Genomic DNA, 144,179 nt, shown 5'->3' on the forward strand with positions numbered 1-144,179 from the left:
AATACTCCCCACTTGCCTGAATGAGTACAGCTCCAACAACATTCAAGAAGCTTGACACCATTCAGGACAAAGCAGCCTGCTTGACTGGCACCCCATCCACAAACATTCACTCCCTCCACCACTGACACACAGCAGCAGCAGTGTGTACCATCTACAAGATGCACTGCAGGAACTCACCAAGCCTCCTTAGACAGCACCTTCCAAACCCACAACCACTACCATCTAAAAGGACAAGGGCAGCAGACAGATGGGAACACCACCACCTGGAAGTCACTCACCATCCTGACTTGGAAATATATCACTGTTCCTTCACTGTCACTGGGTCAAAATCCTGGACTTGTTACTATTTTTGAATTACAGCATCCTAGGATTCTCTCCAATCCATGGGAAAAATCCCTGATCCTACGTGAGCTGTTAAATATATTAGCTAGGGGCTCACTGAGTATCTGAATAAATCTCACCAGCCGAATCAGAGACCCCATTCTTCCAGGATTATATCAACACCCATTTTCACATGGCTGAAATTAACTGTAGGTTGGATTATTCTTAATGGGACAATAGTGGCAGTAATTAGCCTCCATGGCACTACGTTAGAGAAGAGTGGGGGGGGGGGGGGGCGGAAATCAGTCAAGGCTCCCACACCCAATTGCCAGTGATCCCTGTTGAAAAGTGCATGAGTGGAATTTAGAACAAGGTTGGACATGGCTGAAGTACCCCAGATGAAAGCAGAATCTGCTGAGACTCCATATGTAGACAAACATTTCCGATCATTCAAACAAATGCAAAGGGGAAGCCAAAACTCATGGGGTCACACACAGTAAGGGCAAATACCTACAAAAGAAAAAAAAGACTTGCATTTATATGACACTTTTCACAACCACTGGGCATGTCAAAGTGTTTTACAGCCAAAGAAGTACTTTAGAATTGCCATCACTGTTGCAACGGAGGAAGCATAGCAGTCAATTAGTGCATAGCAAGCTGTGTGATAATGGTCAGATGTTTTTGGCAATGTTGACTGAGAGATAAATGTTGGTCAGGACACTGTGGATAACTCTGCTACTCTTCTTTGAAATAATGCCATGGGATTTTTTTTACATCTACCTGAGAGGATGGATGGTGTAGTATCTCATCTGAAAGATGGCACCTCCAACAGTGCAACACTTCCTCAGCAGGCAGTAAAGAATTAGCCTCGAATCTTGTGCTCAAATCCTGGAGTGGGACTTGAACCTGGAATTTCCCAGTTCTGACTTTGAATTATGGCATCCTAGGCTTTCTCCAGTCCATGGGAAAAATCCCTGATCCTATGAGAGTTGTTAAACATACAAGCTAGGGGTTCACTTGAGTATCTGGGCGAATCTCACCAGCCTCATTCTTCCAGGATTATATTTTCACATGGCTGAAATCAACTGTAGGTTGGACTATTCTTAGCTGGGACAACAGTCGAAGTAGTTAGCCTCCATGGCACTAGGTTAGAGAAAGTGGTGAGTGGATGAAATGGGATGAAAGTGCAACTGAAGCACATCTCCAAGGCCGGGGAGGGGGACCATAACCCTAGCTCCATATGTTTAAACATGTTTGTAATCTGCAAGGCTGCCACTCCTCATACTTTCTCAGTGGGCTGCCAGCTCTGTTTGTGGAGCAGCCAAGGGAGCTGCTGAACTGCTCACGTGAACGTAGTCACTCTGCCCCCTCCCCCTCCTCGCGAGATCTGGCTGCGAATTCCCGTGTTGGTTTGTGAGCGACGTTCCTCTCCTCAGGAACTTCGCCGACATCATGTTGTCCCGCTTACTGAAAGATCATCAGGCCAAGCAAAATGAACGCAAAGAACTCCAAGGTGGGTCCGGATGTTGCTATTCTTACCGCCGCAACCTAACTTCCTTTATACCGCCGGAGCTCGAGCGGCCATTGACCGCCGGAGCGTTCGGCTGCTCCGCACGACCCTGAGAGGAAGGCCCAGATCTCCATGGAGACAACCCTGTGCTCCCACCAATTGGTCCATGTGAGCGGAATGTCTGCCCATATATGGGGCGCCCCAATAAATGTGCTTCCCTGATTGGTGCAATCAGCTGTCAGTAATACTGCAAGATGAGGCTTTAGCTTCATTTTTTACAAAATAAAAACGCAATAAAAGTACCGTTGGATTGTAGAACACTTAGTATAAATGAGAAGAAATTATACTTACTGAGATTTAACTGCCATAATTTATGTATAAGGTTCAACCTCTCAAGTAATAATGTAAATTGTACCTTGACAAACTTACATCGATCACAATACAATTGTGTTTAAACTAAAGAATTGCCCCAAATTGCCACCATTGATCTGCATTGACATCTCCATTGAAAGCTGTCATGAGCTTGTACTTGATGTAGTTTATATGTTGACTAGTTATCTTCCTACAACAAGAATTAACATTTTGGACTTGGTACCCATTTGTCTGTTTAAGGGGGAAAGTCCTGCATTTATAGAATATTTTCATGACCTTAATTTCACAGCCGATTAATTGCTAATGCTTTTGCAGTGTTGGCATTGCGATTGCGATGCAGGCAAACAGGGCAGCCAATTTTCAGACATTAAGGGCCCATAAACTACAAATGAATGAATGACCAGTTAATGCATTTCTGGTGGTGAAGGAGGCATGTTGACTAGTACACTGGGAGAACTTCCTGCTCTTCAACCAGTGCTATGATTTTCTATGTCCACCTGAGTGGTGGGGGGAAAGAATTGTTTCTATAGTACTCCTTTCATGTCCTCAACATCCATTTGTGTTTTACAGGTAATTATGTATGTTTGAAGTGTGCTCACTGCTTTGTAGGTAGCTGTGGTAGCCAGTTTGCACACAGCAAAGGTCTCTCAATAATGCACAAAAATAGCTAGTTAATCTTTTTTACATGGTGGTTGAGGGATAAATGTTGGCTAGTTCACCAGGAGAAAGTCCCTGCTCTTCGAGCAGTGCAGTGTGGTGGGATCTTTTACATCCACCTGGTAGGGTAGATGGGGTCTTTGTTTACTGTCTCATCTGAAAGATAACACCTCTGACAAGATTGCAGTCCTTCAGTACTGCACTGGAACATATGCCTAGATTATGTGCTCCAGTCCTGAAATGGGATTTGAACTTGTTGCATCCGGACCCAGAGGTGAGCATACCTTGCTATAATCTACCATTCGAAAGGACTGGTATTTCCCAGTCTGTCCCTCGCCACCTCTCCTGACTCTTTCTATCACTGCTACCTGATGATCCAGGATTAGCTTGTAACAATTTTGTAAGATTGTGAATTCTCAGCCTCGGTGTGTAACCAAGTTCGATCAGTGGGAGCTGCAGTGTCTGGTGCGTAGTGGTGAAGGGGAAATCGAGCAGGAAGAATGCTAGCATAAACTAGAGGGAGGAGAGAGAAAGAAGAATGTTACTTGGAATGGCAAGAGTACCCATGTGAACTTGGGGTGGGGTGGAGGGGGGAGAGAAAGTTCCTTCATATCGTACCATGGAAAAAAAATTTAAACACTATTAGGTTTAGTTGCAGAATATCAATACAAATCCACAATAGCTCAGAATTAGGGAGAATTCCCTATAACTTTGCCCACAATCTTCAGCTATACAGGCGATGAAATGTTGCAAGAAATATATCTGCATCATAATGTAAGAGAAGTCCATGTCTGACTGCACTAATAATGTAACTAGTATCATGGACCTATATTTAGGGCTGGTTTTAAGTTGTTAGCTTTCTAGGTACCTGTCAATTCTTTTGAAGCTGTTGCTCCGTTTTTACTGGCTTTGTTGAGTGGATAGTTTTGAAAATCTGCACAAGTTTCATCTTGAGGTTTAGATGGTCATTACAAACCACTTGAGTGGCTGAGTAATGTGACTAAATTACCACTTACCATTCAAAAATTCTGGTTCATGAATTCCAATTCCTAAATTTTGATTTTGAGTTTTTCTGTCATCAGAAACTGACTATTTGATTCAATAATGAATTGAGGTCTATGCTTTGCTCTTATAGGCATGGCTCACTGTACTGGAACTTTCAGAAATCAAGTAATTGGCTTACATTGTATTAGTCATTTAAAATCTTTAATATGACTAATAAAAATGCTTAACGTTTGTGTTGTCAAAAAACATGATAAGACTGAAGGGAATTCTGGCTCTAGCCTGAAGCTAAGCACCGTAGACCCTGATTCCGTCCCTTTCCACAGCTGTTTTGCTTTGTCTTGTTTGACCCATAGCTGAGCTTTACATCCTATATATATATTAGGCCCAGTACTAAGAATGCCTGTTTCCACATTTAGATATTTACAGCACAGAAGGAGGCAGTTTAACCCATTGTGTCTATACCAGCTCCTTTTGCTCAAGCAATCCAAAATTAGTCTTGCTTCCCTGCTCTTCCCTAGCCCTGTGTCTTCCTCTGCTTCAGAAGGTGCAATGGTCTCTGCCTCAACTAGCTCCTGTGGCAAAGCATTCCATGCTCCAATGACTCTCTGCAAAGAAATTTCCTTCCATCTCTGTCTTGGTGAGGGTTTTAAATTGATGACCCCTCATTACTGATTCCCCAAACATAGAAAATGGTCTTTCCCTATTCACCTTGAAACCTCCTGAATTTAAAAAAAACCCCTGAAATTGCCTTTTGCCTTCTCTGCTTCAATACCTAAAGTCTTTCCTCATCTCTGGTAACATTCTGTTGGATCTATGGCTTTAATATCCTGTATAGAATGGGGTGCTCAAAACTGGACACATTACTGGATACTATAACTGTGGCCTAACTATTTTCCAGATTTTTTTTGTTGTACTCTTTTTCCCTATTTACAAAGCCCAAAATGTTCTTAGTCTTTTCTATGGCTTTATCTACTCGCACACACATTTGTAAGGAATTATTAATTTGTACTCCTAGATTACCTCTTCACCTACACCTTTCAGCATCTTTCCATTGAATGTGCACTGTGATTTCTTCTTTAGCTATCCAAGATTTTGTTTTTTCCTAACTGCTTATTTTGCTGACTTGTCCATATCTACGTGAAGTATTTCAGTCCTTCATGCTATTTGCCAAGCCCCTTACCTTTGTATTGGCAACACATTTTGATATTCTGCTCTTTAGGCCCAAATACAAAGAATATATAAAGTTGTCCCAGCAATAAACTTTGGCGCATATCACTTGCAACCTTTCTCCACTTAGAGCAATGCCCCTGAACGGGAACCCTTTGTTTCGTGTCAGTCAGCTAGCTTCCTATCCAATACGTACTGTCTGGTCTCACCCACAATGCAGACATACCATTTAGACATACGGCTCTTAACATACTTTGCCGAGATCTCTGTGCTGCCCCAATTCTGGCCTCAGCACATCCCCGATTTTAATTACTCCACTGTTGGTGGCTGTCCTTTCGGCTGCCTTGGTTCTAACCCCTGGAATTCCCACCATAAACCTCTCTGTCCTCCTTTAAGATATCCCTTAAAACCTAACTCTTTGAGCAAGCTTTTGGTCACCTCTCCGAACATTGCTTGGCTCAGTGTCAAATTTTGTTTGGTAACACCCTGTGAAGCATCTTAGGAGGTTTTACTAAGTTAAGGATGCTACATGAACACTTGTTATTGGCATAGCACCTCGACACACATCACTGACATATTACTCAATGGAATGCATTTTTGCGACAACTTGTGGCTCATTTTTGTAAAACAAAATACAATATGTAACAAGAATATTTCACTCTCTATGCACTTTCACTGTAAAAGATGTTCCAAGACTCACTGTTGTGTAGGGAACATAAAATAAGCTATTTTTCTGTCACGATAACTGGTGCCATAAGATTTTATGTACATTCTTTGTTTAGAAAGACAGTGTTGACAGGGTCACATGAAAGACAAAAAAAAATTTATTCCCTTCAATTTAATTAGCCCAGCGTAAGATGCTACCCTGTCTTTACATGCTGATTGATCTGCTGTGCACTTCCAACATTTTCTGTTTTATTTCAGATGTGCAGTGTTCATGGTTTGCTCTCTACCTATAAAGATTTGCAGGTTCAGAGATTGGTCCTACTTTCAATCAATGGATATTCTGGGGCTGATTTTTTCCTCTCCGCCTAGTACGCCAATTTCCTGAATGTTAAAGATGGAAAAATGGGTTGCAGCTCCCTAATCCTGGGCTTCAAACCTGTTTGTCCTTGATGCACATTTTCAGGGCTGTCTCCTGCCTGGGTGGAAAGCTTTGTCTGAAAAGGAGAATTTTTAAAAATTGTGTATTAATAACATTGGAGTGATATAATAGCACTTCATGTGCCATTTATCCAGGTCTAAAGCTGGGCACACAAGTGGGCAATCGAATGTCCATGACACTTGAATGTTAGATGCTGCTGAACTGTCCTTTCAATTTGGAGGACCTGTAAAGAGGCAGCCAGGACTTTCCAAGGAAAATTGGTCCCTTTATACTAATGTTTCAAGGGAAAAACAAAATGTTGACTACATTTGCAAAAGTGACATCACAGATGATGGAGTGGAGGAGCCCATGATCACCAAGTGATGTCACAGCAAATACAGAACGCATGTGGATAGAGATGGAAGGTAATAAAGGATCATTTACACAGGGGTAATCTACAGACCAGCTTATTGTGGAATGGAGATGGAGGAAGAAATATGCAAACAAATTATGGAAGTGAGTAAAAGGACATAGAGTAAGAATCATAGGGGACTTCAGCTACCCTGAAGTTAATTGCGCAGAAGTGGTAAAGAGGATAAGGTAATAAAGTTCCTACGTTGTGTACAGGAATCCTTTTGAACTCAGTATTTAAGAAGCCCAAAAAGGAAGGATTCATAAGAACATACACTACTGGATCTAGTGATGGGGAATGAAGCAGGGCAAATAAGAGAAATGAATTCTTTGAAGAGGTAAGAGAGTAGATGAGAATAATGCAATCTAGATTTCCAAAAGTCCGATTAAAATGCCACACAATTGTATATAATGGCCCAGCTTCTGTGGAATGGCAATCACCATTAAGGGAAGTGAAGCCACACTTCCTTTTTACGACACCAGCTGCTGTAAACCATGTACAGTAAGATTAAAGGTCCCAGAAGCCAGGGAGAAGGTAAATGGGTGAGGGGTTAGGGTGGTTGGGAGTCAGGATGGCAGCCAGAGGGTAGGTGGGGCCAGGGTGTTAGGAGGGGTAGCCTGGGGCTCGGGAGGGTAGTTGGGGAGGGGAGTAGCCGGGGGCTCGGGAGGGAGAGTGAGTGGGTGGGGGAGTAGTCGGGGGCTCAGGAGGGTAGTTTGGGGGGTGGGGAAGAAGTTGGGGGCTCGGGAGTGTGATTAAGGGGGGTGTTGGAGGCTTGACGGCTTGGGAGGGTAGTCTGGGGGTAAGGGAATAGTTGGGGGGGAAGGGGGTGAAGTTGCATGGTTGGGGGAGTGTAGTCAGGTGGGAGGGAGTAGTTGCGGGGGTGGGGAGGGCCCATGGGGTGTGGGGGTGGTGGGTGGGCCATGTGGTAGTCAGTACAGGAGTTAGAAGTGGTTTTCATTCTTCTAACTTTTCCTGGGTAATTAACATACTAAGAGAGTTGAAACCATCTGAAGTCTCCAATTTAAATAGGAGTATTGGATGGTTCGAGGCGCAGGGTAATTGCCAATTGGAAGTTTAAACTTCCTGTGCAATTCCTGCATGGTCCTTGCATAGGGACTTCAGGGATCACCTTGTGCATCTTCTGGACTAAGCTTTCTTTATGGAAAGTTGGTTGTATTGTGACAAATTTTAAAATGGCTGTTATTCTGAAGACCGTCAAATAATGGTACAAAAGGCTAATTGTTCACCCTGCAACTCTGTCCCAGATAACTCTGCAGGAGGACCAAATTGCAGTTCACAGGGAGTTTGGACTATCTTCTGAAGGTGTCCTTTGTGCTAGATATGAGAAAATGAATCTAGAGAGCGTCTGAGTTGTGATGCTCACTGCCTTGATTATGCAGTGTTGTGCAAATCTTTTCACTCTAGAATGCAGAGGAACCATTTCTGGCTAGCAACACTTACAAGTGTCTCAATTATATGTTTCAGTGCAATGTTTGCAAACGGATTTAATAAGGTTTGCCAAACCCTTCTTTGTAAAGGCAGTGCTCTTTAAAAGTAACTGAAATTATAGAGCAATTTTCAAGAACAGCAGGGTGGGTTTTTTTTTGAAAGTAGTGTTTCCATCATCTGCCTCCATTAACCAGTCATGGAGGCTTGACAAGTTGTTGGAAAAAGTTTCAGTCATTTGCCCTCTGGCTGTCATTACAAAATTGTACAGTCAAACTGTACACATGTAGGAATTATCTTCTAAGCTTCAAATTGCTACCATCGTGTAGATAATATATTTTAAATTCATTTACGGGATGTGGGCGTCGCTGGCTCAGTCAGCGTTTATTGCCCATCCCTAATTGCACTTGAGAAGGTGGTGGTGAGCTGCCTTCTGGAACCACTGCAGTCGATGTGGTGTTAGGGAGGGAGTTCCAGGATTTTGACCCAGTGACAGTGAAGGAACGGTGATATATTTCCAAGTCAGGATGGTGAGTGACTTGGAAGGGAACTTCCAGGTGGTGGTAGTGTTCCCATGCGTCTGCTGCCCTTGTCCTTCTAGGTGGTAGAGGTCCTGGATATGGAAGGTGCTGTCGAAGGAGCCTTGTTAAGTTTCTGCAGTGCACCTTCTAGATGATACACACTGCTGGCATTGTTCATCAGTGGTGGAGGGAGTGAATGTTTGTGGATGGGGTGCCAATCAAGTGGGCTGCTTTGTCCTGGATGGTGTCAAGCTTCTTGAGTGTTGTTGGAGCTGCACTCATCCAGGCAAGTGGAGAGTATTCCATCACACTCCTGACTTGTGCCTTGTAGATGGTGGACAGGCTTTGGGGAATCAGGAGGTGAGTTACTCATCGCACGATTCCTAGCCTTTGACCTGCTCTTGTAGCCACAGTATTTATGTGGCTAGTCCAGTTCAGTTTCTTGTCAATGGTAATCACCAGGATGTTGATAGTGGGGATTTCAGTGATGGCAATGCCATTGAATGTCATGGGACGATGGTTGGATTCTCTCCTGTTGGAGATGGTCATTGCCAGACACTTGTGTGGCACAAATGTTACTTGCCGCTTGTCAACCTAAGCCTGGATATTATCCAGATCTTGTTGCATTTGCACGTGGACTGCTTCAGTATCTAAGGAGTTGCGAATGCTGCTGAATATCGTGCAATCATCAGCGAACATCCCCACTCCTGACCTCATGATAGAAGGAAGGTCATTGATGAAGCAGCTGAAGATGGTTGGGCTTTGGACACTACCCTGAGGAACTCCTGCAGTGATGTCCTGGAACTGAGATGATTGGCCTTCAAGAAGAAAGACCTCGAGTCGCAGTAGAGCTTTATAAAGGCATCAATCTCATTGTATGCAGCAGCTAGAAGAGAGCTTGTATTTCAATTGCGCCTTTCATATCCTCAGGATATCCCAAAGTGCTTCACGGTCAACAAACAAGTTTAGAAGTGTAGTCAATTCTATTTGTAAGCAAAGGTAGCAGGTAGTTTGCATGCAGCAAGGTCCCACCAACAGCAAAGAGATAATTGAATGCATTTTGATGGTCTTGGCTGGGGGAAGAATTTGGCCAGGATAACCCAAGCTATTATGCTATCTTAGTGAAGGATAATTAAAGTCGGGATCTGCTGATTATTCTGATTATGCTTATGTTCAGGTTGGTAAAGATTGAAGGCTGCAGTAACAATTTCAAAAATCAAATTCTTGTTCCGATCCTTATCACTGTTCTTCACTTGAGATTGTAGGCGGGTAACTTGCTTGCTTAATAGGATAAATCCTTCAGGGAAAAAGAACAAAGGAGCGGGATTAGTTGGATAGCTCTACTAAAGTGTTGGCACAGGTATGATGGGTTGATTTGGACTCTTTCTGTGCTTATCATTCCATGATTGTATAAACCTGCTATTTAATTGATGACTAGAAGGTGTATGGGTCTGACTTGTTTCTATTTCATAATGTTGGAGCAGTTAGCCTCCAATCTGAACGCCCGCCCCACCCCCATCCGCCAAAGGTGAGGATGTATGTGAGTATTTTGAAAGCTGCTGGAGACATTTTGTTAAAGCATTAGTGCTGGCATTGTAATGTTCTCGGAAAGTGTTAGTATAAATAATGCTTCCAGAGTGATGGCAGAATCCTGCATACAGAAGGAAAATTTAGGCAGGTTATATCGCTTTACTTAAACTAAATAACATGGTTCTACTTACACAAACTGATGCAGCGTATGGTGAGTAAATGTTAACTAGTTGCACACACCTGGCACTCTGCGGCATGCTTATTGGTATCATTGGTTCTATGTATGCCCTAAATAGGATACATACAGAGGAACTTATACTAGAGACCAGAACACATGTCAGTGCTGGGAAAGCTGTTATTTATTTTTCTAGCACTGGGTTTAATTGTCATGTCTCTTGTACGAATGGTGATTTGGATCAAGTCAGCTGTGTGCTGTGTTTGTGGGCATTACATTCTGGTAGCACCTTGCGCCCGAAGGGCATCTTTTTAATTTTTAATCTGATTACAACAGTAGTAGTCCCAGAACTTATTTCAAATCCAGACAGTCATTAAGATAGAATAGCTGCTATGCAGGATGTAGCTGTTCGAAGCTTTGAAGTTTAAGATCTGAGTTTTTGGAATTCTGCCTGAATGGAGCATACTTGGCAAAAACATTTTGAATCTCATCACTAAGATCCTGAAACTAGGCCATTTGGACTCCATGTTTAATATTGGAATGAAAGCAGAAGTCTGGTGCTTTGGGGATATCTTGTCCTAGTTGTCATTAGTATACGCTTTGTAAATTTGCAGTACACTGTAAAGATGCCAGTGATAGCAAGGATATCATAGAATTATCTTTAATAAGAATTGGAATGCAGAAGGAGGCCATTCAGTCAATTGTCTGCCAGTACTAGCACTTCAATGGAAACTATCTTTTCCAATCCCATTTTCTGTACCTTTTTATATTCTCCCTTTTCAAATGCTGATCTAATCCTCCCTTTTAAATTATCTGATCCCTGCCTCAGTAGCAACTTGTAGTAAAGCATTCCATGTTTTAATAACTCTGTGAACAAATTTGTTCCAACTTCGAGCTTTGCTCTCCTCATAACTCTGGTGAAATTTCTGGGGCCAGCTTAATTTTTATGCTTTACAGTGGCTCTGGCAATATTTCAGCCTGCACTGGGGACCCTGCCATGTGGCTGGAAGTGAAAATGGCCACTAATGTAGAAGATGGAGTTAGTGACTTTTATTGTAACAAATAGCTTTTTCAGCAAACTGCTGGTGAAGGGAAAGCGATAAATGTCATGCAGGAGACATTTTGCTACACAGGGCACAAAATGAAGAGCCACCCAGCCAAATGTCCTAGTGCCAGGGCATTTTTTTTTTACTTAACTGTATTTTGTTTTATCCCAGCTTTCTCTAGGTCTGTCGAGAGCACCGACTCTTGCTGGGGTACGATTGCACAAATGCCAAAAGATGGACTTAGGTAGACACTCGTAAGTTTTATTGTTTCTAGCTCTGATGAAGTAGTGACATCTACCAGTACAGAACTGCCAATCTGTTGTGCCTAAATTGATTTGCAGTCCTGCCTTGGTCTTTTAAGTTCTTCGCAGTGAGCGTTGCAGTGAGCGTTGCACCTCGCCTAGTAACATTGGGCAGCTATTGAATATTGCCATTTAGTGTTGCTGAGGAAATCAATGTTGAAAATGTGATACACGACAGAACAGGTACCACAGCAGGTGGGTTGAGTTGACAAGGTGCAACTGTACAAAATGTGTTCATGCACTGGTTCACAGGCAGCAAAAATATCAAGTACACTCTGCCCCTAGTGTCTAAGTGTGTAAATGAACTGTGTTGCCTGGTACTCAGCCATCGAGTCAAAAGGCTTTGTCTTTGATTCTTGATCTGAGTGAGTTGGTTTCATTTGGAGGGTTCCAATTTCTCTCCATGATTCTGGTCTGGAAAGGGAGTTTCCAGTCCTGATCGCTATGTAATGACTCCCACGAGAGAGTGCATGTTGGCTCAGTTGTGATACCCTCAGAATTTGAATAACCAGTTGGCACTCACTGTTTAGGCTCGTGCATGAAGTGGTAACCAGTTGCGCAAGACACCTCTGGGAAGCTGGCATTTGTGTAATCATACCCTAGCAAGAGCCGGTGCTCTCGATAGACCTAGAGAAAACTGGCATAAGATAAAATACAGTAAGTAAAAAAAAAAATGCCCTGGCACGAGGACATTTGGCTGCGTGGCTCTTCATTTTGTGCCCTATGTAGCAAAATGTCTCTTGCATGACTTTTATTGCTTTCCCTTCACCAGCAGTTTGCTGAAAAAGCTATTTGTTACAACAAAAGTCACGATAAGTCAACCCAGAGTTACTCAGCTGTGATTTGCCCGTAACTTCCAAGATGATTCTGCTACAATAATAATGCCAACTTTATGACTGGATTGATCCAGCTCATATGTCAAGTGTTTCCTATCCCTTGTCCCATGGTGCGATGGATGGTTTCAAAGAATAAACACTGTTCTCTGTTCTCTAGTAAAGATAAAGCTATTCCGCAGTCTGTTAGCCCTTTTCTAATTACCCTGGAGACCCAAGTTATTCTCTAGGCAGAGAAGTTGAGACCTGGCCAGCCTCTTTTCCCACAGTCTGAGCAAGAAAAAATAATCTTCAAAAACAGTTGTACAGTGCAGATCCAGCATCCGAGGGCCAAAAAGGGTCTTTTTTTTCTCTCCTTTTAAAATAATTTAAGCAACCACATTGCATCACACTCCAATTGATCCAACAAAGCCTTTGCAACCCAGCTACCAAAATCAGTTCATCAGCAGCCTTATTTAGCATATTGTATCAGTGCATTATAGGAAATGTCTTAACGGTGCACAAATAAGATCAAGACTGTAAGGTAAAAAAATACAAATGCTGGAAATTCACAATCGGTCAGTATCTGAGAAGAGAAAATGACAGGATCACCTTTCAGGTCATTGTCAGATCCTATGTCAGAATTGATTTGCCTGATGCTGTCAATTTTTAACAGATCTGCAAAAATGTATGAAGTCAAGCTTTGATGATTAAATCAATATTTCTTTATTGATCCATTTAATACATTGGTGCTGGAAGCAACTAGAAATAATGACAGACCTGTGACTACTAGTACTTCACCATAGTGTTATTAAGCTTAAAATCTTCAATGACAGAATCCATAGTTGCTTTCATATTGTATACATGCTGTGCTAATGCTGCTGGCTCCTGACATGTGGGTCTTGCATGACTCTCTCGTTCTCCCTCCCATTCCCTTCCTTTTCGAAGACTTTGAAGTCTTCATATATTCTTCAGAATTGCAAACTGATGGTGAGTTAATAAGGTAACCTCAGGCCTTGCTGTATAAAATGATAATGTAGAGGGAGCAGCCATATGTAGATTTTTTCCTCTTCAGAAGTAAGAAAATGTAACTTGGGTAAGCAATGATAATTGTATGTTATTCCTTTAAAGCAACAGTAATTGTTTATTTCCCTTCTTCAGTTCCTGGGTTTTGCAAACTTCATTCATAAGCTGCTCTTGCGCTCCGCTAACCAGCAGTGACTCATTTGTTTTTTTGCTCCTGTGCTTTTTCCTCTTTTGTGGACAAACTCCTGCTTCCGCTTGGCACTCGAGCATTTTGTCTCCTTGGCTGTGGCCATACCAAGATCAGGAATGTGCCATATGAGAAATTACAGACATCAACCTCCTCTGTGGTGCAATATTTCCCCTATTGCTGTCCTGTTAACCTAACCAAAATAAAATGAAGAAACAAAGCATCTTTTGACGTTGAATTAAACACTATTGTTCTGGAATTTCTGAGATAGTTTAGTGGGCAGTGGGCGCTCTGTGGTGTGGTACCGACCTTCACAGACCAGAAAGGCCTCTGGTTCAATCTTTGAGTTGTGCTGAATGAGCCGATCTCAGCTTGGGGGGTTGGGAGATGGGGGCTGCTCCAGTTGGTTTGTATTTTAATTTCAGGGAAGGGCAAAATCATTCTGTTCCTGGACATTCTACAGTGAATCTTCAAACTCCCCACTACCACAGGTGGATGGTGTCCACAGGATAGGGCTCAGCTGTGATGCTTACCAATCGGACTTGTATGCAAAAAAGCTTGTAAGAGGCATTAGAGAGCTGCTTGTGCCTGTAGAGCGGAGTCCCAGCTTGGGAGAGAGGGATGGGCGGGGTGTGGGGAAGGTCCATTTTTTTAATATAAAGGAGGCAAAGCATATAGCTCTCTCTGCAGCAATTGCAGCATCTCAATGCAACATTAACACGAGAATTTCTAATATTGCGATTCTTTAATGAGGAAATTATTTTAGCATGTTTACTAGTTTTGTAATGAAATGGACAAGTGCTCCTACCGCCTTGTTGCTGCCACCAATCTTTTGATGCAAGTGAACAGCAAACATTTGATGCCAAGGACGGGGAGTGGGGAATGGTAATTATGTATTCTGGGAAGCTTGCAATCTGCTTCGAGCATGTTGTGGAGCGGTAGTTGTGATTGGCTCCAACCTGTTCTGTCTGTCATTATACAGTCACTTGATGACATTGTAGAAGTGAATTAGAGCAGCTGGATGCCATCTGAGTCTTCAAGCCCATTCCTACATAACGATGAATGAAGTGAGGGTAGTCACTTCAATAGGATATTCAAATTGTGCAGGTGTCAGCTGTGGCTCAGTTCATAGCACCCTCGCCTTTGAATCAGAAGGTTGTGGGTTCATGTCCCACTCCCGGAAAAAAAGAAGTCAAGAACTGTGAATGTACTCGAAAGAGTTAAAAGAAACTCCCTTTGAGGTGTCAGCTGTGGCTCAGTTCATAGCACCCTCGCCTTTGAATCAGAGGGTTGTGGGTTCATGTCCCACTCCCGGAAACCAAGAACTGTGATTGTACTCGAAAGAGTTGCAATCTGTGACTGTTGATAACTCGAAAGAATTGGTAGCAACACTAGAAATTTAAAATGCCAAACTTTATTTGGGTCATGCATATGTGGTTACTTTTCTCCTTCCTTCAAAGTGGAAGGATAGAAAAGGGTGGCTGTGCAGTTCTTCACCAACCTTGTGTCTTCGTTTCCTTTCAGAAAAGCGGAGGAGGGAAGCTGTTGCAGCTGCTACCCGTCTCACTGAAGCACTGGTGGATCACCTTAATGTTGGGTGGGTATTTTGGCTTTTATCAGTGATCTAAAAAAAAACCCAAAAAACATTTATATGTTTTGAAGAATTCTTCAGAAATTATGAAGAGACAGGCAGAAATGATTGTTGAAATGATTGATAATTTCTGTACTTATTTTGCCATCTTTAAGGTAGGTGTTTCTCCCTCCTTCAATATGGCACTGTTGCATGATTGACTACATTTCCTGACAGCCTTGTTATCCGTTATAAATGTTCAAATTGCCCACGATAATTACAAGAGGATAATAGTCTGATTGCCCCAAGGCAGGATTATGCCCTGCTGTAGGTACTGTTTGGATACATCCAGTAATTTGTCCTCCGAGTTTAAGCCTTTTTCACTTGTGCACTAACCTTTATCGTTTGTAAAGGCCAAGGGCAATCTGTGAAATATGTACACATAAAATCCTACCAGCTTTGGAGCTGCACTTGAAAATTAGACATTAGTGTGAATATTCCAGTTATCATCAGTATACCTGCTTAGCAGAGTGAAATTTGGTTACTGTCTACTGATCCCTGCTAGGTGTGTGTTTGGGCCATTTTCAGCTGCTGCCTGTTTGAGGCTGCTGGCATTTGAAAATGGCAGGGAAACATTGACCACTTCTTGGGCCCTCGAGGCCTGCCTGGTGCAGATTTTCAGACAGGCCTGTAAATGGATGCTTAGTGCCCCTGTCCGAAACAGATGCGACACTGCTTAGATAAATCGGAGTCCCTTGCTGGTTCTAGGACCCTGTTTGCAATGTTCAAGAATAAGACTGTTTGGATCATTCTTATGGGGCCAGGAAGAGCAGGAATGTTGGTGCTGACCTCATAAAAATACTGCTCGGTAACCACCCCTGTCTGCCCTGCCACCCCAGGTGTAGTGAGCTGCCCACTAGAACTCATTGAACACTGAACAGCTTGCTGATTTTATTCTAATGAGTCAAGTTAAAATAGTGTGGATGGGTGCAGCAGGCACAGTGGCAACCTTGCACTCACTTTGGCTGTATGTGTTTCTTCTTGAAATAGCACTTGGGGGCAGGGAATGGGGAGTTTGTAGGCCTGATGCTGGGCAAGCCTTTTGAAACAAGTATGTATTTCTTTCATAACCAAATAAAGCCACTTGTTTTTTGTTCTCAGCTATGATGAATGGCCCATGACAAAAGGCCCTAAATCTGTCAGTTTGACCCTTCATAAACAGCTTGCTAAGCTTTTGTACCATTTCATTAATGCACAGATGAAATATTGGAAAATCTAATGGGTCTGAAGATAAATACTGTATATTGCCTGACATGAGCCTTCCATTTCATTTTATAAATAAACTGGCATGCTTTTATATATGGAAAATGAAGCATAGTGTCAAGAGAGAACAAAAGGGTGTGGTAAGGAATATTAAATACCGATGAGGGTATAATTTTCGTAATAACAGGTATAGTTATAGAGACGATTGGATAGCATGTCATTCAAAAGTACCAGCTGTGCAAAAGGCATTAACAGAGGGTAGTCAAGCCAGTGAATGAGTTAAACTTGTAATTGCTTCTTGTGAAATTAGCTGAGTGAGTGGGAGGGGGTGCATTATTGCTGTTATGTTCTCAGTGTTTCATATTTCAACACTGAGAAATGCAATCGCTGTAGTAGAAATTGAGTAGCAGTGGCCTTCAAGATTGTGCTTTGCTGGGTAAGGTTGTTTTATTTCCACTGTAAAATCCACTGCAATGGTAGCTGCTTAACCTAAGCATGACCTATTGCTCACCAGCACTATAGCAGCTGTGTGAAGCAGGTGTAGGAGTGGGCGGAGGTGCTGAAATGCTTCAGGCACTTATTTGATAGAGTGCATGGACTGTGAGCCCCTTCTCTTTCCTGGTATCACAGCTGCACTTATGATAACAATTCCATGCTTCCCCTCTTCTGTGTCCTGCAGTCTCTTGCACACACCAACCCCCTCTCATGTTTGTGTAATGTTTGCAGCCACGTCTACCTAATTTGGTCAGTTATATAATGAAGATGATTGCCTGTCAATGGAAAGGCAAAAAATGGATTACAAGACAGAGCCTGGGGAGGCATGGTGCTAATGACTTAAGAAACCTCAAACCAAAGCTGAGCATTTATGGGGCGGGTATGACAGTGGCAGCATCACTGTGTCTGGTGCAAGGTTATGAAGTCATCATGTGGGGCAGTCTAGGTGCCATAATAGGGAATTCACAGAAGCTGTTGGTTCCTTTCTACATTCGGGGTTAAGATATTGATTTTCTATTCTGGGTCGTTATGTGGCTTTCAAAGCAATATGATAAGCATTTTGCCAGGTAGATACTCAAGGATGGAGAGGTCCCAATAGTTTATGAATTTCAGGGTTGTCATGTATGTCTGCAGTTAAACTACCTGCTAAACCAATTCAATTTTGACATTTACTCAGGCTCACTTTGCACATGTACAGATTGTCAAGTGCTGATTCTTCACATGAGCCCAGGGAGTTGATTGGCTGGGGAAGGAAAATGGTGGGGTATGATAGGTGAGCCTGAACCCTGTCTTACTTTCTAAGTGAAAAAAATCTCATCCCTGACTTGAGGATGAGGCCTCCCCCTGCTAATAAAATATGCTCAGCATGGCCTCATGATGACAAACGCCCTCTTCCACCAGAAGGACGAATATAAGGCCACATGGAACCATCCTAGATCAAAGCATTAGCACCTCCTGGATTATGTCATTGTTTGGGCCAAAGATCCAAGTGATGCCTGTATCACTTGATTCATGTGGGGGATTGATGCCTGCTGGACAGATCATAGACTTGATTGATTAGTGTCGAACATCCACCTAGCACCAAGGCAGCGCAAGGCCCCAAAAGTACAAGAGGAAGAAGATTAATGTTTCAGCCCTAAAGCAGCCTGACCAAAGAGTGGAATTCCAAGTGCAGCTCACGATCTATCTGGAAAATCTCCACACATCCGACTCAATTCCAGAACAGTGAGATCAAATAAAGTCAGCTGTACTGGACTCCTATGCCCAGACCATTGCGTTTAAGCATCATCATCACCAGGATGGTTTGAAGAAAACGTTGCTGAAAAATGTGACCTCTAGAACAAAAATGAGCAGCCTTCATTGCCTGGCAGAACAACCGAAGGTCGCAGGAAGATGTTGAGCCGCAAGTCAAGGATTAGGGAGAACAAATAGGTTTGTGAAAGTTGGTGTGCTGTTGTAAAAGTCAAAATGATTCTCCACCATCTTTCCGGGAAGGGTACCTGACATCCTGACCAGATATTCCCTACATATGGCTAGGTGATTGATTTTTAACACCCTCTTGAGGTAGCCTAGCATTCATATGAACGTACGAATTAGGAGCAGGAGTGGGTCAGTTGGCCCCTTGAGCCTGCTCCACCATTTAATAAGATCATGGCTGATCTGATTGTGGCCTCTACTGTCCTGTCCACCCCTATACCCTTTGACTCCCTTGTCAGTCAGAACTCAGCCTGAAAAATATTCAATGACCCTGTATCCACTGCTCACTGGGGAAGAGAATTCCATAGACTAATGACCCTCTGAGACAAAAATTCTCATCTCTGTATTAAATGGGAGACCCCTAATTTTTAAACTCTGTCCCCTGGTTTTAGACTCCCCCACAAAGGGAAATATAGTTTCAACTTCCACCCTATCAAGGCCCCTCAGGATCTTATGTTTCAATAAGATCACCCCTCAATCTTCTAAACTTCAATGGATACAGGCCCAACCTGTCCAACATTTTCCTCAAGGTAACCCCTTCATCCCAGGAATCAGCTGAGTGAACCTTCTCTGCACTGCTTCCAATTCAATTCTATCTTTTCTTAAATAAGGAGACCAAAAAGAAAAAATCACCATGAAGAAGGCACACCACTATCTTTGAGGGCAAGAGATGGGCAGTTAATTTAGGCCTCTTAAGTGTCCCTCACATCCCGAGAACAAATGAAAAATGTCTCTGTCTCTTTGGGGCATTGCCAGAATCCAGATGCATACACATGGGGCAGAATCGTCCCAGAATTGCACTAAGCGTGGTAGTGGGTGTGTAAAGCAATGTTTTTCCCGCTAACTGCAATGGCAGGTTTTTGCTCCATATTATCCCCTTTTCACCTCATTATTTGTGCAGTCACGGGAAACACGCCATTTCGTTGGCAGTCTTCCTCCGATTTGCCTGCCATGCCATCACCTCGTCGCTTCCTCACGCTGGGCGCCACATTTGAACTGCAGCCGCATGCACAGCTCTCAACACTTGCAGACCAGGACTGCTGCACAGAAGATATGACCCCGAAAGGCAAGAAGCCTGCAGCCCATTGTTTTTCTGACACAACCCTGGAACACCTTTTGGACACTATGCAGGGCCGCCGCAATGTCCTCTACCCCTGCTTTGGTCGCGGGAGGCCCATATGTATCACCACACTTGTGCAGCCTTGGCACTGAACACTTGCCACCCAAACTGAAGAGGTTCACCATCCAGTGCAGAAAATGGATGAATGATCTCATCTGTGCGCCAGGGCAAGGCAACCATCTTACCACTCTAAACTCACACACTCACAAGGCCATCACACATTCACTGGCATCTCACTCACTGCCAGCTCAAGGGACATCACCACTCACTCTCTCACACACCCTCACATCTCCACCTGGCCTCATCCCCTCTGGAGGCTGCCTCTTCAGCCCTCACCATCTTGAGGCCACTTGCACAGATCAACATGTGTCCCCCACACACCCTGGGATACCCTCCTTCCTCAGTACAGCCCTCACCCTGCAGCCTCTTCCCTTGCCTGAGGCCACTTCTCCCCCTTCTCCAAGCAAGCCCTAGCCCTGCAGCCGTTGGAAAGCCACCCCCGCCTTACGGCTGGTCTGGTAGGTAGAGACCTGCTGGTGAGCCCCCCTCAAAGTGATGTGGTGCTGCCTGTGAAGCCTGGCGCCGATGACCACAAGTGCTGCCCAAAGCAAGGTAGGCAAACAAAGCTCAAAGTCTGGAGCAAAGTGCGGCTTGCCAGATGCACGTCGCGTATGCACAGTTGTGAAACACATCGCACGTGCCTGGATGATTCCGGTGAGCAGGGCTTATAACGAGATGCTGAAATTTTGAAATTAGATTTCCAACGTACGGTGGCGGGTAACGCCATCCGCCTTTTGATGAGTGGAGCAGACGATCGCAAGCTGGTTTCACGACAGCATAAAACCGATTTTTGGCCTTCCTGCCGTTTCGTTCACCCTCCCCTGCCTGCCATGATGCCTGACCCCAACAGGGCCAGAAAATTCCAGCCATGGACACAATTTAGCTAATATATGTAGATTTGAGGCTAGGTCCTCTTCTTGTCTTTGACCCTTCTGTAGGCAGATATAAAGAAGGTTTTAGTACTGTTTTCAGCTGCTACACATGTGGTAAAATTGCATGCAGGAAATTCTACAGCCGTGGCACTTCCTCAGAGCCAAAAAAAAATTACAGCTGGGCAGTGTTACAATAGAGGGAAAATTCACTACAAATGTTGGTGTGCAATTTGCCAACTTTTTTTTTCAAAGAAGGTGTTTGTTTACTGGGGGGGGGGTGTCAAATTCCACGAACTATTAATGGAACCATAGCTGAGACCAAGGGAAGCAATTTTAATTAAGTTTGAAAAGTTGAAGTGGAACATATTTAGAGGCTTGCGAAAATCCTGTTGAGGTGAATATTTCTTTTTTTGTGCAACAGTAAAGGATTGTGGTAAACTAGTTAGAATCAGTTGTCTAAAGTTCACTTCAAACCTTAACGGTATACCTTTTCTTAACTTCTAACAAACGTGATGATAGATTTATATGCAGGAAGTCTCTGAGAGGTATGTGGCTTGAGCATAAAGCTAGAGTGTTGTGGGTTCTTCAGATTAAAGCTTTTGTTTAATAACGTTTTCTGGAATGACTCTTGTAAATCATAAAAGCATTCCAGAATTCAAATACTGTAGAATGCACGAAATACCTAAACCAGACCTTTAGTATCCATTGGGTGCCTTTTATTTTCTTGACAAACTAGTTCTCAATTGGCCCATCCCATATTGAGTGCTATCAATTAATTTCTCTTTTTGTGTAAAAGTGCATCCTCCTGTCCACCTAGAGCTCATAATATTTCTGTTTTGTTGACTGCGTTGCAACAGTAGTGCAGAGGCAGCCTCTGTGTACTTTTACAGAGGCAAGGGATTTGGAGCAGATTGCAACAACGACAGCAGTATCAACTTAAGTATAAGAATTTATTAATGATTTGGACTTAAATGTGGGAGGCATGATTGGGAAATTTGCAGGTGACACAAAAATTGGCCACGTAGTTGATAGTGAAGAGGATAGCTGTCGACTCCAGAAAGATATCAATGGTTTGGTTGAATGGGTGGAAATGTGGCAAATGGAATTTAATCCAGAGAAATCTGAGGTTATGCATTTTGAGAGGGCAAACAAAGCAAGGGAATACTCAAACAGGAGGATATTGAGAGGGGTAGAGGAAGTAAGAAACCTTGGAGTGCATGTCCACAGGTCCCTGAAGGTTCCAGGGTAGATCAGGTGGTAAATAAAGCATATGAAATGCTTTGATAAAAGCAAAATACTGCAGATGCTGGAAATATGAAATGCTTTCCTTTATTGGGCAAGGTATTGAATACAAAAGCAGGGATGTAATGATGGAACTGTTTAAAATGTAGGTTAGACCACAGCTGGAGTTTTGCGCATAGTTCTGGTTACCACATTATAGGAAGGACACAATTGCTGTGGAGAGAGTACAGAGGAGATCTACAAGAACGTTGCCAGGGCTGAAAAATTGCAGCTATGAGGAAAGATTATGTAGGCTAGGGTTGTTTTCCTTAGAACAGAGGAGGCTGAGGGGTGACTTGATTGAGGTGTACAAAATTATGAGGGGCCAGATAGAGCAGACAGGGAAGACTTGTTTCCCCTAGTGGAGAGGTCAAATACAGATTTAAGGTGACTGGTAGAAGGATTAGAGGGGATATTAGGAAAAACTTTTTCACCTAGAGTGTCTGGAATTAGCTGTCTGGTTTGGTGGTTGAGGCAGAAACCCTCAATTGATTTAAAAGGTACCTGGATCTACACCTGAAGTGCTGTAACCTGCAATGCTACAGACTGGGTGCTGGAAGGTGGGATTAGAATGGGGGGCTAGTTTTTTTCAGCTGGCGCAGACGCAATGGGCTGAATGGCCTCTTTCTGTGCCGTAACTTTCCTATGGTTCTAAGTATAAGCTGAAGTGTTTGCTTGGATGATACATGCTTGAATCAAAAACCCTTTGAGAGAATAGGTTCACCATTGAATAGATGGCAGGGGGAGCCAAATGCTGTGAATACAGTGAGCCAATATATGTTGCCTTCAAATTGAAAATAAAGCTTTTGGCTCACTGAAAAGAGAGTGCCTATGACTCTTGTTACAATTTCTAGGTATCCCTACCAAATTTTGTCATTAATCAGAGAGCTTTATGCCCACACAAGTAGCTGGGTCCACATTGGTAGAACGCTTTGAGCATTTCAAATTTGATAACTGAATACAGTGGGGTTGTGTTCTCGCCCCAACCTTATTTGTGCTGCCTGTTGATCACATTATGAAGTCAACAACAGAAAAAAAATGGATGTGGAACCAACCTGGGCAATGACTGTGTGTGAACAGAGCTGGGCTTTGCCAACAACATAGAGACCATATCTGCAACTGGGCACCTGTACCAAAGCTTCTTGACCAAGAAGCAGCTAGTTTCAGGTTGGCTAGAATAAGACAGCACAATACCATTCCAGCTACTTTCATAATGGATGATTATCCACCCAAGGTATAGAATCAGCGATAAATTTCACTACTTAGGTGACATGGTTTCCTCCAGTGGGAACTATCTTGTACCTGTGAGCTCTGCAATGCACTCTCTCTCTCCCATGAATGGAGGTTGAACATAAGTCGTGATCTCAAAGTACGGCTCTACGATGCGTTAGTAATATCCATATTTAAATATGGCTCAGCTACATGCCCATATGGCAAACAAATGGATAATTAGATTAGTAGGTTCAATTCTAGATCACTTCACCCACTACTAAAAGTTAAACCTGAAGACAAAACCTCATGTGACTATGGACGAGCTAAATAATCAATCACTGCTGTCCTGGTTGGTTCATCATTACCACGTCCACTGGACAGATGCTTCATGCTCCTTTCCAAGTCTAACCCTGCCAGATCATTCACCACCAAACCCAGAGCAAGATGGGATGAAAATATAATTAAAAGATGAAAATACAGTATGCGCCTTGAGCAATGTGGTACAAGTGAGAGCCCTGAACCATAACAGCCAGAAGAAGCTGGTAGCAGCAATGTCCTCTTATAGATGTGCCTCCAGATGACAGTAACTGCATTAATGGTACTACTGCATGTAGTTCTGAAATTTGGTCAAAAGTCTCTTGATCGTACCAATCCATTTTACAGATACTGGTGATTCCGACACAACGTCAACGATTCAGACTTCAAAATCTGTGCAGTTGAGAGTTTCGTGGAGCCAATTGTTTTTCAGTGGCTGCTGCCTTGAACCTTTGTCAATTCATTATGTTCTTGCTGTCTTGACTTTTGATTGCAGATGTTCCAATTATAACAAACAGCACCTGTTATGATAAGGCAGTAGTCATGTCAGCGTTGAGATGACATCTGAAACTCTTGAGTAAAGAGTTTCGTTAGGTTGTGTTTGTCATTTGAACGCCAAGATTAGGTAAACCTTTTGAGATTGATCATACATACTTGGTTGTGAATACTTCTGTTCAGTTAGCTTTCTAATTGTTGTGGTTTCTGGTATCTATGGGTCTGCAATATGACAGGGGGATGGAGTAGAGGCTGTGGAGAGGGGAAACTCTGTAAGATGCCCTCTGCCAAGTTGGAGCTGGACTCTTCATGCTCCTTGACAATGACAAGAGGCCATCAGGCAGGCCAGCCAGTGCATCCTAGCATCTTGGTCTGCAAGCTCATCAGCATTCTCCTGTATGCTGCCGCATTGAGGTCCTCATCTGAGTCTCCGGTATCAGAACTCATCTGTGACTCCTCCCCCTGGTGAGCTTGCACACAAACCAATCTTTGTCCCCTGGTCTGACTGCAGCCCACTTGCGCCACTAATGTACCACTTGCTGATCCCAGCTTTATATACTAGACTTTAAGGTACACGCAGTGCCAGTATTTGAGCTGGTGGTTGCAATTGTCAAATCAAGTGACGGGGTCTGTTCATCAGCTGTGCTCTCTTTCTTCCCCTGTGGCTGGCCAGGTGGTAGTTGTTGGGTGTCCAAAAGCAGAAAATCAGAAAGGGAGGGTTGGGGTAGGGAAAGTGGGTTGGGTGGAAAGCAAGAGGTCAGCTGTGACACCATTTCCAGCTTGCTCATGCCAGATGGGAGGATGAGGGTGAGCTGGGAGTTGACAAGGGCCACAAGGTAAGAACATCCTCAATATATTTGCGACGCCAGATGCCACGACCTTTGTCACAGTCTGCTGAATGATGCAGCGAACTATCCCTTCCGTAGGACTCAGAAGATGCAGGTATCCTTGTCCCCTGCTAGCCTTGCAATGGCTACTTCTATTGTGTGCCTTTGTGTCCTGCAAGAGAGAGGCAGAATGTCAGTGATTGTGTTGCATTTTATCTGCCATAGCTGGAGGTATGGAGAGGCAGTGAGAGGTGGGTGTGAGACTGGTAGCAAGGGTAGGGTGGATGAGATGGAATATCTGGATGTTAGGCATGAGTCCTGAGTGACAAGGGCTAGTGAGGCTGAGGTTGGTGGTGTGATGGTAGGGGATAACATGTGAAGATGCATTCACTGGCCCATTTGAGGTCATTAGACTTTTTGTGACACTGCTGCCAGGACCTCGGGTCTAGATGCCGAGAATTGGCTATCTGCTCTCATTCCCTTCTGAGGGTTATCTTTGAGAGCCCTGCACCCTCTCTTTCCTCCCCCACCATGGAACTATGGCACCTCTTCTCCTGTCTGCCTCCACCACCAAGGGTTCTAGTGCCCCATCCATACCCCTGCCCTTGTTCCATTTCTCCTTGTTAGAATTGCAGCAGTAGTATTCAACAGCTGCCTCCCGTCATGCAATGCAGCTTCCCTTTTAGTGGGACAGACTGCCTTTAAGAACAAAAGGCTGGCTGCTCTCCATGCTTTCCGCAAATGCTGCTTGGCCCTCTTCTGAACACAAGAGGCAACCAGCAGCTCAGCAGATACTTGGACCTACCAAATTTGGCAGCACCAAATTTGCATGCTGCCCACCTCCGCCAGAACTGGTGTGGGCAGGTCGCAAAACACAACCCTGTGCCCAAATAACGGTGCAAACCAGTTTTTAAACCGCTGTTCTCAAAAGTCAGTGATATAAGCAGCCAGTTATAATTCTGAATGATATGTATATAAGCTCGGAGACACAAAATAAAGTGAATTATAATGTATATAGGATATTTCCCATAATGTTAGGGGAGACTACATAGAAAGGTAATTGAAAACTGAGAGGGAACAGGAAAATTTAATCTCAAGGGTGCGAGCACTGAAGGATGGGACCAGAGGCCTGGGTTTAGGACTCATGAGGTGCATAAGTGTGTACTTGATAATGCACAAGTGGACCTGCTTTTAGCAAAAACAAGAACACCAGTCACAATCAAGCTTGTGAGAAGCCCCCCCCCCCCCAATAAAACAGAACCAAAAATTGCGCAGAAGAATAAACACTTAGAGCAGGGAGCATTGTGTACTTTGTCAGCTGGTTATACAGGTCTTTGCCTTTTGAGGGAGGCAGCTTGTTTCAATTTTTACCTCAAAGTGTACAGTAGCAGTACCCCTCCAAGTGAAACAGTCGTCATGCTATGACTGAAACATTCTGCTTACCAAACATTCGGAGGCAAGTTAATACCCAGTATTGGTGATTAGAAAAACAAAGGAACTGGCCACCATCCAAGTTCCTTCAGCTATGCACTCCATCATCTTCAATCCTTATATTGTTCCATTCTGCAGTTCCTTGCTGCGTTTGATCCACTGTAAATTTTTGCAGGTCCTTGCTATACCCCCACTGACTGGCTTCTCTTTTATATTAAGGATGGACTTTATTTCTTTCTTGGCTTAATTTTCATTGGTTGGAGTTGATTTTCTACCCTCCCACGTCCGCACATCGTTTTTTACCCCTCCTAACTTATGACACAGAGCTATAAACGAGAGGCACCTGCCAGTACTTAACTCAAATTGTTCATCTTCATGTGTTAGATCAGCTGTGGCTCAGTTCATAGCACCCTCGCCTTTGAATCAGAGGGTTGTGGGTTCATGTCCCACTCCCGGAAACCAAGAACTGTGATTGTACTCGAAAGAGTTGCAATCTGTGACTGTTGATGACTCGAAAGAGTTTCATGTGTTAGACCTGGAGTTGTCAGCTGTGGCTCAGTTCATAGCACCCTCGCCTTTGAATCAGAGGGTTGTGGGTTCATGTCCCACTCCCGGAAACCAAGAACTGTGATTGTACTCGAAAGAGTTGCAATCTGTGACTGTTGATAACTCGAAAGAGTTTCATGTGTTAGACCTGGAGGTGTCAGCTGTGGCTCAGTTCATAGCACCCTCGCCTTTGAATCAGAGGGTTGTGGGTTCATGTCCCACTCCCGGAAACCAAGAACTGTGATTGTACTCGAAAGAGTTGCAATCTGTGACTGTTGATAACTCGAAAGAGTTTCATGTGTTAGACCTGACAGAGTAGGGGGAAATTTTGACTACCCCACCCGGTTAAAATGGGACTAACCATTGGCTTCCTGTCCCCAATCTGGCCAACTGTAATTATACATTGCAGGTGGCAAGCGGACCCGTTTGAAACCAGACGGTTGCTTCTTTAAATGTGCCAGTCGGAGTCTGATGTCGTCAACGAGGACTGACTGCAATATTAACCCCAAGGCCTGAGCGAAGGACCAGTATTGGCTTCCCCTGAGCTGTCGGGAAATGGAGCTGGGACCAGAAGAGACCCAGAAAGATGAGTGTAAAACCTTCTTTTTAAATTGTTTATGGGGATCTTCCTCTGAGCCTCCCTGCCCCTTACCAACTGCTATCCATGTCAGACCCACCACCCCGATCACTTGCCTTTGTGCCAGGGACAGTTCCCTCTGGTCCTGGTGAAGCCCTCCTACCAGCCAATTTCAATGGCTAGGAACCCACTTCCCGCTGACTTCCAGGTCATTTTGATCAGGAAACTGGCCAGTGGTATGTTAATGAGGCTCACCTGTTAAAATCATCAAGACCTCTACTTTGCTTCCCTAGACACTTGTCTTTTGAGTTGCATCTCCATCAGGGATATAAAATTGAACTCTGTGTGTGGAAGCTGTTGAACTGTGGAGGGTGTCGCAGCTGAGCACAATCTGTGAATTGGCTATGCTGATAGAGTCAGATAGAGTAGAGTTCTAGGAAGCTTCTGTGGAGTATAAACACTGGCTTAGTACAGGCCATTTGACCTGTAAATTCTGTGTAATTCTATGTGATTTCACCCAACAGCCACCCTCATGCATTTCTCATTTAAGGTTATTTGGGTAGCCACTAGGAGTGGAACTCTAATTCGTCGCAGCATCCCCACCTTCTTGGTTCAGTGCCCCAGCTGCTTTCCCAACACAGAATCAGTTCATTCAGTGGGGGCTGGGAATCGCACCTTTGATCATTCCCTATGTGGCTTAGTGCCACACCAGGCAGTGCCCTTACCCATTGCACCATCTGGAAAGCTCTGTGTTTTTAATGGTGGGAAAAAAAAAAAGAGATGCAAGAGCAAAATATATTTTCCAGCACTGGCATATGTCACTGATTCTGCATGTGGATATGCAGGGTTGCTTCAAAAAGCAGTTGCTTTTGTGCTGATTGCACATCGAGCAGTCTGCCCATTCCCAGTTGTTTTTAGTAGCAGTTTTAACACGGAACCCAGGAGACGAAATAGCAATTTTAAATCGATTTTACAGCTTGCTACGCCAACTAGATTCCACCCGGAATACAATGCCTCCTGAGCTGTGGACATGAAGTAGGCGTTACCAGTTCTCAAAATCCTCATGTAGGTGGCTAAGTAAAAGCTGGCCTTGACAATGTTGTTTTCAGAATACAAAAGAGAGCCTGTTAAATTGCAAAATTAAGGTCAAAATCAAAGTTTATATGATATTTAGAACAAGCCACACTTTTAGTTTTTAAAATAGACTTAACAAAAGTTCTTTTAAGTAGCCAAGCTCTTGCCGAGTGAAGTACCCACTGTGATGGGTAAACTGCATAATATAATTTAATTGTAATGTAATTGAATCCAAGTAAATGCACACGTGGTCTGCCAAGAAATTTAAATGTTTGGATCAAACTTTTATGGGATGCATATGAAAAAAATTACCAATTTACAATATGCTGTACCCCTGCCCTTTCTCCTAAATTCACAAAAATGAAGACCAAGAGCTCAAGTCACTATTAAAATATAAAATACTTACCTGTAAAGTAATGCAGCTCATTACAGACACATTCGTAGGTGGTATTGCGTTTGAGGGGGTATTCAGTTATAATCATTCAGTTTGCTGTATAACTCAGTGAGTGATAGTATGAGTTAGCAGCCAGTATTCAGTCTAGGCTAGAAACCCTTCCATGCATTACATTTGCCTCATGAGCAAGTCTTGTAACTATTATGATTTTCCCCACAGGAGAAATGTGACATGTGGAGGAATTTGTAGCCACTTCAACTTAAGTAATGAGTGCCTGTAACCAGAAAAATCTTATTTCCAGCAGTAGAATGTGCCACTGGCTCTTGACAGCAGCTGGTCTGAGAAATGTCTGCATTAGTGCTGATCAGAAAAATGAGCCATCTGCCACTGCTCCCACTTGTTTTAAAACATCGAGGCCCAGGAGATGAAAGTGTGCTTTTTAGAATGATTGTGCCAACTAGATTTTACCTTTAATTGCACCCTTGATTGACTCACTAATTCAGCCATTCTTTGTGATGAGCCTTGCAATTCTTTGAGCATTCTTTACCCCTCATAGCAACAATCAGCAGGAGACGGGGGCAGGGGCGGGCCGAGCCGGGGGAAAAGAAGCATTTGGTATGGAGCCTTGCCCTACCACACAAGCTGTCGCCTGTCAATCAGCACTGAGCAACGTCGATGTAGGCCGTCTGCCTTGTCCATCTTGTGCGAAAGTAGAGCAATTATGAAGTGGAAGAGGAACTAAAGCTTTCAAACTTTTCAAAATCTGACTAAAATTTAAATTAAAGTGTCTAGCCCAATGTGTTCCTTTTTCACATCTTCACTTAAAAGCAAGGTTGATAGTAGTTGAAAATAGCTCATCTTGCAGAAAACCCTTAGCCTGTGTATGGTGGTGAGAGTTTCAGCAAGACACATGAAGTCATTTGAGCCAATATCAGGACACTTTTTAAAGCATTTGAACATCGTGTCCTCGGTACTGGGATCCTTGAATTTGAGGGGTTGGGTTCGGGTGTACCATGTTGTCCAAATGTACTCTCCACTTCTGGATACAGGTATTTAAAGGAATGGGAAAATAAGATCAACTGTAAATTTGCTTTCTTTTGCAAGGGGGCAATGAATTGCCCTTTTCTTCCTTTGTTGAGATGTAATTAGGATTTGTTGTTCCATTATTTCCCAATGTTTCTTCAATGCCTATGGCACAGACAGTTTTTTCAACTGCTTCAGTTCCACATATAGCCTTACATTGACAATGAAAGTTGAATCATAAGTTAGATTTCTCTGTATTATAAATGACCATCTGCCATAGACTGATTGGGACATATAAACATCTGTTTCTTTATAAAAACAAAAAACTGCGGATGCTGGAAATCCAAAACAAAAACAGAATTACCTGGAAAAACTCAGTAGGTCTGGCAGCATCGGCGGAGAAGAAAAGAGTTGACGTTTCGAGTCCTCGTGACCCTTCAACAGAATGTTCTGTTGAAGGGTCACGAGGACTTGAAACGCCAACTCTTTTCTTCTCCGCCGATGCTGCCAGACCTGCTGAGTTTTTCCAGGTAATTCTGTTTTTGTTCTATTTCTTTATGTTGGATGGTTACTGTTGTAGATTAGCTGCTCACTTCATAATTTTTTAATTTTGAGTTTAAGCTGATGGGAAGATAACCTCATGGGAAAGCTGTCATGAACCACTTTATTCAACACCAAGTACTGTCTTACTGTTTAATGCCGCTGAACAGCAGTATTTACAGCTGCACCAGGATTGGAGATGCCCACAGGCTGCTAACCCAATCTCCTCACTGAAGAAAATTCTGTAAAGCCAAAAACCCTTGATGTAAATAAATAAAGGATTGAAGCAAAGCTATAAAAGCACTGCTTTATCCTTGTAAAATGTTGGACACTTATGACCCAATTCTTCAAAAAGGATCCAAAGTACATCACAAGATCAGGAAGCTAAGGAATACTCCAAAAGTAAAAGATTTTTGTTTGGATACTGTATTTATTAGAAAATTCTGTCCTTTTATAAATACTGGTCATATAGGCACAGGTCTTACTACAATGCAAGGGCTCACTCAACTCCCTATTTATGGTAATTAGTGTAAAAATAGCAGTTTAACTTGGAGAAACGTTGCTAAGTCTCCTTGCTTAATACATGAACTTTGAATTTTTAGCCTTACACTCTATAAAGTTTAATCTCTCGTCACAACTGAAAAATGATAAAATTGAGTATTTTATAGCCGAAGCAGACTATGTAGCTCAAGCTAGTTATACAAATCTCTCGACATAGAATAAATGACTAGAGGAGGAAATGCTTGAAATTGAAACTTGCATCTGAAAAAAGAAAATGGGTTAGAGGTCTTTCACATGCAGCATTCGGTTTACAATTTCTATTTCCTTTCATGTATGTTTTTGAGGTACCTTTTTCTTTTAAAAGACTGAATCTTGCACCATGACTGTCTGTGTCTTTTTTTTGAGGGTGATGTGCAGTCAGTTCAGCCTTGGCTTTGGTTAAGACTATCCTTATGGATTTCTTTTACTCCGAAGCACCAGCAAACTTTCTGGCATTGCATAGCTTGGGTGTGAAAATTTGTAGTGCCCTTTTGTGCCTACTTGATAGGCATGCATTAGTACTGGATTCCATATATTGGCCAGAATTTAACGGGTGGCACGCGGGGTGACTCAATGGTGGGAGCCGAAATCTCAACTTCCCAATGATGGGTTGAATTTAAGGGATTAAGTCGGTGATGTTTGAGACTCTCAGGTTGTCCAGTGGTAGGAATCACTTTTCCCCACACTTGCAAGCCATGAATACTCACTAAATCACAATTTCTCCAAATTAAGTCAGACCTTCAAGATTAATTCAGCGGCAAATGGAAAAATTGTGCCACCTGATTTATGACAGTATGGTGATGTGCGGCAGAATCCAGGTGAGTGGTTGTCTTGTTGAATACGAAGGAGAGGGGAGGGGTGCAGGTGAATGATCGCAGGTCCGCTACCGGCAGCCAGGGCAAAGTGGGGTGGGAGGGGTCCCAGGAGATGATTGGACTGCAGGAGGGGAGTGGGAGTGATGGGGGTGGGGTGTCCCAGGAGATGATATAAAATTATGAGGGAGGGGATGATAGGGGTAGAAGAATTAGAGCTGCAAAGAGGGATGAAGGCTTGGCTTCCAGTCAATATCCTTCCAAATCTGCAAATTTTGTCCCCCAGCTGACCTGCTCCCTATCTGCAGAACCTGCTTGCTTGTCCTGAGGGCTCTTTTCTAGCCCGTCTGGAGCTGCACTGTTATCAGCTGACCGCGGGTTCAGCCACTCCCTGCTTGCCCCCACTATGTGACCACTTGTGCCCCACATGGCTGCCACCCAGCCTTTAAAATTAACATTAAATTCCATGCGTGCTGGCTGCCGACACACAAATGGAAGTGGTACACACTTCTGCTTTCGCCGTCTGGTGCTGCTCCTCACCAATTAAATTCCACCTTTTCTTGTCTTAGCTGTGTAATGCTAGGGAGATAGCTGATGCTTCTGCATGCTGTGTGGCAGTTAAGGTGAGGAAGTTGCTGTGTTGGCAGCTAATGCTGCATGAAAATTGGCAACTTTTTGCGTGCTTTTTAAGCTGCTAGTGACTCACGGGAAAGTGGTGTCAATCAAATTGCTATCTTGCATAAACTAAATTCTGTACGTCCAGGAGATAAACAGCAACTTGCATTTATATTGCACCTCTTTAAAGCTAGTAAAAGTGTCCCAAGGTGCTTCACAAGAGTGTTGCCAGACAAAATTTGACACCGAGTCACATGAGTTATTCGGGCTTGGTCAAAGAGGTAGGCTTTAAGGAGCATCTTAAAGGAATAGAGAGAAGTGGAGAGTTTAAGGAGGGAATACCAGAGTTTACATCTAAATGTGCTCTTGTGAGCCACTCATGTAACAAGTAAGATATCACACACTTTTGTATGGTTCAGAATAATCTGGAGAAGATTTGTTTTGATTGCAACATCGAATTAGATGTATCTCTTATGGATCCAGGGTAAATGCCCTTGGCACATTCTAATTGATTAAGGGTGACACCTTTATCCTCAGTGCCTTTTGGTTAGGGAGGGAAAAGTCAGCCAGATTTCCTCTTCCACATTTTAATTCAATGTTCCCTGCAAAGTGCGCGATCATCAATTTTGGATGAAGATGGCATTGAGCTTGGCTTTGCTTTTTCTTTTTACTTTCCTTTAATGCCCGTTCCCATGGTCAAACAGCTTGCCAACTTTTTTACTCTTTCATGGGATGTGAGTGTCGCTGGCAAGGCTACTTGGGCAAAGTACCAGGTGGCATCTGCTGTCCGTGAACTTGTCAACAAACATGAGCATCTTCCTTCCGCAGAGAAGGGCAGGCAAAAATAATTTATTTTGGGAATGGTGTGTAACTCCTTTTTTCTCTTTGTAAAAGCTCATGGACTTGCTGTGTGTTTCCATCTTCTCCCACAATCTCTTCTGTCCCTGGAGGACAACAGCAGCATTTAAGTTTAAAAATGGGATGAGATCCTGAGATTTAAAAATGAGTGTCACCATGGGAACCTTTTTCTTTCTATTTTTATATCCAAACTATTACAAGAAATGTGACTGTTTTATCTTTCAATATTTTTGCCAAGTTTTTTGAAAGTAGTATTTTTGAACAATAAATACTGCTAATCTTGGGGGAGAAGGTTTATTGGGCCCAATAGCATGTAAGAGCTAAATTATCATCAGATGATATTGTGTGTATGTTTGAGTCTAGTGAGTTTAGTCATCGCTTGACTCCCTCACTGTGTGGCCAGTATTCTCTCCAAAGCATTTTCACTTAAGAGTTTGTCAGCACCCTTTTGGGATAAGAATATGTTGCGTTTTCTTGGTGTCTCAGTTGATCAGTGCCCCAGAATAACAGGTAGCAGATGTGGTTGAAGCCCAAGCACCATTTTGATGGACGCAGGCCAGTGAGGCTCTCATTGACATTCAGAAGTAGAGGTCTGAAGATATAATTCGGATCCAGGTGACGATTTCACAGTGAGCAACTGGGTATGGTGCCCGGGCCCACTAGGAACACTGAGCCCAAAGGAGCAGCAGGTCCAGAATAGGATAGAAAAGGTCATTTCATTTTATTTTTAAAATGTTTTTCCTTCCTCAGCCCCTGGACTTCCCACCCGTCGTGAGTGCCTCACCACTTAACTGATTACTGGGACCATTTTCAAACATGCATGGCCACATCCTCTTGCAGCGTTCACCCAACCCCTACCTTCTGGCTTCATGTCATTGATAATGGGTTCAAGTGGGAGTCGGGCCTAGTGTATTTAAATGAAGCCCGGGAGTAGAAATGGCAAGGGCCTCACACCCACGAGCCAGGGCAAACTTAACACTGCCCCACAGGCAACATGGTGTCATCTTAGTTAAAATTAGGAATGTCCTAGGCACAATAAGTGAGCTGAGTTAGGTGATCTCAACAAGAGGGGAAGCAGGAGGCTTACAGTTGGCTTCACCAACCCTTGTGGAAAGCTTGCATATGTACGGATGCCAGTTGAGTGTGGGATTGGGCTCTCCGGTGATGATTCACACGGCTGAGCAGCCCGTTTGCATTAGCTGGCTGGGATTACACATGAAGAAAGATCACACAGGTGAATAACCAAAGGTCGCCCACCAGAAATTTAATACCTTCAGCTGAGATTGCAGGGAAAAATTGATTTGAATCCAGTGGGATTGAGTCAATTGCCTCGATCGCTTATGCACTTTGACTTCAGAGTTTAAAAATTTAGCTAAGTATCAGTTGCAATTATAGTGTAGCTGATGTACAGAGCAAGTTGTGTGGGGTCACCTCTTCATCTAGTTTCTAACACTGAACTGGTGATTTCTGAGAAATTGGGAGTAATTTAACCACATTTGGGGTACCACACCCTGCGACCAATAGTAAAGTCAAACTTCTACCAGCAAGGTGCATAGTCTTTATAATTTAAAAATATTTTCTCTTTCTATAAATTGTCCCTTTTACTCTCGTGTACATTGAAAGATTATTTTGGGAAGTATTTGGCTCCCAACTGCCTTTTACAAAAAATTATTTTTTCCATCTGTTCTCTTACAGAAATCATGTGCATGCTTTTGGAAAACTGCAAGGCCCATTCAGTGCTACAAACAGCCGCTTGCCTTTTTAAGTTCCCAAGCCTGGCTTAGTTTTCCCTCGTGCTCATGACTGCTGTTTGTTTTTGGTATTCCAGTTCAGAACCTTTTTTTTTTACTGGTCCCACCCTTGGACTGATTCAGATCAACTCTCGTCATTTTTTCCAGTTTCCCACTAATAAAATCTTGCAGTTGCGCTGTACTGGAGTGAGGTTTACAATGTCTTGAGCTCCCTACAGTGGCCGGCAGCTGTGAGAGGCTGAGACTCTGAGGTTTGGCAATAGAAAAATTCTCCAGCAACGTGCCAACAATTTTTAACCCTTTCCTTTTAAAAACTAGCACCTAGCATATTTTAAGAGAACTTTTTTAAAATCAGCCAAAATATTAAAATTGAAACTACGAACGATCCGCTTGTCACAGGTTTGATTAATTCAATGCTCTCCTGGCCAGCCTCCACCACTGTGATTCTTCCACATTGGCTTCCAGCCTCCTCATGCCTTCAATTTAAAATGTTCATCTTTGCACTTTAAATGCCTTCTTACCCTTGTCCCCTCCTATTTCTGCAACCTCCTCCATCCCTACATCTCTTCCTCCAAACTCTGTTCTGTTGACTCTTGGTGCTTCCCCCTCCTTTTGCCCCACTATTGGCAGCTGTGCCTTCAGCTGCTTAGTTTCCGCTTACTGGAATCCTCTTCCCAAACCCCTTTGCCATACCACCTTGGGGCATTTTATTTAATATGTATAAAAGGTGTTACACTCCATTTTCAAGGACTTGTATTTATCTATCATAAAACTTTTTTTAAAAAAACAGTAGCAATTCAGATATTTTGATTTGCTACTCTACTGGTCAAACTCCTTATGTAGTCCTAAATCATCCCGATCAAAAGATTCCGCATTGACCCCCACTCTAGCTGAATTAGCTCATCTCAAACATTGCAGCAATTGGGGCACCTCAGTTGGTCTCAATGCCCCTGGGCTAAGAAGTGGCGAATCAGGGAGCTCTGCCAGAAAGTACAAATATGTGGAAATTAAGTGAGAGTGTGATCAGTCTCTGCTCTGATGCCCCCACTGTGGAATAGCTGAGCACTTTTCACCACCTGGGCTTGCATATTTATAATGACCACTGAGCTGAGGCACCAGTGGATTGTCACTCCTTTTGAAACCATAGTGTGAACCTGTATTTCCAGAAAAGCAGGCAAGAAAATTGGATGGGAAGTTAGGCCTGTAACACACTCAGGTGGTTAGTAGAATGATGCTTGCGTTGTTGCCATGGTCAGCCCAGTGTTTTTACTCATTATTATAAAGCAGTGCATTACAATTATTAATTAAAATTAGAATCAATTACGATCGGGAATCACCACTACTTGCATGTGTACAGTATTAGGAATCCATCTATAAGTACTAGAATATGTACCTATCCCTGACCTTCTCTTTTGCTTCACCTGCTCCTCCCAACCCCCCTTTTCGACAGTATGAAACCCAACACATTCCTACCTCTCTTCAGCTCTGAAGAAGAGTCATATTGAACTTGAAACATTAAGTCTGTTTCTCTCTCCACAGATGCTGCCAGACCTGCTGAGTTTTTCCAGCACTTTGTTTTTATTTTAGCGCTAGAATATGTCCTGTTTGTCCACTGACCCTTGTCACCATGAACTGGGGCAGATGGCAGTGTATTAGCTAGTGGTTTAAGAATTTATTCAGTTTTGTTTCCAAGTCCCGCCAGCATTTGAATCTCATCTGTATGTCTTTATGCAGAGTGGAACATCCTTGTTTGCACCTGCAGATTCATAGTTAATAAAAACACTTCAGTGGTGTGCCTTTTGCACTGGATTTTGCAGGATTAGAATGCAGCAAAGGTGTGTACCATCTGCATCAATTCTGTTTCCTGCCTGACATTACTGATTTTTTAACGCAAGAATGATAATTGCCATTTACCAACATGGCATTTCAGAATATATCAATAATACTGTCATGGATCCTAGAAATATATATATTTTTTTAAACTCGCTCTCAATGTAAGATAACAGTGTTGAGACTTCAGTGCAAACTCGAGCTTTACTCCTGTGATTTATGATGTCATCTAAACTCTTAATTCAATTACTGTCATGTGTCTCACTACCAGTTATCTATTAACCTCTGTGTGCATCCATATATACACATACTTCCATTTCTTTTTCAGCAATATGCTCTCTTCCCATCATTTGGTGACTAGAAAGCTCAATTGGGAGAGAGTAATGTGGGAACTTCAGCTGCTAGACTGTGTCATGCTCTCGGGGATTTGGATGGCTGTATAAACAGCTTAATCTTTGCTCTTGTGCATGTTTCCAACATTTTCTGTTTGTACAAGACCTGCCACATCTGAAAGAAGAAAGATAAGCTACCATTTCCCATGAAGATGTTTAGGCCTGAGGAAGGGTCTTTACCTGAAACATGAGCCTGTCTTTTCTCTCAGCAGCTGCTGGATCAACCTACTATGTATTTCCAGCATTTCTTGATTTTACAACTTAACTCCAGCATTTGCAGTTTTCGCTACTTCGCTTCACTGTAATAGTTTGTGCTATACTACCAACCCTTCGGGTATATTACAAGCCTTGTAAAGGCCTGTCGGGTTTTGTTCTCTCTCATATGAATACATAGAATTACATTGAGTCTAGAGCACAGAAAAAGGCTCTTCGGTCCAACAGGGCTATGGTGATGTTTATGTTTGACACGAGCCACCGCCCACCCCTCGTCATCTCACCATATTGGCATAGTGTTCTATTCCTTTCTACTTCATACGTTTTTCTATCGATACAATGCATATAAACTGTGTATCATAATGCTGTAATACTGATTAACACAGACTACCAGATAATGGGGCAGCAAAATCAAACTCCTGACTTGGCCAGTGTGATTAAGACTGGACTGGGGTTTCAGATTTTGTGTAATGTGCTACATCCCTCTGTCCAACAAGAAATCCAACCTTATATTGGAGGGGGGAACATTCAACAGAGCCAATATTTCATTTGTACAGTACTAATTTGAATTAGCTACAGGGTAGATGGGCTTGGAGTCAATTTGGTTGACCTGGGCAGGGCTTGCTTTCATTTCAAATTAGTTTTGAGCCTACCCTGACAGAACTCTTGCACACTAAGTATTCCCACATCTGGTGCTGGTCTTTCCTTCCTCCAACTGAAGTTGGAGCTAGGAAAAGTGAAGCTGAGGGTGACATGGATTATTAAACCCTGGGAATGTTGTAATGTCTCAAAGATACTATGCCCAGCCACGAATGAACTTCAGGATAATGCAGTAGCTATCAGTCCCTTAAAATATTATCTTGAAGATGTACTTTATGCCACACACTGATTTTTAAACCACTGGCTGGAAACCTGAATTAAACTTTTAAAAACAAACCCCAATGACAATGACTTCAGGGAGTGTGAAAGACTTGCATCTCCCGTCTCTTAGCAAGGCATCTATGGCAATCACCTGAGATATTCAGGTGCTTTTAAGGCTATTCGCTTGGACAATGGGACCCTGGCTATGTTAGCTTCCAGACATGAACTAATAAAGTCACCGCTGAAATACACAGACAATATCTTTTATTAAACCTGCTGGCAGTTGGGGAAGGAAGGCCATGTGGCAAGCCAACCATTTGTATGTTTTAAGCACATATTTTCTCAGCAGAACTGAGGACAAGCAGTTTAGGGAGAAGACCTAAGTGCGGTCCCTCCTGCCATGGTGCCAAGGCATCCTGAATTTTACAGGATCGTCCCGTAATCGAGGTGATTGTTCTGGGTTGTATGTTGCCGGGATGCTGCTTTTTCACTATTTCAGACCTTCTGCATGTTTGCACTGCTCCCAGCTGCCCATTGTCACAGGTTCGCCAGCTCATCCCACACCTCCAAACTCCCGCCCCACCCCCTGTTCACCAGCACCTCCCCGCCTCCAACTAAAGCAAGCCTGTTTCTTTGTTAAACTCAAGAAAGCCTGTCTTATTGGTTCTTTTATGATCACAGCACATAAACGCTGAATTGGCAAGCATATCCTTTTCAAACAAAAAACCTGTTGCGGTCAAATGTGAACAGGGCAAAGAAGGGAGCCATTTGACCTGTCCTCATCTGATCATAGCATGGAAAACTAGCTGTCAGTTTACAGAATAGAGGTCCAGTTGGTGAAAAAAAAAGGTCAGTTAATATTCCAAGAAGCTAATATTTAATAATAAGCATTTAGTTCCCAACGCATTGGATGGAAGATTAGCTAGCACCACAGTGCAGTGAGGGAGCGCTGTGATAGCAGAGAAACCGTGCTTTAAACTGAATATTACACCATTCAGCTTCCTTATGGAAAACAAATAGTAAGTGTTAGCCTAACATTGGAGCTGATGTTACTTAGGAAAACCTTCCGAATCAATAGGAAACTCATGATATCCTCCTATTGACCTACCCTTTTTTAAAGATTTTAAAATAAGATGCAAAAAGCATCTCCTTTTCCGCCACACTCCCAACGCTCAACTAAGTCTTGAGCCATACAAGGTGTGATGCCCTAGCACGATGTTGAGTCAGCTAGGATAGAATTTTCCACTCGGCGTATGGGCGCACGCCCGACACGCTCAAGGGTGAAAGGCCGGGCGAGCGTCCCAACGTCATTGAACGCTTGCGCAATATTTCGGTTGGCAGCGCGCCTGCCGACAATTAAGAGGCCCATTAGGCCATTAAAAGTATCAGTTAACAGGATTTTTGGCTTCCCGCCCAACCTTATGGTTGGCGAGCAGGTGAATCGGCCATGTGACCTTTGCATTTTTCATGAAACCTCATCTAAGGGTGGGATGAGGTTTCCGTAATTAAATTTTAAAAATTTTAAAACTATGCACAGAATTTTTATAACGTCCACGCACAGGTGAATCATTCTGATGCGTGAACATTTTTTCCAGATTTTAAATTCTGCCTTTATTGACTTTAAATTCATCAGCTCCCTCAGGCTCCTTCTCTGCCTTCAGGGAGCTTTCCTTCCGCGCTTCCCCGCACGCACGCTGACTTCAGCACTTGCCCTCCTCCTGCCCCCGTCCCAGCAGCACTGAGCCTTTCAGCGCACGTTTCACGCTGGCTGGCCGTTAATTGGCCCGGCAGCGTGAAATCTCAGTCGGGGTCCGATCATGGGTGGCGGCCCATTCCCTGGCCACTCCTGGGCCCGCTGATTGCGGCCACCCGCCAACCCGAAAATTCTACCCCTAACCTCAGAGGGACACTACAAGTAAGGGTGTCCCTGGGCCAACAAAATACAGCTTTATTATCTCGTGACTATTGCTGGAAAGTGCAGCAGGGCGGGTGGATATTGAGTAAGGACAGGATTGGGCTTTGGCAATGGCCTTTTGACACTTTTTTGCTCTGACTCAGTATGTGAAGAATAGATGTTTGTGTACTGGAGAGCTGTCAGCATCGTAGAATTATAACGCAGCAACAGTAGTTGATGTGGTCTTTTAAGAAGTGGCACTTAATGCCTCTCTTCATTACCTCAACAATTTTTTGTGCCTTTAGCCCTGTCCGTGCAATCTTTGAATCTGCCCAACAGCACCTTGAATTCATATGGCACTCTATATGTACCCGAGTGTCGAGAACCGGTGAAGTGTCCCTGCCCGGCAAGAGCCGTTGCCTTCAGGAAAAGAGCATAGATCATTGAAGGTGGGGAATTTCAGTATGTCAATATTAATATATTGCAATATAGTACATAACTATGGCTGGTAGAGAAATCTATTTTTTTTTTTGCTGTGCTTTAGTTTGGAAGTATACAGCTGAACAAACTTTGTTAATCCCAAGTCCGTATCTTAAAATAAATGGGAAAAGGTCACTGTTAGTTCTGAGGTGAAGATGCTAAGCATGTTTCACAAGGGGCTTCTGTGACTCATGTGATTTATATTCCAGTTTTGGACTGTTCATCCGTAAAAACAAGTCAAGCAAGTCTTCTCTGGACTAAGTAGCATGCCAAGCAAAATAATAAATTAATAAAGCTTAAAATATCTTGCATGTTTTTCTTTTATGTCCCTGAATCTGAAACATTTGAAATGGGGTAAACTTTCAGATTTTACTCGTCACTTGATTTTTTTTTTTGCGCAAAGTGTGAGTAACGTACTGGAAATCGGAAGGGCATTCTCTGACAGCCTGAATCCACCCTCTTGGTTTACATTGGCATTTGTCTGAGATGGGTAATGGGAGTGGAATGTGGACTACAAATAACAAGACTGCAAGAAGCACAGTACGCAATGCTTTAAACGAAGCAATGTTTCTCCCAGGGACTGGGTGTGCCACTTAGGCCTTATTTATACGGCATGGTCATTCTACTAAATCATATATTTCAGGCCCTCCTTTCTTAAATAGATGCATCTCATTTGAACACCCATCAAGATTACCAGTTGATCAAATCAAATTTCAAGGTGCAATATTGAATGATTTCACACAGCGTGCTCAGTACTGGAGAGTGAAAGTTAACCACAGAAGGCAGTAAAATGATAATGTTAAGCATGTGTCATATCATTGTATTGGAAGAGTTGGAAGAAAATTATGTTTTCATGCATCTGACAAGTCAGATTTTTTTTACATAGGAGGAAATTCAAAAATTCCAAATTTATTTCAACATGGATATCACCCATGAGAACTTAATTTATTTTCAGTCTATCTTGCCAACCCTTATATGGCAGCATATAAATGAAAAGCAAAACCATTAGTGTAGGAATCTTTTCCCCTCTGTATTGCTGCTCTCCTGAAGCCAGAAACTTCCCAAGGTAGTTTACCAACTGAGTCATCAGAAGAACTCAGTAATGTAACCTCCTGCAGCCATACAACACTCCCACGATCTCTGTGCTCCTCCAGTTCTGGCCTCTTGAGCACCCCCAATATTCATTGCTCCACCATTGGTGGCTGTGCCTTCAGCTGCTTTGCCGAAGCTCTGTAGTTACCTCCCTAAACCTCTCCACCCGCCCCCTCTCCTCCTTTAAGATACTTCTTAAAACCTACTATTTGACCAAACTTGACCATCTTCCTCTAATATTTCCTCATGAGGCTTGGTGTCAAACTTTGTTTGTAAACACTCCTGTGATAAGCCTTGGGATGTTCTACTACATTAAAGGTGCTATATAAATGCAAGCTGGTGGTGGTGTTCAGTTACTGCTGTGATGCCATTGTGACCTGATTCAAAGATGGATTTTTGAATAGGAAGAGTGTAACTGTTTATAGCCAACTGGACCTGAAGGGTTACACTGCTCACTAATTAGGGTGTGAGGGATGGTGGCAAGACGCATTGACTTAATAATAATAATACAAGCAGGCACCTTCTTCCTCAGACAATCTTCAGCCAGAAGTGCTGAGTGGATGATCCAACTCGGCCTCCTCCGGAGGTCCCCAGCATCATAGATGCCAGTCTCCAGCCAATTCGATTCACTCCACTTGATATCAAGGAATGGCTGAAGGCACTGGATACTGCAAAGGCTATGGCCCCTGACAATATTCCGTCAATAGTACTGAAGACTTGTGCTCCAGAACTTGCTGCGCCCCTAGCCAAGCTGTCCCAGTACAGCTACAACACTGGCATCTACCCGGCTATGTGGAAAATTGCCCAGGTATGTTCTGTACACAAAAAGCAGGACATGTCCAACCTGGCTAATTACCGCCCCATCAGCCTACTCTCCATCATCAGTAAACTAATGGAAGGGGTCATCAACAATGCTATAAAGCGGCACTTGCTTAGCAATAACCTGCTCACTGACACCCAGTTTGGGTTCCGCCAGGGCCAGTCAGCTCCTGACCTCATTACAGCCTTGGTTCAAACATAGACAAAAGAGTTCATCCCGAGGTGACATGAGAGTGACTGCCCTTGACATCAAGGCTGTGTTTGACAGAGGGTGGCATCAAGGAGTCCTAGCAAAACTGGAGTCAGTGGGAATCGGGGGGGAAACTCTCCAATGGCTGGAGTCATACCTATCACAAAAGAAGATGGTTGTGGTTGTTGGAGGTCAGTCATCTCAGCTCCAGGACATCACTGCAGGTGTTCCTCAGGGTAGTGTCCTGGGCCCAACCATCTTCAGCTGCTTCATCAATGACCTTCCTTCCATCATAAGGTCAGAAGTGGGGATGTTCGCTGATGATTGCACAATGTTCAACACCATTCGCGACTCCTCAGATACTGAAGCAGTCCATGTCCAAATGCAGCAAGACCTGGACAATATCCAGGCTTGGGCTGACAAGTGGCAAGTAACATTCATGCCACACAAGTGTCAGGCAATGACCATCTTCAACAAGAGAGAATCCAACCATCGCCCCTTGATGTTCAATGGCATTACCATCACTGAATCCCTCACTAACAACATCCTGGGGGTTACCATTGACCAGAAACTGAACTGGCCTAGCCATATAAACTACTTTGGCTACAAGAGCAGGTCAGAGGCTCGGAATCGTGCGACGAGTAACCCACCTCCTGACTCCCTAAAGCCTGGCCACCATCTACAAGGCACAAGCCAGGAATGTGATGGAATACTCCCCACTTGCCTGGATGAGTGCAGCTCCCATAACATTCAAGAAGCTTGACACTGTCCAGGACAAAGCAGCCTGCTTGATTGGCACCATATTTACAAACATTCACTCCCTCCACCACTGACACCCAGTAGAGGCAGTGTGTACCATCTACAAGATGCACTGCAGGAATTCACCAAGGCACCTTCGACAGCACCTTCCAAACCCACGACCGCTACCATCTAGAAGGACAAGGGCAGCAGACACATAGGAACACCGCCACCTGGAAGTTCCCCTCCAAGTCACACACCATCCTGACTTGGAAATATATCACTGTTCCTTCACTGTCGCTGGGTCAAAATCCTGGAACTCTCTTCCTAACAGCACTGTGGGTGTACCTACACCATATGGACTGCAGCGGTTCAAGAAGGCAGCTCACCACCACCTTCTCGAGGGCAATAATTGCTGGCCCAGCCAGCAAGCCATTCAGTTGTATCTTGATAAATATGGAACTTGTTTGCTCAGATTTTATACTTTGATCAAAGTACACTGCATGCACAAATGCACAAAAATAAGCAATTTGCAATATCAGTATAGTCCCTTATTGAATTTACTGAATTGATTTGTAAAATGAGGCAGTGTGCTGGCAGTGACTTCAATGATGCATGATGAAAGCTTCAATAATTGCAAGGGGTGGGATGATTTTTTTGCAGCAAGTTCGCCAATGTTGTAAATATTAGTTGAACCCTGAGTCCCTTCAAATTTAATGCCCCCCCCCCCCCCCCCCCCCCAAACACTGCCCCCTGTTATTTTTTTTTTTATTTTCAGCTATTTATTCGGCTTCATTAAGTTTACAGAAACATTTCAAAACGGTGTTTACACCAACTCGCGATAAATAATCTGCTGTTGACAACACTGGGACCACTTTTTCTATCTGTTATCCGTTCTGCCTTTTTATGTTGGGCGTTCACGGGGTCTTGTGACAATGTTCCACCACAGTGGAGGTAGGTCACCCTCCTTATAAGCAGGGGGCAGAGCCTCACTCTCAGGATTATCAGCCACTTCCTTCTGCAGCTGCTTCTATCCCAACTCTGGAGACGCAGCTTCTTCCATTGCTCTCGAGGTGTCAGCTGTGGCTCAGTTCATAGCACCCTCGCCTTTGAATCAGAGGGTTGTGGGTTCGTGTCCCACTCCCGGAAACCAAGAACTGTGATTGTACGCGAAAGAGTTGCAATCTGTGACTGTTGATAACTCGAAAGAGTTTCCATTGCTCTTGCTTGGCAAAGTAATCTGGATACATTGCTTTCTCAGACGGATGCCAGTAATCCAGATATGACTCGGGTGTCTTGTAGCAATCGTATCTCTCATAGGATGTGCCTCCTGGTGAATCAGGGAAAATATAGGGCTGCGGATGCTGCATTGTCCAGAATTCCTCCTCACCAGCTTTCAGCAGCTTTGTAGCCTTTATCATATCCTTTTCATCTTTATGTTCATCAAATCTTGCTCGCAGCATACAGGCATAAAAACGGTATTTGTCCCTGCAAGTAGTTGATGATTCCCTTTAAATAACGCTGGTGGCGGGGAAGGTTCTTTCTGCTGCTGAACACCTGTTCAGCTCTGTGAGATTAAGAGAGAGTGTTATTTCGAGTTATCAACAGTCACAGATTGCAACTCTTTCGAGTACAATCACAGTTCTTGGTTTCCTGGAGTGGGACATGAACCCACAACCCTCTGATTCAAAGGCGAGGGTGCTATGAACTGAGCCACAGCTGACACCTCAGCTTGAATGTTGTGGTGCACAACCTCCTCAAGTAGAAGCAATTCAGTAACACGTACAAGCTCCCGGCGCTGTGCAATGCACTGCACGTGTTTTACAGGCTGATTTCACAGAACTAGTGTAGTAGACAAACCACATCCCATGAATGAATTTTAAGAAAAGATGGTGCAGCACCTAGGTCTCAATTTACCCTTCTCTGTACTGGACAACTACATATTATTCAAGCTGAGAGTGTTTGTTGCAGATGTTGGAAAGGCAAAGCAAACTTGGTGTGTCTCCTTTGCAGTCTGGGAGACCACAATAACCATGACTAGCATCCCAGTCCCAAAGAATGCAATCCCAGTGCTTGTTGGGCATAGTCCCTATACAAAGAGAGGAGCCCTGCAGTATGCAGATCAGCGTTTCTGTATTTCCCCCAGATCAGAGAAATGTATCATTGGTTGAAAGTCACAAATTTGCAAAGTAGCTCTCTGAAATTTCACTTGTGCCTGCTGGGCTTCACCTGGTAATTGTTCCTAATACAGTAATACTTTCTATAAGAGTTTTCAGGTGTGTCCAATTCTGTAAGTCTCATTCTGTGATTGAAGTGATAATGCTTTGGAGAATTTAAGAAGAAAAAATGGATCACACCTCTTTCATGATAGCCTGAATGGTGACTATTCTTTTTCGAATCTGCCTTGTGTATTTCACCCTGTAAATGGACCCTTTGAACTCCTACTGTAATTACTTGTACCATGTGTCTATAATGAACTAACATCTGGTCCTTATTGCAAGTCATTCAGTTGTATCTTGATAAATATGGACCTTGTTTGCTCAGATTTTATACTTTGATCAAAGTACACTGCATGCACAAATGCACAAAAATAAGCAATTTGCAATATCAGTACAGTCCCTTATTGAATTTACTGAATTGATTTGTAAAATGAGGCAGTGTGCTGGCAGTGACTTCCATGATGAAAGCTTCAATAATTGCAAGGGGTGGGATGATTTTTTTGCAGCAAGTTCTCCAATGTTGTAAACATTAGTTGAACCCTGAGTCTCTTCTAATCTAATGCCCCCCCCACCCCCAAACATTGCCCCCTGTTATGGTGCACAACCTTCTCAAGTAGAAGCAATTCAGTAACACGTACAAGCTCCCGGCGCTGTGCAATGTACTGCATGCGTTTTGTGGGCTGATTTCACAGAACTAGTGCAGCAGACAAACCAATTGCAAGTTTCTTCCCACCAGACGTCCCCAGCGGCTGGGGAAGGTCCATGCAACGATGGGAAAAGCTCATCACTGGCTCCTGAGAGTGAGCTGAGCATTCAGCCCAACAGCAGCCAAAAGAATGGCGGCTGCGAACAGCAGTCATGTTTGCCGCTGGTGTTGCTGCTCTCACCAGATGTGTCAGTAATACCTGTCCTGTTTTATCCTTGGCATCTATGGAGACAGCCAGGTTGCCTGTTTTACTTCACATCGCTGGTATTGAAGTCTGTGTTACTACCCATACCAAGGCTGTTAAGGCAAAGAAATCAGAGGAAGCTAATCAATCTCACATCAAATATTGGATTATTATTGATGAGTCAGAATGAAGAAATGCTCCTTGATATTTTCGTGTGCTTTGTTTACTAAATGTGATAATGATGCTATAAGAGATGGAACTGGAGCACAGATTGAATATATGAGATACTGGATAAACTCATTTCTATTAATGCAACAAATGTAGTGAATAGTATTTTAACCCTTAATAAACAAAAATCCGTATGGAGTGAGTGAGCAGGTGAGGTGCAGTGAGTAGACCATTGTCTTGTAGCACTGGTACCTATGTTGAGCTATACCTTAGAAGGACGGGAATGAATGTTCCTTGTTCTGCGACTAGGAGGTTTGAAGTGACTTAAATTTGGCCAGCTTAGCCCAGCTCCCACTGGGTACTGATCCGTAGCATAAAACTTAATGAATCTGACACAAAATTGGCTAATCTCATTTGGGGTGGAGGTAGGGGTTTGACCAGATTAGCGAGGGGAAAGTCAGCTAGGGCTTCCACTCCTGATTTCTGTTGAAGAGTCATACGGACTCGAAACGTTAACTGTATTCCTCTCCGCAGATGCTGTCAGACCTGCTGAGTTTTTCCATGAATTTTTATTTTTGTTTTTGTTACTATCCAAGGAATCCTGCTGGGAATGCATATGAAAATGCTGGGCTGAGTACAGGATTAGAATCCCCAATGACCAAGTAGCCCGCCTACTCTCACTGTCATGGTTCACACATGGATAATAGTCACTTGGATAAGACACTGGAGGAGGTTGGCATCTGCAGATCACTCCTTTAGCTAGGAGATTGCTCCTTCAGTAGAGAAGGTAAAATTGGTAAAGAACAAAATTAAGTGACATGGATAGGGCGGAAAATAGAAATGTCACACTGGTATAGATGGGCATTGTTCCCTGAGAAAGGAGCTGAGTAGAGCTTTATCTTGCATTTAAGCCATGGCACATCTAACCGTAGCAGCTGCTAGATGTGGAAGGAGCTTTCATTGCTCGGGGCTAATGTCCTTCACTATGAAAAGATCATTTTTAAAAAATAATAAAATGGCAAATTGTGTCTGGTTCTGTAAGGGTTAAAGGAACAAACATTCTTCTTTCAAAATTGAAAACTTTGCTGCGTAGAACTGAGGTTTGGAATATCTATTGGCGCCAACTGAAAGAATCCTGTTTCTTAAGGCAGCCGAAACTACACTTGGATGGAGACCCATTTATCTAAAGTCAACTGCTTTATCTGCCTGTCCAGATGTAGACTCAAACCTTTGTTCTGACTTTTAGTTCAGGAAGGAAGTTTAAAAATAGATGTATCTTGTAATTGCTTGGCAACTCAATGATGAGTAATATTGCTGGAGTAATGTTAGCGGGCAAAGATGGTCATAACTGTTGCTTGTTAGGAGAGAATCTAAAATTGTCACCATAACCAAGTGACTTTCGCTTTTTGTGCTCAACTTGAATATCTGTACTTGGGTAGGGGCAGAGGCAAGGAAAAAATGGGATTAAACTCGAGTTCTACTGTTTGTTTTGCTGCTGGTGAATTTCATCAAAAAGCTTACAAATCTGAAATAAATGCAGCCGTGTTCACAAGGCACGGGTATATGTGGATGATGAACAGACCTTTATTTAGAAAAAAAAGACTCTTGATATCTGACTTGTTATGACTATCCAGTTCATGGTTCATGTTAACGTCTAGATTTGGGAACATTATTGTTGTGCAGGTAAGATAACTAAAATGCTGGGCTTAAGAGATCGTCAGGAGATCAAAAAGAAAATGGCAGTACAGAAGGTTTTTTAAAATTCTTTCACGGAATGTGGGTGTCACTGGCTAGGCCAACATTTTTATTGCCCATCCCTAGTTGCCTTTGAGAAGGTGGTGGTGAGCTGCCTTCTTGAACTGCTGCAGTCCATGTGGTGTAGGTACACCCACAGTGTTAGGGAGGGAGTACCAGGATTTTGACCCAGTAACAGTAAAGGAACGGCGATATATTTCCAAGTCAGGATGGTGTGTAGCTCGGAGGGGAATGTCCAGGTGGTGGTTTTCCCATGTGCCTGCTGCCCTTCCTTTCTAGGTGGTGGAGGTTGCGGTTTAGAAGGTGCTGTCTAAGGAGCCTTGCAGTGCATCTTGTAGTTGGTGTACACTGCTGCCACTGTGCGTCGGTGGTGGAGGGAGTGTATGTTGAAGGTGGTGGATGGGTGCCAATCAAGTGGGCTGCTTTATCCTGGATGGTGTCAAGCTTCTTGAGTGTTGTGGGAGCTGCACTCATCCAGTCAAATGGAGAGTATTCCATCACGCTCCTGACTTGTGCCTTGTAGATGAAGGACAGGCTTTGGGGAGTCAGAAGGTGAGTTACTCTCCGCAGAATTCCCAGCTTCTGACTTGCTCTTATAGCCACAGCATTTATATGGCTGGCCCAATTCAGTTTCTAGTCGATGCTCACCACCAGGATGTTGATAGTGGGGGATACAGCGACGGTAATGCCATTGAGCATCAAGGGGAGCTGGTTGTGTTGGAGATGCTCGTTGCCTGGCACCTGTGTGGTGCGAATGTTCCTTGCCACTTATCAGCCCAAGCCTGAATATTGCCTAGGTCTTGCTGCATATGGTCATGGACTGCTTCAGTATCTGAGGAGTCATGAATGGTGCTGAACATTGTGCGATCAATTGTGAACAACCCCACTTCTGACCTAATGATGGAGGGAAGGTCATTGATGAAGCAACTGAAGATGGTTGGACTCTAGTACACTACCCTGAGGAATTCCTGCAGTGATGTCCTGGAACTGAGATGACTGACCTCCAACAACCACAACTGTCTTCATTTGTGCCAGGTATGACTCTAACCAGTGGCGAGTTTTTTTTCCCCCTGATTCCCATTGACTCCAGCTTTGCTAGGGCTCCTTGATGCCACACACGGTCAAATGCTGCCTTGAAGTCAAGGGTAGTCACTCTCACCTAGTGTCTTGAGTTCAGCTCTTATGTTCCATGTTTGGACCAAGGCTGTAATGAGGTCAGGAGCTGAGTGGCCCTGGTGGAACCCAAACTGAGCATCAGTGAGCAGGTTATTGCTGAGTAAGTGTTGCTTGACAGCACTGTTGACAACCCCTTCAATCATTTTGCTGATGATCGAGAGTCAACTGATGGGGCGGTAATTGGCTGGGTTGTACTTGTCCTGCTTTTTGTTTGCAGGACATACCCGGGCAGTGCTGGGTAGATGCCAGTGTTATAGCTGTACTGGAACAGCTTGGCTAAAGGCGAGGCTAGTTCTGGAGCACAAGTCTTCAGTACTATTGCCGGAATATTGTCAGGGCCCATACCCTTTGCAGTATCCAGTGCCTTCAGGCGTTTCTTGATATCACGTGAAGTGAATTGAATTGGCTGAAGACTGGCATCTGTGATGCTGGGGCCATCTGGAGGAGGCTGAGATGGATCATCCACTTGGCACGTCTGGCTGCAGGTTGTTGCCAAGGTTTCAGCCTTGTCTTTTGCACTGATGTGCTGGGCTCCTCCATCATTGAGGATGGGGATATTTGTGGAGCCTCTTCCTCCAGTGAGTTGTTTAATTGTCCACCACCATTCACGACTGGATGTGGCAAAACTGCAGAACTTTGACCTAATCCATTGGTTATGGGATGGCTTAGCTCTATCTATCACTTGCTGCTTATGCCGTTTGGGACCCACGTAGTCCTGTTCTGTAGCTTCACTAGGTTGACACCTCATTTTTAGGTATGCCTAGTGCTGCTCCTGGCATACCTTCCTGCATTCATTATTGAATCAAGGTCGATTCCCCCGGTTTCGTGGTAATGCTAGAGTGAGGTATATGACAGGCCATGAGGTTACATATAATTCTGCTGCTGCTGATGGCCCACAGTGCCTCATGGCTGCCCAATTTTGAGTTGCTAGATCTATTCTGAATCTATCCCATTTAGCACGTTGGTAGTGCCAAACAACACGATGGAGGGTATCCTCAATGTGAAGATGAGACACAAGGTCTATGCAGTGGTCACTCCTACCAATACTGTCATGGACAGATGCATCTGCGACAGGTAGATTGGTGAGGACAAGGTCCAGTAATTTTTTTTTCCCCTCTTGGCCACCTGCCGCAGACCCAGTCTAGCAGCTATGTCCTTTAGGACTTGGTCAGTGGTAGTGCTACTGAGCTAGTCTTGGTGATGGACATGGAAGTCCCCCACCCAGAGTATATTCTGTTGCCTAACCGCTTCCTCCAAGCGTTGTTCAACATGGAGGAGTACTGATTAATCAACTGAGAGGGTGCAGTAGGTGATAACAAGCAGGAGGTTTCCTTGTCCATGTTTGACCTGATGCCATGAGACGACTTGAAGCCCATGGTCGATGTTGAGAACTCCCAGGGCAACTCCCTGTGCCGCCACTTCTGATGGGTCTGTCCCATTGGTGGAACAGGGCATACCCAGGGCTGGTGATGGTGGTCTCTGGGACATTGTCTGTAAGGTAAGATTCCGTAAGTATGACTGTGTCAGGCTGTTGCTTGACTGGTCTTTGGGACAGCTCTCCCAACGTTGGCACAAGCCCCCAGATGTTAGTAATTAGGACTTTGCAGGGTCGACAGGGCTGGGTTTGCTATTGCCGTTTCCAGTGCCTAGGTCGATGCCGGGTGATCCATCTGCTTTCATTCCTTTTTGCAGTCTTTGTAGCAGTTTGATACAACTGAGTGGCTTGCTACCCAGATTCAACCGCATTGCTATGGGCCTGGAGTCGCATGTTGACCAGACCAGATAAGGATGGCAGATTTCCTTCCCTAAAGGGCATTAGTGAACCAGATGGGTCTTTACGACAATCAACATTCGCTATTACCGAGACTAGCTTTTTAATTCCAAATTTATTAACTAAATTTAAATTCCACTAGCCATGGTGGGATTTGAACTCATGTCCCCAAAGCAATTGGCAGGACTAATGGATTACTTGCCCGGTGACATTACCATTATGCCACCACCTCTCCTGGTTACCCATGTTTGTTTAAAAGGGTCAGAATAGAAGCGATGGAGCCACAAAACAGCAAGTGGCCTTAGTTAACTAGAGAACTGGAGAGGTGATGTCGACACTGCTGACAAAGAAGTGCAGTCCAGAGAGATGTTTTGTTTTAGGAGTTAGAGCTAAATTAGTTTGAAAGCATTCAGTGAACCCTGAAAGGCTATGTCGTCATGGAGATGGGAGGAGCTTTCTGGTTTCAATTTACCTGTGTGTTTGCTGGGAGAAGGGGTTGGTTGCAGTTTGGACCTTGTATGGTTTGCAGCTCACAGAGAAGCCCTAAGAGCTGTTAGCAGGCTTCAGGCAATTAGAGCTCAGGGACGTCTCAGGGAGTCATTTATAGCTTGGTGCAGCCAGGGAGACTGGAGTTCGAAGGAACCAGAGCAGTACTAGCTTGGTGAAACTCGTGGCCTGTGAAAGAGCTGGAGGTGTGCTGGTAATCAGAGGTGCAAGTGCTGCTTTGTGAATCTCGTGGAACATAGTCTCAGAAGTAGCGATCGAACCATTGGGAGGTGAGCAATTGTTGAGGCAATCCAAGTCGGAGCAGCTTTTGATGGAATTCAGAGGCTAAATCTTTGAAAGTGAAGAGTTGAAATCCCTCATGAGGGAAACAGAATTTTAATGAAATATTGTGACTCACAGTGGTCACTGTCATCTGGGTAGGTTGCTGAGAAATCTGTGGGATCTGTCATGGTCACCTCTACCATTTAACGTGCAGTGTGGTGTGCCTGACCACAGTTTGCTTGTTAATTCATAGTTACCTCATGTTACATCTAAATATTGAGAGTATAAGATATTGTAGATTTTATTTCATTTGTTTAATACCTTGTGGCTTTATTCTCCTAATGGGTAACTGGGGTTTCAAACTTTTTGTTTAAAGTAGACAAGGTTACTGGTCCCTAACCAGATCGTAACAGACTTCCCTTGTAAGAATTTCAGGATAACCTGCTCGAAACTGGGTTGTTGATTATCCAACTCCTTCTTTCGCTTTCTTACATGACTGTAATGCTTGGGGTTCGACAGTACTCGGCCCAGTGACAATGAAGAAAGGGCCATATATTTCCAATTTGGAATAGTGTGTGACTTAGATGAGAATTTGTAGGTGGTGATGTTTCCTTGCACTTGTTGCCCTTGTCCTTCTAGGCGATTGAGGTCGTGGTTTAGGAGATGCTGTCAAAGAAGCCTTGGTGAGATGCTCCACAGTATATCTTGTAAATGGTGTACACTGCTGCCATTGTGCGCTGGTGGTGGAGGGAGTGACTGGTTAAGATATTTGATTGGCACCCCATCCACTATCCGATGTGAATGACTCAACTACTGAAATATTCTAGATATTAGAAAGAGGAGTTTAAGATAACATTTCACTGGTTATAAACTGAGGAAAAATAACTTGAGGTACTGAATTTAAAACATTCCAAATTTATTCTCTCACTGTCTCTGCACTCCAGTCTATTGTTTGCCCCCTCTATCATCCCTGTCAAGACTGCTTGCCATATTGAGCAGCACAGACCTTGCAATGATAGCAAGAGATCCTCAAAACAACAGAAAACTCAGTGTATGAGAACAGAAATTTAAGACATTCACACACTCAACCCTGTGTTGTTAAAGATGGATCACCTTGAGAAACTGTTCCACCTGCTTTATTTCTCTCATCCCACTTTGTGTAATATGGAGTACTTTGTGAGCATCTCTTCATTCTTGTTTTTAAAAAATGAACTGTTCGCTGCCATCCCAATCTATTCCTTTTCCCTCCTCGTCTTGGAATTAAACCTTTGTCTAATGCAGGAAATCTAGTGAGTTTTGCGGGAAATCTGTACTCATCAAGATAGAAGGCAGCACTGAGTAATCTTTACTTTTCCATTTGGCACTGAACAATCCAAACCCTTGAATGGTCTGGATTAGTTGAAAATAATTGGACGTTGGATGCTTTTACCTTTTATACAGAATGATATTTTTATTGAGACATTTTTCATGAATATGATGCTACATTACATTTAAATTGCTGGAAGTATTCACTTCAGAGGCTTCCTTGATGACTCAGTTGGTAAAGAAAGTGAGTCATTGTGCCATACGTACCAGAAAGTCCCAGGTTTAACTCCACTTCATGCTGGTCTCACGTATACCTCAGTGCCACTTGAGCAAGATATGTCTAGGTGGCAGATGCCCAGCTCCATCAGTACCTTCAAGGAAGTAGCTAGAAGTCACTTGAAGGGAATGTTCAAAGTACAACTATCCTAAACCCAGACCACACTGAAGTAGATTAATTGAGCTGCAATGAAACCAGACCACAAAGAAATAATAAACTCATCATTCTTTTTTTTTAAACAAAACTATTGACTCCAATTAATTTTTACCACCAGTAGGTTGCTAAGTCTTGTGTCCAGCTTTCACTTCTGTCACACTTTTGTCAAGCCTAGTAATTACTTTAAACGAAAACAAAAATACCTGGAAAAACTCAGCAGGTCTGACAGCATCTGCAGAGAGGAACATTACTTTAAACTGTAAGCTTTGTCTACTTTCCATTAGGCTTGCCTTTCAATTATCCCACCATAAGGTGGTACTGCTGCTCCTCCAAACGCCATCTCCCAGGTGCGTTCCTCTACATAGCACAGCAAGTAATTACATTTTTTTTTCTCCTTCTCCCGCTAGCTGTCAGATGAGTTCTTTCCCTTTTCGTTTCCTCGACCATTGCTATATCAGTTACTTTTATTTGCCACCATTGCCAATCACTCACCATCTTTGACCCAGCTTACTGAAATGATATAGAACTACAGGTGTTCAGCCTCGCTCTGTGAAGGATTAAGATCTAACCCGTTGCCTCCTATTTACCCCAATCCCGGCACTTAGGAATCCTACATCTGCTTCCAGCTATCCCTGGGCCAGGATTTGCGAGATCCTTTCTGGATGTAAATGATCTATGGCACCAGAAGAACAGGGGAGCTCCCCCACCATCTCCGCTGGCGTTTGGCCACCATTTAACCCTCGAGTAACATCACTATAAAATATCTGGTCATTGATCATGGGATCTTGCTGTGCTCAATTTTGGTTACTCTGTTTGCCTTACATTCCACTATGACCACAGTTCAAGAGTACTTCACTGGCTGTGAATCATTATGGGCAGGATTTTGCCCTTGGCGGGGGTGCTCAGTGGTGGCTGTCGGAAAGCTAGCCGCTAACCGTAATCGGCTCCGCACCGCGATTTCACGCAGGCGGGCCAATTAATGGCCGCCTTGTGTGGATCGTGAGCGGCAGTGCTGTGCGCTGTCTGTGCGGGCGGGGGGAGGAGGGAGAGCCGGGCCTAGCGTGCAGTTCGTGCATGTGTACTAAAGAGCGCTTCAATCTCCCTGAGGCACGGAGCTGCCTCAAGGAGATGAAGTGCTGTTTAAAAAAATAATGAAGAGAATAAAAATGTAATAAAACATGTCCCCTCATGTGACTATGTCACATGAGCTGGGACATGTTTTTAATTCAAAAATACAGTTTTTATTTCATGTTTATTTGCTTTAAGAAACCTCATCCCGCCTGTGGATGAGGTTTCCTAAAAAATGTAAAGGCCGCTTGGCCTTTTCACCTGACTGCCAACCGTAAGGTTGGATGGACAGCGTAAATTTGAATTTAATTAGATTGTAAATAGGCCTATTAATTATCGGTGGGCACGCAGTCGACTCTGGCACCCGCCTGCCAAACGGAATATCACGAGACTGCGTGATGATGTCGAGACGCTCACCCGATGGCATCTCGTGTGTGTCGAGCGTAATATTCTGCCTCATGGGACATGAAAGTCGCTATATGAACTCAAATTCTTTTTCTCTTGCTGCCACCTCTTTACAGCCTGACCTGCTTAATCGTGGTGTTGAAGGCTCCTTTGTCACTCCCAGTTCTGTTCCCTGATTTGCCAGCACTGAGCTTAGAGGTTTCCAGATTAGTTTTCAAAGCGTTCATTGCGCTTATTTATGTATTGTTACCACACTGAATGCTTTCAAAGCAAAACTGTTGGTTTCCTGGCTCAGTGCTAGGGAGCTGGAAAAAATCAGGTGACGCACAAGGTCTGGTGGCAGTATCACACTCGTAAAAGCTTTGGGAGTCAGGGCAGTGTAGGGAGTAGAGTGGATGGAGGAAGGCTGGGGGTGATAGTTGGAGGAAGGACCTCGATTGAGAAGAGGGAGTGGATGGGGCAAGCTAATGAGATCTCAGTTGAGGGCAAAAACTGGGAGGAATGAAAGTGGTGCTCCCACCTATTATCCTCATTAAATTTGAGCTCAACCAAAGCTCCGCTGCCCGTATCCTAACATTCAACAAGTCCCGTTTACTCATCACCCCTGTGCTTCATGACCTACATTGGCTCCCGGTCCTTAATATCAATGCCTTGATTTCAAAATTTCAATCTTTGTGTTCAAATTCCTCCATGGCCTTGCCCCTCCCTATCTCTACCTTCTCCTGCCCTACAACCCTCCGATCTTTGCACCCCTCCAATTCTGCCGTTTTCCTTCACTTCACATTGGCAGCTGTGCCTAGGCCCTAAGGTCTGGAATTGCCTCTCTAAATCTCTGTCTATCTCTGTCCTCTTTGACCAAGCATTTGGGCACTTATCCTAATAGCTCATCTCTGTGGCTTGGTTTCTAATTTTGTCTGACTACGCTCCTGTGACATGCTAGGGATGTTTTACTCTTTTCAAAGATACTATATAGATTAAGGTTGTTAGTGGATGTTTCACTTGTCAACATTTGTAGAAAGGAACCATGTTTGAGGGAGTTCATTTTGAGTTACCTTAGCCAACAAGCCACCTGCAAGCACTGGGATTATAACTTTGTTTATTATAACAGCCATGTATACAAAGTGCTTTTAAAATTTCAATGTTCTTTCTTCATTCTGTCAGTTACTATGGGACAAACTGCTGAAAAACTGGGTTTACTCACTATTGTCGCTGACCTTATGGTTTAAATTGTGAGAGTAGTACAACAAAAGAAATCCCATGTGAAAAATAACAAAACATCTGCATGAAAAGAATTGAAATCTAGGCTTTTCTCTTTTTTCTAAAAAAAAAGGTGCTTTTTCTTACTATCACCCTGTCTCCATCAGACACAGTACCCTGTGAAGACTTTTTCTTTTCTTCAATTTTTGTTCTGCTTTCCCCTCCCCTTTCTTTCATGAAAACATTAACCCTTGCTTGGATATGATTCCATGGGCACTGCCAGCCTTTTATTTACATGGCCAATCTTCATCCACAAGACTCGACATTGAGGGCGAGATGTTTGAGGCCTGCCACTTGGTAATGGGGCAGAGGCAATCTAAAAATGGTGGGAAATGACAGAGCGTCCTGTTTACTCCCTTTGTTGTGGCCACTGCAATCCTCCCTTGGGTCCTACCCTTGGGCAGCCAGAGTTCCTGCCTAAGTTGGACACAATTCCTCTTAATATGCAAATCAGAGTAATGTAATGTTCATAGGTCCCTGTTTGCTATTTTAGAACCGTGCTGGGTTGTGTGAGGGCAATCCTGTGCCAACTGGAGTTGAGCCAAATTGGAGCCCACAGGTAAGTTTGTTTTTTAAGCTGCATTTTTTTCGGGGGTGAGGAGGAGTAGGAGTGCTCCTTTGGGTTTCAATAAAACCAGTCAGGGCTGCTGTCACACCTGGGTTCCATTTTCCCCCACAGGATCTACTTTCTTTTGACTTGGATGTTGACCGGGTCATCTGATATTGCAGTGACACGGAGTTGGCCGGCTGCCCCAGGACATTTGTTTTTCAGACAAATAGCAGTGTGGTGCAGCCCTCAAAATTGATTGGGTCTCCTGCCCAGACAATCAGACGGCTAGTGGATGCCCTCTGGCAAAATCTGTACTGAGGGAAAAAAAAACTACCCTCTGAGTATCTGTGTGTCCATTCTATTCATACACTGACCTCCAGTGACATTCACATGCATGCACTTTCCAGGGTTGGCCACTTGATAGTGGTCAGAAACAGGTTACCCTGATTGGTTCTTCCAAGTCTGGGATGCAGTACTCTTATATTTTTTCATGGGATGTGGGCCTCACCGGCTGGGCCAGCATTTATTACCCACCCCTAGTTCAGAGGGCACTTAAGAGTCAACCACATTGCTGTGGGTCTGGAGTCACATGTAGGCCAGGCCAGGTAAGGACGGCAGATTTCCTTTCCTGAAGGGCATTAGTGAACCAGGTTTTAACAACAATCGGCAATGATTTTTTAATTCCAGATTTTTATTGGACTCAAATTCCACCATCTGCCGTGGGTCTCTGGATTACTAGTCTAACAACAATACCACTATGCCACCACCTCTCCCCAAGCTACCCTGTGTGGGATCAGCTCACTGAGCCCAGACTGGTGATTGAATCTTCTGGTCTAGATGACTTAGTACTCATCCATTTACTCAAGCCACCACAGGAATCTGCACTCACTTTCTTTTCAGTTAACCCTGCTCCACTATGGACTAATAGCAGCTGGGTCAAAGTAAATTTCACTTTGCTTTCTTCCTTCTTTCTCACTTGTGTCTCCAACTATCAGCACACTGCTATGAAATATCTGACTCTAAGCATGTGTCAGTTACAAAGATCTAATGAACTCAAGTGCCTTGCAGAATAGTCCCTAATTATGATGAATTGTTCCATGGAATGGTGCCTAGAAAAAATATGCCAGCTATATTCGATACAATGACCCTTTTTTCTCCAACTCTTTGCAAGTAAACCTGATAATTTGCAGCAAGGCTTGAGATATTAATTCCATCAAGTAGTTCTGATGGCTTAAGAAACTGCAAGAGTGATGCTGAAGTCGTCTCCCAAACAGCAGGACAGACCAGAGACTGAATAATTGCCTGAAGCCTGCTGTAAGCTAATTATTTCTTTATAATCTGTGATGGCCAGTCAATGCTTTGTTTTGAGATTTCTCTTTCTGTGGGTTAGTGGGCATGCTGAGTACGCTGAAGGTGGTATGGCTGAAAGAGTAGCGCATGATAATGATGTTGGACCAAAAGGTATTAATGACTGTTAGAACAGCGCAAGCTTCGATTTCCCTTTCTCATCAGCAGAAAACTGGGAAATCATTGATACACAGTACTGTCCCATCTAATGCTTAAATCCCATCTTTGTTCAGGTTTTAAAGTTCTGGGTCAAGACAAGTCATCAAAGAACTTGAGTAGGCAGGTACAGCAAGGCCAGGTTTTTCCGGGAGCAGCCGGGAAACGATCCGCTGTCTGCGATCGGACCCCTACCGCGATATCATGCTGGCTGGCCAATGAACAGCCAGTCAGCGTGAAAAGCACACTGAGGAGTTCAGTGATACCGGGGTGGGGGAGCGGGAGGAGTGCGAGTTAACGTCTGCGCGTGCGCTGGGAAGCGCACACTGAAAGCTCCCTGAAGGCAGAAAGCTGCCTCGGAGCTGGGGAATTATGGAAACAAAAATAAAGAATTTAAAAATGAGAGAAACGTGTCCCCATATGTGACTCAGTCACATGAACAGGGACATATTAAAAATGATGTGTAAAAAAATTTTATTTAAAAAAAATTACTGCTGGAAACCTCACCCCGCTCGTGGATAAGGTTTCATAAAAAATCCAACGGCCACCTAGCCGATTCACCCGCCCACCAACTGTAAAGTTGGATGGGCAGCGAAAAGTTGCTTTTAATGAATTGATTAAGGGCCTTAATATAATAGCCCTCTTAAATGTCAGTGGGCACGCTGCCAACTCTCGCACATGTCCGCTGACTGAAATATTGCACGATGATGTCGGGACCCTTGCCCGACATCATCGCGCGCTATTCCACACTCGGGCATGTCGGGTGCACACTCGCTAAGCTGAAAATCCTGCCCAAGTAATTAAGAAGGCTAATGGAATGTTATCCTTTATTACAAAAGGAATTGAACATAAAAGTAAGGATGTTATGCTTCAGTTATACAGGGCATTGGTGAGGCGACATCTTGAATACTGTGTGCAGTTTTGGTCTCCTTATTTACATCCTTCCTTAAATGCATTGGAGGCGGTTCAGAGGAGGTTTACTAGATTGATACCTGGAATGAGCAGGTTGTCTTATGAGGAAAGGTTAGACAGACTGGCTTGTTCCACTGGAGTTTAGAAGAGTGAGGGGTGACTTGATTGAAGTATATAAGGTCCTGAATGGCCTTGACAAGGTGGGTGTGGAAAGGATGTTTCCTCTCGAGGGTGAGTCCAAAACTAGGGGGCACTGTTTTAAAATTAAGGGTCGCTCTTTTAGGACAGAGATGAGGAGAAATTTTTTCTGAGGGCTGTGCGACTGTAGATCTCTCTGTCTCAGAAGGTGGCGGAGTTGGGATCATTGAATATTTTTAAGGCAGAGTAGATAGATTCTTGTTAGGCAAAGGAATCAAAGGTTATCAGGGGTAGATGGGAATTCGAGACACAAACAGATCAGCCATGATCTTATTGAATGGTGGAGCAGGCTCGAGGGGCCAAATGGCCTGCGTCTGCTCCTATTTTGTATGTTTGCATGCATATTGAGGATGGATGTGAACCTTTTGGTCATTGGTAACAAAAGTTTAGACATGTTTTCTGTATTCAGTGATATAGTGATTGTAAGTACTGTATTAGAAAGTGTGGTTGGTACAATGGTTTTGAACATTTATCTCTGAGATTTGGGTTTACCTTGGAGAGTTGAAAATAATTGTCTGCTTTTACTGCTGGTTGCAAGAGCTCTACATGAATTGAAGCCGGAGAGTCTGCTGTACCTGAACTGAGTGTGCTCAATGCGAACATTGAGTGCAAAGAAATAGGGAAAAGAATTGGCCACCGGATGATTTCAAAATACAAAGCAATGAATAGGTAAATATTTTATGCCTTTTTGAAGCTTGTAAAGAAAAAAGAACTTGCATTTATACAGCGTCTTTCACGACCTGGAGACATCCCACAGATCCTTACATCCAATTAAGTACTTTTTGAAGTGTAGTCACTGTTGTAATGTAGGAAACGTGGCAACCAACTCGTGCACTGCAAGCTCCCAGAAACAGTCATTTTTTAAAAAATTCTTTTATGGGATTTGGGTGTCATTGGCTAAGCCAGCATTTGTTGCCCAACCCTAATTACCCCTGAGAACATGGTGGTGAGCTGCCTCCTTGAACCAATGCAGCCACCCACAGTGCTGTTAGGGAGGGAGTTCCAGGATTTTGACCCAGCGACAGTGAAGGAACGGCTGATTATATTTCCAAGTCAGGATGGTGTATGGCTTGAAAGGGAGCTTGCAGGTGGTGGTGTTCCCATGCATCTGCTGTCCTTGTCCCTCTAGGTGGTAGAGGTTGTGGGTTTGGAAGGTGCTGTTGAAGGAGAGTTGGTGAGTTGCTGCATTGCATCTTGTAGATGGTACACACTGCTGCCACTCTGTGTCGGTGGTGGAGGGAGTGAATGTTGAAGGTGGTAGATGGGGTGCCAGTCAAGCGGGCTGCTTTGTTCTGGATGGTGTCAAGCTTCTTGAGTGTTGTTGGAGCTGCGCTCATCCAGACAAGTGGGGAGTATTCCATCACCCTCCTGACTTGTGCCTTGTAGATGATGGACAGGCTTTGGGGAGTCAGGAGGTGAGTTACTTGTCGCAAGATTCCTAGCCTCTGACCTGCTCTTGTAGCCACAGTATTTATATGGCTAGCCCAGTTCAATTTCTGGTCAACAGTAACCCCCAGGGTGTTGATAGTGGGGGATTCAGAGATGGTAATGCTGTTGAATGTCCCAGGGAATGTACTGATATTGATCAAGACCAGATAATTTGTTTGTTGTTTTTGGAATAAATATTAGCCAGGACATCGAGGAGAACTCTCCTGCTCTTCTTTGGATAGTGTTGTGGGATATTTTTGTGCCCGCCTGAGAGGGCAGACGGTTTACCATCTCATCCAAAAGACGGATGTTTTTATTGTACTTGATAAATCCTATATCCTTTCAGCTTGGTTGGTGTCTTGCATCATGGATCTTGCGGTTTCAACTAGATTTCTCAATTTGAACAAAATTATTGTACAGACCAGAATCTCCAGAGATTCTCTGTTGTGTGACTGAAACCATTTTCAGAGGCACGAAGAATTAGAAGAGTCCAGTTTAATCACTGTAACAAGGAAGAATAACTGGCAGCCAAATGAATTATGTTCTGCACAGTTGCATTGCACCTAAAAAGTGATTTTTACCACAACACAAGGCCTTTGTTTTGTGTTGCAACTGAGCTAAATTATCTAATTTGAAGCGATGTTAGCAATCTTGGTTCTTGCGTGACAAACATCTGGGTTGATCATTACAGTAAATTTGGTTAAAACATTCATGGGAATAGAGTATGTCAGAGTGTCCCAGGCGCCATCGAGTAGTACAGACAATACTGTTTATTGTTTATAATTTCACAAATCTGGACTGAGCAGAAATAAGGAGATATGTTTTTCACTGTATTTTTGACTCTCACTTTGAAGACACTGAATGCTGGGGTGCAATGACCTGGGTGCAGGCAGCACTATGCTGTCTCCCTTAAGGGATCTTTCCATGTACAGGCTTAAGTAAGTGTCAGCAAGCTGTTCAACGCCAGTGCTGTGTCCAATACTGTTCTCCCCTGGCACTCATCCAAGTACACTTTCTAGCACGATGGCTATCAGAAATGGGAGCCCTGGCTAGTTCTTTTCTCTTGTGCCTACCCCCTGCCTCCTTCCAAGCACTCCAATTACCACCCTGTCTGAGATCAGCTAACTCAATGCAGACAAGAGGATCAAATCTGTGATCTTCTGTTTTATGTGGCTTAGTGCTCGTGGTGGTGACTTTTACCCTCATTGCGGAATGCTGTTCCATTTATTTAGGTGGCTGCTACCTCATGGCATAATGCATGTGGGTGTGTGTATTCAAATAATGCTTAGGATTAGTTTTACTGCCACTTGGTATCTTATGTAGCCTCCATGAGGTTCTCTCTTGCTCACACCCTTTCCTTGTAACTCAGTCCTCTGATCCTCAGACCTTGTTCTCTGTTCCCAAGGCTTGGATATTTCTTTTGTGCCTCAATGAGTGGAACTGAATGCAGTATTCAAGGTGCGACGTGACTAGCTTTAGCGTAGCTGCCTCAGCCTTTGACTCGACTGATTTGAAAGTGTAGCTCAGCATTCTGTTTACTGTATTAATTGCAGCTCTACAATGACATGACATGGGCTCCTGCATTTCTCTAAGCCTCTTCCCTTCCTTTGCTCCACACTATAGGAAGGATATTGAAAAGGGTGGGCAAATGTGGGTAGGTCTCTGCTCACATGGAGGGTAATTGTTAATATGGACTGATTGGGCTGAAAAGCTTGTTTCAGTATCGTAACTTCTATGTAGTTCAACACTATTCGTTAAGTATGTCTGCCATTTTTCTTCCAGTATGTAAAACCTTGAATTTATCTGGACTGAATTTCATTTGCTGTAATTTTACCCACTTATAAATATTGTCTGGTTGCTTCTGTAACCACTTAGCTATTTTATGAAACTCTACTGCTTCCCCTCCCTATTTGATATTATTAGTAGGTTTAGCTAACTCGCATTGTGTTTCCAAATTCGGAGCATTTTCTAGAAACAGTGGGGGTCTCCTCACAGAGGCGTTCCAAGAAGGATATCACAGTCTGACCTTGCTACCCCACTACTTGCTGCTTTTCTTGCTTCCTTGTCCACCTTCACGTTTTATGTCAGCTACCCATTGCCTCAGGCTTGTGTGGAGCGCAGAACCTTATTAAATGGTTTCTGGAAGTCTTGGATAGACAATCTCTGAAAGGATGTCACTTCCTCAAAAAGATCAAGAATGTTAGTCAAGTAGAATCCTATTAGGGTTAACACCTGTTTCTGGAGATTTAATTGTCGTTTTCTATTATCATAACAGCCTAGAATTCTGTCATATTGCTACAAATGCTCGCAGCCAATCTTTGGTGGGAAAGGACTCCTGTTCACCCCATGTTGGTGTACCTGACCCTGGCTGATTTCCTAGGCTCTGTAATTAGAAATTTGAGCAGGCACCGCGATCATTTATCCTGCCCTTGGGTCACTCACTTCACGTGGGCTGGGGAGGGAAATTGCTGAAGCACACACTATAGCAAAGCTAACAGTGACGGACTTTTCTTATTTCAATATTTTTTAATTCTCCTTTTAATAGTGCTATTGATTTATTGCATTAGTAAAAATGTATCCATAAAATTTAACCACTTCCCCAGGCCCATAACAACACTGGGTGCCAGGAACATGCATGCATTCTTCCTGCCCAGTTTTCTTCCTGTGCAAATGGCTGGCAATCCATTGCATGATGTATTCCCTTCATTTGTTTGGATTTATTGTCAGTGCTCAGAAGTGGCGTCCAGTGATGGGGAATTAGCAAAATGACTCAGCACTCGATTTTGCTCCTCTGTTTAGCCCAGTTATGCCAGTTTATCAGCATAACCTCTGGAAAATCAAGCCACTTATGTTTAAACTTGTCATTTGGAGATCTCTTTTCTTGCTGATCTTTTTGTTAATAAATTCCTTTAACTTCTTTTTGGGTGGCTCCCTTCAGCTGGGGCTAATAAGTTTAAATCCTCCCTTGCTGCTGTATTTACCCTCCTCTGCAAGGACATTGCTACCAATCCAATTTAGTTGTTGGGTATCCCATCTAAACTGCTCCCCCTTGCTGTATCCCCATATCTTAAGAATCTCAAACCCCCTCCTACACCACTTGTCTCACCACATGTTGACACATCTAATGTATGAAGACCTCCATCTTCCTGTTTCCTGTATCATCAATTGCTGCATGAACCACTGCTTCTGATGGGTTTTCCATCCTTTACAGAATCTCTCTCACTCACCTGTCTTTCCATCACCCTTTGCTGTTGTATTTACTCCACTTGTTCTCCTTGCAACCTCCTCCCCAACCAAAGCACGGAAGATGAAGAGTAGTCCGAAGAGCTGAACTTGCTGTCTTTTTGATGAGGGTTTTACCAAGTGCTAAGCACCTGGGACCCCTGGGCTTGGCCTCAAGTTCTTCCTCCAATCATTTGCCTTAAGCAACGTAAGTGACCTTTCTACTGTGGTGAAGCCTTGTGCTTCCCTGGATTATTGCGAGCCCAAGCATGACTGTGGTTTTACTTCTTTAAAAATTTTCTTGGTCTGTTTGAAAACAGCGCAACCATGTCAGGCACTGCAATAATCTGCTGACTGTAAAGATAAAAATACAGATGCTTTCATCCAAAGTATAGTGCTGTCTGTGATTGACCTCCTTTGCAGAACACAAACTGGCTACCCGGCAATTGAGGGCTCTCTCATAAAAGGAATGATATATTGTACCGTTCGCACAATGGCTGTGTTGTGACTGACTTCTAAAGTAGGCATCTCTGTAACACCAACAAAGAAATCATTTCACATTGTGATGGTGACACTTGTTTGAAGATGTAATGGAACAATTGATTCCGCTTCCTCCTACAATTTTCTTTGTACGACTGCACAGAAATGTTGCTTTCCTTTAATGGAACCTGAAAAGTTGGAGTGTTGCTATTGTCGTGTAATGTCCTCTACACATGTATACAGCAAGGTACCAGAGAGGGTTTCAGAAAATAGTTCAGAAAGATGTTCTGTTTCCTGAACTCTGTCTGGGGTGCCTTGTGTCTTTCTTTCTGTCTTCAGTCAGTACTGAAATTCATCTCTTTTTCGAGCATGCCCACATCTACTTGTAGTTTCATGGGATCAATTGCCCTCTGATACCTCATCAAGAGTACATTTCTTTGTGCAAGTTGAGGAGGTGAGAATCAATTGGATGCTGGACCATGGGCACAATGCCATCTCAATCTGCCCTATGAATATCTATGAAGGGTGTGTGCTTTCAAGCCAAATCTGTCACCTGCTTCTACTTTTCCATTTTATTTTAAAGTCATTTTCCAGCCTTTGCTCTTAACCAGGACCATTGATGCTGGAAATCAGCCTCGTGGCTCTTTGTAGTGCATCTAGAGCCTGAATGTCTTGTTGACCAGAACTGAACTTTTACAAGAGGGGTGGCCTGAGGTGAATACCATCTCTTTCTCTGACTTGTTTTCTACTGCTCTGGCAATATTGTTCTGCATTCTATTGACTTTGCCAAATTGCTATTCCATACCGATTGGACATGTTAGTGTCAAGTCTGCTAAAGCTTGTAGGTTGTTTCAGCTTCATAATTGACTATTTCAGCAGCACTCTGGAAACTCATCAGTGCAGCCTGTTTTTTCTTCCCAAGTAATAAAAACAAAATGCTGGTTTACTCAACAGGTCTGCAACCATTCTGATGAAAGGTTCCTTCAGTGTCACTGCGTCAAAATCCTGGAACCCCCTCCCTAACAACACTCTGGGTGTACCTATACCACACGGACTGCAGTGGTTCAAGTAGGCAGCTCACCACCACCTTCTCACTGGCATTTAGGGATGGGCAGTCAATGCTGGCCTAGCCAGCGAAGTCCACATCCCATGAATGAATTTTTTAAAATGTGAAACGTTAACTGTTTTTCTTGCCACAGGTGCTGCCAGACCTGCTGAGTATTTCCAGCATTTTCTGTTTTAGTTTCAGATTTCCAGCATTTGCAGTATTTTGCTTTTCCTTCCGAAGTGCTCTATTTCACACCTGTCTGCGTTAAATTTAACCTACAATTAGTCCACTTGCAAATTTTGTCTGACTCATTTTGTAGCTGCTTCATCCATTTCCGCTTTTTAATTTGGTATCATCACTCGAATTCTGAATCCAAGTCATTGGCCAGGATTTTCCATTCGTCGGGCGGGCTCAGCAGGAGCGGGCGGGGATGGTCGTGGAGCCGACTGCCGCCTGCGATCGGCTCTGCACCGCGATTTCACACGGGCGGGCCAATTAAGGTCAGCCCTGCGTGGATCGTGAGCAGTAGCACCGAGCGCTACCTGTGCAGGTAGGGAGAGGAGGGATAGTCGGGTCCAGGGCTCTTTCGCACATGCGTGTGAAAGAGCGCTTCATTCTCCCTGAAGCACGGAGCTGTGTCACATGAGATGGGCCATGCTTTTATTTTTCAAAAAAAGCTTTTATTTAATTTGTAAAAGCTTTAGGAAACCTCATCCGGCTCATGGATGAGGTTTCCTAAAAAACGTAAAGGCCGCTTGGCCTTTTCGCCTGCCCAGCAACTGTAAGGTTGGACGGGCAATGTAAAATTCCGGTTAATTACCTGGTTAATGGCCTTAATAGGCCTATCAATTATCGTCGGGTGCGCAGCTGACTCCACCAGATATCACGCGACTTCACGATGACGTCGGGATGCACACCCAATGTCATCGTGCGTCATTGAACGTTCCAGTGTGTTGGGCGCGTGCCCACACGCCGAATGAAAAATTCTGCCCTTTAATATGAATTAGAAACCGCACTGCCCCCAACACCAATTGCTGGGCACTCCACTAGGTACCTATCCAACCATGACAATAACTCCTTCAACAAATACCTGATGTTTTATATCTTCAGCCAGTTTCCCACAGCTTTGAACTTAGCTACAGGCCGAGTATCCTTTACCCAAAACCCTTGAGGTCGATTGCGTTTTGTATTTCAAAATTTTGGGTTTTCAGATGCTGCAGTTAGGCCTAAGCCTACTTACATTACAGTGGCCAAAGCCTAGGCTAGCTACAGTCAAAAGTAAATAAAATGGCTAAAAAAGTAAAATGTGCTACTGAATAATAAATACAAGATACCTGTAATAAGTTGCCACATGTGGGGCCATCTGCAATTCTGCTTGTAGGAGAAGGTTCGCAAGGTAAACAGTGCAAACAAACAACTAGACTTCCTGTGCTGAAGGTCGGGTGCATTTGGCCAGGTTCATGTCAGCTCTGGTCACAGATTTTTCGCACTAAAGGTTGATGAGGTTCAAAAACAGTGCAGTTTTTGGATGTGTCCGATTTTCAGATTAGATAAAGGATACTCGACCTGTATAAGCCGTTTGTGTGGAACTTTGTCTAATGCTTTTTGAAAATCGCAACACACAACAATACAGGGCTTTCCACTGTCCACTTGGGTTGTCCTTCCTCGAAGAAGCCAAAGGGATTGGTACGGCAAGATCCTCACCTTTTTTGAATACAAGAGTTCTCTTGACTCATTCTACTATTTTACTTGGAATTAAAATAAGATGAATTAGTCTGTAGTTGCCCGTGCCTTTTTTGTCATCATCTTTTGAATATGGACACCATATTGGCCTGTTTCAAATCTACTGGTGTCTCCCAGTGTCTAGTGACTCCCTCATAATGATTGTCAGTGCCTCACAAATCCCCTCCCTGGACCCTTGGAGCATGCCATCTATCCTGGGTTTTGGAGCCTTTTTTGATGTTGCAGATTGGTACTTCACTGGATTACGAGCTGTTTATCATTTAACAAACTTATTGGCATATTTTGTGAACTGGCCATGTGGTTGATTATTTGGAGATTTATGAAGCAAGTTAACCAAACCTTTTTGATTATGTATAAACTATCAAACCTGCTGGATGCCTGAGCGCCTCTGACAATCATAATTAAAATGTAGAACACCCTCACATTAGTTCACATGCCTTCCAGCTTCCCCATTGCTGCCTAAGCTCACTCAAGTCAAGTTCACAAGCTGACATTAAGAAGTGGCTGCCTCTGGCACTGAACTAATCACATCCCATGGTACACCCCCACCCCCCTGCTGATTTGAGTCAAGGTAGATGTCACTGCTTCAGGGTTTCTAAGAAAGTAACCCTGGAAAGTAAGTGATGTGGTTCTTAAATTTTCATTTGCCAGAAGAATTTTGTATTTGAATACCTTTGCCCTGGAAAGGAGAAAGCTAAAATAATTTTATCTGCCACCTTTTCCAAAATAAAATTGAGGGTGGGGAGCCTAAAGAAGAGGAGAAAAGTAACTTTAAAAATTGAAGTAGAACCATCTTTCTAATCTCTTGCCTTCCTCCTGAAAGGACCAACTCATGCCCAGACACAGTTCCCCATGCGTGAATCATTCTTCACACAAAAGTCTTGGTCGTGAGTTCTGGTAAGCTGTTCGACTATGGCAGGACATCACAGTTGAAAAGTATGACCGCCATAATTGTGCACGTACTGCACTTTAAGTCTGTTACTTGGAATGACATTTTGTCAGCTGTTTCTTCTTGCACATTGCCATTAGTGCTGGCTTGTTGGTTATATTTCATTCTGGAGTTTGATTTGTTGTTAACCAATTAATCCTCATGGATTTTTCAACCTTCTCCAAATCCATTGCAACGTCAGTCTCCTGCACAGGGGATTTAACTGAATGCTGCAGAATACATCTTATTATCTCTCTGCACTCCTCCAATTCTGGCCTCTTGAGCATCCCTGATTTTTGTTGCTCTAACTTCACTAGCCATACCTTTAGCTGCCTAGGCCCTAAGCTTTGGAATTCCCCTCTAAAACCTTTCTGCCTCTCTCCTCCCTTAAGACACTCCTTAAAACCTTCCTCTTTGACCAAGCTTTTAGCTACCTGATACCTCGTATCTGGTTTGGTGTCAAACTTATATTTGATAATGCTCCTGTTCTCAGGGTCTTGGGATGTTTGCTACATTAAAAGTGCTATATAAATGCAAGAAATCGCTGTTATTTACGCAGTGGGATGGATTCTACAGCACTGGCAGCAGCACATAAACAGCGGTATATAGCTTTTACTTTGGCAATTGGACCTTCCTCAATACCTGTGCAGCCCAACAATGTGAAAGCCACAATGCTCAGTCTGTACAGACAGGTTGTATGCTTAGCCTGTATGTAGCCAGGCAAGGCGATCTCTTCTGCCAGCAGCAGCAGCTGTTTTAGCTTCTGAAGGAGCAGGCACATATTATCACTTGGACAAGGTCTTTGCTTCTCACGTTGTGACGGTGGGCTAGATTTTTGTTCCAGCAGCGTGGTTCCACCTCCCCATTTGGACAACCAGCAGGAACCCTGTGTCACTTCTGAGGGGCAGGCCCGACACAATTAAGTGCCCACTGGGGATTTAACTGGCTAGCATCGGTTCTCCAATGCAAACCAGCCCCCAGTGGGGGCGGAAAGCCTGCCCCCAAAACCTGACAGCCAGTTGGAGGCCGGCAGTTCTCCATTTTCAGCAACACCACCAGGAGTGGTGGCTGCCGCTGATAATGCACTGAGACCCAGCCCCAGGATCGACGCTGGATCCCGGGACACAAATGAGTGAGGGTGGGATGGGGCTGCTGGGGAGTGAGTCACTGGAGGGGAGGAGCAGTGGGGTAGAAAGCAAGGGCAGGGGGTTTGGCTCTCGGCGCCCCTCTTTCTGATGCTGGGTTCCTTGATCGGGCAGAAAGTGCCTGTCAGTGAGGGACCCCCATCCCCCCTGTCTCCGTCCCCAACGAGGCTCCGGTTGAACCCAAAAGGGTTTGCTGGGCAGCCTTCGGGAGGCACGGGAGAGTTGTGTGAGCTCTGTTAAATCGCTAAATTACAGTGGGCTCAGGAATAATTGGCTTCCTGTCACCAGCGGGTGGAATTCCCACATCAGGCCCTTCCCTCCCCCAAGTTAATTGGGGACAGTTTTCCCAACGTTGGGAATTCCATGCAAGTACTCTTGTCCAATTCCCCCCCTCCCATCGTCATGCCTGCTCCGGTGGGGTCCACTAAATCCAGCCCAGTGACTCTGTAAAGGGGGTGTGAGTTTGCCCATCTCAGACATTAAAATCAAGGGACCTGATTTACAGTCAGGACTTTTATTATATATTGCCATCAATATTTGTTTAACCCCAGTGCCAGAACTCGAAAGAACTATTGAAGCCTTATGTAATATCCTTATTGGATACACTTGGTTATAACTAAAGGGGAATGGGAATTGTGAACTGTTTGGGTGAGAATTTAATTTGGTTTGGCGTGGGGTCCTATTTGGAGCAGATATTTTTTTTTAAACTATTTGTTCTGGAATGTTGGTGGTACTGGAAAGGTTGCCCTGAGAATGCAGCAGTGACTTCTCCTTGATTCACTGCAGTCCTTTTGTGATGGTACCCCATGATGGTGTTAGGGAAGGAATTTCAGGATATTGGCCTAGTGATGATGGAAGATGAGTGATACATGTTCAAGCCAGGCTGCTGTATGACTTAAAAGGAGAACATGAGGAGGTTGGTGCTCCGACAACATTGCTGCCCCTTTTTATCTTGATGGTAGATGGCACAGGCCAGGGAAGTACTGTTGAAGAATGCAACAATTGCGTGACCACGTAATTTAAAGTGCAAATGCGCTGTACTTTAAGCAAAATAATAGATTCAGAATGTTCATTGAGATAAATACTTAATTGCAATTGTGATAAAATTGTTCACAAGATCATATTTTTCCATTTATGTGGCTGCATAAGCAACCAGCCAGTTGTCACTTCTGCAAGAGTGCTGATTGATATGTTGCTGTCTCCCTTTCAGAGTGGCACAGGCCTACGTGAATCAGCGGAAACTGGACAATGAAGTAAAAACTCTGCAGATCCAGGCTGCCCAGTTTGCCAAACAGACTCAACAGTGGCTTGGTATGGTGGATAACTTCAACCAGGCACTAAAGGTAAATTGTAACAGGGAAGGACCTAATATACAGTAAAATATCCCGAAATGTGTTAATCACCTTGATTGTGTTTTGAACCGACTGTGATCAAATTCAATTCAAAATAGCTTGGGTGATTTATTTTTCCAAACAGGAAAAATTTAGATTTGATCCCATCAGTGTTCAATCAAACTGTTGGCTTTTTGAGCAGAATGTTAAATGAAACAGATGGAGTAGCAGGGGCTGTGAAAGAAAGAACTTGCATTTATACAGCGCCTTGTCATGTCCCAAAGCACTTAACAACCCGTGAATTTCTTCTAAAATGCTGTCACTATTGTTTTGTAGGTAAAATGGCAGTTTGCCCACAAGATCGCATAAGCAACAATGAAATGCATGACCAGTGTGTCTCTTGTTGGTGTTGGTTGAGACAGAAATGTTGGCCTTGGAGTACTCCCTATCAAGTATTGCTGTGAATGTCTTCTCTACCTGAGCAAGTAGCTGGGACCTTGGTTAGTGTTTTAACCAAAAGATAGCACCTCCAACAGTGCAGCATTCCCTCAATCCTGCACTGTGGCGTAAACCTAGATTATGTGCTCAAGTCCTGGAGGAGGCTTGAACTTTGAAGTCTTTTGACTTGGGTGAGTGTGCTATCCACTCAGCAAACTAATACTTTGATCCACAACCAAATATTTTTACTATCTCAGTGCTGCCCAAGCATGTACAAGGTTGCTTACGAGCTGGTTGGAAGCTTTGGTGTATGATATCTCTGCAACCCTGTAGGTGCTCTGTACACAGTGTACCCTGACTGAATCTGATGTGCAAAATGTGCTTTTTGTAATTTTCATTTTCCTAGGAGGGGTTGGTGGGGGGAGTTGTTTTAATTTACACATTTAGCTTATAATTGTGGGAACAGGGAATTAGGCATATCTGATTTTTGGCATTTTGCCAAACCTACTTTAACATTTCCTGAGTGACTATAGTTAAACCTTGAAATAATGAGCTACTATATCTTTCCAACAGCTGTCAGAGAGACTATTGCTGCCTTCAGTCTGGAACAACATAATCACTTAATTATCCCAGGTTAATGACCATCTTCACTGATGTCCCAAGTCAGGGAATTGAATCTCCATCAGTAGCGATATACAATAGTCAACAACTTGGAATGCTTTGTCTATGGTGGGGCTGAATTTTCTACTGGGTGGCATATTCACTGCTTTTTTACATTTTTACTTCCTTGCCTCTCAGTAATGGTTTCACTGGATGCTTGTAATATCTGCCAGGCAAAACTATTTTCTTGATACTACCAAAGCTGCTGGTGTTGGATTGAATCCTTCCTCTCCCCCACTCCAGAAAGACTTTTGCAAACTGACACGACCAGAGCACAGTCCAATATCTAAAATAAAAAAGACTCCTCTTGCATGCGGCATTCGGTTGGGAGGAAGAAGGTCCTATTTTTATTTTACTATCGTATACAAGTCCATCTGATGATGCATTTCAAAAAGCTGTGTAGCGCTCTGTTGTGCATTCTGGCCATTTCCAAAGTCGTTCATAATATCTCATTGCAAATGTTCTCCTCTCAAACGCTCCACTGCACTGGGACAACACAAGTATGCTGTTTGCTTCAGATCAAGAGCCCACACCTGTGGGTGTGAAGTCAGTCAGTCTCCTAAGAGCTTGGTTAGGCTTGGCTAACTATAGATGCCATAATTATTTTCAGCTCTCCAGCTGCTGCTCAAGCAACTGGATAAACAGCCTTTACCTTCAGTGTCGAGTGTTTGAAGCTGCTCGGTTTTTACTCAATGATTGTATTTCTGCAGGGTTGTTATTTTTGTGGAAAATGTAGCTCAGTATATCATTGGAGTTTTGATATTTACTTTGGAATCTTCATTTCTCTGAACTTGAGTGGTCCAATATTTATAAGATTCCACTCTGCCAATCAGCGATTTAATAAGTGAAATTGTTCAGGACAATGCGACTTCAATAACCCATCACCTATCAGAACACTGCAAATTTGTGAGCAAGTAGCCACCATTGACATCCCCTTGAAAGTCAATTTTTAATGCTAATGAAGTTCTTGCAGATTGTAAAATTTGTAAATCAAATCAGCTATGAAGTGAGACTGGATAGGCTTGGGTTGTTTTCCTTAGAGCAGAGAAGACTGAGGGGGGACCTGATAGAGGTATACAAAATTATGAGGGGCACAGATAGGGTAGATAGGAAGAAACTTTTCCCCTTAGCGGAGGTGTCAATAACCAGGGGGCATAGATTTAAGGTAAGGGGCAGGTGGTTTAGAGGGGATTTAAGGAAATTGTTTTTCACCCAGAGGGTGGTTGGAACCTGGAACACACTGCCTGACGAGGTGATAGAGGCAGGAACCCTCACAACATTCAAGAAGTATTTAGATGAGCACTTGAAACGCCATATCATACAGAGCTACGGGCCAAGTGCTGGAAAACGGGATTAGAATAGATAGGTGCTTGATGGCCAGCACAAACACGATGGGCCGAAGGGCCTGTTTCTGTGCTGTATAACTCTGACTATGATTTATCTGGAAAACATCATATGGGGGCACATGCAAATGATAAACTATGTTGCTTTATTAAAAATAGCTTTGAATTTTCTGGCTGGAAACTCCTAATTGAATTTTTAAAAAGGCTAAAGCCACATTCCAGAGACTTGAGATCATAGTCAAAGATGGCTGCACATTTGCATCACATTACCTTCTACATTCCAAAATCATTGAAATGGAGATGAGCTGTCTGCAAAGCTGCACCAGGAACAGTTACCTTGAAGAAGTATGGGTGCCATCTCCTATCCCATTAGCAAAGCATCCAGACAATCACCTGGGTACTCAACTGGCTGGAGACCAAACCATTAGACATAATCACTTGGACAATGGGACTCTGGCTGAGAGAGGAGTTCCCAGCCATAATCTAATCAAGTTACAACTGAATACCCTCATCATGACCACGTTTGGGTCACTGGGCAGTTGGAGAGAGAGGGTCATGTGACAGGCCGGCTACCCTTTGTGTGTTTAAGCAACTGTTTTTTTCTGAAGATTAGGACAAGCAGCTGAGACACTAAAGGAGCAAGGCCCTGAGTGGGTTCCCTCTCTCTCCATCCACCTTGCAAGTTTTGAACTCTCTCTGCTGATTTTGACTATTCAGGTGCTGTAGACATAGATTTTAATAAAGAACTCAACCCCACAGCTGCTTTCTCATAACCCATAAATCATCAGTCCACATCTCTAAACTGCCTCAACACCAACCCAGAAGGACCACCAAGTTCAACCTGAAGCCAACCAAGTCACCAACCTTCAAGAACCGTATGCCCCTTTAACTTTACTAGACTATCTTCCTATTTGTGATCTATTTGCATGTGAGAACTTTGAGTGTGTGTGTGTGTGAAAGTCGAAGCGTTTTTTAAATTATTTTTCTTAGACCAGGTTAAGTACAATAGATACTATTCCCCTTTTCTTTTTGAAAAAAACAACCTGGCTGTATAGTCACAGCACGTAAACAGTTAAACACTAACATATCCTTTTAAAAAAAAAACCTGTTGCGATCAAAACAGGAGTGGGAAAAGAGGGGAGCCATTCGACCCCTCCTCATCTGATTATAAGTAAGTCACGATTTTTAGGGAAATACTGGAATGTAACAACATTGCCTGATTACTTGGTAGTATTTCTGCATCTGATTTAAGTGATAAAGACTCCTGGTCTTCAGAAAAGTGCTGTAGTTCTTTTGTTGTTTTCTTTGCATTTTATAATGTTTATCATTCAGAAACTTACAGAATCACTTACGCAGCTGTTTTTTAATTTTCCTTTCTCCCCCAATTGGAAATTAATAGAGTAAAAGGGCACTTTGAATTTTCAGCTTTACTAAGTATATTCTTTGTTGTAAGACTTAAAAACCTTTAGTTGAGGCTCTTCCCAATGGCTCAAAAGAATGTAAGAAATAGGAGCAGACATAAGAATATGGCACCTCAAACCTGCTCCACCATTTTATAAGATCATGGCTTATCTGATCTTGGCCCCAACTCCCCTTTTCTGCCTGTCCCCCATGACCCTTGACTCCTTTGTAGATCAAGAATCATTCTATCTCTGCCTTGAATATATCCAGTGACCCAGCCTTCACAGCTCTCTGGGGAAGAGAAGTCCAAAGATTTATGACCCACTGAGGGAAGAAATTCTTCCTCTTCTCCATCTTAAATGGGCGACTCCTTATTTTGAAACTCTGCACCCTGGTTCTAGATTCCCCTAAGAGGGGAAACGACCTCTCAATGTCTGCCCTGTCCAGCAGAATCTTGTATGTTTCAATAAGATCATCTCTCGTTCTTCTAAACTGCAATAAGTTATAGGCTCAACCTCTCATCATAAGACAACCATTTCATCCCAGGAATCAACTTGGTGAACATTTTCTGAACTGCCTCCAATGCAAGTATATCCCTCCTTAAGTAAGCGACCAAAGCTGTACTGTAGGTGTGGTTTCATCAATGCCCTGTACAGCTGTATCAAGACTTCTACTTTTATATTCCATCCCGCTTGCAATAAAGGCCGAATTCTATTTGCCTTCCTAATTACTTACTGTATCTGTATGGTAACTATTTTGTTTCAAGTACAAGGACACCTAGATCCCTCCACAGCAGCATTCTGCAGTCTCTCTATTTAAATAATCTTCTGCTTTTCTGTTCTTCCTACCAAAGTTGATAACCTCACATTTCCCCGCCTTATACTCCATCTGCCAATTTTTTGCCCACTCACCTAACCTATCTATATCTCTTTGCAGGCTCTTTGTACTCTCCTCACAACTTGCTTTCCCACCTCTCTTTGTATGGTCAACAAATTTGATTACAATATTCTTGGTTCCTTCATCCGTGCCATTAATATAGATTGTAAATATTTGAGGCCCTAGCACTGATTGCTGTGGCACTCCACTAGTTACAGTTTGCTAACCTGAAAATGACCCATTCGTTCTGACTCTTTTCTGTTAGTTCGCCCATCCTCTATCCATGCTAAATATGTTACCCCTAACACCATTATCTGTGTAGTAACCTTTTATGTGACACCTTATCAAATGCCTTTTGGAAATCCAAATATACTACATCTACTGGTTTTGCTTTAGCCATCCTGTTTGTTACATTCTCAAAGAACTCGTAATAAATTTTCCTTTCATATAACCATTATTATGATTTTCTAAATGTCCTGCTACTACAGTAAAAATTTCTGTCATTTGGCATTGTACCAATCGGCACGCTGTAGTAACTGGAATTGCTGTGTTGGGTCTGTTTTTTAATTAGAGATGTCTCTCGTCCCTCAGAAGCTGGTGCTAACACTTGTTGCTGAGTGGTTATGTTCACGCCCCCCCCATCAGTCCCACTCTCACGCAACCGCTAATAATTGTGAAACTCACGGGTAGTTGTTATCAAAGGCCTGCCCTCGCTTCAGTCTTAGCCTCCCACTGTTCTGCAGCACCACATTTTTGATTAACCGGCACCTCCCAATCCTGGAACATGCCTGATAATAGAACTTTTACTATACTTTGTTAATAATGGATTCTTGCATTTCCTCGATGACAAATTTTAGGATCACCGACCTATTGCTTTCTGTCTGTCTCTTTTCCTGAATAGCGGTATTACATTTGCGGTTTTGCAATCCACTGGGACCTTTCCAAAATCCAGGGAATTTTAGAAGATTACAACCAATGCATCCACTGTCTCAAGCCACTTCTTTTAAGACTCCAGGATGCAGGCCATCAGGTCCAGGGCACTTGAGTTCCATTATTTGCCTAGTACTTTTTCTCTAGCAATAATTATTTTAAGTTCATCCTTCCCTTTCCCCTGATTTTCTACTATTCTTGGGATGCTTTGTGTCCTCTACTGTGAAGACAGATTCAGAATATTTGTTCAAAGCCATTTTCATATTTCGCATCATTAATTCCCCAGTCTCTCACTCTAATGGATCAATATTTACTTTAGTATATAGCATTTAGTATATATCCTTTTTATATACTTGTAAGAGCTCTTACTGTTTGTTTTTATATTTCATGCTAGTTTTTCTCTCATCTATTTTCTCCATCCTATTTTTGCTGGTTTCTAAAATTTTCCCAATTTCCCAACCCACCACTAATCTTCCCAACATTTTATGTCTTTTCTTTCAATTTGATATCATCCTTAACTTCCTTAGTTAGCCGCGGATGATTATGTGAGCCAGCATAATTGCGGGGAAGGTTGTGCATCCCATTTACCACTGGTGGGAAAACTGACCCCCATCAAGTCAGTGGTGGAAATGGGCTGATGCGGGAAACCTGCCCACTAGCTAATTAAGCTTGCAATTGAGCCATTTAAAGGTCATTATCCTTGAGCCCGCCAGAATTTAGTGGCTGCACAGGAATTCTCCTGCACTTGCATAGGTTTGCCGTACCTTCTGAAGGCCACCCAGCAAACCTTGTCGGGTTTGACAGCAGCCTCCTGGAGCTCCCTCTTTCAAAGGCATTTATTGCCTGATCAAGGGACCTGGCATCGGGAGGGTGGGTGGCTGCTGACAGCCAGTGCCCTGCCCTTGCATCCGACCTTCCTTCCTCCCCTCGCTGGCGATCACCTTCCTGTGACCCCCCAACTGATTCCACTCGCCCCTCCCCAGGGATCCCACAATGGTCTCTGCTGAAAGCCTCACTGTATTACCACCAGACACCACCACTCCCAGTGGTGCTGCCAGCAATGGAAAGCTGCCGACCTATGATTGGCCAGTAGCTCTCAGTGGGCAGGATTTCTGCCTCTAGGGTTCTAAATCCTGGGAAAAGCCCTGCGCTGGCCAGTTAAATGCCTGAGAGGCACTTAATTCAGCCGGGCCTCCCTGACAGAAGTAACGTGCGTTTCCCACTGGTTCTCCAAACAGTGGGTGGGACCTGCGTTGGGAACATTAAATTCAGCCCCACGTGTCTGTAATAGCTAGCAGATCATACCTGTTTCTATTTGTGCCATCAATTCATCTATCTTGTTACAAATGCTGTGTGCATTGGGCTTTTATATTTTTTCCCCTTGTATCATGTTTCCCTACTCTGACCCTATTGGTAGGCACTATGGCTCCTCGGGCCTACTCCACCAATACGATTGTAGCTTATCTCTACCTCAGTTACATTTTTCCGCACTATTTCCATATCCTTTGATTCCCATGGTACACAGAAATCTATTGCTTTCCGCCTTGAATCCATCAATGACTGAGCATCCACAGCCCTCTGGGGTCGAGAATTCTGAAGATTCACAACTCTTTGAATGAAGAAATTTCTCCCCATCACAGTCTTAACTGGCAGAGCCTTTATTCTAGATTCTGCAGCCAGGGGAACATCCTCCCAGCCTCTACCCTCAGTTAGCAAATGTGGTGCATCATGTAGTCATGAGCAGTATGGGCAAGGAAGTTCTGGGATGTCCCCCATGATTAGACAATCTATTCACATTCACTGTTTAGGCTCACATACAAAGAATAGACATTTGTTTGACATGCTCCCGGGTAGGGTTGCCAACTTTGGTTGAATGTATTCCTGGAGATTTCATCACATGACCTCTAGCCTTCAGCCACCCTGCCCCCAAACTGTTGCCATTGGCTATCCAACACCTTGATCCTCATGGCATCTCACCTCCCCGCACCAATTAGAAAGCAAAGAAGCACTTTGTTACCCAATTGGATGATTCTTGACTGTCAGACAGTCTTTTTTGTACATCTCTTATATTTTTAGTACTAATTAACAGAAGTGCTCAAAGAAAAATTTAAAAAACACTTTTTTAAATGCCGATACGTTTTTTTCTCCAGGGCAGCAGTCCTGGAGGGTTGGCAACCCTAACTCCGGGCGTGGGAGTGAGTACTCTTGAACCAATCCTCAGCATTGGTCAGTCAGTGCTTTGGGGGAGGAGGGTAGAAAACTAGATGGAGAAAAGATAAAGCCTAAATAAAAACAAAAAACTACTGCGGATGCTGGAAATCCAAAACAAAAACAGAATTACCTGGAAAAACTCAGCAGGTCTGAGCTTCTTTGGTTAGCAACTTTGAATTGATGCAGCGCTGAGCACCATCTGCTGGCCTGTGGAGAAAAATAAAATCAATCTTAACATAACCCTGGCAAATCCAGTTTTAACTTGAATCATTAGTTCAAAAGAATCACCGCTTTCATGGAGAAGTGGATTCAGGGAGGCAGGAGAGCCAGGTGCTATTTTTGTCACAATAATGTCACGTGTAAGTAATGCAGTCATGCGTTTTTGGCTTGACTGGTGTATATCTGTGTTTCGTAAACTATTTTGCTCCACAGCTCTGCAGTTATCCTTAAATTCTCCATTCTTTTCATCCAGCTGTTCTTCAAAAAATCATGTACCTGTGGAAAGTAAATAATAAACGCCTAAAACCATGACCTTTCCCCCCTTCCTGAAGCTGTAATTCAGTCCTTGCACAAGCAATCTGCAGCTATGATATATTACCAAGTTATATTATTGGGGCTATCTTTAGAACAGAGCCTTAAAGGCTGGGTGTAAGAAAATAAGGAAATGGTATTTAAAGCATTTAGTTGCTGATTAATTACTTTTGAAGTGCAGTTACTGTTAAATATGTCAACACGGCACAAATCTGAGCACAGCAAGGTCCCGCAAAGAGAGAAATAACCAGTTAATCTACTTCTGGTGGTGTTGATTGAGGCATAAATGTTAACCTGCACAAACTCCCTGCTGCCCTCCCATTAGTGCACTGGGATCTTTTTAAAGACAGATCGGGTTTCCATTTAACATCTCATCCGAAAGTTGACAACTCCAACAGTGCAGCACTTGCTCAGTACAACACTGAAGTGTCAGCCTAGATCAGCATTTCCAGAACTATTTTCCAATAGGATTCCATTTTAAGAATTGAAAATTAACGCAACCCTGGATGCCAGCCAAAGCAAAACAGCAATAAATTAGCATAATAACATTCAGTATATAATTATTAAAGTTTGCGATATGAAAACCTAAGATGAAATCCTGGGCCCTTGGTGACTGGGCTGCCACCAGTTGCTAGATCTGTGCCCGCTTACATCACTGCCGCTCTGGGAAGTCTCTGACATATTTATGTAATGCGTAGTTATGTCATAACATGCCTGATCAGAGCTGCCACAGTGAATCAATGTGTCCATTGCTGGGAGTTTGTCATGTGATTGGTTACTTCCCACCTCTGGGCCAATTTGGGAGCGGGGGAGATTAGCATGACTTTATTTCTCTCAACCCCTTTCACTATTCCTGTGATCCCAATTGGGATCACGACCGATAAATTGGGAACCGCTGGCCTCGATTATGTGCTCAAGTTCTGGACTGCGGCTTGAATCCACTGTGTTCTGACTTCAAAGGGTCGATTTTAACTGAAGTTAGGTGGCAGTACATTGTGGTAAAGAAACCCCCACTGGGGAATTCAGCATAAGTCCCGGGGTATTTTAACCCTGGGCCTCATTTATATAATCCAGGACAGTCTCCATTCGAAACTGGTAGGAGTGACGTCATACCTAGTTGGGTGGGAGCAAATATTGGGTTGGGTGCCCAGAGACGTCAGGGTCCCAAGTGAATAGTTAATAAAATTAACGTTGGGCAGGGGCTTTGGAAGTCAATGCCAATGGTGGGAGAGAGTGGCCTGACTAAGGCTGGGGCGACCCAAGGATCTGGAGGGGAAAAACACTCTGCTCCTCCTGGCCTCCAAGGACACCAAGAAAATAGTTTTTTTTAAGGTTAACCTTGGCCTCTTCTGGCCACCCTCTGGTTCTGCTGTCGGGGCTGGAATACAGCTTGACAGTCCCTCACCATGCCCTGCTTACCCCTTAACATCCTGCTCGCACTGTTCCTGCAGGTGGGATTTAAAATCTACCTCCAAAGTGAGAGGTAACATTAAGCCAAGCTGATACTTCTAGGTCTGTAATCCTGACTGAATCAAGGTCCAAAGATGAGGTGGAGGTTTCTTGCTTCTGATGCATGATCAGATGTTTGAGACAAAAGCAAAATACTGCGTATGATGGAAATTTGAAATAAAAACAGAAAATGCGGGAAATACTTAACATGCCCGGCAGCATCTTTGGCGAGAGAAACAGAGTTAACATTTCAGGCCTGTGACAAAAGTTCCGATGAAAGAAAGGTAATTGACCTGAAGCATGAACTCTGTATCTCTCTCCACAGATGCTGTCTCACCTAATCAGAATTTGTAACATTTTCTGTTTCTATTTCAGACTTTTAAACTGTTTTTCCCCCTTTCTGCTGAAGGCACTGGGGTGCAATTGCGAAGGAGCGTACAGCCCTCCGGTATCTCATTCAACTGCCCTTTCTTTGTGTGAGCCTAGACGGCAAGTGTTAGTGGGCTATTTAACTGTATGGGACACCACAGTGGAGCTCAATCCTATCCACATACAGAAGCTAGCACAAGTGTTGTCCTTAAATTGCACCAATTGGCACAATAACAGCAATAAAGGGAATATAAAATGATGAACTGTGATTTTTTTAAAAATCCTTTTACCTATTGGCTAACGGCTTCTTTAATCTAACCGCTATGTAGTGTGACCATGTGTTGGCCAGATAGATAACACAAAGCCTAACACACTGATACCTGACACACCCTAGCCAACAAAGTTTTTCTTTGCTGGATGTTCTTTCAAACAAACCCCTCTACAGTATAAATGGAATACAAGGAGCCGGATCACCAGTTTCCTGTTATTGTCAAGTTTGACTGTTAAGGCCTTTAATTGACCATCACATCTTTCCTTTAATATTCTGTACCTCCTCTATGGCAATTAGCCAGTTAACATTAATAGTGATGTGGTGTAACAGCATATCGAGCAGCAAAGCACAGCGCAAGAGGCTGGTGGGATGCAGATGCAATCCTCACTGCTTAATTGCACAATCTAGTCTCGTTAGCTGCTAAATCCATTCCAGATATTTCCACATAAGGGGGGCAGAAAATAATCAGGTGGCGGGCCATCACTCTTGTGTAGCTCAAAAAGAGGACTGGGAGCAGGTCCACACACCATCTGTTTTGCCTGCCAGAGGAGGTGGGCAGTGGAAACAACATAATTCAATAAAAAAAAAATCTTGCCTGCACCCTAACCCGTTTACAGTTGCCATACTCTGTAGCTTTGGGCTGCACACTGTAGGAAAAATGCTGGGGCAGATTCGTGAGGATACTATCTGGTTTGAGGAGGTATAAATACAAAGGAAGACTTGAAAAATTGGGGCATTACTTGCTGGAACAGAGGAGATTTCAGGGTGATTTGATATGAAGGAATAGGACAGAGTAGATAGAAACTGATTGGCCTTGATATGTACTGGGGCATGGTATTGGACCTGTGGAGTTGGAGTGGTGGGGGAAGAGTTATGGTTGGTAAAGCCAGAAGTGCGGTCTCTCCAAATGCAAGGAGTTTTAACTCTAGGGCATATTTCCTTTCTTTTCCCAGGTTCCCCACCTGAAAGTCAGCCTAATTGACAGGCTTGGTTGCCTATTTTCTGAGGAAGGCTACAGCCCAGGAGCAAATAGGTTTGGTGATGGTAGCAGGGGAGTGATCATTGGGTAGGTGGTGGGGGCTGTGGTAGCTGGTGATCACAGGGTTTGTAGAGAATGACTGGGATGGTCAGAGATTGCAAGGGAGTCCAGTGATTGTGGGGGGAAATTGTGGGTTTACAGGGTTGGTTTGTTGGGCTTAGAGGGGACACTCTGGCTCCTACTAGCCCACCACAAGCAGTGCTGTGAAGGCACTTAACCTTATGGATCCAGCCCTTCTTGCCTCCTTTTACCAGCCAGGTTTGCCGAGATCTGGAAAATCTGGCCAACAGTAGCTGAAATGGAGGCATGCAGCCTCCTTAAAAGTGACTGACCTGCTTTTTGAGAGCTGTTTTGGAAGCCCCCCCCACCCAACCCCAACCCAACCCTGTCCCCCCACCATCCTGCATCCAATAAAACCCTAACCCAACCCCACCCATATTGGGGAGTTAAAATAATCACCATTGTTTTCAGTGGTTATGGGGTCAAGAATGAGGAAACATAAGATTAAATGTAAAAAACAAAAAGCTACTGCGGATGCTAAACTGATTTCTTCTCCACCGATGCTGCCAGACCTGCTGAGTTTTTCCAGGTAATTCTGTTTTTGTTTAAGATTAAATGTAGGTGATTTAGGACCTAGAGCAGAAGGAAGCATTTTACACAGAAGGATTATGAGACTGTGGAATGTACTACCAGAGTTAATGATTGAAATAGAGACCATGTCAACATTTAATAATAGGCTGGATAGGTGGTTGAAGGAAAATGGAATAAAGGGACATAGGAACAAGACAGGACCGTGGGATTAGGAATTACTGATGGAATGGAGGATGCACATAAACATGGACCAGATGGATCAAACAGCTGTTTCCTTTTTCCAGTTTTTATATAGTAAGCTCTGCAGTGGCTGAGTGAGTAAGCAGAGACACTACCTCCTGTAATGTTAGGCCATACAGACTAGAATGTCCCAGGTTCGATGTCCAGGCAGGATGCTTCAATTGGCTAGGGAGCAGACAATCTGTCAGAATTCCTGTTCTTGATTGGTACCAAATAAGCCCTGCTGGTAAGTTCCAGTGTTAGAACAGGATTGGGCTTGGCTATGATGCCTCCTATTAGCAATTATCTTGCCAAAACCCTTGCCTCCGAATCAGATGGTTGTGGGTTCAATTCCCACTCCAGGGTCTCGAGCACATACGGTAATCCAGATTGATACTCCAGTGCAGTATTGAGGGATTGCTGCACTGTCAAAGGTGCTGTCTTTTGTATGAGGTTTTAAACCGAGACCACCGTCTGTCCTCTCTGGTGGATGTGAAAGATCCCATGGCACTATTTTGAAGAAGAGTAAGGGAGTTCTCCCTGGTGTCCTGGTCAATATTTATTCCTCAACCAACATTACCAAAACAAATAATGTCAACTGTTTATTAGAACTTGCTATGTACAAATTGGTTGCAGCATTTTATGACAAAATGTAATTCACTGATTGTTAAGTACTTTGGGTCATACCGAAGATCTGAAGCTATATAAACACAAGTGCTTTCCTTTTTTACTGGAAGACAGGCATCTGGGCAATGGGCAAAAACTGGCATACAAATATTGAATTTTAGAGGACCATAGATGACAACTGTAGCAGCAAGTGGATGTTGTTTTTGTCTAGCCTTGCTGAACATTTGTTTTTCCTCCAGGAAATTGGAGATGTTGAGAACTGGGCGAGAAGTATCGAGATGGACATGAGGACTATTGCCACTGCTCTAGAGTACGTCTACAAAGGACAGCTACAACCTGCGACATGATACATCAAATGTGGAGCTGAGAAATGGGCATTTTGTGAGAAAGAAGCTGAAACACCTTCACAGTTTAAAGCTGACGTTCTAAACACAAGCTATAAAGCAGGGTTTCCAACAGGAAGGTTGCAGTAAGGCTGGAATGCCCTTCCTGATGAGGACTGTTATATTGTCCACCCACTGTGATGATCGTTAATTACAATAGCCTAAGATTGAATGCAGATTTCTAAGACTTGATGCATTTGTATTTGTTTTCCTAGGTGTGTAATAATCCAGGAAGGATAATGTGAAATGCTAAGATCTTGAATAAAATACATGCAGGCCTATTTCATCATTCATTGCTAAAATAATGCATGTGTCTCTCTGGTTGCTAGCAGCAAATTTTGTTTCAATAAGACACACCAGAGAGCATTCTTAGTAAAAATATTCAGTGGAATACTGCTCTGTTGAAAACAAAATGATTATATTTTGATTAGATTCCCCCGAAAGCCCAGTCCTCTGTGCCAAACAATTTGCATCATGTGTTGCTGTATTGTGTAATACTGCACTGGTATTTATTTTGCCAACTAAGAGGACATTGTTCCTTTTCCTTCCTGCAGTTTGTCAGTGGGATGATGTCAATTGCCAGTTTGCAGTTATTGCTTCTCCTTCTTGCAGTGCACTGTCACTAGGGTGACCTTCCTTGCCAGACTTTGCAGCTGCTGCTCCCCTTCCTGCAGTGCATTCTTGACGGGTGGCTTGTTCGTTGTATCTGTTGCTTCCCATTCTGCAGTTCATTGTCAGGCAGATAACTTGATTTGCCAGCCTCTGCTCTCATGGCTGCTGCTTCCTGTTCTTACTGGGGTGGACCTTGCTTGTTTGCTTGTGCTCTGTTTGCTGCATTCTGGCATTCCGCAGAATTAGCATCCTAAATAAAACGAATGCTTTTTTGTTCAAATGAGCCAAATTTTTGTGCAAAAGTGTGATATTGCCCCACCCAAAAGCATCTATCAGCATACTGATGTCTATAAATAAACTATTAAAAATTAGTCTGCCTGTGGTGCATATTTAATAAAGTAAGATGATAAATAACCCTTCGATACAAATGAATTAATTATTTGCTGATTGGATTGTTCTGTGTTTACATTTTTTTCCCCCATCAACCCTGGTGTGCATGTGGTGTGGCTGGGATGATTGTTTGATCACATAATACATGTGCTGTCCTTTCGCCTTTTGGAAGCTAAGTCTAGTCCAGGGTGAAAGTAGTCTCTGCCTACTGCTTGGAAAGATCCCTCGTGAAATGATTTAGGGCAGTCTCAACCCAGTTCCTTCTGAGTATAAGTCCACTATGAAGCAGTGTTGTTAATCTGGGAAGATGAATACAGTATGTGATCCTTAGAATGGGAAATATTAGTTTTGAGCAACTTCTGGTTCTCTAGTATGATGGAAATGGATGGCACAATATCCAGATCACATGCCCTAAAACTAAATGCTTGTACTATTTGGATTTCATTTGTCAATTTTACTTTTTAATTTAAAAAAAAATAGTTTGGGTAGACCGATTTTCCCTACAAATATTTGTGGTGTCTCAACTTTAATGAGAGACACTCGATTGTGTCCCTGTAGGGCTAGGCTTGGTGTTCGTATGGGCCTATGTAAAATAGAACCTGCTGTCTGGTTTCTGTCAAGAGTTGAGGCAAATGCATAGAAACTACAGTACAAGAGGAGGGACATTCTGTCCACCATATCTGTGCTGCTGCTGACTCTTTCACTAGAGATGTCTACTCCTAATCCCACTTCTCTTTTAATGTATGCTTTTATATTTTTTGAAATATAATCGCATTTTACATGACAGCAACTTTTGGTAAAGTGTTCCATATTTTAATAATCATCTGTGGGGGGGCAAAAAATTCCTTCGAACTTCCCCCTTCATTGCTGTTGTGATAATCCTCCATCTGTTAGTCATTTGGCAACGATTTTTAATTGAACCTCTTGAAACTTTTCATAATTTTCAAAGCCTCTATTAAATTCCCCTGCTCCTTAACTTTTTCTGTTCCATTGGAAAAACTTCCAATTTTTTCATAATCAGAGCCTCTCATTTGTGCTCTTCTGGTAAATCTTTGCTGTACCTGTTCTGTGCTTCAAATATCCGCCTTATAATGGAGTGCCTAGAACCACATGCAGTACTCCAATTATGCCTAACCAATATTTAGTACTAATTGAACATCAGTTCCTTGCTTTAGTGTTCAATGGCTGTATATAGAAAATCCAGAAACCAATTTGCCATTTTCCAGTTCTGATGAAAGGTCATCGACCTGAAACATTAACTGTTTCTCTCTCCACAGATACTGTCAGCTGAGTACTTCCAGCATTTTCTGTTTTCATGGCTTTTTCCACCTGCACTCCTACTTTTAAAGCGTATGTATTTCCACCCTTAGATCTTTCTGTTAAGTGTCTTGTTTAGGGTGAGTTTCCTATTACTGTTCTTTTTCCCAAAGTATCTGACTTCATACAGCATTTCTCTGCAGGGACCTCTATCTCCTCTCTACAAACTTGGCTTCTCCCTTCTGTAATTTGCATTCTTCCGCACAGTTTGTCATATCCTCCGATTTCCTTTCATCAGCAATCTTTTGATTTCATCCCTCTTGTTTATGTCCACATATTTACAAAGTTTGGAAAATTAAAAAATGTCACAGGACAACTCCTGGGCACACATACTACCTACAAGCAGCTAATCGGTAAAACACCATTCATTCCTTCCTTCTGCTTTCTGTTATTTAGCCATCTCTCTATTCATGTGCCTATATTTCTCTTAATACCGTGTACCTTATCAAATGCCTTCTGAAAAGCCACACCCATCATATTCCCTACAATCCTATAATTTACTCAAATCATTCAATTAAATAGGTTAAGCATGACTTGCCATTAACAAATCCTTTGCAATTTACCCACAACTGACATAAATGAACTGGTCTATAATTTTCTGGCTTATTCCTTTACTCTTTCTTGAACAGGGGTGTAACATCTGCTATCCTCCAGTCTTTTGGCATAATTCCTGTTTCCAAAGATTTTTGGAACATGATGGTGCACATTTTTGCTATCTCAAGTATTATGGTATGCATGTACGAACATACAAATTAGGAACAGGGCAGGGTGACTTATCTACTTTCAGCCCTATTAACTTTTTAGTAACTTTTGAATATTTCCACGTTCTCGCTAAGTACCCCTGTCGTTTCTCATAAGTACTTTGCCTAATTTTTTAAACATTTCTGCCACTCCTTGACTATTAAGTACTTTACTTTTTTTTATTGACTGTCGTTCTTCATTCATATACCATTTTGCCTTCCTAATCTCCCATTTTGGTTGTTAACTATATTTATATTTAATAATTTTCTTCTATATTATACCCTCTATATTTATCATCTGCCTTTTTCTTAAATGTCATTTGTGCTGTAATCCCTTTGCCCATGGAACTCCACTGTCTAACAGACACCCTTTATTCCTTGTCAGAATGTATTTAACTTGTACCTTTTCCAAACAGACTAGCCCAGCAAGATCCAACGAACATAAACTGGGCTGAATGACCAAGTTGCGAGCTGACCATGAAAACATATTGCTTTTCAAAGAACTCCTGAAGGGATCTTTTCCATTCATCCCGAAGGTTAGGTAGGTCCTTAACTTAATATTTCATCTGGAAGACAGCACTGCCAACAAAGCAACACTCCCTCAGTATGGCAGAGGCATGACTGGACCATTTGCTGAAGTCCTGGTTTGGAGTTGTACCCATAACCTTCTAATCAGAGTACTATCAACTGAGGCAAGCTGGTACTTGTTGCAACCATGAAGTGTACTTGTTGCAGTATTAAGGTAAATGTAGGACCATCTCCCATATATAAAACCTGGATAATTAGTGTTGATGGAGAAACATCTTTCTTTAATGGTAAGATATGATATTGATGGAAATTCTGCTTGCTGTTTCATCTCAATGTCATGTTTTGTCCAGATGCATGTTATAACCAGCACAACCAAATCTAGTTTGGGCCAAATGAGCAAGGAAACCGCACAGCTTATCTTTTGTTAAAATCCATGGATTGTTTAGTGATAAGTACACTGCTTGGTTTGATACTGAACTAGTGAGACTGAGAAGGCCCAGGTTCAATCCTCGGTTTGTGCTGAGTTGGTGAATCTCAGAGTAGGGGCATTACGGACACTACACTTGGCCTGGGTACTGTTGGATTAGGAAGAAATATCATCACTTCTGATCACTATCTATTGAGTCCTGATGGGTAATGGATGGTAGAGGACCAGATTGGGCTCTGCTGTGATGCCTCCCATGGCCAGATAGACCGTTGACTGCCATGTGAAGAATGGCAACTTGGATGAGGTACTGGAAAGCTGTTGATGCCCATAGAACCCTGGAAGAAGCCAGCAGCTTCGAGGTATAGCGAAGATTTCTTCTGCTCCCCCTCCCATGTATGAACCATTGGACATAACAATTGTGAATCCGCTTTTCCTTACCCATGACCAGTCTCCTACTCCTATTCGGAAACGAAATTATTTTTTGTAGCGGTCGGCCAGCTCCTCTAAGCTGCGCCCTCCTTCCACTTCAACTTGTTTTGCTCGGAGTCTCACAGAACCTGGCGAAAGGGGAAATCTTCCTTTTAATTCCCTCCAGGAGCCACATGGAAACCTGACATTATGACAGGAAGTCTCCCAAACGCCACTTGCCTGACAGTGAGTAACTCCATTGAATTAGCGGAGATTAGCATCCCTGTGGGTTGGTAGTTTAAGGAAGTTCTCTGCTATTAGGTAGGGGAGCTTTGTTTCAGAACAAAATACTTGGCAGTGGTATAACTGAAAAGGCGGATACTAAAATGACCCTATTGACCTCGCTTGCGGCACATACGCACACAGCAAGTTCATTTTGCATTGAAAATACTGAATGATCTACCAGCATTGCCATTATGGAAATAGAATCGTGCAGCTTAATCCTCCTGATGGTCAGTTAGGCACAGACTGCTTCCATTTGAAATTATCCAGCATGTAAATAAGTAATTATTGGTATGTACGATGAGGAAAAATGGCAAAGTAAGCCAGCTGGAAAATTGAACAGGGTGTGCAGTTCCTCACGTTCTGGAGTCCTGGCTTTGTTTGAAGCATATGCAATTATCAGTATTTTAATAAATGATACCTGGAGTGCTTTAGTACAGCATTGAAGTTATTCTTCTCAACTCATTCAATTTCACATTGTCATATGGTGTATTTCCTTGTGCCCTTCCCCTTTTCTAGTTGACGAGAACCAGTACTGTAGAGTGTGATATTTAGGCATGCTAACCCGAAGATCAAAGGCTTGGTTCCTGGTCTGTGCTGAATTAGCTCATTTCAACTGTGACAGTGGTTGAGGCTCCTAATCCATTGTGCTACCCGCAACCCATGTTGTTCCAACCTGTTGTCATAATTATACTGCTTCTCTCCCCCGCGGCAGGCTAGCCTGAAGCCTTTAACTCTGTCCTGGGGATTCTGAATTGCGCTTGCCGAGAATGCTCCCATTCACTGAATTAATTGAGAAATTTAAGGTGGACACAGATGAGAATGCAAGCCTTTTTTGGGGGTGGTGGGGTGAGATTTAAAATCAGGCAGGGCGGCTTTCTGAGAACAGCAGCACCACTGACTGGCATTTAGTGGCTATTACAGTTATTTGTTCTGCGATCATCTGCACTGAGCATATTCCATTTTGAAATCATGAATTTTAGATATGAGGAAGAGTTAGGAGATGTACCGGTGGGAGCCTGGAGTGAATTCTATTTTTTTTTTAAAACCGCAGAAGCAATCGTTTTATTAAATTGTGAAAGGAGTGAAACAACAGCCAGGATTTAAGTTCCTGGTCACTATCCAGTGCAAAGTCTTCATGCGAGCTGTTGCGTGAAGATCAGATCTGATTCGGCAATTATGCCCCAGTCGTGCAATCGGGAGCCAACCTTCATTGGGTGTTAGGTTCACGATAATTCTTCTTCACTTTGATACAGGCACATAGACTCAAGAGGTAGAGGGATGCCCGATTACTAATCTTTCCAAATGAACTAATACAAAACCAGCACTTCATAGTGCGTTTTGAGCTTGACGTCACCATTACTCAAGCAATGAACTGTGTCTTCTGACTGCTCTTGGTAGTCTCATCAAAAAAAAAGTTGAGTTCCTTAGTGTGTTTGGTTAAGATGAGCACCGTGTTTGTTTCCTAATAAAGTGCGGTTAGTGAGTGGGTAGGTAAGCAGAGTTAACACATAACCGCGCTAGTGGTCACGCAGCCCCCTTTCCCCAGCCCCCTTGCACATGTTCATTTTTCTGTTTTCATGTTTTCTCTCTCCACAGATGCTGTCAGACCTGCTGAGTTTTTGCAGCATTTTCTCTGTTTGTTTGTTTATTGTTCTCCAGACATTCCACGTGCATGATCAACCAATGCTGGCCTTTAGTATTTTCGCATCTTATCTCTCCAGATATTTATTACGTTGAGGCCTATTCTTCATTCACAAACTATATATATAAAGCAAAATACTGCGGATGCTGGAAATCTGAAACAAAAACAGAAAATGCTGGAAAAACTCAGCAGGTCTGACAGCTTCTGTGGAGAGAGAAAAATAAAGTTAACGTTTCAAGTCTGTATGACCCTGTATGAAAGGGCTCTTTCTCTTTTCTCTCTTCACAGACGCTGTCGGACCTGCTGAATTTTTCCAGCATTTTCTCTGTTTGTGCTATATTATATATAGATATAGTGAATCAATTGTCTCTTTACTCTCCAACTGGAGCTGTTAACTCGATGCTAGGATACAGTTCCCTGGGGGCTTGCAGCCCTCTCATAACTCACTTGAATGATCACTTTCCGAATATGAGCCTAAAGAATATCTGCTGGCTAGTCAACAGTGGAGGCATCACACACAGACCTGTTCCTTAGCCACTGACTCCCTTCCTCTCCCTGGCAACTGTCTGAGACTGAACCCGACCATTCGCAACTTTGGTATAGGATTTGAATGGATGAGTTTCCAACCATATATCAGCTTCATCACGAAGACTGCCTATTTCCACCTCCGTAACATTGCCCCTGCCTCAGCTCATCTGCTGCTGAAACCCTCATTCATGCCTTCGTTACCTCTATAGTGACTATTCCAATGCACTTCTGGCCGGTCTCCCACACATTCTACCCTCCGTAAACTTGGTCATCCAAAACTCTGCTGTCCTTGCCTTGACTCGCAGCAAATCCTGTTTTCCCCCATCACTCCTGTGCTTACTGACCAATATCAGCTCCCAGTCAAGGGACCGCTTAACTTTAAAATTCTCCTCCTTGTTTTCAAACCCCTTCATGTCCTCACCCCTCCCTATCTCTGTAATCTCCTCCAGCCCCACATCTCTCCGAGATATCTGCGCTCCTGTAATTCTGGCTTCTTGAGTATTCCTGGTTTTAATCGCTCCGCCATTGGTTCAGCTGCCTGGGCCCAAGACCTTGGATTCCCTCTCTACACCTCTCTGCCTCTCTACATCGCTTTCCTCCTTTAAGACACTCCTCAAAACCTACCTCTTTGACCTGTCCTAATGCTTCTTTATGTGGCTCGGTGTCATATTGTTTGATAGCACTCTTGTGAAGCACCTTAGGAATTTTACTACATTAAAGGTGCTATATAAATGCAAGTTACTGCTGTTGTCACCTGAAGTGTGCACTTCAAGCAGAAGTCGTTGGCTGGTGATCAGAAGCAGAACTCGGCGAGTGATTTCCTTCCCTCGTCAGGGGAAGACCAGGCCAATGTTAGGTGATCCACTGCCACCCCAGCTGACATCAACAACATCTGCACAGGGCAGACATCAAACCTGGGGACCTTCCTAGTTGCTATTTGCATCCTGTGTCCTAGTCCTTGTCTGTGTGGAAGGCAAGCAAACTGCTCCTACTTCTATGCCAACATTATTCTTGGATCAATTAGTAAGAGACCTGTGACATTGGTAGAAGTGACTCAGCCAGTTTCCTCCCCTGTGAGGAAATGCCCTGCCTCACTTAACCCGATGACACATCTGAATTCAGGAACTTGCTGTGGAAGGAACTTTGTGCATATTTCAAAGGCATGTTTCATTAATTTTATTGGAATTAAGTCTTTCTGGTTAAAGTCCAAATTCTTAACTGAGTTGGTGTCATGAAACTATTAATGTATATAATATTTTGGGAAAATGTTTTTCTTCTAAAATAGAGGTTTAGTCTGTGGGTGTGTCCTAATTGGATTAAAGCCAGCTAGTCTGAGTACTTTGATGGGTACTAGTTTTGATATGTAAGAGAGATAGCGTGCATTTGCATTTTTTGAATAGAGCATTCAAGAAGTGGGGTGAAAACTGATGCCTGTCTAGCAGATATCAAGCCATATGTTCATAGTACTAATAAAGTTGGTACTATGAAAGGGGTTTTATTGTTAGAGAGGTTTAGTTCAGAGGTTGTTGATACAATGAGAATTAACATTCAATGGGAGTGGTAAGTATAACAAGACAATGGTTTTGGGTGTGCAGAGCAGAGGCAATGTGAGATCAAAAGGCAGCTGTAAACCTTTTGGCTCCACAGCAACCAAAGTGAAAAGAGCCTCATTTTGAATTTGTACGGTAAAAATGCTTTCCCTGGTGCCTGGTTAAGTCTATGGGTTGCTGTTGCCTTAATAGAGACTAATTTGGGAATTTGTTAAAAGTTATGATAGTAGTAATTTGTAGCCATGTATTGTAACCTGTGTAAGTTAATAAAGTGTTTAGATAAAAGCAAAAAACTGCGAATGCTGGAAATCCAAAACAAAAATAAAAATACCTGGAAAAACTCAGCAGGTCTGACAGCATCTGCGGAGAGGAACACAGTTAACGTTTCGAGTCCGTATGACTCTTCAACAGAACTAAGTAAAAATAGAAAAGAGGTGAAATATAAACTGGTTTAAGGGGGCGGGGTAGAGCTGGATAGAGGGCCAGTGATAGGTGGAGATAGCCAAAAGATGTCATAGACAAAAGGACAAAGAGGTGTTGACGGTGGTGATATTATCTAAGGAATGTGCTAATTAAGGGTAGAAAGCAGGACAAGCAAGGTACAGATAGCCCTAGTGGGGGTGGGATTGGGGTGAAGGAATCTAAAAAGGCTAAAAGATAGCAATAAAACATTGGATGGAAATATATTTAAAAATAATGGAAATAGGTGGGAAAAGAAAAATCCATATAAATTATTGGGAAAAAAAGGGGGAGGGGATTGGAAAGGGGGTGGGGATGGAGGAGAGAGTTCATGATCTAAATTTGTTGAACTCAATATTCAGTCCGCAAGGCTGTAAAGTAAATAAAAATGTTTAATTTAGTTTAATGTAAAGCCTCGAGAACTGGTGGTCTGATTCCTGAATTTAGAGTCGCATCTCAAACATAACACTTAAAATTATAGGTTATGACAGTTGCTTAGAGTTTCCCTCTGGGATTTTTAAATAACTCAGCTTTACCAACTGCATCAGTCATAACAATTGGGGGTTGTGCTGGGATAAATTATATTTCTAATTCCTCGATTGGTTAGGAATTGGTGAATCTTAAGCTTATGAGTACAAGAGGCACTTTGAATTCAGGAGTTGGTGAGGTAGTTTATAAGTGGTGAGTCTACAAGATGGCATTGACAATTGTTAAGTCTACAAGATGGCATTGACAATTGTTAAGACTTGTCTGGGAGTAGAAGAGACAACTCTGATTGGGTTGGAGAGAATAACCAAAAGTAAGTTAACAGAGTTGGCAGATAATTTAAAATCAGGGTTACCTGCAGGGGCTAGGAAATCAGATAAAGCTAAAAGTGTAGCACAGCATCTACAGTTGGAAGTGAAACCTGACACTAGTGAGTCACAGCCGGAGATAGTGAGACTTCAGTTGCAAATGAAAAAGCTTGAATTTGAACAAGCAAGGGAATTAGAAATTGAGAAGATGGAGAAGGAGGAAAAAGAAAGAGAGAGAGAAGGAGAATTCCAACTGAAAATGTTGGCAGTTAGAAAAGAGATGTCATTAGGTGAGGAAGGATTTATCTCTAGAGTAGAACCCAGTGGGGATATGTTTAAATTTGTACAAGCTCCTCCAAAGTTTGAGGAAAAAGATATTGAAGTATTCTTTATTTCATTTGAGAAGCTAGTTAAACAGATGAAATGGCCACAGGAAAACTGGACATTATAATTACAGTCTAAGTTGTTAGGTAGGGCACATGAGGTACATGCTTCGCTTTCAGAAGAAATGTCGGTGAATTATGATGTGGTGAAAAAAGCTATTTTGAGTGCATAGGAGTTGGTTCCTGAAGCATACAGGCAGAAATTTAGGAATGTGAGAAAACAGCCTGGGCAAACTTATATTGAGTTTGAAAGAGTGAAGCAAAGTAATTTTGACCGGTGGATACGGGTGTTAAAAATAGAGACAACCTATGCAGCTCTTAGTGAAGCCATTTTTTAGGAAGAATTTAAAGATTCAATCCCCTCGGTAGTGAGAACTCGTGGAGGAACAGAGGGTTGATTCTGTAAGATGAGCAGTAGAGATAGCTGATGAGTAAGTTCATAGAGCTAAACCTTTTTTCTGTCACCCTTTCAAATTGGGAAAGGATAAAAATTGGGAAGGTGAAAGGAAGGTAGGTAGTCAGGGAAGAGAAGGTAGCTGGAAGTTCCCAGGAAGTTTTTTCTCAGTACAAAAAGGAAGGTGCTAAAGGTAAAAGTGATATTCAAAAATTGAGGTGTTTTCATTGTAATAAAGTGGGGCACACAGAGTCAGTGTATTGGAGGGTGCGACACCTTTAAGAAATATTACAACTAAGAAGATTGTGGAGGAAAAATCTGTAGGAATTATTGGGGTACAGAAAAGCTCTGTAAGTAAAAGTACTGTGGGTTCTGAGGTTCAGGCACAGGAGAAACCAGTGGTTTGTGTACAGGTGAAACAGGGAGAATCAGTGAAAGGTAAAGAAGTGGGATTGTGTTCAGTTTACTCAAGAGAATTCTGAGGAGTAGGTTGCAGAAATGTTTAAAGACTTTGTATGTGAAGGATAAGTCTTTCCATATGTACAGGGTGGAGTAGGTAAAGATATTAAAATTTTAAGAGACACAGGGGCTAGTCAATCCTTAATGTTGTGGGATAGTGATAATTGTTGTTCAGAGGGAGTGTTACAGGAGAAGGTAATAATAAGTGAGGTTCATGGAGATGCTAAATCTATTCCGTTGTGGAAGGTAAATTTAAAGAGCAGATGGAAGACAGGTGAAGTTATAGTTGGAGTGGTGGAAAAACTGCCCACTGTAGGGGTTCAATTTATTCTGGGTAATGATATAGCTGGATCGCAAATGTGGGTGATGCCTGTGGTAGTTGAGCAGCCTGTAGAAGTGTTTTCAACAGAAGTGCTACAGAAGGAACATCCTGGATTGCTTCCTGATTGTGTTATAATGAGATCAAAGGCCCATAGGGAAGAACAACATAAACAAGATAAGCAGGCAGTTTAACAGCAGGAAGAAGGTGTTGAAATCCAATTAGCTGGCACTGTACTTGATAACATTGTTCAGGAGGAAGGAATGCAGGACGTTTCACTTGAAGTGTTTAACTCAAAGAGGTTAGTGAAGTTACAGAAAAATGATTTGCAATTAAAACAGTTATATCAAAGCTTATTCAGAAACCGAAGCAAAATGTATTCCAGTATGTTACTTTCTTCGGGAAGGTATTTTAATGAGAAAGTGGCAGTCGGATCATGTCTCAGCAAATAAAAGCTGGAGGGACGTGCATCAGATTGCTATACCATTAGGGCATAGAAATGAGATTCTGAGGATTGCTAATGAAATTCCAGTGGGGGGACATTTAGGAATTAGGAAAACACAGGAAAAGATGGAGATTTTTTTTGGCCAGGATTACATAGGGATGTCATCAAATTCTGTAGAACCTGTCATATATGTCAAATAACAGGAAAACCACAAGCAGTGATTTAGCCAGCACCTTTAATCCCAATACCAGCATTTGAAGAAACTTTTACCAGGGTCATGATTGATTGTGTAGGACCCCTCCCTAAGACTAAAAGTGGAAATCAGTATTTATTGATAATAATGGATGTGTCTACCAGGTTTCCTGAAGCAACACCTTTAAGAAATATTACAACTAAGAAGATTGTGGAGGAGTTAATTAATTTTTTTTACAAGATATGGTTTACCTAAGAAAATACAATCAGATCAGGGGTTAAATTTCATGTCACCGCTGTTTAAGGAAGTAATGAACAGTTTGGGGATAAAACAGTTTAAATCAACAGTTTATCATCCAGAGTCACAAGGAGCTTTGGAAAGATGGCATCAAACTTTAAAAACTATGATAAGAGCATACTGTCAGGATAATGCACAGGATTGGGATACAGAAATACAATTTTTATTTGTTATTAGAGACGATCCTAATGCATCGACTGGCTTTAGCCCTTTTGAACTAGTTTATGGTCATGAGGTAAGGGGACCACTGAAATTGATTCATGAGAAATTGGTGGGTCAAAATTCAGAAACTACTCTCCTGGATTATGTATCAAATTTCAGAGAAAGATTGAACAGAGCATGTGGGCTGGCTAGGGAACATTTAAATATATCACAGCAAGTGATGAAAGTGAAAGCAGATAAGAAGGCTAAAATTCGCAGTTTTGTTTCTGGAGAGAAAGTACCAGTTTTGTTACCAATACTAGGGGATTCCTTAAATGCAAGATTTAGTGGGCCTTACAGGATTGAAAATAAATTGAGTGAAGTAAATTATTTAATAAATACTCCAGATAGAAGAAAGAAACAGAGGGTGTGTCATGTAAATATGCTTAAAAAGTACTTTGACAGGGAAGAGGAACAAAAAGAGGTAGTAGTGATGTTGGATGATGAGGAAGAGGTAGAAGTGCAGGACTCTGAAATTGATTTTCCTCTAATCAAATTGGATAATGAGGGGCTGCTTGAAAATTTAAATGAAATATTGAGTTACCTTCCAAGCAAGTGTCAAAGTGATTTGGAAAAGCTATTGCAGCCACACAAATCTATTTGTGGAAATAAGTTGGGAAAGACACATTTAGCTTTACATGATGTATCTATAGAAATATCAGCTTCAGTGAGGCAACAACCTTATAGATTAAATCCAGCAAAGTTATCACAAGTACAAAAAGAAATTGATTTCATGCTTTAAAATGATATCATTGAGTCTCGTTGCAGTAACTGGAGTTCGCCTATTGTACTGGTACCGAAACCAGATGGCACACACACAGGCTGTGTGTGGACGATCGAAAGGTGAATACGGTGACAAAAGTGGATTCATATCCCATACCATGGTTGGAGGATTGCATTGCGGAAGTGGGACAATCGAAATTTATCACAAAGATTGACTTGCTAAAAGGATATTGGCAGGTACCATTGGCAGAGAGGGCAAAGGAGATACCAGTTTTCGTAATGCCAAGTGGACTATATCAGTTTAAAGTCATGCCATTTGGTATGAAGAATGCACCTGCGACATTTCAATGACTGGAAAACAAAGTAATTGTCGGTCTAAGCAATTGTGCTGTTTATATTAATGATCTAATTGTTTTCAGTCAGTCGTGGGAGGAGCATTTACAGCATCTGGAAGAATTATTTACATGCCCATATTCCTGGGCATGAGTGGATTTTACTGGAAATTTATACCAAATTTTAGCCAAGTGGTTGCTCCACTGACTGAACTATTAAAAAACAAAAAGTTTCAATGGACACCGGAGTGTCAGAAGTCATTCGATAGTTTGAAAACTGTATTAACTACCACACCAGTTTTGGCTGTACCCAATTATGCCAAGCAATTCAAGTTGGCCATTGACGCAAGCGATTATAGGCATTGGGGCTGTACTGTTACAAGAAGGTGACACTGGAATTGAAAAACCGATAGGGTATTTTTCACGGAAGCTAAATGTACAACAGAGAAAGATATTCAACAATCGAAAAAGAGACTTTTGAGTTTGGTGTTAGCATTGCAGCATTTTGAAATTTATGTTGCAAACAATTCATCAGAAACAATTGTTTATACAGACCATAATCCTTTGAAGTTTTTGGCCAAATTTCAAGACAAAAGTGCAAGGCTTTTCAGATGGAGTCTATTGTTACAACCATTTATTTTACGTATTATACATATTGCTGGAAGAGAAAATCTGTTCGCAGATGCATTATCAAGAGTTTGAAGCTTAAAGGAAAATGGGACATTGAGGAAAAACTGGACACTGAACTGGAGTGATTTCTGTTGATATCAAGGACTTGTTTATATATATTATGTTAATGCATGCATCTGGTAATGTAACAGAGTAATGAGTATAGGAGATAGTGTGAGATGGGTCATTAAACTGATGCCTATCTAGCAGATATCAAGCCATATGTTCATAGTACTAATAAAGTTGGTACTATGAAAGGGGTTTTATTGTTAAAGAGGTTTAGTTCAGAGGTTGTTGATACAATGAGAATTAACATTCAATGGGAGTGGTAAGTATAACAAGACAATGGTTTTGGGTGTGCAGTGCAGAGGCAATGTGAGATCAAAAGGCAGCTGTAAACCTTTTGGCTCCACAGCAACCAAAGTGAAAAGAGCCTCATTTTGAATTTGTACGGTAAAAATGCTTTCCCTGGTGCCTGGTTAAGTCTAAGGGTTGCTGTTGCCTTAATAGAGATTAGTTTGGGAATTTGTTAAAAGTTATGATGGCAGTAATTTATAGCCATGTATTTTACCTGTGTAAATTAATAAAATGTTTAATTTAGTTTGATGTAAAGCCTCGAGAACTGGTGGTCTGATTGCTGAATTTAGAGTCGCATCTCAAACATAACACTTAAAATTATAGGTTATGACAGTTGTTTAGAGTTTCCCTCTGGGATTTTTAAATAATTCCACTTTACCAACTGCATCAGTCATAACAGTTGGTACCTTGAGGAGAGGGCAAGTGGAGAGAAAAGGAGGATGGAAAGTGGCTGCTCTGCGGGATATAGAACAACTGCAAATGGCCTGAAAGCAGGAAGATGTAGCAGGAAAGCAGGTCAAGAAACTGCAACACAATCAGAGGTGGGTAAATACATCGATACTGCAAACAAGCTGGTGAGCTTCAGCTCTTGTCCAAAGCTGGAGAAGTAACTTGCACCTGGACTAGTTGGCAAATGAAGGCTTCTAACCCTGGTCACACCCATCTTTCAAGTGATATCTCTATTAATTTAGAGTTTTACATAGGGTAGGAGAAGTGCTGTAGCCATCGATGGGAGGATTTAAAAGTTCTGTTACATTTTTTTCTCTCCTTGGAAATTTGCATTTGCCAAAACACAAAGCCACCTCTTAGCAGTTAGAGGTTGTATAAGCAGCTTGATTAGCTCAGTCCTGTGCTTTTGCTACGCACATACCTTTAAGAAAACCCAATTACCATATTTTCTGAAACATCGGGCCACTCGAATATAGCTATCATTTTTTTTCATTTAATTTACTAGTCAAACCTCGTATTTAAGATGTCATGTTTCTGCTTTTAGCAGTGTGGTTGTTTTGGAGGGCATTCTACAATTAACATAATTGCTGTAAATTTTGGATTTTCCACATTGAACAAAACACACCCTACTGAGTAAAGGATTGAATCAATGATTAAATCACTCAGTGAGGTTTGTGTGTATGTGTTGGAGGAGGGGTGGGTGGGTGGAGCCATGAACGCAGAGCTGACCGAATGAAGCCAGTTTGCAATTTTCTGCAAAATGTTTCCACATATTCCCCACGCACTAGAAAAGAGCCACCAGCAGAAAAACAAGTTTAAATAGTGCAAGCACACACTCGCCAAGGTTATTGGGTTCAGGAGTGGTTGCTTCCCATTCGGCTGGTGTTTCGTCCATCCAGAAATACTTAATGCTCCATTGTTGTCATATTTAATTGTTTCTTAAATGATTCCAAGATGTATGCCTCCATGCTTTATCTGGGCGTCTGCTCCAAATGTCAGTAACTATGTGAAGAACTTCAGCACTTCACCTTCTCGCACAGCATCAGCGTCTCTTCACTTCCTCTCCCCTCCCCTTTACCTTGCACCTCCATTTGCTGTCGGCAAACCCAAAAAAAACCACACGCTGTGCCCTGCAAATTGGAATGCTGCCCACTCGCCCAGCATTAAGTGGCTGCATCGGGACGCTCCCACATGCCCAGAAATCTTTCTCACTGACATCTAGAGCTGGGAGCGATTTTCTTTCCTCCAAAATGGCTCTCAATGAAACAGCGTGTTCTTCCGTCTGTTTTCTGGCACTGTCTTCAGCTGCATTAACTTTATTTACATCCCATATCTTACTCCACAAGAAAAAAAAATTCTCAAATTGCTATTCCTCCCTCCAAAAAGTACACCCGAACACCATCACCCTCCCCACAAGGTGAATACCCAGTTCTGATCGGTCAATTGGAGTCTGCCAGCATGTTCTGTGTGGCCCTGTGACCTGTCAATTGCTATTTTTTTATTTGATGGGATGTGGGCATCACTGGCATGGCCAGCATTTGTTGCCCATCCCTAATTGCCCTTGAACTGAGTGGCTTGCTAGGCTACTTCAGAAGGCAGTTAAGAGTCAACCACATTGCTGTGGGTCTGGAGTCACATGTAGGCCAGATCAGATAAGGATGGCAGATGTCTTTCCCTAAAGGGCATTAGTGAACCAGATGGGTTTTTATGACAATTGATGATAGTTGTCATGGTCACCATTACTGAGACTAGTTTTCAATTCCAGATTTATTAATTGAATTTAAAATTAGCTGCCATGGTGGGATTTGAACCCACATCTCTTCAACATTGGCCTCAGCATTACTAGTCTAGTAATGCGATCATCTCCCCCTACTCACCTGAAGTAATGGATGTGGTTGAACTTGTTAATCAAAGCAAGCCGAGTTTGGTCTCTGGGCAATTTAAATCCTTGCCATCCAGTTTAATAGGCAGTGATGATAGATTTGGCCTGTTCTTAAGATACCCTTTTCAATGCTTTCATTATTAGAAGCCGCGTTGTCTCTCCAAGGAAGCGGGTGGATGTGAGAATGATTAACAGCGGTAAGGGCCAATCTCAAAGGCCAAAGTGGAGCTAGGAGACCAAAGAGACCCAAGAATCAAGAGGCATGTTCATCCAATGTCTTATATGATTTCCAACTCTGGCTGGACATATTGTGGGAGATGTCATCACATGACCTCCTACCTTCAACTGCCCCTCCCCCAGACTCTTGCCAATGATCACCCAACATGTCAATCATCACAGAGCCCCACTTTTCCAAAGTTTTTCAATGTGTCCCAGTTTTGGCTTTTGAAAATCTGGTCACCCTAACTGGTTCTGAATTTGCCTTTGCTAGTTTGAACTTGTGTCCTCTTTTTTACATGGTTTAACATAAAGTAATGTTCTTGATCGATCTTTTCCATTCCCCTAACTAACTATTGTTTGGTTGGAATCTTCCCACTCTTTCTATATAATTAAATCCTTCTAATGCTCTATGGGCCTATCTTATGGTTCCTCTCTGCACTGCCTCCAGTTCTCGAATGCTTCCTCTATCAGTGACCAGGAATGGGCACAGTAGTCAAAGTGCAGTCAAACCACGGCCTTGTACAGCCCTCTTCCTCTAACTGGTGTTCTACAGTTTTGGCCATGCCGCTCAAATTCTGTTGGCTTTACTGATTGGACATGAGCTTTGAGTCAACCATAGACTCTTGAATCTTATTCAGCTTTATGCTTAACTATTTCAACACCATTCATGAGGCACATGTGTTGCCTGTTTTCTCTTCCACTTTGCAAAGCTTTGTCTGCAATAAATTTTGACCACCATTGCTCCCACGATGCAAATGTGACGTGAGAAAAAACTTTTTCATACAGCGAGTGGTTCGGGACTGGAATGCACTGCCTGGAAGTGTGGTGGAGGCAGGTTCAATCAAGGTATTCGAGGGGGCATTAGGTGATTATTTAAATAGCAACAATGTGCAGGGGTACAGGGAAAAGGCAGGGCAAAGGCACTAGGTGATAATATCTGCTCCTCTCACCCATTGTAATCTGTCTCTCTGAACTTACTGCACTCCGTTCTCTCAGGTCCAACCCCAATATTGTCATCAAACCCACTGACAAGGGTGGTGCTGTTGTTGTCTGGCGCACTGACCTCTACCTCGCGGAGGCTGAGCGTCAACTCGCAGACACTTCCTCCTACCTCTCCCTGGACCATGACCCCACCATGGAACATCAAGCCATTGTTTCCAGGACTGTCACTGACCTCATCTCCTCTGGAGATCTTCCTCCCACAGCTTCCAACCTGATAGTCGCCCAACCTCGGACGGCCCGCTTCTACCTCCTACCCAAAATCCACAAACAGAACTGTCCTGGCAGACCGATCGTGTCAGCCTGTTCCTGCCCCACGGAACTCATTTCTCGTTATCTTGGCTCCCTTCTCTCTCCCCTTGTCCAGTCCCTTCCCACCTACATCCGTGATTCCTCTGACACCTGACGCCACATCAACAATTTCCAGTTCCCTGGCCCCAACCGCTTCCTCTTCACCATGGATGTCCAATCCCTCTACACCTCCATCCCCCACCAGGATGGTCTGAGGGCCCTTAGATTCTTCCTTGAACAGAGGCCCAAACAATCCCCATCCACCACTACTCCTCCGTCTGGCTGAACTTGTTCTCACACTGAACAATTTCTCCTTTAACTCCTCTCACTTCCTCCAAATAAAAGGTGTGGCTATGGGTACCCGCATGGGCCCCAGCTATGCCTGTCTCTTTATGGGGTATGTGGAACATTCCTTGTTCCAGTCCTACTCCGGCCCCCTCCCACAACTCTTTCTCCGGTACATCGATGATTACTTCGGTGCTGCTTCATGCTCTCGTCGGGACCTGGAAAAATTTATTAATTTTGCTTCCAATCTCCACCCCTCCATCATTTTCACATGGTCCGTCTCTGACACTTCTCTTCCCTTCCTTGACCTCTCTGTCTCAATTTCTGATGATAGACTGTCCACCAATATCCATTACAAGCCTACCGACTCCCACAGCTACCTCGACTACAGCTCCTCACACCCCGCTTCCTGTAAGGACTCCATCCCATTCTCTCAGTTCCTTCGCCTCCGTCGCATCTGTTCTGATGACGCTACCTTCAAAAACAGTTCCTCTGACATGTCCTCCTTCTTCCATAACCGAGGTTTTCCACCCACGGTCGTTGACAGGGCCCTCAGCCGTGTCCGGCCCATCTTCCGCGCATCCACCCTCACGCATTCTCCTCCCTCCCAGAAACATGATAAGGTCCCCCTTGTCCTCACTTATCACCCCACCAGCCTCTGCATTCAAAGGATCATCCTCCGCCATTTCCGCCAACTCCAGCATGACGCCACCACCAAACACATCTTCCCTTCACTCCCCAACCCCGGTGGAATTCCGTAGGGATCGTTCCCTCCGTGACACCCTGGTCCACTCCTCCATCACCCCCTACTCCTCAACCCCCACCTATGGCACCTCCCCATGCCCACGCAGAAGATGCAACACCTGCCCCTTCACTTCCTCTCTCCTCACCGTCCAAGGGCCCAAACACTCCTTTCAAGTGAAGCAGCATTTCACTTGCATTTCCCCTAACTTAGTCTACTGCATTCGTTGCTCCCAATGCGGTCTCCTCTACATTGGAGAGACCAAACGCAAACTGGGCGACCGCTTTGCAGAACACTTGCGGTCTGTCTGCAAGAAAGACCCAAACCTCCCTGTTGCTTGCCATTTTAACACTCCACCCTGCTCTCTTGCCCACATGTCTGTCCTTGGCTTGCTGCATTGTTCCAGTGAAGCCCAACGCAAACTGGAGGAACAGCACCTCATCTTCCGACTAGGCACTTTACAGCCTTCCGGGCTGAATATTGAATTCAACAACTTTAGATCTTAAACTCCCCCTCCCCCCATCTTCACCTCGTTTCCTCCCCCTCCCTTTTTTTTTCAATAATTTATATAGATTTTTCTTTTCCCACCTATTTCCTTTATTTTTAAATCTACAACTAATACCTTGTTAGTCTTTCCACCCCACCCCCACTAGAGCTGTACCTTGAGTGTCCTGCCATCTATTCTGAATTAGCACTTTTCTTAGATAATATCACCACCTTCAACACCTCTTTGATCCTTTTGTCTGTGACATCTTTTGATTATCTGCTCCTATCACTGCTTGCTTGTCCCTACAACCACCCCACCCTCAACTTCTCTCCCCCCGCCCCCCACCTTAAACCAGCTTATATTTCACCCCTCTCCTAACTATACTTCAGTTCTGTTGAAGGGTCTTGTGGACCCGAAACGTCGACTCTTTTCTTCTCCACCGATGCTGCCAGACCTTCTGAGTTTTTCCAGGTAATTCTGTTTTTGTTTTGTTTTTTTTTCACTAGGTGATAATACTCATTTGGAGAGCCGGTGAGCTGAATGACCTCCTTCTGTGCCATTAAAATTCTGCAATTCTGTGATTTATTTTCCATAGATCACCACTTGGCATTATGCGTCTGCCACACATGTCCTCTCTAAACCAGTACAAGGCATTTGACAAAAACTTTTGTGAAACTTTCGTGCCAACTGGTAATCTGTAGTGAACGTCTACTCTAGTATGTGTGGTAATTTGTACCAACTACATTTAGCTTGAGTTGTAATTCTGTTAATATCTCAGTCATTCTTCAGTCAGCGTAATTCTCTTGAAATCTGCTCTAATTGAAAATGCAAAATGTATTTGCACTTTGAATGATCTGAAGTGATAAGGTTCTTTGTGACTTTAAATATTCAAACTCCACCCTCGAGGGAGTGCTTAAAGTCTCAGCCTGTTGCATGAGCTTTACTTAAATGCAAAGTGTTTCTCACCGTCTCATTTTTATGCATCTAAAGTAGAAAACATAGGGGAGGAAAGGAGGCTGACATTCCTCCAATCTATTGGCAAACAGAACGTTGGGCAAAGAAGTATCTGTTCATTTTCTTGTCATCCAGGTAAGTCAAATTAAGACTATTAAGGCTGATGATGAGCAACAGTGAATTTATCAAATCTCTGTTGGAAATATATACTTTGGGTCCAGAGGCCATGCATTATTCTGCATCGTCTCTGGAGAAAACTTTTGCAATACAGTCAATGTAACCTGTTGATTAACTTATTTAACTACAACATTTGGGGCTGATTTTTTCTCCAGTTTGTTTCAGGGTTTCTGTAAGGGTGGGTGTTCCATACTGGGGTAACCAAGACAACAGTCAGTTTTCATGTATGGGCATAGAGAAGAACTCTTTCACAGCCAGCACCAATACTTTGTCATGTGATATCCTTTTCACATATGCTTTCCAGCTGAGGTACCTGGATGACAATCAGGAGTGAGGAGCTGGGCTGATAGTTTTTATCCTTCCTTCAAGTTCAAGGTTGTTTGCGCTAAGAATCTGCTAATTTAGCAGAGGCTCTTAATCTATGTCCAGTTTCTTTGCAAGAACTATCCAATCAGTCCCACTCCCTTTCTCTTACCCCATCCCCTGCAAAATTTTCCTTTTCCAAGTCTATCTCTACTTTTCTTTTGAAAATTATTATTGAATCTGCTTCCACCAGCCTTTCAGTCAGTGCATTCCAGATCACAACAACTCATCACGTAACAAAAAATTAATCTCCTCATCTCCCCTCTGTTTTTTTTATTCATTTTGCAGGATGTGGGCATCGCTGGCTAGGCTGGTGTTTATTGCCCATCCCTAATTGCCCTTGAGAAGGTGGTGGTGAGCTACCTTCTTGAACCACTGCAGTCCATGTGGTGTAGGTACACACACAGCGCTGTTAGGGAGGGGGTTCCAGGATTTTGACCCAGCGACAGTGAAGGAACGGCGATATCGTTCCAAGTCAGGATGGTGAGTGGCTTGGAGGGGTACTCCCAAGTGGTGGTGTTCCCATCTATCTGCTGCCCTTGTCCTTCTAGGTGGTAGTGGTTGTGGGTTTGGAAGGTGCTGCCTAAGGAGCCTTTTATCAATTACCTTGAATCTATGTCCCATGTAATACATAATATAATGACAGAAACAACATGCCAGTAAAATGCAGAAACCTCATGACATCATTGACCCAATGGGATACCTTACAGATCCTTAGGGTCTGGGGATCCTAGTTTGAGGACCTTATCAGATAAAGATGAAACTATGTGTTGGCAATGCATATAATCTCTGCATTCACTTAAAAACTAACAGTACAATCTTTTTGATATGTCCCCTTCACTTGAGACTGGAGGATAAAAGCTTTTTCTGTTCAGAATGATAATCCCCAAGGTAGTCAGCTCAACAGGTTTTTTGAATGATTGTGTGTTGGATTTGAAATTCCAATTATTGAAGCCAATCTCTTTCATTTGCACTCCTGACATGAACAGCAGCAATTTGCTGCTCTTATTAAAATAGTAACAACACAAGACTGTCAATTGAGAAGTAAGGCATACTCCCATGTCCTTTTTTTGTGTGGCATTTGCAACTGAGGGATTGTGTTAAGAAATGTGTTCTTTATACTTCAATGCACATTATATCTTTGGGGGTAGTTTTGATTTTGAGTAATATTGTAAAACAGTCAACATTGAATCAGCCGCCCATTCTACAACTCTCGTTATTTTTACATCTGTTGACTCTAATTGGGAGAAATGTGTAATTGGTGACTGATTGACATTACCCAAAGTCAAAATCACCCCATTCTAGTGAAGTTAACTAAACATTAGACTGTTGTCTGCACATGCACTGTTATATATTTAAGAAATAAATAGATTTCTAGATTCTAAAGGCATCAAGGGGTATGGGGAGACAGCGGGAGTATGGCATTGAGATAGAGGATCAGCCATGATCATAATGAATGGCAAAGCAGGCTCGAGGGGCCGAATGGCCTACTCCTGCTCCTATTTTCTATGTTTCTATTGAAATCAGACCTATGCAGAAAGACAAACGATTTAAAATCATTTTTCCTCTTTTCAATCTTGATCTCTGCCATGCTAAGAGGGTCAGAGACCTGATTCCAAGCCTTCCTCAATACTGAAAGCAAAATGACCACTCTGAGGTGCAGGTTTTTTGGAATGTGACTTTAAATTGAGGTGCCACCTGCCTGTTCGAGAGGGCATTATAAATCCATGACACTATTTGAAGAACAGCAAGGAGTTCTCATATGCTGTTTGTGGGACTTTGCTATGTACAAATTGGCTGTCATATTTGCTGGCACAAAAGTAACTAATTGGCATATGAAGCACTGCAGGATATCCTGAGGATGCAATTAGTTTCTATGTAAATGAAAGTTCTCACTTTCTTATGAGGATGGCTTGCGAGTGATTTTCTCCTTCTGTCTGGAAAGTGCCAAGTGAAGGCCTGGCACTGCCAAATAGCAACGCACTGAGATGGTGAACTCCATTGTAGGCATTAACCCACGTTCTACCGCTTTGTGATCCAGTGCATTGGTGGTCCTACACGCGATTGCCTCAATTCTCAGCTTGCTTCTCTTAATCTTATCTGCATGATTTCGTTCACATTGTGAGTGGCAATGAAAAAATTATTTTTTCTACTAGTTTTGTCTTTTGCATCTCGCTTCCTCGCTGCCCAGCTGTATGTATAGTGTCGGACTTCTGCCAGTTTTCCTCTTTGTAACCCTGGGCATAATGTTCTCTTCAAGCTCCTCTTGCGGTGAAACTGACAAACACGTCGGAGTCTCAGGTACTTGTTTTCAATTGTTTATTCAAGCAAACACAGGGAGAGCCTTAGAATCTTAGTCAATCCAATCCAAATCAGTACTCTGCCCTCTGAGTTGTTACATTATCTTACTTTGTCTTTTCTAGGACGGGGAGCCTCTGTACCCCTGCCATTATACTGGGCTGCTTGTTTTAACACTCGCTTTAACCGTGCATGTACAATGCCCAGGTTTTATCTGAACACCACAGGGGTAAACCAATATCTGGTATATTTAGGAACACGGGTACCAGCTCATGGTGCATATTATCATATAATACTTCTGTTTTCTCTTACTAACACTAACCCATTCACCAGACCTGGCTCCAGTTCCAGGCAGGGTAGCACAGTTCATCTGCCAGGTCCCATAGTGGGTTGTCTTGTGTTGCTTCCCGAACCATCTGGTGTACACGGATACTATCATGACCAGTAGTCCAATGCATACCGCGATCCATGTATCAGGCTCATGTTTTAACCTGTAATGATATAGTTAGTTTCTGGGATCTGCCTTGATCTTCCTGTGGAGTAAACAAATCAGCCGTTAAATGATTTAACTCGTGACCAATGTTTCCAACGACCCTTCCCCTTCATGTCAATGCAGTCGCAGGTATCACTAGTCCTTATTACCTCGTATGGACCTATCCACTTTGGTGCAAACCCCAGCTTCTCAGGTGCTACTTTTACCATTACCCTCTCTACTACATTGGGCACTCTCACTCTCTCCATGCCTGCTTCTATTTCCATATCTCCATATGATCTGCTGACCTCTAGCCTTCTGTTAGAACAAGTGCAATTGCTTGCATAGTTCCTTCACAAATTGCTTGACCCTTTCCCTCACAGGTCCGGCTTCTTCATTCTCCTGGCAATCTCATAGCCCTTCCTGCCATTAGCTCATATGGGGTTAATCCGGTTGGCCTATTGGGTGTTGCCCTAAATCCCATGAGGATGCTGGGTAACAAATCAGTCCATCCTTTCCCTGTCTCTTGGATGGCTCTGGCTAAAGCTTTCTTCAGTGTCCTGTTCATTCGCTCAACCAATCCTGAGCTTTGTGGGTGATATGGTACGTGGAGTTTCTGTTTTATTCCCAGTAACCTGCATGCTTCCTTTATTATCCATCCTGTAAAATGTGCCTCTTGGTCGAAATCTATCTGTAATGATATGCCCCAGCTGGGGATGACCTCTCCTGCCATAACCCCTATGCAGCTCTACCATGTTTACTTCCTCTGGTCTGATTGCTGCTACTGCTATCTGATATTCTGGGCCATCTACGGCTGCCTCCTTGGCAGCCTCATCTACCTGCTGGTTACCACGTTGAATGGGGTCTGTACCTCTCTGGTGCCTTAACTTTCACCACTGCTGCCCCTACCAGGTCTCTAACCACCGCTTCATGTTGTATTTGTCCTCCCACTGAGGTGACATATCCTCTATGACCCCATGCGATCATGTAGTCATGCATTACTCCAAATGCATACCTACTTTCCATGTATATGTTGTAACTTTGGTTTAGAACTTAAAAATGACTAGAGTTTCATCCACAGTTGCCAAATGTTTTAGCTTTAGAGTTGCACTAAAAGTCACTCTTACCCAGTAACTTGAATCGTTAAATCTAGTTAATTTCTCTCAGCCCTGTACCTTGCATGATTTTAGATTAATTGTCAAGTGTCTCCAAACTTCTCAGTTTCTCTTTTTTTTGAGTTTTAGATCGCCCGATGTTTCAGATCTAAAATGATTGTTTCCAAGTTCCAATTAGCAACATCCGAAATTAAAAATGAGTTCTTTTGAGAACTGTGGCAGGAGCCAAAATCCTCCAATCCTTAAATTTTTCAGAAAGGTTTTAACCCAAGATCAATCCTATCCAACTCAGAATTAATTATAATTACTCCATACATTTCGAAATAAAGTACACTTCCCCTTTAATCCAAATCTTAAAGTCACACATTCAAACACACAAAAAATAAATCCACATACACTCTCTCTCTCTCACACACACACACACACACACACACACACTCTCTCTCGCTCTCTCTTTCTCATACACATTCTCTCTCTCTCTCACACTCCCTCTCACTCTCTCTCTCACACACTCTCTCTTACTCACACACACTCTCTCTTACTCTCACACACTCTCTCCCACTCACACTCACTCACTCACACATGATTAGCATGTGCTTTGAAAGGAAGGAAAACAGAAATAAATTGCGTTCAGCGGTCTTGTGGTTCTTTCTTCAATTGGCTTTGCAACGACTGGAATTAAAAGACTAAAGAAAAATGAATTCTCACAAGGAAACTTTCAACATTCTTACTCCAAAATGCTAAGAAGCCTGTAAGCTTTCACACAAAAGAGAAGCAATCACACAGTTTCTCCTAGCTGATAAATTTCAAACAGTCAAGACTGAAGTCTTTCACAGCCACAGCAGGCTTTTAAAGAGACAGAACCCTACAACCTCACAATTCTTTAATCAAAATAACAAAAAAAACAATTTTCCATTCTCTTTCATTTCATTCTAGCTTAACCTATCTTTTCCCCCATTTAAACCAACTTCTAATTCCTGATGTTATCTGCATTACCCATTCTGCACCGGTTCAAAATCTCAAACTCATTTTCACCCAAACACATTAGCTCCTCTAAAAATCTTTTTTTTATATCTGGGAGAGATGTGATAACACAAAATCCCAACACTAATTTCACATCCCTCTAGACCATGCTTATAATTCTCACATCTAACTGGTCATTGAGTTCCCACAAATCCACAATTAAACCTTATATTAAATTGACATAGGCGCACTTGATAATCGCACTCACACTTTTATATTTCCATGCACCCCTAGGAATAAACTCAAAGTGCCAAAAGCATCCCCAGATCACGAGCTCCAGGGAGGAGAGACAAAACAGATTAGAGTTTCAACCAGTTTAAAGTCTGAACCTTAATAGACATTAACCAACCATGAAAAGAGCCTAAAACATCATGCAAGATCAGACCACTGACACTAAGACAGCACTTACAGATATCACATTCAAACAGGAAAACATGATACTTACTCACATTTATTTCCCTTTTGCTTTTTTCAACAGAATTCTAGACTACAGTGGTGCTTCCAATGTAATTTTCACCAAACATTCCCTGACTCCTGTCCGAATTTGCTTTTGCTACCAATTCTTTTACTGGCCTGGCCTTGTTCCAGGACTCACCGGCAGAGTCCTAAATAAGTACTGATTATGATCATAATTGCTTTGTCCTCCCTATCCTTCTTTTGAACCTCCTACCAAACCTTCTGGACTTCTGGGTTGGGTCCCACCGGTCTTTTTACATTTCACTGATCAAGTTCTTATGTTTATAAGAAACCTGGAAAGGGAACCCTCTGGTCTCCAGTCCAGGTCTTCCCCTAGTGGCCATACTGCCTCGGTATAATCTGCCCAAACGGTTCTGCCCTGTGAATACCCTTTAAATCCAACGCGGTTCTGACCCTGGGTTCTGACCTCATGCGTGGTTTTCAGTTCTTACCAGCGCGGTTCTGACCCTCTGCTAATATTGGGCTGTGACCTTCCTGCATGATTCAAATCCTGCCAGCGCAGTTCTGACCCTCTCCCCGGCGCCTTTGCCGTCCTGAGTTCTCCAACTCGATTCTTTTGAAGCTTGCCCATGGCAGTCCAGCCAGGCTAACTGCCCTATCTATGGGTGGTTAATTCAAATGTACTCACCCGTCTTGCAATGCTGTCCCGGCAACCTGATACGAGTGTCCTGCTGACTATGCCAACAGTTGTGGTGAAATTGACCAGCACGTCAGAGACTCGGGTACAGGTTTTGATTGTTTATTTAAGTGAATGCAGGGACAGCCTGTCTTAGTCGATCCAATCCAAGTCAGTACTCTGCCCTCTGAGTTGTTACATTGTGTTTTATACATTTAGTCCCTGTCCTTTCATGACTAAGGATGTGTTCTTGGTCACAGGCTCACAATCTATCATAACAGGTGCAAAGTGTTTCAGATCAACTATCTTTTTTCCTGTATACCTTGGCATTCCAGGGACTGACACCTAGTTATTTGTAATCACTGTGTTCGCACCTGCTACGGGCTAGTCTGGGTTAGTTTTTGCTGTTTTCTTTGTCTAAGCTAACACATGTCACATATCCCAGCAGGCTTTGCTTTATAGGCTCATTCCTGACACCTTTTCATGGTTAAAACTACGACTGCTGTTATGCTGTGCTACTGCTATCCTAGGTTACCTTTGCTAATAAATTACAAACACCTTGTACACTCTAACAGTCCCAAACTACAGAATGATGCAACTTCTGAATGTGTTGCTGTCCCTGTTCATGACAGGAGGAAGAATTTACCTAAAATGTCCACTGAGAAGAAAAAAAGAGGTGGGATTCAGTAAGTATTTATGGAGAGGCGCGATAAACATGGGGCGATAGCAGCGTAGTGGTTATTTCACTGGGCTAGTAATCCAGAGGCCAGACTAGTACTCTGGGGACATGGGTTCAAAACTCACCATGTCAACTGGTGGAATTTAAATTTAATTAATAAAAATCTGGAATTGAAAGCTGGTCTCAGTGATGGTAACCATGAAACTATCATCGATTATTGTAAAAACCCATCTGGTTCACTAATGTCCTTCAGAGAAGGAAATCTGCCATCCTTACCCAGTCTGGCCTACATGTGACTCCAGGCCCACAGCTATGTGGATGGCTTTTAACTGCCCCCTGAAATGGCCAACCAAACCACTCAGTCCAAGGGCAATTTAGAATGGGCAACAAATGCTGGCCTTGTCAGTGATGCCCACATCCCATGAAAGGATGCATTTTAAAAAAACACATGAGGGAGAAAGGAATGGTAGGATATGCTGATAAGGTGAGATGAAGTAGGATTGGAGGAGGCTCATGTGCAGCGTAAATACTGGCATGGACCAGTGGACTGAATGGCCTATTTCTTTGTTGTAAAATATACTTGACTCCTGGATCCGCGTTAATATGCTTGCAACCTTAATTTTTTATTTTTGAAGTATACCTTCACTTTGGAATTCTGTATGCCTCCATACAACACAATACTCCCCTTTCAGGTGACCTGCTCTCTGCTTTTGCCATTCCATGGTTGCTAGCAGGCATGCCACACTACCCAGGTCCCTTCCTGTGAGGAAACTTATGGTCTCTACGTAGTGGCATGGCTGAAATAGAAACGTACAATGTGGAGAATCAATGTGGTGGTCATCCTGCTGTTCCTTGATGTCCAACACACTGAAGAAGGGTCATATGGACTCAAAACATTAACTCTGTTTCTCTCTCCACAGATGCTGCCAGACCTGCTGAGTTTTTCCAGCATTTTCTGTTTTTCTTTCAGATTTCCAGCATCTACAGTATTTTGCTTTTATATTTGCATGTTTCTTAGACAAATATACAATTCATTTCCAGTAGAAACTGCTGGGACAGCTATTAGTGCCCCTATAGTCAAGACAATGTAGTCGTTCCACCAAAGCTTTCTGGAAGTTACAGGGAGAGTTAATATTTGACTAATTTGGCCTATTGCCAATGCTTGGCACCTCACATTAGGGTGCTTTACAATACCTGGTTTAAACATTAATTAGCTCAGAGTGCCCCCAAAACTTGACAACATGTAGACTTTGGTAATGCATGTAACACATTGGACAGGGCCACAATTCCCACATGGTGAATGATTACATTCCACATTGCAATAGACCTTTTAAACCTGTTCCTATAGTGAAGGCCATTGGAAATGGAGGTGTTAATTTTCCAACGTTAGCAGATTGATTTTTGTTTTCCCCATCCACGCTTCCCCAGGTCCAAAACACCATCGTCGGTCTTCCCTTGGAACCCTTGATGGGAAAGGTTTATTTGTCCGTTCCACACGCTTTGTCAGCTTCATGGCTGGCCTGTCGAATAGATACTCCCCTCTCAAAAGAACTCTGAATCCTGGAGGAGAAGCCTGACTGCCAATGTCAATCACTGGCAACTGGACTCTGTTGTCCTAGGCCGGAGTCCTTTAATTATTGGTGATACAACTTCAGGCTTATTTTTGTTTCAATTGCTACCGATGCCTCTATGTGAAGTAGCAAGAGGTAATGTTCAAAGATCGAAAATGATCCAAGCTGGGTAATTATAATATGAATGGATCAGCACAATACCTGGAACGAGAACATACCCATTCATTAGTGATTACTGATTTAGGTTATAATCCATTGATCCATCTTGTTCATTGTCTTATTACCAGACAACAGTGCTACTGTTTCTGCCTTCTTATGGCATGTATTAATTGGGCCCCAGTTTGCAGGCACTTCATAGTTCATTGCATGTGTTAGGATTTAACCAGATTAACCATTTTCATTGAGCAAGTGCTTGTGTAATAAGATTTACTAAAATGCAAGGGTAGCTTGGAAACTCGCCCAGGGTGATGCAGAAAACCCAAGATATGGGATGTTGGTAGGGATCAGCATTAGGAGCTTTGGAGTGGGAAGGTTGGAGATTTTGATTCTCTGGATCAGAACGTGAAGTTCAAAAAGGAAAATGATAAGAAAACCAGTCCGCTACATGCACAGTCAAGCTTGGCTGCCTGCCACCTTTTGCAGAGTTTCCATGTTGGAAAATGGCAAGAGTTCCCAGTTGCAGCCTCTCTGCTGACAGTATATTGACAAAGAGGTTAGAAATTCCAAATGCATAGATCTTTCACATTTGTGATAGTCACAGGCGGAATAGGATCGACACAACGGGAAGCTGAATGGAGGCAGGTTTCCAATTGAGTCAATGCAGTCACCCAGCTCCCTTATACATGGCTGCAAAGTTATTTGCTGGCGTTGGCAGGAAGGCAAGAACAACTGAAATAATTGTACTGGCTTCTCGCGGGCTTACCAACCGTGACCCAAAATTAAGCTGGGAACTGCCACATACCTTTGTACCATTTGGAGCACTTTATGGACCCATTGCCCTTTTACATATACTCTCTTTCACTTTACTTAAGCTGCACAGCTTGGAGGGGACAGCCAAGGAATAGCAAGCAGATGCTGAAGTGTGTAGACCTAGGTGCTCCATTACTGTTGGGGGGATGTAGAGGCTGGTACTCTCAGTGGAGTCAACCAGGGTGGATGCAAAGGATAGGCTTGTTCTCATATGAGCCATCTATCTAGTGGTCCTTCTCCTTCAAATAATGTGGTATACTGTAAATGGAAAGCCTTGATCAGTTACTAATGTGCACAATGATGCTTTGGCAGTGAGACACTTCCTGAGCGATGATAGGATTCTGTTTGTTCTATTCATATAACCCATTTGTTGATAGAAGACCCCTGATTCTCATAGGTGCTATCTATATTGCCCTGCACCTAGGGTAATTCTGCCACCCAGTGAAGCTCTGTTTTTTCCAATTAATGCCACCTTTCCTCAAGAAAAATGCTGACAGTGTTGCTCCTTAACATGGTGATTTAGTTGGGTGCACAGTAGACTGACTGCTGGGGCAGATAACTCCTGAAAGATGCACTGGCAGGATGTATTAACCTTCACATCTGTCAGAAGAGCTGCCCCTGTCCCAGATGTTGGTTGCAAGTTATCCTGCAGAGATTACATCTATGTACCAGCTGCTCCTTGTGAAGTGGAGGTGATGACAGTTCTGCTCTGATATATCCAGGCACCTTCTGTAAACAGAGGTCCCAAGAGTAGTGATGGGTACAGAACAAATGCCTGGCGCACCAATGCCCCTTCACTTGTTGGCACCTCATGAACCACCCTTTCCCCCACCCCTCCCCATTTAAATCATGCAATGTGTTTGGATTCCTTTGAAAGAATGCCAAACATCACTATTTTGTATGGTGGGATTTGAATGCCACTAATATAAACAATGAAAAAAAAGTACTGGCAGGAACAGAAAACTGCCTAAATGCACACCTTGCACACAATTTACATCACGGGAACAGGCCAACTGGTGTATGACAGATAACTAAACTTTCCTCCCGCCTCCCCTACCCACCCACTCCACCCGCAACCCCCAAAAACAGACCTTCACCAACAACTTAAACTCCCTTTAAGGAGCCTGCTAGAACAGGTCTAGGCTCTGAAATCCGACATGCCTAATTTATGTGGGTGAGGTGTATCCTGGAAGCAGAGCCTCAACTGAACTTGGAACCTGCAGCGTGGGACCTTCCTTAACTCATTTTAGCATTAAAATGAGGTAGACTCATGCCCTTGGCAAGGCCTAATTTTATAGTTCCCCCAGGTGCTGGTTGGAAAATCAGACACCCTGTGAATTGAACATGTGAGGTTAAATGCTTTCTCCAGGCCAGCCCCTTCTTTTCTATAAATATATATATTTTTTTTTAAGTTTCCCTGGGCAAACTGCTCAGAAATCAGACTGGAGACCTGGTTCAGAAGTTAATCATTGCCAGAGATGTGTGTGCCAGGAGTGGATATCCATGTTGCCAACAATTATCTGATGTACAACAATCTGACCATGATTAAAACCTTGCCGGTGTTCCAGGATGCATGGAGTTTGTATTGGATATGTTAAAGCATGTTTCCATTAGATTCCCAAGAGTTGAGCATCACTGGATGGAGCTGGGTCAACCTCCAGGGTACTCAGGATAAAATGCCAGTGATCAGATCCATTCTGCCATCCATCTGCCAGAGACTAGATATATGGCCAGTATGAAGCTGCCAAGGATCACATTCATATCCAGCTAAGGCATTTACCCACAGACCAAACGCCAGAGAGCAGATGCATTCCTTCCATTCTATATGCTCGACTGGGGAGAAGTAATATTTTGTTTTCAATCCAGTACCCTTTCATTCCTGTGATCCCAGTCGATCCAGGGCTCTTTGTGATTTCAGATTCTGAGCACAAAAAGATTTGTTTGTGAGCTCTCATGAAGTAAATCCTAATGCAACTTCTAGATTTTCGACTTAGATTTTAGCCCCTAAAATCCCATTAAAGTGAGACATTGTTTTAAGAAAGGAATTCCTTCGAGGCTGTTCTTAAGTGAATTATAAAACAAGCTACAGTATGTGAATTTCCTGATGCTCGCTGCAGCTTACAGAGCAATTGAGTAACTTCAAATCTTCCCTCTAAGTTGTTGTGGTCCTGTTCATTTTCACAAAGGCTATGCTTTTGTTCCAATTCATTTAGGCTGATCGGGTCAGTGCTGGTGATTTCAATTTTTGACATATATGTATGCCCGTAAAGCCAGTGAAAGGCTTATGGTAAGCCAAGATGACAAGCTGGTCATGTACAAGGACTGTTCAGACTTGAGCAGAAATATTTCTACAGATTAAACAAAAGCAACTCTTGAGAATAGGAATAGGAATTGCGCTCATCTTAAAATTGCCATCAGAGCAGCCATAAGGTCAGTGAAAAAGCAACTGCGGGAGGAATAGTAAAACCCAGTTTAGTTATGGTAGGAGTCAGTGGGCAATAAAGGACTGCATAGAGCAATTAAAGCGTTCCTCATGACAGAATCAGATGGACTTCTAGGACGTGGTGAACATTTGTAGCACTCTTTACTCCTGTGGACTGTGCTCAGTTGCCATTAATGCAGTGTGCAGTTGACACCACAGTAGTTAATGTTAAAGTGGAGGCAGATCTGATCGTGAAGAGAATAAGCGGTCTTAATGCAGATTGAGTAGCTGACTGAGACAGCATTTTCCCAGCTTAAAGCGATGCGAACTGTGCTAAGTGAATCCCTTGCTCATATAGTCAATAGTTTGCTGGCTATTCCTGGTGACGGGTGGGAAATTAGTGGTGTACAATATTCAAAAAGGCAACAGCCAGAACCAGGAAATCGTAGGTCCATAAGCTTGGCGACAGTTGGAAAATTGCTAGGAGGGATCTTAGGGATGCTCTTTACGACCACCTTGACAAAGCAGGAATAGACAACATGATTTCTGGAAAAGAAGGTCAAATCTTACTCATCTGGTCGAATTCTTTAAAGCGGCTACCAGGTTGATGGATGAAAGTAGCCCAGTTGGCATTGTATATTTGGACTTCTGAAAAACTTTTGGTAACCTTACAGTAAACTGCTTCATAGATAAGTTTTATTTAAATTTAGTTAAGCTTTTATTTGAATTAGATAAGTTAAAGAGAATGAGGGTCAGCTGACCCAGCTGTGTAAGCATCGAACTACATTCAGTGCTGGATGGGTTGTCTTTCCTCACAGGCTCATTGACCTTTGCAATAGACTGCCAGTCTACCCAGGCAGTGTACATTTGCTGCAAACGTTTAAAACGGAGCTGGACCTTCTCTTGGAGTGAGCTGATAGTGCTACATACAAAAGGTAGGTGGCATGTTGCTTGATGTACTTCATGGGCATTGCTATCTCCTGGAACTGACCTTTGATCACCTTTGAGGTTCAGAGAGGAATTTCCACAATTTCCTTTTTCCCTGAATGGGCTTTTAAAATCTATCTTTTTTGGGGTGGTGGGGTGGCTCCTGGGAGATTACATGACCTGCTGGTGGATGGGGCACATATCGTCATGTCGCTCAGCTGTACTGTGGCTGAATGGGACAGACTTAATAGACAAGCTAGTGTTTTATTTTTCCTCGTCTGGTATGTTCTAACCCATTTCTAACCTGTCGACCAGCTTCTAACTCATGCTAGAAAGCCCGAGTGTCTGAATGAATGCTGGATGGCGATGTGGTTGAGCACCTTTGTGGTGATTCCCCTAAGGTTGAGCCTGCTCATGCGCGTACAGTTTGAAGGAAGGCTGCTAGGATGGGATATTGGAGAGCTATTGTATTCATGGAGCCATACCCAAGTAAGGGTCAGTATCTTGAGAATAGGACAGAAAGAAATTAAAAATATATAGCCCATATGTACATGCTATCCAGCTCATTAACATACCAGTGTTTATCCTCCTCATGAGCCTCCTTCATCCAGCCAATCAACATATCCTTCTATTCCTTTCTTTCTCATGTGCTTACCTAGCACACAGGGGATGGCAATGACTAGCATCTGCTAGTTGCTTACTCCTTGTGGTAGCAAGTTCCACATACAATGGGAGGATATAGGTCTTTTAGTATGACTGAATAACCTAAGTCAGGCTGAATGGTTTCCCTCATCTGTATCCATCTTGTTTGTGTTTAATTGAGGTGCCACCAAGTGGCTAATGTCAATGAAACCATGAGCCAGCATCTTTGGCAGAAAATTGGAGGTAAAGATTTTCCTCGCTATTATAAAAATGCTATAACCTTAAATTAATACTTTCTGAAATTCAGGTCCAACTCCCCAGATTATATGCACATGGGGAAACGTGATCACTACTGCAGTGTGTCTTGGGGCCAAATGAGGCATACAAAACGAAAGCTTTCAAACTGCCTCAAAAGCTTACTAAAAGCTTTACCTTAACCTATATGCATACTTGGTCTGACCCTGTAAACCGTGGGAAATTGCACGTCAGCTGAGAGCCTTGTGTTAGAAGGTGTTTAGTAAATCATGAGCTACTTACCATCTCAAGAGTGACTGGCCCAAGAAGGCAAGCTCTGCACTGCTAAAGCCACAAACAATAAGGCTGCACACAGGGCCATAATATGAATGTCAGAACGAGACATAACATTTACTCCAAAGTTGTACTGAGCTTTCTCTGATTAGAAATAGAGGAGCAAAAGCTTCAAATAAAGGATGTAAGTTTTTTTAATTTTAAATGATTTTGGGTTTTTTTTGGTTAACTGCTATCAGACCACTGTTCCTCACTTGAACCAATTCCAAAGCATGTTTCTAGGTAGCTGTGCACTGTGTTACTGGCCCTTTAATTAGTTTGACTTGTGTGCTGTAGGTTTTAAAACTAAGGTCTATGGACCTTAGGGAATTCGTGAGGTCATATTTTTATCTAGGGATAGATCTATTGTGCACCATGAGCAGCTTTTCTGTATTTATTCGCTTAAGCCAACCATTGCTTTTGTCGCTCATCATTTTCCTTTGGGCAGCTGGCACACTCTTCCTAGGAAGGAACCCCGGGATTGTGTCAGTACTTCCAAGGGGTTCCGAGGAATGGCTCAATGTTTGCAGGAGACTGCCAGTACAAGAAGATTGGTGTAAATCCTTTTTCAGGCAGCTTGATCAGTTCTCAATATGGAGAATGTGATCAGCGTGAGAATGCTATAAGAGCAGTAAGCAGTGCCCTGAGTCTAGTGCGGGATGAGCTGCAGAAAGGTTTCTAGTATTCCTAATTTTGGGAATGTTTCCTCTGTTTAAAAGCATGACTTTTCTAGGTTAGGACTTCATCTGCAGGTAATACTTAGGTGGGTGGGGGGCAAGGGACCCATTATACAGAACCTCACCCATTTTTACTGTCCACTCGATTTTTGGCTTTTCACTGTATGCTGGATGCACTTGCCAAATTCTGGGAAAGTGCATTTAAACTAGGCAGTACTGTCCTGAATCCCATTTTCTGCTTTTCCTACCTCATTCACACTGGATCTTAATCACAGCTCAATGAAACAGGTATCCAGTGTTGCTAGGCTACTGAAAAAGATGGAAATAAATTTTAAAAGTTACAGCAGGTACTTGTATCTTTAAAATCTATTCCTGGCCCAGATTGCATTTTTTTTTTCTGTTACTGGTTGCCGCCTATCTTTGAAATAGGTTTAAGTGACTTTGTACATTGTAGTCATGAAAGACGATGATGACTTCTCTTGCCTTACCGACACTGATTAGATCATTCAACTTTATATGGCAAACCAGGGATCTTGAACTTGGGACCTTGCTGTATAACTCAGTAGTACTTTGAGCAGTGTATTTACCAATTAAGCCATTAGGGTACCTCCCCCACATTACATATAGTGTGAATTCTAAGTCAAAGGAGAATGATAACTTGTGTGATTTCATATTCTGAACCAGTTATGACAACTTTCTCTTATTCAAATATTCTGTCTCTTCCTCTCAGGTCCTTCAAACAGACTTCATGTGGGTGTATCTCCTCACCACTGTTTTTCTGCTTGCCATTGGCTGGTTTATCAGGGACCGTCAGAAGATCAGAAATGTCAAAAACAAGTATGTCTTTATCACTGGATGTGACTCGGGCTTTGGCAACCTCCTGGCAAAACGCCTGGACCGGCAAGGATTCCATGTCCTCGCTGGCTGCCTGACACAAAAAGGAGTGGACACCCTGCAGAGGAGCAGCTCGTCCAAACTGAAAGCTGTCTTGCTAGATGTGACCGATCACAGCAGCATACAGAAAGCAGTGGACTGGGCCCAGGCAGAGGTGGGAGAGAAAGGTACCTGTGAGTTTTATCTGGTGATCATAGGTTAACATTGAAGGAAAGGCCTTTTTCTTTTAATAATGTTGCACTGTGGTGAACTACTGCAGATAAAGCCTCTTCAGTTCTTGCATTGATTTTGCCAATTACATCCCACAATGCCATGACCTTCTATCACCGTCGGGCTGAGATCAGATAACGTGGCACAGAACAATTCGCGCTTTCATCCTTCAGCCATGCTTTCCAGTCACCCTCCTCATCCAGATACTAACAGACCCAAGAAAATGAAATGCTGCTGCTAAAGCTACCTGGCTGAGATCAGTTCACACAGCACCAACCAGGAGTTGGACATATAACTTCCTGGTCTGCATGACTCTGTTCTACACTGGTTAGTGCTCTCATCAATTGAGCCATTACGCAGCCAGTTTTAGTATAGCTTTTTGATGTGATCCAATAACCATCAGATATAATGGGGGGAGTTTCTTCAGCACTTTGGAGGCAGGTTTGGAGGTGAGGGGGGCCAGGAAAATGGCAAAAAGATAAAATGGGTCGGGCTGGCTCAGCTCTTTGCACTTTTACCAGAGGCGGCTTCAGTCTGGTGATGGCAACCCGTCCACCAGCGATGAAAAGCTAATTAAGGATAGAAACAGAAAGTGCTGGAAAAACTCAGCAGGTCTGGCAGCATCTGTGGAGAGAGAAACAGAGGTAACGTTTCGAGTCCATTTGACTCTTCTTCAGAGATAAGTTCCGAAAAAGAGTCATATTGGACTCGAAACGTTAACTCTGTTTCCCTCTCCACAGACGCTGCCAGACCTGCTGAGTTTTTCCAGCATTTTCTGTTTTTATTTCAGATTTCCAGCATCTGCAGTATTTTGCTTTTATTAAGGTAATTAAGAAGGTTATTAATAGAAATTTTCACTGGACTTTCCATGCTTCCCAGAGGTGACCGGAGTCGCTGTAATGTGCAGAACTTACAGGAGGCAAGTCAACAGTGGGAGGCCTCAGCTGCTTGACATTTTCATGCAGCCTGCACTTTACTTGGGAAAAACAGAAAGTCAGTGATCGTCCCCAGGCACAGGGTTGCCTTTGCAGCTGCCCCTGAGTGATCGGGTTGAAAAAAAGGCTTCCAGTGCCTTCAGCCTCATCTCTCTCCCTTCATGTTACTCCCTCTTGTGTCTCAGCCACTGTAGCTGCAGTCAAAGTGAAGGCTGTTGGCCTCCCTCACACCTCAGTTCCTGATTGGCCCTATTGCCTCCTCAGCCCACAGTTCCTCATTGGATGGAGGAGGGTTCTTCATTAGCCTCCTCAAGGAAGATTATGCCCGAGGTCCCGCCGCGCGCACATTCAGCTTCGTGACCTGCAGATCAGCCCAACATCAGGCTCATGAATGGCCAGGAAAATTCAGCCCAGGGCCTGATTTTAACTATGAATGTGGATGGGTTTTGAATGAGTTAAAATCTCGCCCTTAAACCTTTTCTCAAAAATAGCCCTTTTATTGTTTTCTTCAACTCTATAGCATTGGGACCTAGAGTTACCATAGCGACATGGAACAGGAGTAGGCCATTTAGCCCCTTGAGCCTGTTCCACCATTCAATGAGATCATGGCTGATCTGCGACCTAACACTGCCTATGCCCCATATTCCTTAATACCTTTGGTTAACAAGGATCTATCAGTCCCAGACTATAAATTAACAATTGATCTAGCATCAGCTGCTGTTTACAGAAGACAGTTCCAAACTTCTACCACCCTTTGTGTGTAGAAGTGTTGCCTAATTTCACTGCTGAATGGTCTGGCTAATTTTTATATGTCCGCTAGTCCTAGACTCTCCAAATATCAGAAATAGTTTCCCAAATCTACTTTATCTGTTCCTCTTAATATCTTGAAAACTTTGTGCAAATCACTCCTTGCAAATGATTGTTATCTGGTGAAAAGCAGCTATACCATGTGTCCTTGTATTTTGAAAAATTAGAAATTTTGTTTGGTCAAGAAATATAACCCAACAACGAAGATTTCAAATGTACACTTGAAGCAGGACTGATAACAGGAAATTACTCTTGTCGTTTAGAGTCTCGATACTGGTCTGTGTGAAGAAAGAGTAACAAATGGGAAAACTGCAAAATCTACCAATTTCAGTAGCAATTCTTGAATGCCTTATGTTCCCTTTTGTCTTTCCTTTCCAGGCCTCTGGGGGTTGGTTAATAATGCGGGAAGATCGATTCCCATTGGCCCAATGGAATGGATGACGATGGAGGATTATTTTAAAGTGCTGAATGTGAATTTGATCGGATTGATGGAAGTCACACTGACCTTTCTCCCATTGGTTAAAAAGGCCAGGGGACGGGTTGTGAATGTGGCCAGTGTTATGGGGAGGATTTCGTTAGCAGGTGGCGGATACTGTCTCTCAAAATGGGGAGTGGAGTCTTTCTCCGACAGCCTGAGGTTAGCCTTGCCACTTTTATTCACTGTCATCAGCAGGGTTACACCAACAGAGATGTCATGTAGTATGTGTGTACCAGTCAATTTTAAATCTCCCCAAGGAGCAGAAATGTTCTTAAATTTCAGCAAAAGATGTTTACACAAAAACAATCTTTCTTGTCTCACTGTGTGCAGTCCTTTTATTTTAAAAAAAGTTCCCAAGGGGTACAATTATTCTTGACATTTCTCTTCAGGTTTTATTTTCTGTCTGTTGCTGATCTTTTGAAAACAGAGGGTGGGATTTTCCAGCCCCGCCCACCGCTGGGATCATCCGGTCCCGCCAAAAGTTAATGGACATTTGGCTGGGCTGCCGAATCTCCCACGGCAGGTCCCACCACAACGCAGCCGGAAAATCCTGGCCATAGTTTCACTGGTCACAGTATTGTCTGTATTTGGATGGTGTTAGTCATGGCACATTCAGTAGCACTCACTGCGAAGTCAAAGGGCTGTGTGTTCAAGTTTCCCTCCAGCAATGTGAGCACAATCTAGGCTGACGCTCCAGTGAAGTACTGAGGTAGTGCTTCACTGTCAGAGGTGCCATCATTTGGATAATATATTAAAATAAGATTGTAATAATGTCATGGTTTCCATGTCTTCAATCCTGCACTTCTGGTCTATTGTACATCCCTGATTTTAATCGCTCCACCATTGGTAGCTAAAGCTTCAGCTGCCTAGGCCCTAAGCTCTAGAATTCCCTCCCTAAACTTCTCTCCCTTTCCTCCTTTAAGTTATTTTTTAAACCCGACCTCTTTGACCATGTTTTTGGTCACCTGACCTAATATCACATAATGTGGCACAGTGAAGCATCTCAGTACTGTACATTTTACACACTACATTAAAGGTGCTATATAGACGCAAGATACTCTTCCTAGCACATAATAATGAATAAAAGGACTTTATTCTATCAGTTTAGGAATCTGTCTTGTGTTTTCAATCCTGTACATTTTCTGTTTTTTTTAAAGACGGAGCATGAACTATTTTGGTGTTCGGGTTAGCATCATTGAGCCTGGCTTCTTTAAGACCGCTGTGACAAACTTGGAAGGCATTGAAAACAACCTGCAGCATCTGTGGGACAGACTAGCTCCAGAAGTCCGTGAGAGTTATGGACAGAAATACTTTGAAAAGTGTAGGTGGCCTTTAGTTCAGTCCGATTGTACTGCATTGATTCCGACCATTTTCTGATCCTTTTAAGAAGCTGGATGAAGTTCAGGTAGACATTTCCATCAGTCAGGTGCAGCACCTGTTCATGAGAAAGGACACCCTGATTGTGAAGATATGGTGCCTCGTGACAAAATGCAGAATGACATAAGTGACAAAGTATTGGCGTAAGAGGCTCTGTTTTCTTCTCTGGTCCCTGGGTTGGTGCTGTTCCTCATTCAGTCAGTGATTGAATGTTCTCTCCTTTGTTCCCCGTGGGCAACCCTGGGGTACCACTCGAGGGTATTGAGGCCAGTTGTCATCTCTTGCGGTTGAGGTTGGTCAACTCGGGGATTGAATGTGTGACTTTGTCTGCTCTGTATGGTTCTGTACCATACCCGGCAGTGCACTTCCCCACTGAGGCACCTTGGCTGCTTGATGGCTCCACCTCCCAATCTAGCTTGCGGAGAACACCTCTCTGATTGGTGCTCTAAAGTCCATTTTGTTGCAGCCCATCAGGAGATTGGTTAATAAAGTTTGATCTGGTTGCATCATCAGAGTGACGGGTTAAACCTTGTAAGATTTTTGGATTCGGGGCCACAGATACCTAAGATAGGCAGTCAACTATTCCTAAGTAATTTTAAGATGGTTAATAAGAAGCAACAGTTTAGATACGATGTATTAATTAGACAGAAAAAGTATACAACCTGTGACAGTTGAGAGTGGTTTCCCAATCCCAGAGGATGAACAGATGGTTGGCACAGAGTGTGTTGATCTCAGTGGCTTGTAATAGCAGCATTCTGCTCTCTAGTTGAAGTGTCAGGGAACTCTTCCCTCAGTTTCCCTCCTCTTCTTCTTCCTCTTCCAACTGAAGGCGGCAGCTGCCTGTCGAGCACTGCCACCTCAACAGCACCATTCCTGTCTCCGAGCACTTGTTAATATACTCTTTTTCTGGAGGCTGGTAGCTTACCCAGTGTCAATCATTTATTCAAAGCATTCAGACAAATGGATACAGGGCAGGTACCCAAACTGTCAGAGTGCTTACCTCCCCTCCTGTTCATCACTCCGTTCAAGATCATCTTTTTAGTTTACATCATGGTAAGAGTCATTTCCTGGCCCTTTCTAAACACTTGCATAGATAAGGTGATACACGAGACACCATCCTACCAACCAGCCAGAACCAAGTGACCCTGATGATTCCAGGCACTGTTTAGAAGGTGCATAGAAATTGTCTTTCTTGAGAGAGTCAATGCTGTTTAGCTAATCTCATAAAAGTTCTATACTATGCAGAAAATACCAGCTTATTAAAGACCCCTATTTCTTACATCCTTTGCTGTGTGTTTTCCACTGATTCTGCCCATTTCAGGAAAGAGGGAAGTTCCTCACGATAACTTGTTGTCATCACTAAGCAAATTTATGTCATTGGCATGGAGGGGGCAGGGTCTGAGGTAAAAAGAAATGAAGAGATATTTATATTTATGAGCATTGCGTATCTTCAGTAAAGAGAGTAGAGATTATTTGAAGGTGTTTTTCTTTGCTTTCCAGATGTGCAGGTCCAGAGGTTTTCCATGAATGTGTTATGTGATGGGGACCTGTCCAAAGTCACAAACAGTATGGAGCATGCTCTAACCGCCAGTTACCCTCGCACACGATATGCTGTTGGATGGGATGCCAAGTTATTCTGGATTCCGCTCTCTTACATGCCGACAGTGCTTAGTGATTTCATGCTCGCTCTTCTGTTGCCAAAGCCTGCCCACAGTGTCCAATAGATGGGAGTGGAGGTCAGTCAGCGGATCAGAATGAAACAAGTCCACAACAATTCTAGGGCCCGATTTTCAGGGCTTCCATCTGGCGGTAACAGGGCATAATCAGGCCAAAAATGGAAGGTCCCCACCTCCTGTCCAATCCCCACTCCCGGTATGGTTACCATTTCTGATCCATAGTAGAAATGGGCAGTCAAAGCAGCTGCCTGTTTCAAACGAGACCCTGCATCTGATTCCCACCCCGATTTTTTTTTTATATATATACCCTTTCATAGAATGTGGGCGTTGTATTTGTTTTTCATCCCTAATTGTCCTTGAGGACAGTTAATAGTCAACCACATTGCTATGGGTCTGGAGTAACATGTAGGCCAGACCAGGCAAGGACAGCAGATTTCCTTCCCTAAAGGACATTAGTGAACCAGATGGGTTTTTTACAACAATCAATGATAGTTTCGTGGTCAATTCAATTTTTTTTTCATTTATTAATTGAATTTAAATTCCACCAGCTGCCATGGTGGGATTTGAACCCATGTCCTCAGAGCATTAGCCTGGGCCTCTGGATTACTAGTCCAGTGACATTACCACATTACCATGCTACCATCTTCTCATGATTGTAGGAGCCTGATGTAATTTTCAGATGCCAGGGTGTGTTGTGCCCACTCTGTCCATTGGTGCCAAGCATTGGGCAGTCTACTTGCATAAATGCTGCTCCTGGCCCCACAAAACTCTTCCGGCTTGCTACTGACCTGTCCTCGCTCCACCCCATTTTTAGCTGGGAACTGCTGCTCTGGATCTATGGATGAGCTGTCAGAATTTCTATCCTGTCACACCCGCCCCACCTCCCTCCACCGCCTCCCACACCCACCCCAAACCACCTGGGAGCACTCGTTCAGCAGCTCCTTGGCACCATGGCTGATGGGCCTCTCACTGAGGATACTGGGTGGGCAGGATAATTACACTGTTCATCTCCTGCCTGATATCAGACCAAAGTAAAATCACCCTAGGTGTTTAATAGATGAAAGAATATTTGAAGTTTCATCAGGCTTTAGAAAATCAAACTATTGTTCTGCCATAGTTAACATTGTTGACTTTTACACTGTGCAATGACAGATGCTGTCATCTTCAAATATGTGATTGGCACACTGTGCCACAGGTTGGCAGACCTTGGTTTCAGTCCCTCCCTTGTCTTCCATTTTAACATCCCTCAGACGCCACATTGGAAATATGAATTGGGCACCTTGGCCACTTTTTTATTGGACGGTAGATTGCTGAAAGAGGGAAGGAATAGGCAAAATTTCTAGCCTGAATTCCACAGGAGCATCTGTATGTGACATTGATAAAAGTCAGAACGGTGCCAGTCGTCATCTACCCTTCTCTTATCTGGAATCCAGAATCCACAGCCAAGGAGTCTATGAAGGGGAAACAACACATTGAAAATACATGAAGGGTTCTTTGATTCTAGAGTAGCTGAGCTAAGAATTTTGGCTGAGCAGGAAAAGGGGAATCAAACGTGTTCTAAAATGGCTGCTGGCTTCTTTAATGATGCTGTGAGATGTGGTGAGATGAGCCATTCAGACCAGGAAGTGCCCGGGATTGAATCCCTGGGCTGTGCTGATTTGGTCAATGGCAGTTGGGGCGAGGGTATTGGTGCTACAATAAACATCAGCAACCCTGGCTTCGGGAGGAGGAAAATCAGACAGCATGTCTGCCTGGGATTGTATCCAGCAACTCCCAGCTGAAATCGCAGGTGTGGCACTAACATTTGGTTGATTTGAAATCACATAGTTGAACACCCTGCCAGCACTCGCTGTCGAGACTGAAGACGTGAATTAATGCTGAAACTGGCAAAGTGCTGGTGGGTGCCCAGCACAGGAGGAACTCAACTTCAGGGTGGAATTGATGAAGAGATAGGGGAAGGAAATTCAGATGTATTGTGTTAAATCCCCTAGAAGTATTATGAATTGTGTTTGCTAACTATTTTATAATGGAGGTGGGAATATGTAAATCATGCAATAAATTTTCTAACCCTTGTTTGGTTTACAATCTAGTTCCTTTTTAACATAGAATTACATAGAACCCACAACATAGAAACAGGCCAAACTGATCAATGCTCATGTCTGTGCTCCTCATGAGCCTCTTTCCACCTCTCTTCATCTAATCTGAATGAGAGAAGTGTCATGTGGGGTTATATCTGTCATCGGTATCATTAATTTGGAAATGATTAAGGGCTCAGTGGGTTACACTCTTACCTCTGAGCCAGAAGGTTGTAGGTTCAAGTCTCAATCCACAGACTTGCACACATTATCAGCGCTGACTCTCCAGTACAGTACTGAGGGGGTGCTACACTGCTGCATCTTTTGGGCAAGTTGTTAAACTGGGGCCCCATCAACACTCTGAAGAAGAGTCATATGGACTCAAAACGTTAACTCTGTTTCTCTATCCACAGATGCTGCCAGACCTGCTGAGTTTCTCCAGCATTTTCTGTTTTTACCCCATTAACATGCTCAGGTGGATGTTAAAAAAAACCATTCAAAGAACAGTGGAGGAGTTCTCCTTGACATCCTGGCCAATATTTGTCCCTCAACGAACATTAGTAAAAACCGATTAGCTGGCTATTTTCACATTGCTGTTTGTGGCATCTTGCTGTACATGAATTAATTGCTCTGTTTCCTTTATTGGAACAGTTACTGCAGTCCATTGGCTATGAGGCATGTTGGGATGTCCCAGGGTTGTGAAAGGTGCTATATAAATTACAAATTCTTTCTTTTCTTTCTAACAAGGTCCTACAAGCACCACCAGCAATAATCCCTTTAAACTGCTGGACCATGCAGCCATGCCGGAAGTTCCCATGCAGGCTGAGCACAAGTTGACCCCTTTAACTTACCGTGTGTGCAGCTACGCAAAAAATTTAAAGGGCCACACAGAACAAAAAAAAATAGAGGGCACATTGAGCAGCAGTTCTCCAGTATCCCAGCCACTCCCTGTGGACAGTAAAAGGCTGTCTTCTACTTCATTTCTCTCTCTCTCTTTCTTTCTCTTTATCCCTTCCCACTATTTCATGTGAAAGATCACATCACTTGTTAAAATGAATGACTGCAGGAATCTGGCTCCATTGCCGCTGAATTTAATTCCAAACTGTCGGATTGTGAAACCTGCAATCTGTTGGCAATCCTGCAACTTTTTGAAGACTGATTGAAGTCAAAATGGGGAAAGGATTGGTGCAGTAATGATCTGCCTCTCCATCTTATTAAAATGCTTTGTAAAGAGGAGAGACTGATCTTGTATGGGATAATTCCTGACAGGATATCACTCATGTGCCAGTTCTTGATTTTATTCTATTGACAACTTTGCGTACTTACAATCTTATTAGCCACCAGACAGTGGGACATGGATGAGGTCTATCACTGACACGTGAAGTATTTAATGGCTGGAGGACACCAGCCAAAGACCATTAAACTGCTCTCAATGTAATAAAACATCTGAGACTAAGGCTCTGTTTGTCTTGAAGTTACACTGGGCTTTCACGTTAGGAGTTTCTCTATAGGAGTCATGTAGACAGTGGCAGGTCTCTAAGAGACGGGTATGACACAAACCATCGTATCAAATTTGGCTGCGTTATAGCCAAGCATGTAGTGACAGGTACACCTGTTCAAATGTGTGCTGCATTTTTCAATTCACTCTCAGGATGTCGATGTCGATGTCGCTGGTAAGACTGGCATTTATTGTCCACTCCAACTTGCCCTGAGAAAGTGACAGTGAACCTTCTGCTTAACCCATTGCCCACTTTGGCAGCTGTGGTTTGACTGCTGAAATCTGTTATGTACCATCTGACAGTGTATTTGTATCTATACTCGTCCTTCTAACTCTCAATGTTAATCTTAACCAGATCCTCACTGAGCTGTTTCGTTAATTGATGAAGAATCAGCTGCTTTAGCTGCGGGTTTATTCCTCACATTCAGGATTCCAGGAGGGAAACATTCCCTCTCTCAATTCTTTCATGACCGTGGTGCGTCTGCAAACACCATTTGTTTCTGGGACAGTGGGTGGTACGGTACGTTAGATAGTGACTCCTAATGGAATTGCAGGTGAGTAGGCATCAGTTAATGATGCTTGGCTGAGTTAGCGGAGGGACTGGCATCATGTGCCCCAGTAAGAGTTGGCACCTTTAAGACATAACATTGGGCAGGATATTGAAACAACTTTAAAGGAGTGTTTAAGTGAGCTCTAATGTCAATATTCACAAGAGGGCAGCAAATGCCACCTTTCACTATTTTCTGCTGGTGAATTGTATTTTGCCATGTAAAACGGATTCATGTGATATCTTCCTGTTTCAACAATTGTGTGCAGTGAAGGCAACTGAGGTAATACTTGATTCAAAGAATCTCCGATCAAGGCTGATCTGCTAACTCTCAGTTCCACTTTCCTGCCTTTTCCCCTTAACCCAGTCTAAGTCACGGGATTTTGGGTCGGCCCAGCTGGGAGACCCCAGTGGGTTGAGGGGCGAGGGTGTGGGGAGATCGGTTTGGAGAGGCCTGGGGGGGGGGGGGGGGGGAGAGAGGAACAAAGGAGGGATACAAATTTGTGGAGTGGAGGGGAGGGGGTGCCCTCACTGGGCACAGGGGAGCCCCCAAAGGAGGTACCCCCTCCAAATCCTGTCCGACAGCAGCTTATGCTGTCAAAGCTGCTGGGATACCTACCTTGCTTCTGCCTTCTCCCGCAGACTGAAAAATTGTGACAATTTGAGGCCCTTCACTAGCAGTTAATTGTCCATTTAAGGGCCTCAATAGGTCCAAGGGTGGCCAAGCTGCCTGATGTCTTACCCACACCCTATAATACGGGGGACAGGTGGGGGTAAGTGCACCCGCTTTATTTTACATGCCCCCCCTACCCTGCATTCAAATACGCCAGCGGGCTGGGAGGGGGTGGGGCTGTAAAATTTTCCCCTATGTATTCTACACTTCTGGCTGGTGCCTCTGAAAAGTGCTGAATCCCAACTCATTCCTAGGTCCTTTTCTGAATCCCCTCTGCCAGTTCAATCTTATGTAGTGAATACTTGTAAGTTGCATGTAGTATGTTATATCCATCACTGCTGAAGTTAACCTGCTGTTTCTCTGTTCAAATATACACCAGTCTAATTCATTGCGTTAAATCCTTTCTACATCCTACTTCCTACTCCAGCAAATTTGACAAGCTTATACCTAAAGGATAATCTTATCAGTCTGCACTCCACGCTGGAGGGCCTCGCCCAGGGCTGCCTAACTCCACCCCCTATCACACAATGGTCAATGTGAGCCCAAATATATATACTTATAGCATTATCACCTTCTCAACCTGCAGGACATTCATATAGGTTAGAAGCAACAAGAGTCCAAGTACTAACCTCCACGACTGCACGCAACACCTCCACTTCACTTACTTCCCCATATTCTTTTTCATTTTGTTTACAACTTCTGACCCACTGTCACATTTTATTTGTTCGCAAAGCCAGCATTTATTGTCCATCCCTAACTGCCCTTGAGAAGGTGGTGGTGAGCTGCCTTCTTGAACCGCTGCAGTTCATGTGGTGTAGGTACACCCACAGTGCTGTTAGGGAGGGAGTTCCAGGATTTTGACCCAGTGACAGGGAAGGAACGGCGATATATTTCTAAGTCAGGATGGTGAGTGGTTTCCATCGCTTTGTTGATAATTGAGAGTAGACTGATGGGGTGGTAATTGGCCGGGTTAGATTTGTCCTGCTTTTTGTGTACAGGACATACCTGGGCAATTTTCCACATAGCCAGGTAGATGCCAGTGTTGTAGCTGTACTAGAACAGCTTGGCTAGGGGTGTGGCAAGTTCTGGAGCACAAGCCTTCAACTCTATTGCCGGAATATAGTCTTTGCTGTGTCTAGTGCCTTCAGCTGTTTCTTGATATCATGGGGAATTAACTGAATTGGCTGAAGACTGGCATCTGTGATGCTGGGGACCCCCGGAGGAGGCCGAGTTGGATCATCTGTTCGGCATTTCTGGCTGAACATTGTTCACAGAATTTTATTTTAACGGCACAGAAGGAGGCCATTGGGCCCATCGTGTCTGCACCAGCTCTCCAAATGAGCATTATGACCTAGTGCCATTGGCCTGCCTTTTCCCTGTAACCCTGCACATTGTTTCTACTTAAATAATCATCTAATGCCCTCTTGAATGCCTCGATTGAACCTGCCTCTATCACACTTCCAGGCAGTGCAATCCAGACCCGAACCACTCACTGTGTGAAAAAGTTTTTTTTCTCACGTCACATTTGCTTCTTTTGCAAATCACTTTAAATTTGTGCCCTTTCGTTCTCGATCCTTTCATGAGCGGGAACAGCTTCTCCCTATCTACTCTGTCCAGCCCCCTCATGATTTTGAGCATCTCTATCAAATCTCCTCTTAGCCTTCTCCTCTCCAAGAAGAACAGTATCAACCTCTCCCTATCTATCCTCATAGCTTAAGTTTCTCATTCCTGGAACCATTCTCATAAACCTCTTCTGCACTCTCCAATGTGTTCACATCCTTCCTATAGCGTGGCGCCCGGAACTGCACACAATACTCCAGCTGAGGTCTAACGAGTGTCTTATATAATTCAGCATAACCTCCCTGCTCTTGTACTCTATGCCCCTATTAATAAAGCCTAGGATACTATATGCTTTATTAATTGCTCTCTCCACCTGTCCTGCCACCTTCAATGATCTATGCACATATACACCCAAGTCTTTCTGCTCCTGCACCCCCTTCAAAATTGCACCCCTTATTTTCTATTGTCTGTCCATGTTCTTCCTACCAAAATGCATCAAAGCCATCCAGACTTGGAGCGGTGATGTGGGCAAATGCGAAATCATTTATTTTGGCAGGAAGAATAAAAAAAGCTTATTATCTAAATGGTGAGAGATTGAGGAGCTCTGAGATTCAGAGGGATCTGGGTGTCCTAGTGCATGAATCACAAAGGTTAGGAGGTACAGCAGATAATTAGGAAAGCTAATAGAATGTTGTCACTTATTTGGGGGAAAGGGAATTGATTATAAAAGTAGGGAGGTTATGCTTCAGTTGTACAGGGCACTGGTGAGACCACATCTGGAGTATAGTGTACAGTACTGGTCTCCTTATTTAAAGAAAGATGTAAATGCGTTAGAGGCAGTTCAGAGGTTTTCTAGATTAATACCAGGAATGGGTGGGTTGTCTTATGAGCAAAGGCTGGACAGGTTAGGCTTGTATCCACTCGAATTTAAAAGAATAAGAGGCGACTTAATTGAAACCTTTAAGATCCTGAGGGGTCTTGACAGGGTGGATGTGGAGAGGATGTTTCCTCTTGAGGGAGAATCTAGAACTAGGGGGTCACAGTTTAAAAATAAGGGGTCGCTCATTTAAGACAGAGGTGGGGCTAAATTTTTTTCTTTCAGAGGGTTGAGAGTCTTTGAACTCTCTTTCTCAAAAGGCGATGGAAGCAGAGTCTTTGAATACTTTTAAGGCAAAGCTAGGTAGATTCTTGATTAACAAGGGGGTGAAAGGTTATCAGGGGTAGGCAGGAATGTGGGATTGGGGTTACAATCAGGTCAACCATGATCTTATTGAATGGCGAAGCAGGCTCGAGGGGCCGAGTGGCCTACACCTGCTGCTAATTTGTATGCCCGTTTGTTCGTATATAGTTCACTGTTGCAGGGTTAAAATCCTGGCACACCCTCCCGAACAACATTATGGGTGTACCTACACCACATGGACTGCAGTGATTCAAAGCAGCCCACCACCACCACCACAAGGGGCAGTTAAGGATGGGCAAGAAATACTGGTCCAGCCAGTGACACCCACATCATGTGAATGAATAAATAAAGAAAAACTAAGATTTCTCCCTTGCCACATCAACTGTTTGCAATTGGCATCAATAGCAGGCAAAAATCAATAAAGGCTTTATACTTAACATGCAAATTATCTGAAATAGATTCAATGCATGCTGATCCAAAGGCTAACAATTTAAACTTCCTTCTCACAATATGCATTATCATGTCATTTATTTTCAAATTAAAGTCAAAGAATAAACAATTGCACTTATAAAATCAAAACTCACAGGTATAGAGCAGTCAATAGCACAATAGTACAGCACAGAAACAGGCCATTGGGCCCATCTGCTTCGTACTGGTGTTTCTGTTCCACATGAGCCTCCTCCCACCCTGTGTTCACCTCACCCCATCAACATATCCTTCTATTCCTTTCTCCCTCACGTGTTTATCCAGCCTCCCCCTTAAATGCAATTCTGCTATCCACCTCGACTACTCCCTGTGGGAGCGAGTTCCACATTCTCCCACTCTCTGGGTAAAGAAGTTCCTCCTGAATTCCCCATTGGATTTATTACTGACTATCTTATCTATCTCTTGTTTTGGACTCTTTTTTAAACAGTGTTCACACAAAAGGTGTGCTAGGTGCATCCAACCTTTTCAAGTAAACAAAAATGAAAAAAAAAAAAGGGCTTATATAAAAAAAAGTCCTGTCACACGCTTCACAGAAGAGCGGGGAGTTAGTTTAATGTCAGTCTTGGCTCAGCGGGTAGCATAATCGCCTCGAGTCAGAAGGTTGTGGGCTCAAGACCCACTCCAGAGATTTGACTACACAAAATCTAGGCTGACTCTCCAGTACATTACTGCACTGTCAGAGGTGCTGTCTTATGGACGAGATGTTAGGAAGGAGGCCCTGTTTGCTCTCTCAGGTGGACGTAAAAGATCAGAAAGCGCTGTAGTTTCAAAGAAAAGCAAGGGATTTCTGCCCAGTGTCCTGGCACTAATATTTATCCCTCAATCAACATCAGAATAAACATTAGATAAAAACAAAAAGCTAAAAGCTACTGCGGATGCTGGAAATCCAAAACAAAATAAAAACAGAATTACCTGGAAAAACTCAGCAAGTCTGGCAGCATCGGCGGAGAAGAAATCAGTCAACGTTTCGAGCCCTCATGGCCCTTCGGCAGAACTGAAGCATAGTTTCAACAAGGGAGAAATATAAATTGGTTTAAGGTGGGTGGGGGGGAAGAGACACATTGAGGGTGTGGTGTGAGCAGATAATCAAAAGATGTCAGAGACAAAAGGGTCAAAGAGGTGTTGAAGGTGGTGGTCTTTGTCTGAGAAAAGTGCTAATTAAGAATGGAAGACAGGATATTCAAAGTACAGCTCTAGTGGGGGTGGGGTGGAAAGACTAAAGGTTTTAGTTTTAGATTTAAAAATAATGGAAATAGGTGGGGAAAGAAGAATCTATATAAATTATTGAAAAAAAAGGCGGGTGGGGGGGGAAAAGAAACGGGGTGGGGATGGGGGGAGGGGGAGTTTAAGATCTAAAGTTGTTAAATTCAATATTCAGCCCAGAAGGCTGTAAAGTGCCTAGTCGGAAGATGAGGTGCTGTTCCTCCAGTTTGCGTTGGGCTTCACTGGAACAATGCAGCAAGCCAAGGACAGACATGTGGGCAAGAGAACAGGGTGGAGTGTTAAAATGGCAAGCGACAGGGAGGTTTGGGTCTTTCTTGCGGACAGACCGCAGGTGTTCCGCAAAACGGTCGCCCAGTTTGCGTTTGGTCTCTCCAATGTAGAGGAGACCGCATTGGGAGCAACGAATGCAGTAGACTAAGTTAGGGGAAATGCAAGTGAAATGCTGCTTCACTTGAAAGGAGTGTTTGGGCCCTTGGACGGTGAGGAGAGAGGAAGTGAAGGGGCAGGTGTTGCATCTTCTGCGTGGGCATGGGGAGGTGCCGTAAGTGGGGGTTGAGGAGTAGGGGGTGATGGAGGAGTGGACCAGGGTGTCCCGGAGGGAACGATCCCTACGGAATGCCGTCAAGGGGGGTGAAGGGAAGATGTGTTTGGTGGTGGCATCATGCTGGAGTTGGCGGAAATGGCGGAGGATGATCCTTTGAATGCGGAGGCTGGTGGGGTGATAAGTGAGGACAAGGGGGACCCTATCATGTTTCTGGGAAGGAGGAGAAGGCGTGAGGGAGGATGCGCGGGATATGGGCCGGACACGGTTGAGGGCCCTGTCAACGACCGTGGATGGAAAACCTCGGTTAAGGAAGAAGGAGGACATGTCAGAGGAGCTGTTTTTGAAGGTAGCGTCATCAGAACAGATGCGACGGAGGCGAAGGAACTGAGAGAATGGGATGGAGTCTTTACAGGAAGCGGGGTGTGAGGAGCTGTAGTCGAGGTAGCTGTGGGAGTCGGTAGGCTTGTAATGGATATTGGTGGACAGTCTATCATCAGAAATTGAGACAGAGAGGTCAAGGAAGGGAAGAGAAGTGTCAGAGATGGACCATGTGAAGATGATGGAGGGGTGGAGATTGGAAGCAAAATTAATAAATTTTTTCAGGTCCCGACGAGAGCATGAAGCAGCACCGAAGTAATCATCGATGTACCGGAGAAAGAGTTGTGGGAGGGGGCCGGAGTAGGACTGGAACAAGGAATGTTCCACATACCCCATAAAGAGACAGGCATAGCTGGGGCCCATGCGGGTACCCATAGCCACACCTTTTATTTGGAGGAAGTGAGAGGAGTTAAAGGAGAAATTGTTCAGTGTGAGAACAAGTTCAGCCAGACGGAGGAGAGTAGTGGTGGATGGGGATTGTTGGGGCCTCTGTTCAAGGAAGAAGCTAAGGGCCCTCAGACCATCCTGGTGGGGGATGGAGGTGTAGAGGGATTGGACATCCATGGTGAAGAGGAAGCGGTTGGGGCCAGGGAACTGGAAATTGTTGATGTGACGTAAGGTGTCAGAGGAATCACGGATGTAGGTGGGAAGGGACTGGACAAGGGGAGAGAGAATGGAGTCAAGATAACGAGAAATGAGTTCCGTGGGGCAGGAACAGGCTGACACGATCGGTCTGCCAGGACAGTTCTGTTTGTGGATTTTGGGTAGGAGGTAGAAGCGGGCCGTCCGAGGTTGGGCGACTATCAAGTTGGAAGCTGTGGGAGGAAGATCTCCAGAGGAGATGAGGTCAGTGACAGTCCTGGAAACAATGGCTTGATGTTCTGTGGTGGGGTCATGGTCCAGGGAGAGGTAGGAGGAAACGTCTGCGAGTTGACGCTCAGCCTCCGCGAGGTAGAGGTCAATGCGCCAGACAACAACAGTACCACCCTTGTCAGCGGGTTTGATGACAATGTTGGGGTTGGACCTGAGAGAACGGAGTGCAGTGAGTTCAGAGAGAGACAGATTAGAATGGGTGAGAGGAGCAGAGAAATTGAGACGGCTAATGTCACGCCGACAGTTCTCAATGAAAAGATCAAGAGAAGGTAAGAATCCAGAGGGAGGGGTCCAAGTGGAGGGAGAATATTGGAGGTGGGTAAAAGGATCCGTTGAACGGGGAGAGGACTCCTGCCCAAAGAAGTGAGCACGGAGACGAAGACGGCGGAAGAAGAGTTCAGCATCATGCCGAGCCCGAAATTCATTGAGATGAGGGCGTAAGGGTATGAAACTAAGTCCTTTGCTGAGCACTGAACGTTCAGCATCGGAGAGGGGAAGGTCAGGGGGTATAGTGAATACGCGGCTGGGGCTGGGATTGGAAGATGGGGTGAGGACGGAGGGACAAGCAGGGGTGGAGGGTCCCCGATGGGTGTTGGAGTCGATGAGTTGTTGGAGCTTGCGTTCCTTAGCACTTGAGAGAAAGAGAAAAAGTTTCTTGTTGAGGCGACGGATGAGGCGAAGAATAAAATGAAACTGGGGGCACGCGCAGCTTTGAAAAAGGGTGCGGCGGTGCTGCTGGAGGGAGAGGTCGAGTGTGTTCATATGGCGGCGCATGGCACTGAGTGTGGATCTCAGAATGCGACGGGAACAGCAGTCCGAGAAACGTTTTATGTCCCGGAGATACCTGTAATCCTGGGTGGGTTCGAAACAAGAGGGATGGAATTTCAGTTGAAATCCACGTGGGGTGAGTCGGAGACGGAGACAGTCACTGAGAAAGGAGATATGGCTGTGAAAGCGGGTTTTAGTAAACACCTTGTCAAACACCAGGAGAGAAATGGAAAGCAATGAAGGCGAGCAGGGCAGAAGAGACAGTTGGAAATCCTGTCGGAGGACAGAACCATACTTCTTCCAAGAGGGCATTTTTTTGAAGAGAGGTGGCAGTCAATCAAACACAAAGATAAAAACAAAAAGCTAAAAGCTACTGCGGATGCTGGAAATCCAAAACAAAATAAAAACAGAATTACCTGGAAAAACTCAGCAAGTCTGGCAGCATCGGCGGAGAAGAAATCAGTCAACGTTTCGAGCCTTCATGGCCCTTCGGCAGAACTGAAGCATAGTTTCAACAAGGGAGAAATATAAATTGGTTTAAGGTGGGTGGGGGGGAAGAGACACATTGAGGGTGTGGTGTGAGCAGATAATCAAAAGATGTCAGAGACAAAAGGGTCAAAGAGGTGTTGAAGGTGGTGGTCTTTGTCTGAGAAAAGTGCTAATTAAGAATGGAAGACAGGATATTCAAAGTACAGCTCTAGTGGGGGTGGGGTGGAAAGACTAAAGGTTTTAGTTTTAGATTTAAAAATAATGGAAATAATTTATATAGATTCTTCTTTCCCCACCTATTTCCATTATTTTTAAATCTAAAACTAAAACCTTTAGTCTTTCCACCCCACCCCCACTAGAGCTGTACTTTGAATATCCTGTCTTCCATTCTTAATTAGCACTTTTCTCAGACAAAGACCACCACCTTCAACACCTCTTTGACCCTTTTGTCTCTGACATCTTTTGATTATCTGCTCACACCACACCCTCAATGTGTCTCTTCCCCCCCACCCACCTTAAACCAATTTATATTTCTCCCTTGTTGAAACTATGCTTCAGTTCTGCCGAAGGGCCATGAAGGCTCGAAACGTTGACTGATTTCTTCTCCGCCGATGCTGCCAGACTTGCTGAGTTTTTCCAGGTAATTCTGTTTTTATTTTGTTTTGGATTTCCAGCATCCGCAGTAGCTTTTAGCTTTTTGTTTTTATCTTTGTGTTTGATTGACTGCCACCTCTCTTCAAAAAAATGCCCTCTTGGAAGAAGTATGGTTCTGTCCTCCGACAGGATTTCCAACTGTCTCTTCTGCCCTGCTCGCCTTCATTGCTTTCCATTTCTCTCCTGGTGTTTGACAAGGTGTTTACTAAAACCCGCTTTCACAGCCATATCTCCTTTCTCAGTGACTGTCTCCGTCTCCGACTCACCCCACGTGGATTTCAACTGAAATTCCATCCCTCTTGTTTCGAACCCACCCAGGATTACAGGTATCTCCGGGACATAAAACGTTTCTCGGACTGCTGTTCCCGTCGCATTCTGAGATCCACACTCAGTGCCATGCGCCGCCATATGAACACACTCGACCTCTCCCTCCAGCAGCACCGCCGCACCCTTTTTCAAAGCTGCGCGTGCCCCCAGTTTCATTTTATTCTTCGCCTCATCCGTCGCCTCAACAAGAAACTTTTTCTCTTTCTCTCAAGTGCTAAGGAACGCAAGCTCCAACAACTCATCGACTCCAACACCCATCGGGGACCCTCCACCCCTGCTTGTCCCTCCGTCCTCACCCCATCTTCCAATCCCAGCCCCAGCCGCGTATTCACTATACCCCCTGACCTTCCCCTCTCCGATGCTGAACGTTCAGTGCTCAGCAAAGGACTTAGTTTCATACCCTTACGCCCTCATCTCAATGAATTTCGGGCTCGGCATGATGCTGAACTCTTCTTCCGCCGTCTTCGTCTCCGTGCTCACTTCTTTGGGCAGGAGTCCTCTCCCCGTTCAACGGATCCTTTTACCCACCTCCAATATTCTCCCTCCACTTGGACCCCTCCCTCTGGATTCTTACCTTCTCTTGATCTTTTCATTGAGAACTGTCGGCGTGACATTAGCCGTCTCAATTTCTCTGCTCCTCTCACCCATTCTAATCTGTCTCTCTCTGAACTCACTGCACTCCGTTCTCTCAGGTCCAACCCCAACATTGTCATCAAACCCGCTGACAAGGGTGGTACTGTTGTTGTCTGGCGCATTGACCTCTACCTCGCGGAGGCTGAGCGTCAACTCGCAGACGTTTCCTCCTACCTCTCCCTGGACCATGACCCCACCACAGAACATCAAGCCATTGTTTCCAGGACTGTCACTGACCTCATCTCCTCTGGAGATCTTCCTCCCACAGCTTCCAACTTGATAGTCGCCCAACCTCGGACGGCCCGCTTCTACCTCCTACCCAAAATCCACAAACAGAACTGTCCTGGCAGACCGATCGTGTCAGCCTGTTCCTGCCCCACGGAACTCATTTCTCGTTATCTTGACTCCATTCTCTCTCCCCTTGTCCAGTCCCTTCCCACCTACATCCGTGATTCCTCTGACACCTTACGTCACATCAACAATTTCCAGTTCCCTGGCCCCAACCGCTTCCTCTTCACCATGGATGTCCAATCCCTCTACACCTCCATCCCCCACCAGGATGGTCTGAGGGCCCTTAGCTTCTTCCTTGAACAGAGGCCCCAACAATCCCCATCCACCACTACTCTCCTCCGTCTGGCTGAACTTGTTCTCACACTGAACAATTTCTCCTTTAACTCCTCTCACTTCCTCCAAATAAAAGGTGTGGCTATGGGTACCCGCATGGGCCCCAGCTATGCCTGTCTCTTTATGGGGTATGTGGAACATTCCTTGTTCCAGTCCTACTCCGGCCCCCTCCCACAACTCTTTCTCCGGTACATCGATGATTACTTCGGTGCTGCTTCATGCTCTCGTCGGGACCTGAAAAAATTTATTAATTTTGCTTCCAATCTCCACCCCTCCATCATCTTCACATGGTCCATCTCTGACACTTCTCTTCCCTTCCTTGACCTCTCTGTCTCAATTTCTGATGATAGACTGTCCACCAATATCCATTACAAGCCTACCGACTCCCACAGCTACCTCGACTACAGCTCCTCACACCCCGCTTCCTGTAAAGACTCCATCCCATTCTCTCAGTTCCTTCGCCTCCGTCGCATCTGTTCTGATGACGCTACCTTCAAAAACAGCTCCTCTGACATGTCCTCCTTCTTCCTTAACCGAGGTTTTCCATCCACGGTCGTTGACAGGGCCCTCAACCGTGTCCGGCCCATATCCCGCGCATCCTCCCTCACGCCTTCTCCTCCTTCCCAGAAACATGATAGGGTCCCCCTTGTCCTCACTTATCACCCCACCAGCCTCCGCATTCAAAGGATCATCCTCCGCCATTTCCGCCAACTCCAGCATGATGCCACCACCAAACACATCTTCCCTTCACCCCCCTTGACGGCATTCCGTAGGGATCGTTCCCTCCGGGACACCCTGGTCCACTCCTCCATCACCCCCTACTCCTCAACCCCCACTTACGGCACCTCCCCATGCCCACGCAGAAGATGCAACACCTGCCCCTTCACTTCCTCTCTCCTCACCGTCCAAGGGCCCAAACACTCCTTTCAAGTGAAGCAGCATTTCACTTGCATTTCCCCTAACTTAGTCTACTGCATTCGTTGCTCCCAATGCGGTCTCCTCTACATTGGAGAGACCAAACGCAAACTGGGCGACCGTTTTGCGGAACACCTGCGGTCTGTCCGCAAGAAAGACCCAAACCTCCCTGTCGCTTGCCATTTTAACACTCCACCCTGTTCTCTTGCCCACATGTCTGTCCTTGGCTTGCTGCATTGTTCCAGTGAAGCCCAACGCAAACTGGAGGAACAGCACCTCATCTTCCGACTAGGCACTTTACAGCCTTCTGGGCTGAATATTGAATTCAACAACTTTAGATCTTAAACTCCCCCTCCCCCCATCCCCACCCCGTTTCTTTTCCCCCCCCACCCGCCTTTTTTTTCAATAATTTATATAGATTCTTCTTTCCCCACCTATTTCTATTATTTTTAAATCTAAAACTAAAACCTTTAGTCTTTCCACCCCACCCCCACTAGAGCTGTACTTTGAATATCCTGTCTTCCATTCTTAATTAGCACTTTTCTCAGACAAAGACCACCACCTTCAACACCTCTTTGACCCTTTTGTCTCTGACATCTTTTGATTATCTGCTCACACCACACCCTCAATGTGTCTCTTCCCCCCCACCCACCTTAAACCAATTTATATTTCTCCCTTGTTGAAACTATGCTTCAGTTCTGCCGAAGGGCCATGAGGGCTCGAAACGTTGACTGATTTCTTCTCCGCCGATGCTGCCAGACTTGCTGAGTTTTTCCAGGTAATTCTGTTTTTATTTTGTTCAGAATAAACATTGTCTGGTTAATAATATATTTCGGTTTGTGGGATCTTGCTGTTTGCAAAACTGCATGCCTACATTACAACAGTGACTACACTTCACAAGAGTACTTTGTTGGCTGTAAGATGTGGAGGTCAAAACAGGCGCTACAGAAATCCAAGTCTTTCTTTCCCTCTCGAAGATAAATGACTCATGCTAGCCTTATTGTTTCAACTCAGGCTGAAAGAATCACCATTTGGACAAGCTACTGCCAGAATCAGCAATTTCAAATTTTTTTACTGCCTTTCACCCAACAGTACAATCTAAATTGGCTTACAGAAAGGGTCATGTTACCTCTGGCGAGAAGGAGGGGAGAAGTTAAAGGTACAGACATATGGTGAAAGAGTTTAGGAAAAGAGATGCAGGAATGATTGGGCCAAACTGGTTGGGCCACTGCCCCTAGGATGGAAAGCACAGCGTGAACACAGGCTTCAAGAGTGGTGGGTGGTTAAAGTTAAGTTACCATTTTGCTATCAATGCAACACTCTGTTGATTACAAGTGTGACCATTTCATAACCGAAAACTGAAGGCATGAAATGAAAAAAGCAGGCCGCCTTCTTTAACAAATCTGAACGGCAGCCATCGTGTCAGCTCTGGTAGCACTCTCGATTCAACAGTCAGAAGCTTCAAATCCCACTCCAAAGGCCCGAACACATAATCCAGGCCAACATTTCTAAAGGCTGCTGTCTTTCGGATGAGACTTTAAACTGAAGCCAAAAACAAAAAGTGCTAGAAAAACTCAGCAGGTCTGACAGCATCTGCGGAGAGAAAGACACAGTTAACATTTCGAGTCCATACGACTCTTCTTCAGGAAATTAGACCAAAGTTCACCCTTAGGCAGATGCAAAAAGATCTCCTGGCACTATTTCGAAGCGAAACTGACATCCTGGTCAACGTTCATCCCTCAACCAACATCGCTAAAAAAAACACTGGTTAGGTATTTCAGCGCTGTTTCTAGGAGCTTGCTGTGCACAGATTGGTCGCCGCATTTCTTATATTACAAATAGCAACTACACTTCGTAAAGCAAGACATTGGCTGCAAAGTGCCTTTAGGACATCCTGAAGTCACAAAAAGCGCCGTAGAAATGAAAGCCTTTTGTGAACACGGTACCTTTAAAATTGCAAGCACAAACTTCTCACACACATACAGTAATAACTTACGATTTGACTCACTGCTGTGAGAGTTGAAAATTATATACGTATTCTTCAGTCCCCACATCCTACTTTGTCAGATGTGGTATCACACCATATTTAAATCAATAGGTTTCATTCTCAAGAGCTGTAAAAAAAAAAATTGAATGTAAAGCAGGAGAAGCCGTTTAAGAAAAATTGCAAATCAGGAGAAAAGGCAAATTCCAGAATATTGAAAAATTCAGATTCCATATTTAAAAATTAAAGAACTTCCTAAAGAAGATTGTTGTGCCTGTCATGTACACAGTGTTTCAACTGCACCTCACACAACACTTTGCATTGATACATGCATCTTTTAAATT

The 144,179-nt window shown here is 43.5% G+C and overlaps 2 protein-coding genes across 4 annotated transcripts; both read left to right on the forward strand.

The window, feature by feature from the left end:
- Positions 1-1,701: 1,701 nt before the first annotated feature.
- Positions 1,702-85,253, forward strand: bloc1s1 (biogenesis of lysosomal organelles complex-1, subunit 1). The gene is made up of 4 exons (XM_078534720.1): positions 1,702-1,834; positions 15,098-15,170; positions 70,812-70,944; positions 84,127-85,253. The coding sequence occupies exons 1-4, from the start codon at positions 1,774-1,776 to the stop codon at positions 84,232-84,234; spliced, it is 375 nt and encodes a 124-aa protein (XP_078390846.1). The 5' UTR covers positions 1,702-1,773; the 3' UTR covers positions 84,235-85,253.
- A 19,763-nt stretch (positions 85,254-105,016) lies between these two features.
- On the forward strand, positions 105,017-128,475 carry rdh5 (retinol dehydrogenase 5 (11-cis/9-cis)). 3 transcript variants are annotated; one of them, XM_078534670.1, is made up of 6 exons: positions 105,017-105,166; positions 118,032-118,148; positions 120,757-121,087; positions 123,251-123,509; positions 124,508-124,671; positions 126,228-128,475. In XM_078534670.1, exons 3-6 carry the CDS (start codon positions 120,775-120,777, stop codon positions 126,449-126,451), a joined length of 960 nt encoding a protein of 319 aa, XP_078390796.1. In that variant the 5' UTR covers positions 105,017-105,166; positions 118,032-118,148; positions 120,757-120,774; the 3' UTR covers positions 126,452-128,475. The 3 variants fall into 3 exon arrangements, with proteins under 3 accessions (XP_078390796.1, XP_078390797.1, XP_078390800.1); XM_078534671.1 differs by lacking the exon at positions 105,017-105,166 and adding an exon at positions 116,902-117,013; XM_078534674.1 differs by lacking the exon at positions 105,017-105,166 and adding an exon at positions 117,133-117,221.
- Positions 128,476-144,179: the final 15,704 nt, after the last annotated feature.

Source organism: Cetorhinus maximus, chromosome X, assembly GCF_964194155.1.
Source record: "Cetorhinus maximus chromosome X, sCetMax3.hap1.1, whole genome shotgun sequence".
Taxonomy (NCBI): Eukaryota; Metazoa; Chordata; class Chondrichthyes; order Lamniformes; family Cetorhinidae; genus Cetorhinus; species Cetorhinus maximus.

What these genes read in the sequence shown, in the direction of transcription:
- rdh5 (XM_078534670.1), top strand. Translation starts at nt 120,775, where the DNA reads ATGTGGGTGTATCTCCTCACCACTGTTTTTCTGCTTGCCATTGGCTGG. An exon ending in TCTTTCTCCGACAGCCTGAG is followed by an intron (nt 123,510 to 124,507) that starts GTTAGCCTTGCC and finishes TTTTTTTTAAAG; the next exon opens with ACGGAGCATGAACTATTTTG. An exon ending in ACAGAAATACTTTGAAAAGT is followed by an intron (nt 124,672 to 126,227) that starts GTAGGTGGCCTT and finishes TTTGCTTTCCAG; the next exon opens with ATGTGCAGGTCCAGAGGTTT.
- bloc1s1 (XM_078534720.1), top strand. Translation starts at nt 1,774, where the DNA reads ATGTTGTCCCGCTTACTGAAAGATCATCAGGCCAAGCAAAATGAACGC. An exon ending in TGAACGCAAAGAACTCCAAG is followed by an intron (nt 1,835 to 15,097) that starts GTGGGTCCGGAT and finishes GTTTCCTTTCAG; the next exon opens with AAAAGCGGAGGAGGGAAGCT. An exon ending in ACTTCAACCAGGCACTAAAG is followed by an intron (nt 70,945 to 84,126) that starts GTAAATTGTAAC and finishes TTTTTCCTCCAG; the next exon opens with GAAATTGGAGATGTTGAGAA.